A 141,995-nucleotide genomic window follows, 5' to 3' on the forward strand; every position below is an offset into this window, starting at 1 on the left:
GGAAATAGTTTCATAAGATTTTAATGATAATAAACACACAATATAGTGGCAAAAGTGAAAAGCCTAACCTCAGCCTAGGCATGCACATTTGTCCCACATTTTAAAACTGAAAGACATGGCTGACATTCAGAACAGTACAGAGAAAACTACAGTTCAGAGAAAACTACATCTGTAGTTTTCTCTGAAACTTCTCAGTGGTTAATGTCTGGATTACTTTTGCTTAAAGTCATCAGCTTTTTGTGAGGAAATTATTATTTTGGCTAGACGTAGAAAGCGAGAAGGCAGGGAGACATACACCTGCAGCACTGCTTCACTGCTTGAGGTTCCCCTCTGCAGGTGAAAACTGGGGGCTTGAACTCTCGTCCTTGCACATTGTCATGTGTGTGCTCAACCAGGTACACCACCACCCTGCTCTTCCTGTAAGGAAATCCTTTTACCAACTAGATTTCATGTGTGGGCAGTATGTTTATATATATGTATGTAAAAATATGGGAGTCGGGCAGTAGTGCAGCGGGTTAAGTGCATACAGCACAAAGCGTAAGGGCCAGTGTAAGGAACCCAGTTCGAGCACCCAGCTCCCCACCTGCAGGCGGTCGCTTTGCAAGCAGTGAAGCAGGTCTGTAGGTGTCTTTCTCTCCCCCTCTCTGTCTTCCCCTCTTGTCTCCATTTCTATCTGTCCTATCCAACAACAGCAGCTATGACAACAATAATAACTACAACAAGGGCAACAAAGTGGGAAAAAATAGCCTCCAGGAGCAGTGGATTCGTAGTGCAGGCACCGAGCCCCAGGAATAACCCTGGAGGCAAAAAAAAAAAAAAAAAGTAAGAATACTAGTCTTGAGATGCAATTTCCTTAATAGAAATTATAGATTATATGATGATTTGCCAAAATTCCAGAGTCTACTAGCAATCAAATAAGGTTACCCATTAGTCTTTCCTAGAGAGTAACTTTAAACCAGTACTATCTTGGGCTGGGGAGATAGCATAGTGGTTATGCAAAAGATTTTCATGCTCAAGGTCCCAGGTTCACTCCTCAGCACCACCATAAACCAGAGCTGAACAGTGTTCTGGTCTGTCTCTCATAAAATGATAAAATATTATAAGACAAATTAGTACTGTCTTCACTACCATTGATAAATTGACAAAGAGTTAGCAGGAAATAAATGGAGGGATAGCTATTTGATATTTTATTCATCTGTCTGGAGTTTCCGTGAGTCTGTGTAATCTGTACAGTGAAAACTGTCTATCTCAAGTATGAATTAGGACTGGGAAAATAGCATTATGTAAATAAATATATTTTCAATCCTAAGGCACCAAAGATCCTACATTCAGTCCCTAGCACCACCATAAGCCAGAGCTGAGCAGTGCTCTGATAAAAAAATAAAAAATAAAATGTAAAATAAAGTAGAGGCATTGATGACTGAAAACTGGATAGAGAAATATGGGAAAAAAAAAACTAATGAAAGTTACATATTTTTTTTTGGAAGGGGGGGTTGTAAAATAGCATAAAATTAGCTGTGTTATTTACTTATAAAGGGAAATATTCTCTTTTTTTTTTTTTTTTTTGCCTTCAGGGTTATTGCTGGGGCTCAGTGCCTGCACCATGAATCCACTGCTCCTGGAGGCCATTTTTTCCCCCTTTTGTTGCCCTTGTTCTTGTAAGCCTTGTTGTGGTTATTATTGTTGATGTCATTCGTTGTTGGATAGGACAGAGAGAAATGGGAGAGAGGAGGGGAAGACAAAGACAGACACCTGCAGACCTGCTTCACCGCCTGTGAAGCGACTCCCCTGCAGGTGGGGAGCCGGAGGCTTGAACCCGGATCCTTAAGTGGGTCCTTACGCTTTGTGCCACGTGCGCTTGTGGGGTGTGGGGGATTGAACTTGGGACTTTGGAGCCTCAGCCATTAGAGTATCTTTGCATTACCATTATGCTATCCACCTCCACAATACCTCTACTTTAAAGAAGACAAAAATGAAATTCAAAAACAATTTGGTTGTTCACAGTCAAATCCTGGGAAAAGTGAAACTGAAAAACAGTAATGGTTCAAATAAGAGTTTTGTGAAATGAACCAAGAACTAAGGCTTAGTCCTTAGTCTATGCTGTTTCACAGGGAGAAAAAAAAAAGTTTCTCCAGAACAGAAAAGTCTTATGATCTGATTATTGATATTAAAAAAATCAGGATGATGAACATTACCATATATTCAGTAAGTTGTCAAATATTTTATTAAATAGTATATATTTTATATAAAAAATGTTAATATGAAAATCAGGAAGATCATGACTTTACAGAATACTGAATAAATTCAGTCCCCTTCTATGGGCACTAAAATGCCTTATCATCTTAATTAACTTTAAAAAAAAAGGATGTAAATGAGGCCAATGTCACAGGCCTGATTACCATATGGGTCTCTTGGCATTATTTGTTTTCTCAAGTTGAGACAACTCCAATTAGCCATTTTCCAAATATTTGCCATGAGACTGAGCCAAAGACTACACCCAATACAAGTAAAAAAAGTTCATGTTCCTACAAATCAGAAAAAGATTAATCTTCACAAATAAGGATAGTATAACTGGCAATGGCATCCAATTCCAAGAGAATCACCAAATAGCTTGGTATATTTGAAGTAAATTATATAGGAAGTAGTAAAGTTGAGAAGCATTCTATATAACTGAGCTAAAAAAGAGAAATAGAAAATGTAGTAAAATGTAGTAAAAGCCATCACTGAGAACAATCACCAAATTCTTAGAAGTAGTCAGCAGCCCAAGGCAGTTCTCTACAAGGATTTCTCACTTTTAAGAAATTTTTAAGTGGGGGCCGGGCGGTAGCGCACTGGGTTTAAGTGCACATAGTACGAAGCACAAGGACCCGCGCAAGGATCCCTGTTGGAGCCCCCGGCTCCCCACCTGCAGGGGGGTCGCTTCACAGGCAGTGAAGCAGGTCTGCAGGTGTCTGTCTTTCTATCCTCCTATCTTCCCTCCCCTCTCAAAACTTCTCTCTGAACTATCCAAAAAAATAAATAAATAAAATAAAAATAGAAAAAATGGCCGCCAGGAGCAGTGGATTTGTAGTGCAGGCACCAAGCCCTAGCGATAACCCTGGAGGCAAAATAAGAAAATTTTAAGCTACGATCAGTGAAACAAATGAACAGAATTTGAAAAAAAAAAACCAGATTCTTCCTCTTTGTTCTTAATCATTTGTTTTCCTTTAGAACTTTCCCTGAGATCCTAAAATATAGTAAGCAAAGAAATTTAAGAATGAAACTGGAAGAAGTTGATCCTGTTTATGTTTTCTTTCTATTTACTTTCCCATTTTGGAACCCTATAAACGTTGATGTTAAAATGTCAATTTCTAAAGAATACAGTGCCCATTAAATTTGTTATCTAGTCAAGGACTTAACTGATAGTGTCAAAAATACAAACGTACTATTTTAAGGGGAAATTTTTTGATTTAATTTGTACCACCCAGCTTATGTAGTAAAGTAGATCAACTACTGATTTATTGCTTTTAATATGATGAAACACCAGATTTGACAGCTAAATTTGCAGTAAGCTACAAGTACATTTTTCTCTTTAATCATTTTTGTCGAGTAGAACATGTACATATCCATGTAAAAAGGGACTGTAGCAGATGCCTCCTAAAATCAGCCAGTTCTTGTAAACATTGCATTTGTGCAGATTTTCATACTTTGATTCCAAACTGAGAACAATAAGATTAAAGGCAAATTTAGTAGCTAAAAAAAAAAAGTCCAGTATCACTCCTCTTCAAAAAGAAACAAAACAAAAAAACCTAGCAGCACATTAAAAAAAATTAGAAAAACGTTTCAGTACTCTTTTCCCTCCCTTCAAAAACCGAACAAAAATAAAGTGCAGCACCCATAAAAGTGTCGAGAAAATAGCCAAGTTCTTCCTTTCTTGTAACAAAATAGCACTTGGCCCCAGCAGTCTTAACCAAATTATACAGTGTCCATCATTTTAGGTTCATCATCTTCTTTATGTACAACTGAGTTTAAACTGCAGAAAGCCATATTGATAGAATACTGAAGGAAATCTGGATTCTGGAAAGAAAAAGAAAAAAGGATAGAGAAGAAACAATGTACAGTAACCGATTTCATGGCAGGAAATGCAAGTATATATTCAGCTTGACATTCGTTTATTCTCTGCAGCGACACTGAGTAGGAGGGAGGATGGGTTTTGAAGTCAGACTTGAGTTAAAACCAAAGGTGGGGGGAAACTATTGCTAAGTCCAACGAGATGTGATAAAGACACTCACTGCACACGATCTCATTAAAAACAAAGAAAGTAATAAGCTTTTCCTCATTTTTATCGAAACTGTTACTGCTGAATCTGACAAGGCTACATCTTCCATGTAGCTGTTAGGTTTCTAGTTATGATCATTTACTTTTTTTAAAACTTTATAAATAAAAGAAGTGGGAGAGAAAAAGAACCAGAGCATCACCCTGCCACATGCGATGTCAGAACTGAACTTGGGATCTTAATTCTTGAGAGTCCCTGATGCTTTATCTACACTGCACCACCTTCGAGGGTACAGTTAATTATAGCGATTGTGCTTTCCCTGATGCTGAAACAAAGTTAAGGGAAAAAAGCATTTGTGAGGTATTTAGACTTATGTTACAAAAATTCAGGATAAAAGAACAGTTGAATATAGGATTTGTTATTTACTTATGTAATGCATAGATGCTCATGGTCAAGCCCAGAACCTCATGCACAAATCATGTATTCTACCACTGAGCTAGCTAGCTATAGGATGTTCTTCTTTTAACTAGTTTTTCCCAGTACTATGAATTCAAGCTCCCAATGGCCATTTTTTTCTTTCTTTTTTTTTTTTTTTTTTAATATTTATTATTGTATAGAGACAGAGAAAGATTGAGAGGGGAGGAGAGACAGGGAAAGAGACAGAGTGATACCTGCAGCCCTGTTTCTTCCCATGTGAAGTTTTCCCCCTGCAGGTAGGGCCCAGGGGCTTGAACTTTGGTTTTTGTGCACTGAAATGAGTGCAATTATTCAGGTGTGGCGCCACCCGGCCCCTTACCCCCCCTCCCATTCTATTTTATTTCATAGGACAGAGACAAATTAAGAGGGGATCAGAAGTTAGAGAGGGACAAGAAGATAAGACACCTGCAGACCTGCTTCACTGCTCATTAAGCGCAGGTGGGGAAAGGTCGCTCACATCCAGGTCCGTGTGCATGGCAATGTGTGGACTCAACTGGGTGGGTCACTGCCCAGCCCCCATGTTTTTTCTTTTTTGTTCATTTCTAATACCAGGTACAAAAATGTCTTATTTAATAAATGTAAAAATGGGTGGGAGTAGATAGCACAGTAGTTATGCAAAGAGACTCTCAGGCCTGAGACTCCAAAGTCCCAGGTTCAATCCCCCAAACCACCATAAGCCAGAGCTGGTCAGTGCTCTGGTAAAAATAGTAATAATAAAATATAAAAATAAAACTACTGTTTTGCCTAGGGTTGATCCCAGCCCCCACCACATCAAAGGAAGCTTTGATGTTGTGGTCTCTTCCCTTTCTTTTTTAAAATTTTTTTAAAAATATATTTATTTATTCCCTTTTGTTGTCCTTGTTGTTTTATTGTTGTAGTTATTATTGTTGTCATCGTTGTTGGATAGGACAGAGAGAAATGGAGAGAGGAGAGGAAGACAGAGAGGGGGAGAGAAAGATAGACACCTGCAGACCTGCTTCACCTATTGTGAAACTACTCCCGTTCAGGTGGGGAGCCAGGGCTCGAACCGGGATCCTTATGCCGGTCTTTGCGCTTTGCGCCCCATGCGCTTAACCCACTGTGCTACAGCCCAACTCCCTCTTTTTTAAAATTTTTAAAAAATATTTATTTTCCCTAGTTTCATTTTACTTAATAAACAACAACGTAGGAAAAAGTTTCAACAGAAGACAAGATCTTTTAAGCTTCTTCATTCTATAAGGGAAGAGGCAGGATTCAAAATACTCTCTTAAGTACAGCCTTTCTACCTCTTTCCCCTTTTTTCCCTGTGAAGCCAGGGTCTTAAAAATGCATGATTTCACCACTCCTGACTGACCTATCATTCTGATGGGGGGTGGGGGGAAGAGAGAGAGAGAGAGAGAGATCAGAATGCTAGAGCACTCTCCATGTAGTACCAAGGCTTGAACCTGAATAGTGAGCATGACAAAACACATACCCGGGAGTCAGGCTACCGGTAGCGCGGCGGGTTAAATGCATGTGGCACAAAGCGCAAGGACCGGACTAAGGATCTCAGTTTGAGCCCCCGGCTCCCCACCTGCAGGAGAGTTGCTTCACAGGTGGTGAAGCAGGTCTGCAGGTGTCTATCTTTCTCTCCCCCTGTCTTCCCCTCCTCTCTCCATTTCTCTGTCCTAACAACAACATCAATAACAACAGCAATAACACAACAATAAAAAACAAGGGCAACAAAAAAGAAAAATATATATATATATATACATACACACACACACACACACACAAATAACACACCACACACATACCCTACTGTGGGTTATCTCTCCAGCCCTGTACTTTATTCTAAAAGTCAAAATGTTAGAAAAAGGTCTTTATGAGGGGAAAGATTAGTTTCATGAGCCAGACTAGGATGGGGGTAGGAGTGGCACGAGCATTATTCTGGCACCTGTAGTGCTAGAGGTTGAGCTCAGGATCTCATGCTTGATTACACATTATCATTAGAAAATTGCTGCCCATGGGCCTATCAAAGCATTTTACTAGAGCCCAGTCACTTCCCATTTCCAGACCACAGGACTGTAAGGTTAGCCAGTTTAGTTTCACTGATGCCAACATAAGAGAGAGAGAAATCTCAATTAAAAGACCATCTAGTGGAGGAGGGGGACACTGGGGACACAGTATAATGGTTCTGCAAAAGACTCAGATGCCTGAGGATCTAAGGTCCCAGGTTCAATCCCCAGTACCACCATAAGCAGAGCTGAGCAGGACTCTGGTGTCTCTCTCACATGAAAAAGAAAAAAAGAAAAAAAACATGAAGAGGAATCTTCTATATATTTAATTTTAAATCTCATAAAGTGATATATTTTTAAAAAATTTTATTTTCCCATTTGTTGCCCTTGTTTTGTTGTTGTAGTTATTGTTGTTGTTATTGATGTCATCATTGTCAGGACAGAGAGAAATGGAGAGAGGAAGGGAAGAAAGGGGGAGAGAAAGATAGACACCTGCAGACCTGCTTCACTAGCTGTGAAGCAACTCCCCTGCAGGTGGGGAGCTGGGGGGCTCAAACTGGGATTCTTACACTCGTCCTTGCACTTTGCGCCACGTGCGCTTAACCCGCTGCACTACCACCCAACTCCCATAAGTTAAGATTTTTAAATAACCTGATATACCATCTCTATGATTTTGCCATCCTGGTAACATAGACCAAAGCAGCAGTTTAAGAGAAGCAACTGGGGGCTGGGTGGTGGTGCACCTGGTTGAGCACACATGTTACAATGTGCAAGGACCTGGGTTCGAGCCCCCAGTTCCCACGTGCAGGGGGAAAGCTTCACAAGTGGTGAAGCAGTGCTACAGGTGTCTCTCTGTCTCTCACCTTCTCTATCCCTCCCTTCCCTCTCGATTTCTGTCTCTATCCAATCAATAAATAAAGATAAAAAAGAGAAGCAATTGATAACTTTCAGCTGAATCATGTATTTTTAAATAGTCGTTAAAAAAAAAAACATAAAAAGTATCAGTCCAAACCAGTTGCCCTAGCTTCATTTTCCTATAGATTCTTTTTTATTACTATTATTATTATTTTTTTTCTTTTACCAGAGTACTATACCTGGAACCTCAGAGCCTCAGGCATGAAACTCTTTTGCAGAACCATATGCTATTTCCCTAGCTCACTACATATATTCTTCAGTGCTTGAGGCCCAGGTTCAATCCCCAGCTTTCCATGAGAGTGTCAGGGAACTGAGGGGAGGTGTGGTGTCTCTCCCTGCCCAAACCCACACCCACACCCACAAGACAATACTGAATTCACTCCCTACATCACCCTGATAATCACTTGGATATATGCTTTGAAGAAAATTTTAATTTATTTTGGATAGGGCAGGGGTAGACAACATATTGGTTATGCAAAGACACTGTCATGCCTAAAGCTCCAAAGTCCCTAGTTCAATCCCCCTGCACCACCATATATCAGAACTGAGCAGTGCTCTGGCTTAAAAAAAAAAAAAAAAATCAAATTAGAGAAATTGAGGGCAGAGAGTAGACAGCATAGTGGTTATGCAAACAGACTCTCATGCCTGAGGTTCCAACATCCCAGGTTCAATCCCCCGCTGAACAGTGCTCTGGTAAAACAAAGACAAAGAGAGAGAGAGAGAAACTGAGATGGGGGAACAGAGACTTTCAGCACTGCTTCACCACTAGTGAAGTTATCCCCCTGCAGGTGGGGGCTTTAAAATTAATTATCCTAATCGATTAATTTTCTTTACAGAATTATGAAAGGGGCGCAGGGGGAGATAGCAAATGGTTATACAAAGAGACTCTTGTGCCTGAGGCTCCAAAGTCCCAGGTTCAAGCCCCCGCACCACCATTAAGACAGAGCTGAGTAGTGCTCTGGTAAAAATAAATAAATTCAAAACAAAGAAAAAGAATTATGAGCAGGGACCAGGCAGCGGCGTACCTTGTGGAGCAACATGTTATAATGCGCAAGGACCACGGTTTGAGCCCCCGGTCCCCATTTGCGGGGTGGGGGGTGGGGGTAAGCTTTGCCAGTGATAAAGCAGGGCTGTCGGTGTCTCTCTATCTCCTCTTCCCTCTCAATTTCAGGCTTTATCTAATAAGGGTAACAGAATTATGAGAACAAGGGGGTCAGGCAGTGGCACACCGGGTTGAACACAAATAGTACTGAGTGCAAAGAGCCGTGCCAGGATTCCGGTTCAAGCTCCTAGCATGTCTGCAGGTGTGTCTTTCTCTCTCTTACCCTCTCAATTTTCTCTGAAAGACGGGGGTGGGGGGAGAGGCTGCTAGGAGCAATGGATTAGTAGTGCAGGCATCAAAATCCAATGATAACACAGGAGGCAAAAAAAAAAAAAAGTTATGAGAAAAGAGAGAGGGAGAGAGAACCAGAGCATCACACTGGTGCATGCAATGCTGGGTACTGAACTCAAGACCTCATATTTGAGAGTCTTGCACTTTATCCACAGTGCTACCTCCCAGACGGCTACCCTAGTCAACAGTATATCTCTATTCAAAATGAGATATTCTGCAAGAGCCACTGTAAAAAGCTCGTGAATGATGATCAACTAACCCAAAACTCTAACCAGCGTGTTGAATTAAGAATGCTAAGAAGGAGTGGTCCGGGAGGTGGTACAGTGGTAAAGCTTTGGACTCTCAAGCATGAAGTCCCAAGTTCGATCCCCAGCAGCACATGTGCCAGAGTGATGTCTGGTTCTCTCTCTCTCCTATCTTTCTCATAAATAAAATATTTTTTTAAAAAAAAAGAAAAAAAGGAATGCTAAGGTGGAAGATAACATAAAGGTTATGTAAAAAGACTCTCATATCCAAGGCTCTGGGGTCTCAGTTTCAATCCTCCCCCCCAACCCCACACCTTATAAGCCAGAATTGAGCAGTGCTCTGGTAAAATACAAACAAACAAAAACACACACACACCAAAAAAAAAAAAAAAAAACACAAAAAAACTAGCAGCAGTATCAGCTAAGGTATGATTCATCTTGCTGAATTTAAGAGTAGAATTTAGGGGTCTGAATGATGGCGCACACGTTTCTGTGCACAAGGAGCAGGCTCAAGGCCCCGGCCCCACCTGCAGGGGAAGCTTCGTAAGTGGTGAAGCAGGGCTGCAGGTCCGTCAGTCTCTCTCTCCTCTCCCTCTCTCAATTTCTCTGTCTCTGGAATTTGCTGTCTCTCTAAAAGAGAAAATATTCAGTGCCAACACACAATATGAAAAACTTAAAGTTATCTCCTACAGCAAGAATAAAGTGACCACATACTCACACATAAGAAATAATCAAAGGGGAGTCCGGCGGTAGCGCAGCGGTTAAGTGCATGTGGCGCGAAGTGCAAGGACCAGAGTAAGAATCCCAGGTCGAGCCCCTGGTTCAAGCCCCCGGCTCCCCACTTGCAGGGAAGTCGCTTCACAGGCTGTGAAGCAGTTCTGAGTGTCTATCTTTCTCCCCCCTCTCTGTCCTAACAACGATGACATCAGTAACAATGGCATTAACTATAACAATAAAAAGCAAGGACAACAAAAGGGAAAATATTAAAAAATTTAAAAACAGAAATAATCAAAGAACAAACTATATTGATAAACTTAGAAAGTATTTATTTTTACAACTTACCTGTGGTAATGATTCTAGTAAACCTATAGATCCAACTCCAGAATGGGGAACATGATTCTGAACTGTCATAGGTTGAAAACTTGGTGATTGAGAATAAAGTCTGACTCTTGTCTTGAAAGCTTCAAGTTCATTTTTGAATGCTTCAAAATAACCTTCTTCCTCTGCCTGAAAACACACACAGTTTTTTAACGCTACCACACCACACAGTAAGTTCTAATAAGCAAATATAAATAAGGCCTGAGGTGGAGGAGGTACAAACAAGTTAAACAGTCTAAGTGCAGAAACCACCCAAATCCCTGTGAGAAAATGGCCTGTTTTATAGAAATACTATGGATCTATCTACACAACCCATGCAGTGAGGGCAGACAGCCTAATGGCTATGCAAAGACTCTCATGCCTAAGGCTCTGGTCTCTCTGGACTTCTCAAGATTGCTGATAGGATCCAAAATAATGCTTACTTAACCAATCCCATTCATTTAATCCTCCCCATTACCAGGCAACAGCCAAGGGGGAGGAATATATGTATTTGCCTCCAGGGTTATCACTGGGACTCAGTGCCTACACTACAAATCCACTGCTCCTGGAGGTATCTCACTGTTGTCTTTGTGTATCTCTGACAATGGTTTGGAGCATTTTTTGATGTTGAACTTTTTGATTTCTTATCTGTTCATATCCTCTCCCCGTTTTTGGATGGGGTCATTTGTTTTCTTGTTGCTGAATTTGTTGAGCTCTTTATATATTTTGGTTATTAGCCTCTTTTCTGATGTATGGCATGTAAAGATCTCTCCCCATTCTTTAAAGGGTCTGTGTTTGCTGTGCAGAAGCTTTTTAATTTAATGTAGTCCCACTGTTTTATTTTTGTAATTGGATTCGTATCACTAAAGATGAAAAGACTCGCCTTTCCCCATTCAGTAGTCTGGGCACCTTTGTCAAAGATTAGATGTCCACAGGTATGGAAGCGTATTACACTTCTGGGTTCTCAATTCTATTCCACTGGTTAGTGTGTCTATTTATGTCCCAGTACCAAGATGTTTTGATTACAATGGCCCTATAATACAATTTGAGATCTGGGAGTGTGATCCCTTCAGTTCTGTTCTTTCTTCTCAAGATTGTAGCCAAAAAAGTATTCTATATAAAAATCTTTTTCAATTCTCAGGCAATTAATGATAAAGTTCTATTATTTATTTCCTTTTCTGGCCCTACATCCTCGAACTGTAAAAGCCATGGGAAACAAAAGGTATTTCAGTATGATATTCACTTTGGTAATACAAAGGTATTTCACTATGGAAATACCTCAGTGTTCTAGTTAAGCGTGTACCATTTATTATTAATCATGGGAAGAAAGAAAAAGTACAATGGGTTGTGTTAAGGAAGTGGGAATTCCTTCCAATGATGGGTAATAAGCAAAAGCCTTGATACCAAAGACCCAATTAGCAGGAGCTTCCACTTATATTCCCTTTGCAGATAAATAATGATACAGCACAAATCCTACACTAACAGAACACAGACTAAGTTTAAGTGGTGGGAAAAGATTTTGCTGGGGCTTCATTCTTGACTCTCACTGGATACGTTTATCTGAAATGCCATTTTTCTTTAATGAGTTTAAATTGTATAACCAGATTAAAACCTACTGATTAGCTATTAGCATCAATAACTATAAAAATGCAGACAATGTTCTTCTATGTGACATCCTACCATTTTATCAGTTTAGGAATATTTCCTTAGTTCTTTTTACAGCCAATAGTACTTATGTGGACATACAGGATGCTAAACTTCGTGTTATAATGAAAGCTTTAAATGAATTTTAACATATTTTAAAAAATTAATACAAATAGGACAGAGAAAGGTAAAGGCAGGTTATGCCAGTAGAGCCAAGGAGACAGAAAAGTGGCTATGCAGAAGCCTGTCAATCCTGGGTTACAAAGGTTCCAGACTCAAGCCTTGGCACCATTTTTTTGTTTTGTTTTGTTTTTCCTTTTTCTTTCTTTTTACCAGAACACTGGTCAGTTCTGGTTTATGGTGGTATGGGGAATTGAACCTGGGATGTTGGAGTCTCAGGTATGAGAGTCTGTTTGCATAACCATTATGGTATCTATCCTCTGCCCAGATTTTTAAATTTTCTTCTTATCCACACGGTGGTTTAGCAAAAGTGAACATGGAAGTGCATTCACTGGAGGACGGCCACATCGTCTGCGTGTTCAGAACTGTGAGTGATTAAGCCACCAGGATAATCCAGATAAAACCTTTAAAAAGCCTGCTGAGGTAGAGACACGGAAGACCGAAACCCAAGGAAAGTTCAGGGGTTGGCCCCCGGTTCTGAGAAACCGTAACGTTTCAAACACGGGGAGAATAAGAGCATGTGGGGCGGCTTACTCCGTGTCACCAGTGCCGCTCACCACGAGTTTGTGGAGCAAAGTCCTTGTTTTGTTTCTACAGATTATTTATTTACTTATTTATGAGAGGGAGAGAGAAAGAACCAGAACATCACCCTGGCACAACTGGTATCAGGGACTGGACTCGGGACCCCAAGCTCAAGTGCTGAATCCTTTCTCTACTGCACCATCTCCCAGCACTACTGTAAGCGAGAGCTGAGCAGCACTCTGATTCAGACAGAAAAATAAGGAGCCCAGTGGTGGCACACTTGTGTTTAGTGCTCAAGGACCCAGGTTCAAGGTCCCTACCTGCAGGGGTGCAAGGGCTGCAGGTGTCTTGCCCTCTTTCTCCCTCTCCCTCTCGCAATTTCTGTCTCTACTAATATATATGAATAAAACAAATACAATTACAGTCAAAAGTCAAGCTTCTGGTATAGTTTCGTCTAACTTAGTAGTGAAAATATAACACATATATTGCACCAAAACAAAGGACATGGAGAGAAGGGGATGAAGAGAGGAACTTTTGTTTTAATTTTTTAATTACCCCATTCCCTTCAGTTCTACACTTCTAGTAGAGATCTATTTTGTGCTGTTGTGGTCACTGGGTTTAACCACTCTACTACCACTTTTTCAGACAGAGTCAAAGACAGAGGGAGACAGGGAAAGACACCAAAGCAACGAAGCTTTCCCCAGGACAATGAGGGCTTGGACAAGGAGCACATGCATGACAAAGCAGAATTCTCCCCAAGATGAAAAACATCCCAGAGATATATTTTACGACAACATATTGTTTAGTACTATCACCACTGAACTTCATAAAAATATGCTATACAAAATAAAAATATATTTTAAAATAAGAATGGACACACCCTTCTGTGACCTTTTTTCACTTTTTTTTTTTTTGTTATGATCATATCATGTGTGGTTCAGTATAGAATTCAGTTAAAAGATATTCTGAGGTGGGGGCCGGACATTGATGCACAGAGTTAAGTTCAAGGACCCGCACAAGGATCCCGGTTCGAGCCCATGACTCCCTACCTACAGGGGGGCTGCTTCACAAGTGGTGAAGCAGATCTGCAGGTGTTTTTCTCTACCCTCTCAATTTCTGTCCTATCCAAAAAAAAAAAAAAGGTCGCAGGAGCAATAGATTTGTAGTGCAGGCACCCACCATGCTCCAGCCATAACTCTGGAGGCAAGAAAATAATAATAAAATTAAATTTAAAAAAAGATTCTGAAGTTATTGTTTCTCCAGTTTACAAGGATTTAACTAGGAACACTTGAAAGTTATACAATGCCTTTTTCCACAGCTACCCACCTCCAAACACAAAGAATTGTAAACAAGGCTTTGAGATATTTGCATTGGTGATGTGCATAAGCAAATCCTTTTGTTTAAGGAAAACCATTGCCAAGTTTCCAAAACATGCATTGTTACTAGGCATTTCAAAATGGAACACTTTGTAATGGTATTATTGTAAAAGCCAAAATAGATTACTTATTTACCAGACACTTAAGTTACAACTACAAGAAAGAATGAATGCTTACAAGCATTAACCTGGGCTGAGCACAGTTACACTATCTTGTTGGTTCTACTCTATGTTTTTTTAGAAAAATAAAAGGAGAGACTTCAGGGAGGCAAGGCCATGGAGTAACAGGGAACAGAAATGATCTCCCCCCAAATAACAATTATCTACAGCTATAGAGAAATAAAGGGAGATACCAAAGCACAGCCCCTACCATCCATGGAATTCACTTGGTGCTGTGTGACCAGGAACTGACCACAGGGCCTCATGCATAAGGTGTGTACTTGGTTTGCTGAGTCATTTTTTGATCACCAGTTATCACGGGGGCTCAGTGCCAACATGTGACTCCAGCACTCCTGGTGGCCAACTTTTCTTTCTTCCTCCCCCCACTCCCGCTTTGCTTTTATAAAGAGGGACAGAGAAGACAGACACTTGCAGTTCTACTCCACCACTTGTGAATCTTTCCCCTGCAGGTGGATCTGGGGTCTGGGGTCCTTGAGCATGGTAACATATGCACTCTACTGAGAATACCACCACCTGGTGCCCATCTCACTTTTTTTTTTTTTAACTTCATAGGAAAAAATTTTCCCGGGTCATTAATAATTTACACAAAGAATTTTAATGGCTGTATAATATTCCCTGCACCACAGAATTTTCCAAATACCACTGCCCTAAGTGCTGAACTTTTAGGTTTCTTTCTTTTTTTTTTTTTTATTCAAGTTTGATCTTTATTAAACTATGAGTTCCAAACATGAAGGAGACTGTATCAGCCAACATTGTATCCTCAGCATCTGAAACATCTGTGTTTTGTACCGCTACACCACTAAGTGATAGGACACTCTAATTTTCCTGGTGATAAAATGTTCATTTGAATGGATCTCAGGTTGGGGAGATAGCATAGTGGTTATGAAAAAAAGACTTTCATGCAGGGCAGGGTTAGATAGCATAATGGTTATGCAAAGAGACTTTCATGCCTGAGGCTCCAAAGCCCCAGGTTCAATCCCTTGCACCACCATAAACCAGAGTTGAGCAGTGCTCTGGTTAAAAAAAAAAAAAAAACTTTCAGGCCTCAGGCACCAAAGGTCCTAAATTTAATCCCCAGCAACACTATAAACCAGAGCTGAGCAGTGGCCTGGTAAAAACAAACAGATTTCAATTTGTTGCATTGTGCTGTAAAACAGTCTCTTACACACTCCCCTTACATTTTAGTTAGCATGATGTCAGGAATATAGTTTTTCTTTCCAACATAAACTCTGGCCTGTGTTATCCTAAGATAAGCAGCTAAAGTTTAACGTTCATGTCTAATAGTACCAAATTGTTACTTACTTTGGCTTTCTGGAAAAATAAACGAAAACACCCTCTTGGATCCACATTACAGTTTTTGGCCATTTCCATAATAAATTGCATTACAACAGCTTGATGTGCTATTTGTTCCATTAGAGCCCCTTTCTGAAACAAACAGATCAAAGTTAGAAGAAATTCCATAAGTAATCTATTTAATGTTGTGGTTACTATTTAGAATGTAAACAAGGTCCTTGTCTTCATTTAGAGTAAATGATGTAGGGGCCAAGACAGATCTCACTCGGTACAATGTACCCATTACCCTACGCTAGGACCCAGGTTTGAGTGCCAGCCCATCACATGGAAACACCGCATACAAGGAAGGAGCTTCATAAGCGATGGAGCAGTGCTGTGGTGCGCTTCCTTTATCTCTCTCTGTTTCTATCTATAATTAAGAGGGGGAAAGAGAGGGGGGATGGTATACCTGGTTAAGTGTACGTTACCATGCACAAGGGCCGGGGTTCAAGTTCCTGCTCACCACCTGCATAAGAGGAAGCTTCACAAAGGGTGAAGCAAGTGCTGCAGGTCTCTCTCTCTCTTCTCCTCGCAGCCTCTCTGTCCTATCAAATAAAAAAAAAGGAAAAGGGGGGGGGCACTAGGCAGTGCCACACCTGGTTAGAGGCACACATTACAGTGTGCAAGGATGCAGGCTCAAGCCCCTAGTCCACACCTACAGTGGGAAAGTTTCACAAGTGAAACAGTGCTGCAGGTGTCTATCTTCTCCTTCCTCTCAAATTGCTCTCTGCCTCTACCCAATAATAAATAAATTAAAATGATAAAAAATAAAAAAGGAAAAGGGGAGTGGAAATGGCCACCAGGAGCAATGGATTCATAGTGTAATAACCCTGGTGGTAATAAAGGAATAAATAAATAAATAGGAGAAAAAGAAATCCCCATGGGTAATGAACTCATTGAAGCATAAAGTCTCAGAAAGAAAGAAATAAGCAGACAAATGAATAAATGCATGTAAGTGACGTGAAAATCCTAACAAAAAAGTAAAGCAGAATCCCACTAGGGATCCCATAAGATCAAGATTCACACATACCTGTTCAGCTTCCAGATGAAAACACCATAATAAAAGATATTTAGCAGTTTCTTCACATACAAGGTATGGATGGTCAGACAAAAATCTCTGACTATCATCCCATCGGCTTAACATACCTGTAAAAAAATCAAGACATGAGTTCAAATACTTCCTTTCTCTTAAGTGAGGATACAGTACTTTTTTTTTTTGTCCCCTCCCCATACAGTATTTTTTAAATGATTCTATTTAGAGACAAATCATCAGGGCAGAATGTAAAGCAAAAGAAAGTTTCTCTTTTAAAGCAGTTACTAGTACACTGGAAATAGTTTCAAAATTCAGTTTTACTTCAGATAACTAATCAAGTTAAAGAAGTTTAAAACAAAACAAACAAACAAAAAAATCCTTCTGGGGAATGACCCTGTTCTGGACAAATTGAAAGAGTTGGTCATTCTAGGCTAAAGTGAGTGTAGATGATTTCAAGATATTTGCTATATACACTTTTGGGGGGGGGGGCTGGGTGGTGGCACATCTGGTTGAGTGCACGTTACAAATGTGGAAGGATCTGGGTTCAAGCTCTTCGTCCCTACCTGCAAAGGGAAAGATTCATGAGTGGTGAGATAGTGCTGCAGTATCTCTCTCTCTCCCTCTCCCCCCTCCCTCCGTCTCCCTGTTCCCTCTCAATTTCTGCCTCTATCCAATAAATAAATAAAATAGTTTTTAAAAGAATACACTTATTTTTTTAAATTAAGATAGAGGGAGAGAGGGACAGACCAACCACAGCACTGGAGCTTTCTTCAATGCAGTGGGGACCAGTTCAAATTGGACTGCACACATGGCAAAAAAGCTATTTCACACTATTCAAGTGAGCTATTTTGCCAGTTCAAATACACTTTTCTATTTGAAAGAGGGAAAAGAAGGCACATCGGCAAAGCAATAAAATATTCAGGGAAAAAAACATTGTCTCCAATTTATTACAAACCACCTAAAATGTGACAAACAGGAGGTGACGGAGTAGATAAAAGTGTCAGACTCTCAACCATGAAGTCCTGAGTTTGACCCCCACTGTTTGATGCTCTGGCGCTGCCCCCAAATAAGTAAATACATCTTTATAAAACTGTCTTAAGATAATAATGGTAAAATACTGACAGCCTGAGATACTAGTCAGTTGGTGTTACAATAGTAAAAATGTTTTAGCTATTTTAATCATGTTAACCATTTACTTGTATCTATACACGCAGGAAAATTATTAGGATATTTATTATTAAATTATTAGAAATAGAATATTTGAAAATAGCTGCCATTTTCCATCAATACCTAGATTACCTGAGGTATACATTCATCTGTACCCCAACTAGTAAGAAATTTAATCTGACAGTAAATGCCACCCATGTAACCATGGAACAACCAAGTAACCATGGAACAAGCAGCGCTCAGCTTTCAATTTTGCCCAGTCACTGTTACACTTAATTATATCAATGCTAGGGGCCAGAGGACTACTGAATCATCATGGAAGCATAAGCCCACCTCAATAATCAGGCAATAAGCTTTCCTCTAGAAGCGAAATGAACTTTTGAAGTTTCATAGTATAACAAAAGAACAAAACTTAAGACAAATGTTTAACTAGGAAACACATTGAACAACCCAAGAGACTCAACTGAAAATGACAAATTTCCTCAATCAAGAAAAGGGGACATTTTAGCATTTTCTTATAATAAAGAATCTTACAAAGTTATTTTATCAACACAGTAAATGGATCTGTGTCACAGAATCACTATGGAGCTTTTTTTTTTTTTTTTTTTTAAAGAAAAAAGTGGCCCAGAAGATGGCCCAGTGGATAAAGCAATGAGCTCTAGTAGGAAGTCCTGAGTTCAACCCTGGTAGCACATGTACCAAAGTGATACTGGTTCTTTCTTTCTCTCTACCTATCATTCTTCATGAACTAATAAAATCTTAAAACAACAAAACTACTTCTCAAACAAGAGCTAAAGAGACCAAATCCAAAGAGGTCAGATCCAAAGAAAACATATCCTTATTTCTTATACCTAAGCCATGAAAGAAAGCCTGTCTAACACTTCTGCCTTAGCTCTGTTATACGTTAGGAGATGTAATTATTTCCAATTCTTCCTAAAATAAAGAGAGCAATGTTTTTTTTCTGTTTACAGTTCCCTGTCAGTACCTTGACTTTTTTTTTTTTTTTTTTTTAACCAAAGCACTGCTCAGCTTTATGGTTTATGGTGGTGCAGGGGATTAAACCTGAGACTTTGGAGTCTCAGGCATGAGAGACACACAACAATTATGCTACCTACCCCTTGACCCTCCAAAGCACCAAGATCCTATCTATCCACTTTGATTTCTTTTGCAGGAAGGATCATACAAAAGTGTTAGTAATATTTTATAGGGGCAATAAGGCAGATATCAATAAACGTTAAAACATTTTTAACTCTGAATACCTATAAGGAAACTGACAATTGTGGTTTACCATAGCTTTCCATTATCTAAAAAATAGCTGGCACTACTTGATTTAAAAATGCATTATCGTGGTCCGGGAGATGGCGCAGTGACTAAAGCACTAGACTCTCAAGCATGAGGTCCTGAGTTCAATCCCCGGCAGCACATGTACCAGAGTGATATCTGGTTCTTTCTCTCTCCTATCTTTCTTATTAATAAATAATAAAATCTCTTAAAAAATGCATTACCTATGACTAGTCAACAATTTATTTGGCTTTATATGTTTACTTTTTTTCAGCCACCAGGTTCCAGATGCTACTATGATGCCAGCTGGACTTCTCTGGGCAGACAACCCCACCAATGGGTCCTGGAGCCCCAATTCCCCAAAGCCCCACCCCACTAGGGAAAGAGAGAGACAGGCTGGGAGTATGGATCGATCTGTCACCACCTACGTTCAGCGGGGAAGCAATTACAGAAGCCAGACCTTCCACCTTCTGCACCCCATAATGACCCTGGGTCCATACTCCCAGAGGGTTAAAAAATAGGAAAGCTGTCAGGGGAGGGGGATGGGATACAGAGTTCTGATGGTGGGAACTATACCCCTCTTATCCTATGGTCTTGTCAGTGTTTCTATTTTGTAAGTAAAAATAAAAAAAAAAAAACGTATTATCAGATTATTATAAAAACAAGAAGGAAGATGATAGATACAGATCTCTGTAAGATAAGAAGAACTTTATAAACAAAATACTACAAGAGACTTAATGGCTAAGTGGAACAGAACATACCTGAAATTATCAATGTTATTGTCCTTCAATGCACACCTTATTGACTGTCCCCTCTCTCTGCATATTTATATAGATTTTCATCCTTTAAATTATATCATTTTAATTTTTCTATGTAGTAAAAACATCCCAAACAGGTAGTCAATTTTTTAATAAAATATACGTGTTTTTCTTGACTTCATGAACTCTCTATCTCTGGTAGTCCCTGTCACCAAAAACCATATTATTTCTACTTTGTGCCTATACATACATAAGCTCATCTGAAACCAAATTCATTCTTCTTTCCTTGCCAATTAAGGTAGTATTCAGGCTCCATGTCACCCAATCAAGCAATGCAGTGAACCCCAACAAGATTCGCACCTCCCACTTTGTTCAAGCTGATAAAGTCATGTGGCCATACTATTACTGTTACTATGGTGAATCACATCAATTCATTTTTTAATGTTAATCCATCCTTCAATTCTCAGGATAACCTATTAAAATTATTTTACAGATTATAAAAGTAAATATTCTGAGAAAAGAATTTTAAAAATTGAGAAATTTTTTTTTAAAATACAGAAATTCCAAGGGGGAGGCCGGGTGGTAGCACGGCGGGTTAAGCACACATGGCGCAAAGCGCAAGGACCAGCATAAGGATCCTGGTTCAAGCTCCCAGCTCCCCACCTGCTGCAGGGGAGTTGCTTCACGGGTGGTGAAGCAGGTCTACAGGTGTCTTTCTCTCCCCATCTCTGTCTTCTCCTCCTCTCTCAATTTCTCTCTGTCCTATCCAACAGCCACAGCAGCAATGACAACAATAATAATAATGACAACAACAGTAACAACAAGGGCAACAAAATGAGGGGGAAAAATGGCATCGAGGAGCAGTGGATTCATAGTGGAGGTCCCCAAGCCCCAGCGATAAACCCTGAAGGCAAAAAAGAAATTCTCTAAGAATTTAAAGTTGACACTTTGAAATATTACTTTTTTTTTTTTAAAAAAAAGCACCATACATGCTAGTTTTCTATTCACTTTACATTGTAATCAAGTCTAGTTTATAGTATATCTTTTTTATTCTTTTATTAGGAAATTAATGGCTTACAACCAACAATAAAATAAAATATAATAGTTTGTACATGTGTAACATTTCTCAAATTTTCCACATACATAACAATTAAAACCCCACTAGATCCTCCTCTGTTGTCCAGGACCTGAACCCTTCCCCCCAAAAAAAGTTTTCAAAAACAAGATGTTGGCATGTTTTTGAAAACTAGTATATAAGTGAGTCATGGAAGAGATTGAATATCGGCCTTCAGTACAACTGAAAAAGCTGTACTGTCATAGTATTTATGCAAATCTTTGGATAAAATATCCAGTGGTAACATCCTACAGATTAAAAAAAAAAAAGAAGTAACTGAATCACAGTTAATGCTGGTTAGACGTGAACATCTCAGAAGATGTACCATGAAAAACTGTCAGACTGGGGGTCGGGCGGTGGCGCAGTGGGTTAAGCGCATGTGGCGCAAAGCGCAAGGACCAGCGTAAGGATCCCGGTTCGAGGCCCCGGCTCCCCACCTGCAGGGGAATCGCTTCACAGGCGGTGAAGCAGGTCTGCAGGTGTCTATCTTTCTCTCCCCTTCTCTGTCTTCCCCTCCTCTCTCCATTTCTCTCTGTCCTATCCAACAACGAATAGCGTCAACAAGGGCAATAATAATAACCACGAGGCTACAACAACAAAGGCAACGAAAGGGGGAAAAAATGGCCTCCAGGAGCGGTGGATTCATGGTGCAGGCACCGAGCCCAGCAATAACCCTGGAGGAAGAAGAAGAAAAAAAAAACAAACTGTCAGACTATCACTAAAACAGCTCTGATGATCACAAAACAGTGATGTCAGTGGTGCAAAAACTCTAACCTGTTATGTGAAATTTTAAAGGTGTACTTTGTTTCTGCACTGGTATTTCATGTTTACAAAACACAAATTAATAATTAAGTTAATAAATGCACATTAGGAGAAGAAATAAGAATTCAATACCTTACAATATTCTGTGAAGAGTGTACTATTTATCATTAGATGTCAAGTCTTTCTAATAGTAAGGGTATAAACAACATAAGACAGTTCTCAGCAAGTACAAGAAATTAGAATGCACTTTGCTTTGGTTCTTCTATCTCATAAATAATCTTAAAGAAAAGAAAAAGTACCAAACACAGAGAAGTACTTGTCTGGGGGGCCAGGTCTGGTGGTGCACCTGGTCGAGTGCCTATGTTACAATGTACAAGAATTCAGGTTTGAGCTCCTGGTCCCCACCTGCAGGAGGAAAACTTTGCAAGTGGCAAAGCGGTGCTGCAGGTGCCTGTTTCTCTTCCTCTCTCTCCCCCTTCCCTCTCAATTTCTGACTTCCTCTAGCCAATAAATAAAGATTTTTAAAAAATTTAATTAAAAAAAAAAAGTACTAGTCTGGAGCCCTTCAAACCCCTCACGTTGCTGCTGGGATGTTGCTCAGCTGGTAGACTACAGGATTTGCATGTGTGAAGTCCCAGTTTTGATTCCAGTCAAAGTAGAGAGGCATTCTGATGTGGTCCAGGAGGTGGCACAGTGGCTAAAGCACTGGATTCTCAAGCATGAGGTCCTGAGTTCAAATCCCAGCAGCACATGGACCAGAATAATGTCTGATTCTTACTCTCCCACCTCCTATCTTTCTCATTAATAAAATCTTTAAAAAAGAAGGGCAACAAAAGGGAATAAATAAATAAATATTAAAAAGAAGAAAGGAAGGAAGAAAGACAGAAAAGGAAAGAAACGGGGGGGCATTCTGGATTCTCTCTCATTAAAAAATAAGTGAACTTTAAAAACAAACAGGGAGTTGGATGGCATGAAGCGCAAGGACTGGCATCAGGATCCCACTTCGAGCCCCCGGCTCCCCACCTGCAGGGGTCGCTTCACAGGCGGTGAAGCAGGTCTGCAGGTGTCTGTCTTTCTCTCCCCCGCTCTGTCTTCCCCTCCTCTCTCCATTTCTCTCTGTCCTATCTAACAACAACAATAATAACTACAACAATAAAAAACGGGCAACAAAAGGGAAAATAGATATTTTTTTTAATTAAAAAAGAAAGAAAGAAACCTTTCTAAGCAGCCCAGGAGGTGGCACAGTGGATAAAGTGTTGGACTCAAGCATGAGGTCCAACAAATTTAATCCCTAAAATCACATGCCCCGAGTGAATGCTTTGGTCCTCTTTCCCTCTCTTATAAATTAAATAGGCAAATATTTCTTAAAATCCTCTTCCCTGTACCAGGATCATGCTTTCCAAGAGTCTGGAATGCAATTTAAATTTGGAAAAGCCTCTAGCCAAACTTTTGATTACAGCTGCTATTCAGATGGGTACTCCAAAGGGATATATCAGTACAGTGATTACTCTGGCAAATGTTGTATTCCCTTTACCACCAGAAAGGTTTGCTTCTACCCAACAGGAACAGCATTAACTATCACTATCTTCCTTAAGGTTTCTATCAGCTCTATGCCCTAATTCAGTTGGCACAAATGTTGATTTTTCTCATCATCCCACATGACTGCAAGCTGATTTACTTCACAGTGATGGACCCTGGTGAGCAGGAGGAAGCTGGTTATCTCAGATGTCTAGATAAGATACACAAATGGCAGAGAAAGTGGGAAAGAAAACACAGGAAAATTTGGGAGCCTACTACCTTAGCAACATTTCTGGGGATCCAATGGGCTGCAGCAAGTAGGATATCTCCTCCAAAGTGAAAAGTCATTATGCATTTCCACTAAGAAACAGGCACAATGTGAATCTGGGAGTGGCTATCAGGTCGGGTTGGCTTTGAAGACAGTAAGGCTCTGGTTAGTATTACAGGATGAGACACTGGAAGGCTACAACATGCAATCGTAAACAACTCTTATTTTTATCACTGGTGGCAGCCAAAACAATCTTTCTCCCTTCAACTATCTCATTATTTAGTACAATAGCTTTACACTAAGAAACCATGGTGGCAGACTTGAAGTTATGCAGAGATTCAATAGCACGGGGATGTCCCCATTAAGGCGATGCCGGTAGTGACACTGAATATCTAGTTTTCCAGGAGCAGATTACTATGCCTCCATCAAGCACCATGTTCTGGAGCAATCAGTCAGCCATCAAACAAGTTGATGAACTTGTTTCCATTTCCTTTGGGAAGAACAAGTAGTTTCTTACTTGAACAAGCTCATGTGAGATCTGGTATTGACTTCCTTCCTTGCCATGATCCTACCAGTAACACATATGATCTCACTAAATGAGTTATTTCCCATATCACATATGTCTTGACCCAGAAATCCTTTTATAGAAAAAGGGGAGGGGGAAAAAAAGGCTCAAGGGATCCACTGGTCTTACACACATCATTATCTAGAAGCAGCACATTTTAGAAAACACACACACACACACACACACACACACACACACAGGAGACAGAGAGCGAGAGAGAGAGAGAGAGAGAGAGAGAGAGAGAGAGAGCGCGCACCAGGTGGGTTACAATATCATATAAGGTTGAGACACTTCCCCACCCAAGACTGTTCCTGACAAACTCATTTATTTTACACAAGAATGAGGGCACTGTTTCAGATCTGTAAGTTTTCCACGGCTCCAAAATAACTGCCCCTCGAATGCCAACTGGTGGCATCTTGAGGGCTACTGTTCTACCAGAGGCAGCCATGCCCTGATCACCAGAGCAAGCAGTATGTGCCCAGGGAGGTGGCAGACACTTGCACAGGTGAGTCCCAAATGCCATAGTGATAACCTGGTTCTCTTCGTAAATAACATAAATATTTCAAAAAAGATAAAGAGCACTAGTATATGATGCTTTTTCAAGCAGCAAAATACAGGTCTAGAAATAACAGACTGCAGGTGTGAGTGCCAACTTACAGCATACAGCTGAGACTCACTGACAATATTTTTGCATTAAAAACATTGATATGAGAGAGGGAGAGGAAAAGAATGGGGTGGGGGTAGATAGCATAATGATTATGCAGAGACTTTCATGCCTGAAGCTCCAGGTTCAATCCCCTGCACCACCATAAACCAGTGTTCTGGTAAAGAGAGAAAGAGAGAGAGAGAGAGAGAGATGGGGGGCGCATGCGTGTGTGAGCACACACCAGAGCATCACTGGCATTTGCAGTGCTGAGGATCAAACTCATTATTTTATCCACTGAGCCACCACTTGCTGGGTCATAATTTCTACTTTTCCTCCTTATGAAATCAGGTTTCTTCTCATTTCAAGATTTTAAACCTAGGGGCCAGGTGGTGGTACACCTAGTTAAATGTACACATTACAGTGCTCAAGGACCCTGGTTCAAGCCCCTGGTCCCCACCTGCAGGAGGAAACTTTACGAGTGGTGAAGCAGGGCTGCAGGTGTCTGTCTCTCTCCCTCTCCCTACTCAATTTCTCTCTACCTATCCAATAATAAATAAATAAATAAATAAATAAGTGTTGTAGTAAGTAAGTAAAATATTTGGGGCCCGGGTGGTAGTGCACCTGGTTGAGCACACATGTTACAATGTGTAAGGACCCAGGTTCAAGCCTCTGGTCCCCACCTACTGGGGGAAAGCTTTACAAGTGGTGAAGCAGTCTCTCTCCCTCTCTATCACCTCTTTCCCCCCCCACCCCGTTTTTTGTTTTTTGTTTTTTTTTTTACCTCTTCCCTTTTGACTTCTGGCTGTCTCCATCCAATAAATAAATGTAATTAAAAAAAAAAAAAAGATTTTAAATCTAGCCAATAGAAGACTGCTTATCTTTTTTTCTACTATGAACAATACCAAATGATAATATGTGTAAAAGCAAATTTCATTTTTTTATGCAATTGTATTTAATCTTAAGTTAAAGCATGCAACTTATTTTCTTTCTTTTTCCTAATACCACCAGAGTTACTGCTGGGGCTTAGTGCCTGCATGAGGAATCCATCATTCTGGATGGGCTTTTTTTGTTGTTGTTGTTCTTTCTTGATATAATAGAGAGAAACTGAGAAGGGAGTGGACAGAAAGGGAGAGAGACAGAAGACACCTGCAGTACTTCCTTCACTGCCCATGAAGCTTCCCTCCTGCAGGTGGGAAATAGGAGCTCAAACCCAGGTTCTTAAGCATGGTAACATGTGTGCTTACCCAAGCTGCTCCACCAACCAGCCCTCTCTTAATTTTTCATTTTATTATTATTATTTTTTAGATAGAGAGGGAAAGATAATGAAAGAGATCATATAACTGAAGCTTCCTTCAATGTAGGAGGCTTTGGGCCTGAGCCTGGATCGCACATTATCCAAATGAACTATGTCACCAGCCCCACTTCCTTTTATTTTAATTTAAAAAGAAAAAGCATGCAGTGAGGAAGGAAAATCAGCAATAGAGTGCAAACTTGCACACCTGAGGTTCCAGTTTAATCCCTGGCACTGCATTTGCTAGGATTCAAGTCTGGCCTCACTCAACATTTCTCTCTCATGAAGAAAGTCTTTTTTTTTTTTTTTTTTTTTTGCCTCCAGGGTCATTGCTGGGGCTCAGTGTCAACAGTAAGAATCCACTGCACCTGGCAGTCATTTTTTTCTGTTTTTTTATTATTTATTTTTTTATTGGACAGGACACAGAGAAACTTGGTGGAGGGGGGGAGATTGAGAGGGAGAAAGATAAGACACCTGCAGGCAGCTTCACCGCTTGTGAAGCTCCCCCCTTGTAGGTGGGGATCCGGGACCTAGAACCTGAATCTTTGTGCTGGTCCTTGCACTTTGTACTACGTATGCATAATCCAGTGTTCAGCCCCGAAACAATCTTTTTTTCTACGGAATGAGAAGACAGATACCTTATGAAGAGCCACATAAATAGGGGGGAAATCTACAGTATGTAATCTTGACATATAATAGAAGAATTAATGAAAATTTAAGTATTTTGAAAGAAAAAAGACTAATCTGAACTTTTTTCAAAATGCCATTTGAAAAACGTATTAATTAATATATTAAAACAGAAACTCTGTTTAGGGAGGCCTAGTGGTACCATACCCAGCTGAGTGCATACACTGCCACGTGCAAGAACCCAGTTTCAAGCCCTGCTCTCCACCTGTTTTGGGGAGGCTTTATGAGCAGTGAAGTAAGTCTATGGGTATCTCTTTTTCTCTCGCCCCACCTCCAATTTCTCTATGTCCTATGCAATATATAAAAAAAGAAGGAAAGAAAGGAAAGGAGAGAGGGAGCAAGGAAGGGAAGGAGAAAAATGACTGCCAAGAATGAAGGATTCGTACTGAGCCACACTAATAACCCTGATGGTAATTAAAAAAAAAAAATAGTTTTAGGGATGAGCTGGTAACTCACTTAAAAGAGGATGCAGCTGGGGGCCGGGCTGTAGCTCAGTGGGTTAAATGCAGGTGGTGCAAAGCACAAGGACCCGCATAAGGATCCTGGTTCCCCACCTGCAGGGGAGTTGCTTCACAATCGGTGAAGCAGGTCTGCAGGTGTCTATCTTTCTCTCCCCGTGTCTCCCTCCTCTCTCCATTTCTTTCCGTCCTGTCCAACAACGACAACATCAATAGCTACAACAATAAAACAAGGGCAACAAAAGGGGATAAATAAATAAAACATTTATTTAAAAAAAGAGAGAATAGAGAGAATGCAGCTTATAGGCTGGGGAGATAGCACAGTGGTTTACAAACAGACCTTTATGCCTCAGGCTCAAGTGGTCCTAGGTTGTATCATAAACCAGAGCTAAACAGTGCTCTGATTAAAAAAAAAAAAAAAAAGGGAGGGGGAAGAGAGAGAAGGGAGGGAAACACAGATGCACTTTACTATGTAAGAAGCACCAGATGGGAAGTTGGGAGGTAGCAGAGTGGGTTAATCGCACGTGGTGTGAAGCGCAAGGACGGGCATAAGTATCCTGGTTTGAGCCCCAGGCTTCCCACCTGCAGGGGAGTCACTTCACAGGCGGTGAAGCAGGTCTGGAGGTGTCTGTCTTTCTCTCTCCCTGTCTTCACCTCCTCTCTCCATTTCTCTCTGTCCTATCTAACAATGACGACATCAGTAACAACAATAACAATAAAACAAGGACAACAAAAGGGAAAATAAATAAAATTAGATAAAAAAAAAAAGTTAATATTTTCCTTAAAACCATCATTGTAAAAAAAAAAAAAAAAAAAAAGAAGCACTAGATGAGAGCGCCATGGATAGCTCTAGGGGAGCTCCAGGGATGGTGAAGTGATGCTGGTATCTCCTCTGTCTCTCCCCAGCCCTCTCTCTCAGTAAAAGCAATGCAAGAGAAAGGCACTCTATTACTGTGCATGCAACAAGGTCCTGAATTCACTCCTTGATGCTACATAAAATATAAATAAAAACTTCACAAAGGAGGTGGCATAGGGGATAAAATGTTGGACTTACATGCATGAGTCCCAAGTTCAATCCCCATCACTGAGTGTGCCAGAGGGATGCTCTAGTTCGGGCTCTCTTCCATTATAATCATAATCATAATCACAATAATAATCCTCTAGGGTTATCTCTGGGGCTGAGTGTTGGCACTACACAGCCACAGCTCCTGGAAGCTGTTTTTTTCTCTTTTTTACCCTCCACGGTTATCACTTGGGCTCGGTGCCTACACTACAAATCCGCTGCTCCCGGAGGCCATTTTTTCCATTTTTGTTGCCCTTGTTGCCGTTATTGTTATTGCTGTTGTTGTTGCATAGGACAGAGAGGAGGGGAAGACAGAGAGGGGAAGAGAAAGATAGACACCTGCAGACCTGCTTCACTGCCTGTGAAGCGACTCCCCTGCAGGTGGGGAGCTGGGGGTTCTGTGATCCATAGACGGGTCCTTGCGCTTCGCACACCATGTGCACTAACCCGCTGTGCTACCGCCCAGCCCCTTTCCCTTTTTTTTCCCTCCTCATTTTATTTTACAGGACAGAGAGGAACTGAGAGGGAAGGAGAGACAGAAAGGGAGAAAGAAGAGACACCTGCAGTGAAGTGTCGCTGCTACAGATGGGGAGTAGCTCTCAAACCCAGTTCCTCACATCGTACTATGTGCACTTGACCAGTGCACCACTGCTCGCCCATTATTTTATGTTACAGTACAAATAAAGCTAAAACATAGTATAAAATGAAAAAAACTTGAATTTACAGACCATATTGCTTGACATTTATGTAAACTTAACTCCGAACAATTCCCAGTAGCATTTTTACCCGAGGAGTGTGGCTGCTGTCCCCACTGCTTTGCCTCCCTTATCTACATGGAAAACTCCGTGTTCCTCACAATCTAGTTCAGATGTCACCCCCACGCCTCCATCCCACTCCCTGAAGCATTCACTACAGCAACTTGCATTCTACCATTTTTTCCCAAGAGAAAAAACAATTTTTTAGGTGTTTTTTTTTTTGCCTCCAAGGCCATCACCCGGGCTCAGTGCCAGAATTATGAATCCACTGCTCCCGGAGTTTTGTTGCCCTTGCTGCAGTTGTTACTGTTAGTGTTGTTATAGCTGTTGTTGTTGGATAGGACAGAGAAATCAAGAGAGGAGGGGAAGAGAATCAAGAGAGGAGGAAAGATAGACCACCTGCAGACCTGCTTCACCGTTTGTGAGGCGACCCCCGTGCAGTTGGGAGCTGGGGGCTCGAACTGGGTTCCTTATGCTGGTCCTTGCACTTTGTGCCATGTGCACTTAACCCTCTGCACTATTACTCAGCCCCCTTAGTTCTTTTTTATACACAGTTCTACTGCCACATTTATATGAATAACAGTTCAAGGATCTACATGAACTATATAGTAACATACCCAGAACCTGGAAAAAATGTTAATCTTATAACCAGTAAGACACCACAGAAGCAAACAGAGAGAAAAAAAAACGGGAGTTGGGTTAAGCACAAGGACCGGCTTAAGGATCCCGGTTCGAGCCCCCAGCTCCCCACTTGCAGGGGAGTCGCTTCACAGGCGGTGAAGCAGGTCTGCAGGTGTCTGTCTTTCTCTCCCCCTCTCTGTCTTCCCCTCCTCTCTCCATTTCTCTCTGTCCTATCCAATAACGATGACATCAACAACAATAATAACTACAACAATAAAACAAGGGCAACAAAAGGGAATAAATTTTTTTAAAAAAAAAAAAGACAAAGAATAACTGGGAAATAAAAAGAATGTGAGGTAAACAAAGACTAGGTAGTTTCATGTAACAACAGACTGCACTGTTTTCTTGCTTTGGCGTACTCTTGCCAATCTGTTTTATTTATAACAAAAAATAGTCTAAACCAAGAACTATACAACTGTGTCATAGTAGTTCCACAACTAGAGCTTGTTGCTTCAGTTCAGTGTACAGTTTTTAAACTCGCCTTCTGCACATGTGCTTATGCTACAGAATACTTGTAAAGGAATGAAATTCAAGAACTAAACTTACCAAAATGTCTGATTTTTTGTTCATATTTCTGCATAAATGATTCTGACTTATCTTCATCTTCTGTTTCATTTCGTTTATCTTGATTAATAAAACTCTAAGAACAAAATTTTAAGTTAAAGTCAGATTTCATATCCTAATTAAATGCTTTTTCTCAAATTCTAAATGCTTTAAACCCTATAAACTCTACTGAGGAGGAATAACATACTAATACTATATATTAAGTTCATCTGTTAGACTCTATTACAAGTTAAAATTTTCTTACACTAGGGTTCCACTAGATTTGTTTACAATGATATATGTATGGAAAATTACAGCATTATTTTAACAATCATACAGAAAAACAAATAAAGTTAGAAATTCAAAGAACAAAAAGAATAAAGTATACTTATTATAAAATTCTTTGATAAGACATAAACCTAAAACGAACCTCTGTTGTAAGTCTTTCTTAAGAGAGGTTAGTTTGATTCTGAAGTACAAATTTCTATTAAGGAAGTGCTTATTTTCACTTAGGTTAAATTCGTAAAAACAGACCACAATGAAGTTTTTATCTAGACAGAAAAACTGGCAGAACAGTTTCTCAGAACATTCTGTGATCACATTTAAACCTTAAGTCATCACTGCCAAAAATGAAAATTGTAAACTCAATTTCAGCCAGTTTACAATCAGGAACTACACAACAGTTTATACATTTCAAAATAAAAACATTTTTTTTCTTTTATACGTTCTGTTATCTAGACCAGCACTGTCCAATAGAAATATAACCCACGTCACAAGTGTAATTTTAAGGTTTTCTCTTAGCCACATTAAGATGCAAAAAACAAAAACAGATGAAGTTAAGCACATTTGTATTTAACCCAGCATATTCAGCATATTATCATTTCAATACGTAATCAATACAAAAAGTATTCATGAAATATGTCACTTTTTTGGCACTAAGTCATTGGAATCTGGTGTGTAATTTACACTTACAGAACATCTCAATTCGGACTAGCCACATTTCAAGCGTTCAATAACACATGTGGCTAGTGGCTATCGAGTTGGACAGCGCAGATCTAGACCAGTCCTCTCAAGTCTCAAGCTCCCAGACAAAATCAATGTACGATTTTTGAGCAAATGACTGGAACATAAAGATAGTCCTAATTAATTTGTGGTAAAATGTAGGCTATGTTAGAACCTAAGTTAAAAAAAAAAAAAAACACAGAAACAAGTGAAAATATTTCTTTGTGACCAACCATATCAAGAGATACTAATTTATAAAACATTGAAACACTGCTTTAACCATTTTTCTTCCTGAAAAAAGAAAATTATTTTAAACAGCTTTGGGAACATAAATGCAAACCAGAAATAAAATATCACTTAAGATGACACACTATTTAGAAGATATGCAGACACAGCGAATCATCCAGAAAGAGAATGACAATGTGACCTGGGAGATACGCAGCGGATAAAGGGTTGGACTCCGGCCCACATTCAAGCCCTGGCACTGAGTATGCCAGAGTAATGCTCTAGTAAGCTCTCTCTTCACTCGTGCAATAAATACATCCTTTAAAAAATAATAATAATGCTATGAGGGGATATATATATCTATGTATCTATATCTATATATATATAGTTTTGTGTGTGTGTGTGTGTGTATGTGTGTGTGTGTGTGTGTTTTTACCAGAGCACTGCTTAGCTCTGGCTTAAGGTAGTACTGGGGATTGAACCTTGGACTTTAAAGCCTCAGGCATGAGTCTTTTTCATAGCCAGTATGCTATCTCCTTAGTCCACAAGATAATACATGTAAATATACTGGTATAGGCACAGAAAGTCTACAAAGATAGGACTCACTGTAACAGTGGCTATCTCTGGGATATGGAACGGAAGTAAAGGAAACCTTTCAATTTTATTTTATTTTTGTTTACTTCTTCACAGTAAGTATATTGTAATTTTTCACAACTAAAGAATAAACTAGGGGAGTTGGGTGGTAGCACAGCAGGTTAAGCGCACGTGGCACAAAGCACAAGGATCGGTTAGGATCCGGTTCAAGCCTCTGGCTCCCCACCTACAGGGGAGTCACCCCACAGGCAGTGAAGCAGGTCTGCAGGTGTCTCTTTGTCTCTCTTCCTCTCTATCTCCCCCTTCTCTCTCAATTTCTGTCTCTATCCAATAACAAATAAATACATTTAAAAAATAAAATAAAATAAAGAATAAATTATACAGTCCAGGAGGTAGTACAGTGGATAAAGCGCTGAACTCCTAAGCATGAGGTCCCAAGTTCAATCCCCGGCAGCACATGTACCAGAGTGATATCTGGTTCTTTCTCTCTGCCTAACATTCCATGAATAAATAAACCAATAATTAAAAATAAAAATAAAAAAGAATAAAGTGGGAGTCGGGCGGTAGCACAGCTCATGTGGCATGAAGTGCAAAGACTCACAAATGGATTCCGGTTCGAGCCCCTGGGTCCCCACCTGCAGGGAAGTCGCTTCACAGTGAAGCAGGTCTGTAGGTGTCTATCTTTCTCTCTCCCTCTCTGTCTTCCCCTCCTCTCTCCATTTCTCTTTGTCCTACCTATCTAACAACGACGACATCAATAACAACAACAATAACTACAACAACAATACAAAAACAAGGGCAACAAAAGGAAAAAAATAAATATAAATTTTTTTTAAAATAAAGAATAAACTACTAGGGGCTGGGTGGTGGTATACCTGGTAGAGGGCACACATTACAGTGTGCAAGAACCCAGGTTCAAGCCCCCAGTCCCCATCAGTAGGCAGTAAGCTTCACAAGTGGTTAAACAGTGAAGGCAGGTGTGTCTGTGTCTGTCTCTCTCCCTCTCTCCCCCACCCCTCTCTCTCTCACACACACACACATACAGCCCATTTTCTCTCAGTGACTCTCTCTCTTTCTTAAAAAAGAAACAAAGAATAACTACTGACTGGGCAAAAAGCTCCACACAGCTGCACACCTGAGGTTCTGCATTCCAACCTGGCTTATCTCTTTCTGTGTCTTTATGCAAATCTCTTTCATATGTAATAAAAATCTTCAAAAATAAAAGTGTGGGACTGGGGAGATAGCATAATGGTTCTGCAAAAGATTTCCATGTCTGTAGCTCTGAGGTCCCAGGTTCAAGCCCCAGCACTACCAGAAGCCAGAGCTGAACAGTGCTCTGGTCTTCCTCTCCCTATCTGCCTCAGTAACAATCTCTGATTAAAAATAAAATAAAACAGGGAGTCGGGCGGTAGCGCAGTGGGTTAAGCGCAGGTGGCGCAAAGCGCAAGGACCGGCGTAAGGATCCGGGTTCCAGCCCCCGGCTCCCCACCTGCAGGGGAGTCGCTTCACAGGCGGTGAAGCAGGTCTGCAGGTGTCTATCTTTCTCTCCCCTCTCTGTCTTCCCCTCCTCTCTCCATTTCTCTCTGTCCTATCCAATAACAACCACATCAATAACAACAACAATAATAACTACAACAACAATAAAAAAAGACAACAAGGGCAACAAAAGGGAAAATAAATAAATTAAAAATAAAATAAAATAAACCAGTCAAATAAATAAATAAAATTCAAGCCCCCACTTGCAGCAAGGAAGAGTCACAACACAGTGCTATATGTGTCACTCTCTTTTCTAGCTCTTCCCCCTCCCCACTCAATTTCTCTGTCACTAATTAAAAATAAAAATATTTAAAAAAAAATTTTTTTTAAATGTATTGGCAGACAGACTGATGTTAAACATTTACATAGGTAGTGGTCTGGGAGGTGGCGCAGTGGATAAAGCACTGGACTCTCAACCTTGAGGCCCTGAGTGTGATCCCTGGCAGCACATGTACCAGAATATCTGGTTCTTTCTCTCTCTCCTCCTACCTGTCTCATGAATAAATAAATTTTAAAAAACACATTTACACAGGTGTATTGTTTCTGGCTGTAGCAAAACAAGAAGGAAATTAAAAGGACTTATGAGAGCAGTCTTGCCCCCACATAGGGGCACACACAAAAAGGGAGCCAAGCAGTGAAGCAGTGCTGTGGTATCCCTCCCCTCCCTCTCCCTTGCTTTTCACCCTGGAAAAAGGACAAAAGTCTGCTAGAAGAAGTGGAGTTGTGGTCAGAGGTAGATAGTATAATGGTTATGCAAAAAGACTCGTGCTTGAGGCTCCAAAGTCTCAGGCTCAATCCCCTGTACCACCATAAACCAGAGCTGGGTAGTGCTCTGGTAAAAAAAACGAGGGGGGAGGGGAGTCAGGCGATAGCACAGCGGGACCCGCTTTAAGGATCCCAGTTTGAGCCCCTGGCTCCCCACCTGCAGGGGAGTCCCTTCACAAGCGGTGAAGCAGGTCTGCAGGTGTCTGTCTTTCTCTCCCCTCTATCTGTCTTCCCCTCCTCTCTCCATTTCTCTCTGTCCTATCCAACAATGACGACATCAATAACTACAATAAAAACAAGGGCACGCAAAGCACAAGGACCGGCGTAAGGATCCTGGTTCAAGCCCCCGGCTCCCCACCTGCAGAGGAATCGCTTCACAAGCCGTGAAGCAGGTCTGCAGGTGTCTGTCTTTCTCTCCCTGTCTGTCGTCCTCTCCTCTCTCCATTTCTCTTTGTCCTATCCAACAACGACGACACAATAATAATAACTACAATAAAACAAGGGCAACAAAAGGGAATAAATAAATAAATACTTTAAAAAATTTTTTAAAGGAGTTGTATAGGCCCAAAGCCCAAGCCCAGCCTAACAGCCAGGAAAAAAATGCCTATGGCTTAAGATAAAGTGAATGTGGGGAGTCGGGGAGTCAGGTGGTAGGTAGCGCAGCAGCTTAAGCACAAGGACCCGAGTAAGGATCCTGGTTTGTGCCCCCCATTCCCACCAACAATGACATCAATAACAATAACAATAAAACAAGGGCAACAAAAGGGAATAAATCAATAAATAAATATTTTTAAAATATTTTTTTAAAAAAGATAAAGTGAATGTGAACTTAGACAAGAACAAGCTATCCCTGAAGCTTAAGTTAAGCTTATTCCAAACAGAAAGGAGCGTGACTTTACACGTTAGTTGAAAATGACTGAATCTCATTATTTCTTTCTCAGATACAAAAGTCTGGTTAAGAGCACACATTACAGTGGTCCGGGAGGTGGTGCAGTGGCTAAGGCACTAGACTCTCAAGCATGAGGTCCCGAGTTCGATCCCCGGCAGCACATGTACCAGAGTGATGGCTGGTTCTTTCTCTCTCCTCCTGTCTTTCTCATGAATAAATAATTAAAAAAAAAAAAAAAAGAGCACACATTACAGTACACAAGGACCCAGGCTCAAGCTCCTGGTCCCCCACCTGTAGGGAAAAGCTTCATGAGCTTCAGGTGTCTGTCTCTCTCCTTCTCTACCCCCCTCCCCCATCAATTTCTCTCTGTCTCTAATAAAAAGAAAATTATACTAGACAAATGAAAATTAAAACCACACAGATTCCACCTCACATCTGTGATAATGAGCTACGTCAACGAGACGGGAGACAACCAGTGGTTGGTTTAAGGATGTGAAAACAGTATGGAAAGTCCTAAAAAAAAAAAAAAAAGCCACCTGGGAGGTGACAGTGGATAAAGTAAACGTGAGGTGAGGTCCTGAGTTCAATCCCTGGCATTGCATGTGCCAGAGTGGTGATCTGATTTTCTCTCTCCCCCTCTTCCAACCCCATCTCCCCTTTTCTCATTCATAAAATCATAAAAATAGAAATACCATTTGGCATAGCAATACCACTCACAGGTACATATATACAATGAACATGGAATAACACTAATTCAAAAGGACATAAACAATCCTGCTTTCACAGCTGCATTACTTAAAACAATCCAGGTGTGGTCTGGGAGGTAGTGCAGTGGATAAAGGGTTGGACTCTCAACCATGAGGTCCTGAGTTCCATCCCTGGCAGCACAAGTACCAGAGTGATGTCTGGTCCTTTCTCTCCCTATACCTCTCATAAATAAATAAATAAATAAATACTTAAAAGCACCCTAAATGCCCATCGGGAGAAAACTGGATAAAGAAGTCATGGGGTAGGGCCTGGGGGCTGGTGTAGTAGAGAAATCACTGACTTTTTTTAAAATATTTATTTATTCCCTTTTGTTGTCCTTATTGTTGTATTGTTGTGGTTATTATTGTCATTGTTGTTGGATAGGACAGAGAGAAATGGAGAGAGGTGGAAAAGAGAAAGACACCTGCAGACCTGCTTCACCACCTGTTCAGCAACTCCCGTGCAGATGGGGAGCAGGGAGCTCAAACCAGGATCCTATGCCAGTCCTTGCACTTTGCGCCACATGCACTTAACCCTCTGCACTACTGACTCTTAAGCATAAGGGCTTAAGTTTGAGCCAGAGTGTCCCATGTACCACATTCCTTCTCCCCCCACCCCACTTTTGCTTTCCCCTGATGCTGATTCTTTTTAAAAAATTATCTTTATTTATAATCAGAGACAGCCAGAAACTGAAAGGAAGGAGAAGAAAAGGGAGAGGGAGACCAAGACCTCTAGCCCTGCTTTATCACTCATGAAGCTTCCTGCTGCAGGTAGGGGCCGGGGACTTGAACATGGGTCCTTGCGCACGGTAATGTGAGCGCTTAACTTATAGCACTACTTTACCACTTGTGAAGCTTCCTCCCCTGCAAGTGAGGGCTAAGGGGTTTGAACCTGGGTCCTTGCACATGGTAATGCATACATATAACCAGGTGCACCACAGCCCAGCCCCAGCAGATGCTTTTAAGACATTACCTTACTTAGTCTTCATACCCATCCATGGAAGGTTAGAAACATTAGGGGACTTGCCCAGTCACAAAGTCAGCATGTGGCAAACTTGAGATCTGAGGCAGTTTGGTTCCAGAGCCCACATACTTAACATCTAGTGCGCCATGTTGCTGCCTCTTATTTACATTAAGGACTACTCATCCTAGACACTGCTGGGGACAGCCTTTTCAGGAGCTGCCAAAAGTGAAAACCATTTACAGAATGCGGTGCTTTACCACCAAATAGAAACCACAGGTTTGTATTAAAAAAAAAAAAAAAAAAAAACTTCAATTTTTCCTTTCATTATGTATGGTCCAATAAAAGGTCTTACCTTATTAAAAACATCTTTGCTAATGGCATCCGTGTTCCACAGACACATTTTCTCTCTTTGTACTAATGCCTCTTCTTTCTGCCGCCATTCTTCTTCCCGCTGCCTCAGTTCTGATACTGCGGTTTGCGCTTTGGCATGTTCCTGATCCAAGGACTCAGAGTTATGCAGTGCTAAGCTACCGAGTTTCTGCTGAGCTTCAGCGAGATTCCATTTGCACGCTACAGAGCTCTTTACGAACTCTTTTTGCTTTTGGCAAGCCAGTTCAATTCCATGGCTATACATCTGGATGAAAAACAGTATTTGTAAGCTACAAAGAAAGCAACAGGTTTGCTTGCAAAATTAAGTTCAATTTTCCTTTAGTGAAGGCTTTCTTTACAATGTTTTTTGGTACACACCCATCCTGCTTTCTGTGAATGCACTAACAGTTTAATAGTATAGGCTTTGTCTCATCAAAGACTCTAAGTAAGGCTCTTTCTTAACCTATGCCCCTCCCCTGACAACTAACAGCAACAAAGAGTCTGGCAACTACCTTATCCACTGTTGCTTAACATTTGATTTATACTCTTTTATAATGTGAAAACAACAGAGTAGTGAGAACAAAAGCTTAAATCTAGTTCAACGTGCAAAAACCACCACCTGAGTTTTGTTCTGTAAGTTCTTTATTTTTCACAAGAAAGAACATGTTTCTTAGAGACAGTTCATTTAGAAGGGTTTTTCCCAGAGCAGGACTCAGGTTTGAGTCTGGGCCCTCACTGTATATAATGTTGTGGTGCATCTCTCTTCCCTTTTGTTTGTCTCTTTCTATCTGAAGAAGTCACAGCAGAGGGGCCAGGTGGTGGTGCACCTGGTTAAGTGCTCACACTAAAAAGTGCCCAAGGACCCAGGTTCTAGCTCCTGGTCCCTACCTGCAGTAGGAAAGCTTTACAAGTGCTGAAGCAGGGCAGTAAGAGTTTCTGTCTCTCTCTCCCTCTCCCTCCCTCCTTCCCTCCCTCCCTCCATTTCCCCCTTCCTTCTTAATTTCTCTATCCAATAGTAAATAAATAAAATTATTTATTTTAAAAATTATTTATTTATAAAAAAAAGTCACAGGAGTTGGGCAGTAGCGCAGTGCAGTGGGTTATGGGCAGGTGGCACAAAGCCCAAGGACTGGCATAAGGATCCCAGTTCAAGCCCCCAGCTCCTCACCTGCAGGGGGGTCGCTTCACAGCAGTGAAGCAGGTCTGCAGGTGTCTTTCTCTCCCCCCCTCTGTCTTCCCCTCCTCTATTTCTCTCTGTCCTGTCCAACAACAATGATATCAACAACAATAACTACAACAACAATGAAAAACAACAAGGGCAGCAAGAGGGAAGATAAATAAATAAATATAAAAAAAACAGAAACAGAAATCGAAGGGGGGGGGGAGACAGAGACACCTGCAGCCCTGTTTCACTACTTGCAAAGCTTTCTCCCTGCAGATGGAGACTGGGAGCTCGAATTGGGTCTTTGTGCATTAGAATACATGCACTCACTCAACCAGGTGCACCACCACACAGCCCCATAAACTTTATTCTTTTTCTCCACTGCCAGCTGCATCACTGTTTAATTTCACACAGGAATCATATTGATAGAGGCTTTCTTATTTTAACTCACTCTCCCCTCTACTACACTTAGTATCTCTTTTTTTAAAAAAATCCTTTATTCATTCTTAGTGTCTTGAGATAAAGTGCAAACTCTGGGTGGCACGGCATGAAGTGCTGTGGTCTTTACCCAGATTCTAGTTACTATTCTTCAATGTGGCAATTTCTCCCTAAATCCCTATCTATATTTTAGCAATAATCGCGCCTTGGATAAATCTCACTGGCTACGAATCCTACCTATATTTTATATACTGGCACCACTGTGGCACATGAGATGCCAGGGATCTAACTCAGGATTTCATGTTTGAATGTCAACACTCTTAGACTGGACCACATGCCAGGCCACAAACAAAATTGTAAGTCTTTCTTCCTGCCTCCAAGGCTATCACTGGGGCTTCCTAGTGGCATTGTGTTTTTGTTTGTTGTTTACTTTAACCAGAGCACTCCTCAGCTCTGGATGAGGGTTTTGCTGTGAACTGAATGTAGGGCCTCACAGCCTTAGGAATGAAGTCTTTTGCACAACCATTATGCTGTCTCCCCAGCCCTATTATTTTATTTTTATACAATTTATTTTTTATTTATGTTTATTTATTGGATAAAGACAGCTAGAAATTGAGAGGGAAGGAAGTGATAAGAGAAAAAAAGACACCTGCAGCACTGCTTCACCATTTCCAAAGCTTTCCCCCAGCGGGGGGGGGGGGGGGACACGCTACAATACATGAGCGCTACCAGGTGCACCACCACCCGGCCAGTTTTGTTTTCTTTTTTAAAAAAAAAATTTTAATTACCTTTATTGATTTACTGCATAGAGACAGGTAGAAATCAAGAGGGAAGGGGTGATAGGGACGGAGAGAGACAGAAAGATACCTGCAGCCCTGCTTCAACACTTGTGAAGCTTTCCCCCTGTAGGTAGGAACCAGGGGATGGAACCTGGGTCCTTGCACATTGTAACTTGTGTGCTTAACCAGGTGCACCACCACCTGCACCACCTGGTCTGTTTTGTTTTCTTAATAGCGAAAGACAAGCAAGATAGAGAAGGAGAGACACCTGCAGCAGTACTCCACCACTGATGAAAGCTGGGAGGTGGCACTATGGCTAAAGGACTCCATGTGTAAACACAGGGTCCCCACTTCAATCCCCAGCATCACGAGTGCCAGGGTGATGCTCTGGCTCTCTCTCTCAACAATAAATGAATATACACTTAAATATGAATTAAGTGAATGCAACATATATATTAAATATATATGTTAATATATTTAAATAAACAAATAATGGCCAAAAAAATAGCTCACTTGGATAGTGTGCTACTTTGTCATGTTCACAACCCAGGTTTGAGTCCAGCCCCATCAAATTAAAGGAAACTTCAGTGCTGTGGTTGCTTCTCTTGTCTATCTTAAACAGACACATTCTCAAACTGTCTCAAACAGGATCAACAAATTCCTAATTGACTTTAAGTGGATCTCACCACTATACATCACATGGCGTTAAGAAGTCTACATTCTGAGACAGGGAGACAACATTAACAGTTCTGCAAAAGGCTTTCATGCCTGAGGCTCCGAAGTCCCAGGTTCAATCCCCTGCTCCACCATCAGCCAGAGCTGAGCAGAGCTCTTGTTAAAAAACAAAAACAAAACAAAACAAAACAAAAAACAACCTCTAGATTCTCCACATTTGGTGAAATAAAGCCAATACTTCATTTTTTAAAATTCTGAGATAGTTATATTCCACTCCATACTCTTAAGTCATAAAATGAGTAAGACAAATAAGAAGACTGGTATAGACACCTCAACTAATTTAAGATTAGTAACCACTTTGCAAATTTTACCATCATTCAAAGGTAGCTTCAGTCAAATACAACTTTGTCACACAAGACTAAACTAGGAAGTAAGTTCTAGTTTTACTACTTTGGAAAAAACGAGGTCTATGGTCTGTCTTTTCTTTTTTTCTTTTTATTAGTTATTGGGTAGAGACAGAAAGAAATTGAGAAGTGAGGGGGAGAAAGAGAGGGAAAGAGACAGAGACACCTGTAACCTTGCTTTACCACTCAGGAAGCTTTCCCCTTGCAGGCGGAGACCAGGGGCTTGAACATGGGTCCTTGCACACTGTAATGTGTGTGCTTAACCAGGTGTGCCAATTCCTACCCCCTATGGTCTTTCAATAAAGGCAATGTAAGGGGGGGAAAATCCTTTCAGCTAACTGAACTTGTAATTTCAAGCCCACAAAATTAATATTTACGAAGATCAATTTATGTTTCATTTATGATTCAGCCACAATGCACTGAAATTCTTGAAACCTTTCTATTCTCACCACAGAAATTCAAAAATGAGGGTGGCAGCTGCTGTTCACTCTCCCTCCTCTTCCCACACAGGCATCATTGGCTAATATCACATTATGTACATCAAGATGACACTGGTAATCTGTAATTAGCAAGTGACACCTGTCTCACACTTTCCTAGTGTCTGGTGGGTCAAAGGACGGCCTGTGGTTATGAAACAGCATTTTTCTCCCGGTGAAGCCAAAATTAGCCCAGCCCGATGGGCAGAGGGCTGATGACCTTCTACTATCCCGTCAGCGACTGAAATCACTACATTAACAGCTAACTGGCACGTCTAGAGAAAAACCTGCATCATTACTCAGCTAGGCAATTTGAGAACCCCATTTTGCCAGAAGTTTCATTGAGTATATCAGTGTTCAGCCTGTGGCCCTGAAACACATCTCCAAAATACACCCAGAATAGGTGACAAGGTGGTCTGAGTATAAGCACTAGCCCATCCAGAAAAAAGACCCTGAAGGGTATGGGAGGAAAGCCAGACTGAAAATCCTCAGCAGCACTAGAAAGGCAGCAAACTAGGGCCCACAGACTTACTTTTTTTTTTGGGGGGGGGGGGAAGAAGAAATAATGTGGAGTCAGACTGCAAGCACAGACTGGCCCACATTCAGTCCCCTGCACCACCGTAAGCCAGAGCTGAGCGGCGCTCGGGTAAAGCAAACAAGGGCTGGAGAGACATAATGGAAACGCAAGAGACGCTCAAGCCTGAGGCTCCCAGGTCCCAGGTTTCAGTGCCAGCAAAACCTTCGGCCAGAGGTGAGCAGGGCTCTGGTCTTTCTCTCTGGTATCAGTGCCTGGTTTAAAATAAAGTGCTTTTTAAAAAAATAGATCACAGGCGGAGGATTAGATAGCATAATGGTGATGCAAACAGACTCTCATGTCTGAGGATGCAACATCCCAGGTTCAAATGCAAACAGACTCTCATGTCTGAGGATGCAACATTCCAGGTTCAGTCCCCCGCACCACCGTAAGCCACAACTGAACAGTATTCTGGTAAAACAGAAAAAAAGAAAATATATAATAAAAAAAAAGATAATAAAATTGAAAAAGGAAAGAAAAAAAGGGGACACTGAAAGGACTGACCGTCGGGGTGGGGGTGGGGGTGGCGAATGGAAAAGCCTCATCCGCCAGCAGCAGAGGCGAGAGGTTTGTCAGTCTGCCCAGGTGCCAAGCCCGGTGAGAAGGGGACCTGGGGGCGCTTCCAAGTCGGGGGACTCGGCAGGTGACGGGGAGCGCAGCCCCCGCGCCCGGCCCGGAGCCTCCGGCAGAAACAAAGTGCAGCGCCGCCCGCGAGGACAAAGGGTCAGCCGTGCCCGGCGTGGGCCGCCCCGAGGCCGGGTGCCGCGCAGGGACGGTCGGGTGGGCTTCTTCCAAGCGGGGAGCGGGGGTAAAAGAGAGAGAAATAAAAAGAAAGAAATGGAGAGAGAAAGAAAGAGAGAGAAAGAGAGGAAGGAAGGAAGGAAGGAATGGAGGGAGGGAGGGAGGAAGGAAGGGTCAGAGTGGAAAAGGTAGAGGTGGGAGAATAAGAGGCCGGCTGCCCCGTACACCTCGGGAGATGCTGTAATTAACGGGCGTGGGGTGTCATTAGACACCGGTCCCGCGGGAGTCGGGCTGCGTGCGGGTGCAGGGCGCGGAGGCCGGACTGTGGGGGGACTGGCGGCGGCGGCGCCCCCCGCCCCGATCCCCGCCGGCAAAGCCGGGCCCCTCTCACCTGGGCGCCGCCGCCCGGCAGCTGCGGGCAGTGGGGGGAAGCGGGGGAGACGTCCAAGTCGCTCTCATCCTCAGCCTCACCCTCGGCCCGGGGGAGGCCCCACGGTCCCGGCGGCGGCCACGGCTGCTCCATGTCTCCCCGCCCGCCGCGCTGCAACCGCCACCGCCAACCGACCGGGCTGGACTGGAACCTGCAGCGCCGAGCCAGCCGCCCTAGCCGGCCGGGCCGTTACCCAGAATCCCCCTGCTGGCCGCGACGCCGACGCACGCCCGCGCCGCGCCGCCCGCAGACGCCGAAGGGAGACCGATTGGCTTCCGGTTCCACTTCCGGCGGGAGGCGGGGACTTGGGAGCGTGTTTTGCTGGGTAGCGTGCCACCCTCCTTCAAATCCTTGAAGCTTTTCTACGTTGTGACCTACCTGTCAGGGACCTCGGGGGCACGTAGCGTTAAGTACTTGTCATGTGTTCCCAATTTCCTGTTTCTTTATGTGCTTGAAAGCCGCAACTCAGGTGGCCAGACAGTGGCGCACCTGGTTAAGCGTATGTATTACAGTGTGCAAGGACCTAGGTTCAAGCCTCTGGTCCCCAGTTGCAGGGGGAAAGCTTCACGAGTGGTGAAGCAGCTGTCTCTGTGTTACTCCCTTTCTATCTCCCCCTTCCTTACGATCTCTCTCTGTCTCTAGTCAACAAATAAAATATTAAAAAATACTTTTAAAAAGTTTCGTTGACAGCTGATGTATAGGGAGGTCTTCCTGATTTCCTACATATCTCGTTTACCCTATTCCTAAAGATTCATGCCCGCATTATCCTCTCACCTTATTTACTTAGCTTTTGAGAAGAAAAGATAGATCCATGGAAGCCCTTTGCATAACCACTATGCTGTCACCGCAGCCCCTGTGCCTGTTTTTTTTTTTTTTTTTTATTGAGACAGAAATTGAGAGGGGAAGGAGAGGAGATAGAGAGACAGAGAGACACTTGCAACATTGCTTCACCACTTGTGAAGCTTTCCCCCTGTAGGTGGGGTCCACGGGCTTGAACACGGGTCTTTGTGCAGTTCAATGTGAGTGCAGGTGTACCACTGCCTATGTGCTTAAACTTTTGAAGTTAGTCATGAAAGCCATAGGGCAAAAAAGAAAATATTGTTAGGAGTCTGGCGGTAGCTCAGCGGGTGAAGCGCAGGTGGCGCAAAGCACAAGGACCGGCATAAGGATCCCGGTTCGACACCCCCCCCCCCCCGCCCCTGGCTCCCCACCAGCAAAGGAGTCGCTTCACAGGCGGTGAAGCAGGTCTGCAGGTGTCTGTCTTTCTCTCCCCTCTCTGTCTTCCCCTCCTCTCTCCATTTCTCTCTGTCCTATCTAATACAGTGACATCAACAAGAATAATAACTACAACAATAAAACAAGGGCAACAGAAGGGAATAAAGAAATAAAGAAAAGAAAATATTGTTAATTGGGTTCCCTTCTGTTCCTCTTAAAACTTCCCTCCTCTATCTCTTTGGTATTCCCCAGCCCCAGCCCTCATAGGTCATTGCTCAGCTATGGCTTACAGTAATACTAGGCATTGAACCTGGGACCTTTGATGCCTCAGGCATGAAAGTCTTTTCACATAATACATAACTATTATGCTATCTCTACAGTCCTCTCAACCACTTCTAACCTATAATTTTAAATTGTCATGAGTTTTGGGCAAATGGTGAGGGCTTTTTCAATTATCTTTGCTTGCATACATTGTGGCAATAAGTTGGAGATACAGAAATTTTTGGTTCAGCCATAAGAATAAGAATTTGGGAGTCAGGAAGTAGCGCAGTGGCTTAAGTACATGTGGCGCGAAGGACCAGCTGAAGGATCCTGGTTGGAAACCCCCCTCCCCACCTGTATGTGGAGGGTCACCTCAAAGGCGGTGAAGCAGGTCTGCAGGTGTCTGTCTTTCTCTCCCCCTCTCTGTCTTCCCCATCTCTTTCCATTTCTCTGTCCTATATAACAACATCAATAACAACAACAATAATAACTACAACAACAATAAAACATAAGGGCAACAAAAGGAAAAATAAATAAATATTAAAAAACTGACTCAAAGCCAGTGAGTTCAAAGTTTAGACTGAGCCTAGGACTAGCAACAAGAGAAGAAAAAAGAGAGAGAGAATTCTTCTTGCTTTTTTCAAGAACAACCTGCAGATGATGCTCTCTCTTCCTCTTTTGCCTTCCAGTCTTCTTGCCTCAAAAGGAAGTCCAGGAAGCTTCTCACCAAAACATAAAATGCTGGCTTGGGCCTCTTGTCTCTTATTTTGTACTTTCTGTCATCTAGAATAGGCATTCTGCTCCAAAAGGTTATGTGTGATATCATGTGCTATTCAGGAGACATTGTTATAGCATCCCAGAGGTTTAATGTGTGCCTCACAGACAAGTGTCTGGTTGCTTCTCACTGTCAATGTGACTTATGTAAATATCTATCATGCAAATTCCTCTCTCTCTCTTTTCAATTTTTAGAAATGTTTTTTTTTTTCCGTTAAATAGAAAATGTTTACTCACCACTGTCTGATTTTATTGGAAAACAGCTTAAGACCACTCAGTTGTTCCTACGCATTCAGTGGCCTGAGCAGTGGGAGCTGCAGACCAGTCTTCTGTGGCAGGTTGAGCACTCCAGTCTTCAGTAGGGAACTGCTGAATGGGCACAGAGGGCACCTGCACACCTTCAGACCAGTCTGCCACCTCAGGCTGGGCTGCGGTGAACTCTGGGGCTGGAGCTCCATTCGCCCTGGAACTCCTCCTTGGTCACAGCCTTTTCAGCAGCAGTCTGTTCTTCCTTTTCGATCTCCTCAGGATCTCTGTAGAAGTAGAGATCAGGGGAGTCGCGTGGTAGCGCAGCGGGTTAAGCGCAAGGACAGTCGAAGGATCCCGGGTTGAGCCCCCGGCTCCCCACCTGCAGGGGAGTCGCTTCACAGGCAGTGAAGCAAGTCTGCAGGTGTCTAATCTTTCTCTCCCTCTCTCTGTCTTCCCCTCCTCTCTCCATTTCTCTCTGCCCTATCCAACAATGACATCAACAACAATAAGAACTACAACAATAAAACAAGGGCAACAAAAGGAAATAAATAAATATAAAAAAGAGAGAGAGAGAGAAACATTTAAAAAGAAGAAGAAGAAGAAGTAGAGATCAGGCATGACCTCCCAGGGGTGTTCACGGGGAGATAGTGCCACACATGCGCAGAACTTTATGGGCCAGCATCCACCACATGAGGCCCACTGAGTGGGGGCTCCTTTGTTGTTGCAGGGAATGGCAATGTCCACATAGCGCAGAGCAGAGTCTGTGTTACACAGGGCGATGGTAGGCAGGTTAATGTAAGAAGCCTCTGTGAGAGGCTGGTGGTCGGCCCTGGGGTCAGTAACGACGAGAAGCCTTGCTTCCCGAAAGCAGCCTGGATCTGGTTAGTGAAGGTTCCAGGAGTGAAGTAGCCAGCAGTCAGAGTGGCTCCAATGGCAGCAGTAAACTTCAGCACAGCTCGCTGGCCAGTGTTCCTGGAGCTTACACTGACTTCTCTATGGCAACAATGGCGCGGGCGGCCAGCAGCAGCTTCTCCCAGGTTCTCTTCAAGTTGATGATATAGATGCCGTCACTTTTCCTCTTGCGGGTGTACTGCTCCATTTGGAATTCAAAGTTGGTACCACCGAGGCGGGTTCTCGCTGCCAGGAACTCGAGGACATCCTCCTTCATTTGCAGGACATCAAGGACTCCGGACATTGTGAATGTTTCCCTTTAAATTAGGACAGGAACCGAGAACAACGCGATATGGACCCCTTTCTGGGTAATGGGAAAGGCTTTTTTTTTTTTTTTTGCCTCTATGGTTATCACTGGGACTTGGTGCCTGCAGTATGATGCCACTGCTCCTGGAGGTCATTCCATTTTGTTGTTGTTCTTGTTGTATTGTTGTGATTGTTGTTGGATAGGACAGAGAGAAATTGAGAGAGGAAGGGAAGACAGAGAGGGGGAAGGAAAGATAGACACCTGCAGACATGCTTCACCACTTGCAAAGTGACCCCCCTGCAGGTGGGGAGCTGGGGGCTTGAACTGGGATCCTTAAGTGGGTCCTTGCACTCTGCACTATGTGCAACTACACCCTAGTCCCTGCAAATTTCTCTTTAGCTTATAAATGCATCTGTCCATCAAGTGAGTTGAACAAGTCAATACACTTAGCTTTGGCACAAACCTTTCTCCTCGTAGAAATGTGACACCAGGTCTGAAATGAAAATTTAGGTTACTTCCTTTGCTACTCACACTATGGTGCTGATTTTATTTAATAGCACCTATGTGTTAATAACCCCCAAGACGAAAGTCAAGCCTTGACCTAACTCCATTACTTGAAAGCTCTATGTGAATGGCTTGAGCAGATTATAAATGTTATATGTTAAAAAGAACTCTTGGGTGGGTATAGCATAATGGTTATGCAAAGAGACTTTCATGCCTGAGGCTCTCAAGTCCCCAGTTCAATCCCCCACAAGGCCATAAGCCAGAACTGAGCAGTGCTCTGGTTAAAATAAAATTTAAAAAATAATAAATAAAAAGAACTCTTGATTCTATCCATCACTGAAATTTATTCATGTCTTTCTGTCAGTAAATGAGACCACCAAGAACAAGTCAGCCTTCATTCATACACCATTTCACCTCTCACATCTGAACTAGCCTTGTAATTTTTACCTGCAGATAAACTTAAATATGTCTGTTTCCAACTTTACTATTATCTCTCTACATGATGGCCCTTTTCCAGGACAGCTGTAGTCATCATCAATAACTGTTCCACTTTATTAAAAATGTGTTTATTAATGAGAGAAGAGAAAACAACCAGAGAATCACTCTGGCACATGGGATATCAGGGATTGAACTTGGGACTTCATATCTAAGAATCTAAAGCTTTATTGACTATGTCACTGCCTAGCCCTCTCCCACTTTTGTTCTCTAGAGTCTCTTCAACCTTTTTTTTTATTATTTAAGAAAGTATTAATTAACAAAACCATAGGCTAGGAGGGGTACAATTCCACACAATTCCCACCACCCAATCTCCATATCCCACCCCCTCCCCTGATAGCTTTCCCATTCTCTATCCCTCTGGGAGCATGGACCCAGGGTCATTGTGGATTGCAGAAGGTAGAAGGTCTGGCTTCTGTAATTGCTTCCCTGCTGAACATGGGCGTTGACTGGTCGGTCCATACTCCCAGTCTGCCTCTCTCTTTCCCTAGTAGGGTGGGGCTCTGGGGAAGCTGAGCTCCAGGACACATTGGTGGAGTCTTCAGTCCAGGGAAGCCTGGCCGGCATCCTGATGACATCTGGAACCTGGTGACTGAAAAGAGAGTTGACATACAAAGCCAAACAAATTGTTGAGCAATCATGGACCCAAAGCTTAGAATAGTGGAGAGGAAGTGTTAGGGGGATACTCGCTGCAAACTCTAGTGTACTTCTGCTTTCAGGTATATATTTTGCAGTAGTTTACGGATATGTGTGAACATATGCTCTCTCTCACAGAAACTGGTGTATATCTAGGTTTTGGGACTTTGTTAGAAAGTGAACCACCTGAGATGGAATTAGAGTGTACTATGAAAGGAAAGGTCTCACCCAAGTAATGAAGCTGAAGGGTTGTCATTCCACACGTGAAGTCTCTGGACACAGTCTGAAGTGAAGCATGTTGAGGTGGCAATCGTTGTGTTGGTTAGGTTGTGATCGGCAGATGCAATATTATTTGATATGGATTGGGAGAGGCATACGGGAAAGTGGGCCCTATCCAATGGTTCCAGGACTGGGGGAAGTAGAGGCTCTGTAGTGGAGATATGAGGTTCCTGCTGTCTTAGGGTTCAAAAAGACAATCGATAGTTAATGTTATCATCACATTATTTGGTAATTGGGTTAACTTTGAAAAGTCCTTTTGTTAGGGTTTGCTGTACAGTACCCAGTATCTTGTATATAGCTGTGATATTGTTGCTTCTGATCTGCTTGGTCTAGGCTTTTGAGAGAGTCTGTATATCAATTACACAGCTTATATATTGAAAAGATTCAGTTTGTGTTCTCTTCAACCTTTTAAAAATATTTTATAAAAATATTTATATTTTTCTGTTTTGTTGCCCTTGTTTTCTATTGTAGTTATTATTATTGATGTCATCATTGTTAGATACCACAGAGAGAAATGGAGAGAGGAGGGGATGACAGAGGGAGAGAGAAAGAGAGACACCTGCAGACCTGCTTCACCACCTGTGAAGCGACTTCCCTGCAGGTGGGGAACTGGAGGCTCGAACTGGGAGTCTTACGCTGGTCCTCATGCTTTGCGCCACATTCGCTTAGCCCACTGCGCTACTACCAACTCCCGTGTTCAACTTTTGTGTTGATATGTATGTATACATGTATAATCACACTTATGATATATATATATATATATATATATATATATATATATATATATATATATATATAATCTATATGTATATATAGTCACGTCCCTGCTACATCAGTGGTATGGCTTCAATACAAAAAAACTAAACTTCAACTAGCATACACTTTTATTATTTTGTTTGTCATTACTGGTGCTTCACCTCCACAGGCCATCTTTTTCAAGTAGAAAAACAGAGATAGAGAGACATAACGACATCACAGCACTGAAGCTTCCTTCCAGGTAGTGGAGGTAGTATTCAAACCTGGGTTGAGCCCATGACAAAACAAGATCACTATCCAAGTTAGCTGGCTACCTTGCCAATCCTAGACTTTCATTTTCTAATTAACAAAAAGGATGAAGGTAGGGGTTTCCAGGAGTGGTTTGGTAGTTTGATGATGTCATCAAGGACTTTCATTCTTTCTGTCCTTTACACCTTCCTAAATCATCTGTCTTTGATCTTCAGGCTTTTCATGGTTGCAGGACAGTGACCACAACTCTGGACCACACATCTAAATACGGAGCAGGAAGAGAGAGGAGGTAAAGATGGCTTTATCTGCTTATGGCTCTCATGCCAGAAATAGATATATTTAAAAAAATTTTAAAGATTTTAAAATATATTTATTATTCCCTTTTGTTGCCCTTGTTATAGTTATTATTGTTGTTGTTATTGCTGTCATTGTTGTCGATGTCGTTGTTGTTAGATAGGACAGAGAGAAATGGAGAGAGGAGGGGAAGACAGAGAGGGGGAGAGAAAGATAGACACCTGCAGACCTGCTTCACCGCCTGTGAAGCAACGCCCCTGTAGGTGAAGAGCCGGGGGCCTTGAACTGGGATTCTTCAGCTGGTCCTTGTGCTTTGTGCCACGTGCGCTTAACCCACCGTGCTACCGCCTGACTCCCTATTTAAAATTTTTTTATTATATTTATTTACTTATTAGATAGAGGCAGCCAGAAATCTAGAGGGAAGGGCGATAGAGAGGAAGAGAGGCAGAGAGACACACCTGCAACACTGCTTCAACACTTGCAAAGCTTTCCCTTTCCGGTGGGAACAGGGGGCTCAAACCTGGGTCCTTGCACATAGTAACGTGTGCTCAACCAGGTGTGCCACCACCTGGCCCCCCAGAAATAGACATATTTTTTAACTGGCTACTGTGGGTTCTTCCCGCTCAAATGGAATGAGACTTTCCACATATAAGAAAGAGTGAGTTTATTAGAAAAATAGGAAAAGAGGAGACATACAACAAGACTATTCCTTGGGCTGGGGAGTCCGCGGCTGCTCTCTCAACCAGTCATCAGAGGGCTGTCGCATTAGCTTGTTGTTGGATGTTTCCTTGGGGGGGGGAGGCAGAGGGTCCCATACAGATGATCATTACTGCTACCCTTTACTGTCACCTTAAAAGAATTTTTTTTAAGAATTTATTTATTTATTCATGAGAAAGATAGGAGAGAGAAAGAACCAGACATCACTCTGGTGCATGTGCTGCCAGGGATTGAACTCAGGGCCTCATGCATTATCCACTGCGCCACCTCCCGGACCACACCTTAAAAGAATTTTATATTTGAAAGGGGCGGGGAAGAGGGAGTTATCCAATACATAGCTGTGGCACATGTAATGCCGGGTATAGAACTCATGATTGAGACCTTGTATTTGAGAGTCCAAAGCTTTATCCACTGCACCACCTCCAAGGCTATTTGAGTGTCATTTCTTAGTCTCCTCTACTCCCTGGCCAGGACTCTTTTTTTATGTTCATTGGCCTTTCATTTCCTCAATCATGGCAACTTCTTTCCTGACTCATAAGCCAAGATACCTGGATGGGAATCTTCTCTTCAATTCTTTAAAAATCTCATCAGTTGTCATACTTTTCTTTGTACTTACTTACTTGTTTTTTCTATATTGGCTATGACAAAGAGAAATTGAGAAGGAACGGGGAATAGGGAGGGAGAAAGAGACACCTACAGCACTGCTTCCCTGCTCATGAAGCGTCCTCCTCTGCAGGTTGGCAACTGGGGGCTTGAATCTGTGTCCTTGACGTGACAGCATGTGTCCTCAACCAAGCTTACTACCAACCAGCCCCTTGTATTAATTCATTTTGCAGCTTGAGAGGTAACACAGTGTATAATGTGTTGTACTCTCAAACATGAGTTCCCAAGTGCAATCTCTGGCTTCTCTTTCTCTCTTTCCTACCTTCTCTTTCATACACAAATAAATTAAAATATTTATTTATTTATGGTGGGGGAGGAGGAGAGAGAGAACTGGAGCAGCGTTGTGCCATATGTGGCAACAGGGATCAAACTTAGGACCTCATGCTTGTACTTTATCCACTGCATCACCTCCTGGCCCATGTGCTTTTCTTTTTAGATATTAGATCAAATGTCATAACCTGAGAAAAGCTGGCATTGATTTCTACTATCTCAGGTGTTCTTTCTATCTTTCTTCCTTTACTACTTCTTTTTTTTTTCCAGATCACTGCTTAGCTCTGGCTTATGGTGATACAGGGGATTAAACCTGAATTAGGTTCTTCTTCAATTTTTTTCTTAGAATTCTTTTTTGTTTTTAACAAATAATCCTAGACTAATTCAGGTAGGATGGGGGACACAGCATAATGGTTATGCAAACAGACTCTCTTGCCTGAGGCTCCAGCATTCCAGGTTCAATTCCCCGCACCACCAGGTGGTCATTGCTAGGGCTTGGTATCATACCAGCACTACTGATCTACCACTCTCATTGGCCATATTTTCCTTTTTTTTTTTTCTCCTCTATTTTGTTCTATTGAATAGGGGAAGAGGGAAAATGAGAAGGGAAGTGGGAAAATGAGAAGGGAAGTAGAGACAGAAAGAGGAGAGAAAGACAGACACCTGCAGACCTACTTTACCACTCATGAAGGAGGGTGGCTTCAGGTACGAAGCAGGGGCTCAAATCCGGGTCCTTGAGCAAGGTGCACTTAACCAGGTGCAGCACAGTCCCATAAAAGTTTTTTACAAAAAAAAAAAAGTTTTTTACATACAAGTAGGCAGTGTCTTCCCTCAAAACCTTAGTTACCTTATTATTATTTTTTTTTTTACTAGAGCACTGCTCAGGTCTAGCTTAATAAAACAGAACTGTTGCAAACATCACCTTTAAGTAACTCTTGGCCTAAATAACAAACATTATCATTGAAACAATAAATACTAAGCCATAGATCACTTATTTTTTTCTTTTCTTTTCTTTTCTTTTTTCTTGTTGTTGTTGTCATCTTTTGGGTTTTACCACTCCAGACTGATTTGTTCAGATAAGAGTTGGGGGGAGTGGTAGAAACCACAGCACCAGGTGGGGAGCTAACAGAATAGTTACACTGAGTTTAGGAGCTCTCAGGTTTAATTCCCAACACCATGAGCCAGAGCAGAACAGTGCTCTGATCAGACAAAAATAAATAAATAAATAAATAAATAAATAAATAAATAAATAAATATTTCATGGAAACTGCGTTAGGTCATAATTAACCTGCTACTCTTATGGACATAGAACTGGCCAGATGAAACTCAACGGAGCAAATTAGCTTTTCCAGAATAGGATTTCCTTTAAAATGAAAGGATGTGGATGTTGCTGTCTAGCATGCCTAAGGCAGTCATTACAGAGAGGTTTGTGTGGTATGGTTAAATAAGTATGGAGCCTACCAATGCCAGCGAATCAAAGAAGAAACCAAAGAGTAATATGCATGTGTCTGACTCATGAACTTCAATAAAGTTCATGAAATAGATCCCATATGTGACTGCAGATCTCAAAAGACTTCAAGATTGTTAAAAACTGCTCTACTGGAATGTTCCATTCCTGGAAGGGGGTTGGAGAGCATACTCTGCCTGTCATCCAAGGATGATGGGTCCTGAAACTGGCACAGCCTGGAATGTTCCTAGCTGTGACCATGGAATGTGACCTCAGATCTACAGGGATATAGAGGTTACATAGGCTCCTGTGCTGAACATGGGCCCCAAATCAGATTGATGGGGTTTACAGCTAACAATATTTACATACTTTTCCCATATTTGGGAGCTACCCTCTTCCCTGATCCAGCTTTCTGGTCCTTTTTCCAACTATGACATCATCGCCCCAGACAATAGCTTAAGTCACTTGCATATTAGTTGTCAGGCGCAGGCAAAAACTAGTTGGGTAATGGGCCCCTTGGAATATACCTGAAATAGACCTACTAGTTTTTTCCAAAATGGAGACTGTAAATCTCCATCTGCAATATTCTTGCCTTTAAGTTCATGATCAGTCAACAATTTGCTCTGCTTTCTTTTTCTTTTTTTAAAATATTTTTAATTTATTTTAATGAAAGAGAGATACACACACACACAGAGAGAAGAGAAACATCAGAGCACTGCTCAGCTCTGGCTTATGGTGGTGCTGGGCATTGAACCTCAGACCACAGGCATGAAAGTCTTTTGTGTAACCATCATGCTGTCTCCCCAGCCCTTGCTCTGCTTTCTATCTTGACTCTTTTTCAGCCACCAGGTTCCAGACGCTACCATAATGACAACCAGACTTCCTTGGGCAGAGAACCCCACCATGTGTCCTGGAGCCCCGCCTCCCCAGATCCCTGCCCCACTAGGGAAGGAGAGAAACAGGCTAGGAGTATGGATCAACCTGCCAACACCCATGTTCAGCGGGGAAGCAGTTGCAGAAGCCAGACCTTCCACCTTCTGCACCCCATGGTGACCCTTGGTCCATGCTCCCAGACAGCTAAAGAACAGGAAAGTTATCAGGGGAGGAAATGGGATATGGAGTTCTGGTGGCAGGAATTGTGTGGAGTTGTACCCCTTTTATCCTATGGTTTTGTTGGTGTTTCCATTTTTAAATAAATAGAAACTTGAAAGAATAATGAAAAAAAAGAAACTATATATATATTTTTAAAGATTTTTTTATTTATTTATGAGAAAGAAGGAGAGAGAGAGAACCAGACATCACTCTGGCACATGTGTGCCGGGGATCGAACTTGGGACCTCATGCTTGAGAGTCCAAAGCTTTACCACTGCGACACCTCCTGGACCACAAGAAACTGTATTAAAGTATTAGCTGTCCTATAGCCATTATTTCCTCTGGTAAAGTATTTTGAAAACAAAACAAACAAAAAAAACTGTTCTACTCAGGTTAGTTCCTTCATTTAAACCATTTCTGATACTTCTGGGTGCGCCACCCAGACACGATCGCCAGGGAGCCTGACAGGGTCATCTCCTCTGGACCTGCATTCAGACTTCAAGGAAGCTGGGCAGGAGGATGAGAATGGGTCGACGCATTCTCCCCCCATTATTGCTACAAATAATTATACTGTCACAATTGATTAGTAGTGCACAATTAATAGTGCTTTGGCAGTGCCTGGTGGGAATGGAGAGTCAGAAACACCCCCTCTCCCTTACACAGGGGCATATTTGAAAGTTACATTATGAAAGTGGGGAAGGTGGGTCAACATAGATGGACAAAAGAAGTCATGTTATGACTTGCCCCTCAAAGAAAGAATACAGAGATTGAGGTCTCCCTGGTACAAGTTGACGTATTGAAACAAAGAAAGATTAATAGTTAAACTGTACCAGATCTAGATGAGCAGTGGTCCACGACTAGGCAAAGATCCGTTTGCCCCCCACAGAAGATTAATGATAGAAATAGCCCTCCGCAAAAGTCAAAAACAATTCTGGGTATGACCTCCCCTGAGAACAGGGCGATACTAAGCATTGTACCATTCTTTACAGTTATAGGGGAGTAACATGTAGCCTGCCAAAGCCACAAGACTAAGCTGGTTGTTTAGGCAACCTAAATGTAACCTGAAAAAAGTATAAAAGCTAAAGCAGTTTCACTATTAAAACGAGTCCAGATTCACCCTCCAATAGAGTGTGGTGTCTATCTGTTCTCCCTCACGCCAACTCCTGACCCACCAGGGAGGTTGCCTTCAAGACCCCTGACCCTCCTGCTGCTCATCCACTGTGGTGGTCTGTGGCATCTGGGCCTGGGAAATAGCTCAGCCTGTGAGAATATAGGGATCAAATTTAGGACCTCATGATATATATATATATATATATATTCTTTATTTATATATTGGATAAAGAAAGCCAGACATTGAGAGGGAAAGGGGTGATAGGGGGAGAGACAGGCAGGAGTAGATAGTATAATGGTTATGCAAACAGATTATCATGCCTGAGGCTTTGAAGTCCCAGGTTCAATCCCATGTACCACCATAAGCCAGAGCTAAGTTGTGCTCTGGTAAAAAAAGAGAGAGAGAGAGAGAGGGAGAGAGACAAAGAGACACCTGCAACACTGCTTTCCCCCTGAAGGTGGAAACTGGGAGCTCGAACCCAGGTCCTTACATATTCTAACGTGCACTCAACCAGGTGTGTCCTCACCCAGCCTCTTGATATATACATATATATATATATTTTTTTTAATTGTCATCCTGGTTATCACTGGGGCTTAGTGCTTGCATAAGAATCCAATGCTCCTGGTGTTTTTTTATTTTTGTTTTTTGAGAGACAGCAAGAAGTTGAGAGGGAAGGCAGAGAGGAGAGAGAGAGAGAGAGAGGACACTGCAGCACTACTCATGAACAACATTCCCCTGCAGGTAGGGACTAGGGACTTGAATCTGAGTCCTTGAGCATTGTGGGCTCTCTACCGGGTTGTCACTGCCTGGCCCTAAAGATGTATTGTTGTGATCTGGGAGGTGGCGCAGTGGATAAAGCATTGGACTCTCAAGCATAGGTCCTGAGTTTGATCCCTGGCAGACATGCACCAGAGTGATGTCTGGTTCCTTTTTTCTCTCTTCCTAGTTCTTTTTCTTTCTCTTCCTATCCCTCTTGTTGATAAAAAAATTACTGTTTATTAACAGTAACTATAGCAAAAGGGAGAAGCGGAGCACTGCTCTAGTATGTGCTATGCTCAGGGTGGAATTTGGGACCTCAGGCTTGCAAGTAAAGCTGTCAACCCACTATGCCGTCTTCTAGACCAGATCTCCAAAGCTCTTTTCTTTTTTCCCCTTCCACACTAGATGGCAGCAGTGTCAAAGAAAAGCATCCAAGACATCTTGGTGAGGTTTTCCACAATATTGGGATGAATCAGAGCAAAAATCTGTTTGTTTAGTTGAGTTATAGAGAGGTGTGATAAGACACTCTAACATGTCATATGCTTATTGCAAAAAATGTATTTGAGGCAGAATCTCTCTCTATCCACATGTATGTAAATCCTAAAATACGTGGGACCATTTTGGTTAGCAGGGTAAAGTTTTTAATTTGAAACTGCCCGTAATTGCCTTCTGGGTTTGTTTGGAGTCATTTCCTGACACTCACGCTCTACTAGATCTTAGAGGACATTTAAGTGAAAATTGGAAACATTGAGGAAGTCAATTCTTCAGTGTTTTTCAATTATTATAGCAAGGACTTTATTTTTTAAGCTAGAAACAAATGGAGAGAGAGAGAGAGAGAAGGAGTCACCCACATAGGGATAGGTATCATAATGGTTATGCAAACAGACTCTCATGCCTCAGGCTCCAAAGTCCCAGGTTCAATCCCCTGCACCACCATAAGCCAGACCTGAGCAGTGCTCTGATAGAAATAAATAAATAAGTAAATAAATAAATACCAAGTAAGAGAAAGAAGGAGTCACTCACAGTGGTGGAGGCTGAGCTCAAACCTGGGACACACACATTGCAAAGCCAATATCCAGCCCCGTGGTTATTATTTTTATCATTATTCATAGAATCTTGATAACTCTTCAGCTTCTCTCTCTCTCTCTCTCTCTCTCTGTGTGTGTGTGTGTGTGTGTATGTGTATGTGTATACAGTATGTGAGAGCTTTGTACCTATACAATACTTCTTCTGAGTGGCTTCCTCTGGCCATGATTTTCATTATTTCAGAGAGGGAGAGACATCCTTTTGAATATAATTAAAATATGCCTACTTGCTATCTACAACATGGGTCCCCCCCCACCCCATCTCTTCATCTGAACTATTCCAGCCTTTAGGCTCATGATTAGTCAACAATTTGTTTAGCTTTATATGTTAACTTTTCTTTTCAGCAACTTTCCAGATGCTAGCATGATGCCTACCCGAATTCCCTGGACAGACAACCCCACCAATGTGTCTTGGAGCTCCGCTTCCCCAGAACCCCACAAGGGAAAGAGAGAAGCAGACTGGGAGTATGGATCAACCTGTTAATGCCCATGTTCAGCGGGGAAGCAATTACAGAAGCCAGACCTTCTACCTTCTGCATCCCACAATGACCTTGGGTCCATACTCCCAGAGGGTTAAAGAATAGGAAAGCTATCAGGGGATGGGATGGGATATGGAGTTCTGGTGGTGGGAATTGTGTGGAGTTGTACCGCTCTCTTTTTGTTTTGCCTCCAGGGTTATTGCCGGGGCTCAGTGCCTGCACCACGAATCCGCTGCTTCTGGAGACCATTTTTTCCCCTTTTGTTGCCCTTGTTTTATCATTGTTGTGGTAATTATTGTTGTTGTTGTTGTTGCTGTCCTTGGCTAGGACAGAGAGAAATCAAGAGAGGTGGGGAAGACAGAGTGGGGGGAGAGGAAGATAGACACCTACAGACCTGCTTCACCGCCTGTGAAGTGACTCCCCTGCAGGTGGGGAGCCGGGGGCTCAAACAGGGATCCTTATGCTGGTCCTTGTGCTTTGTTTTGCACCACATGCACTTAACCCGCTGTGCTACCGCCTGACTCCTGAGTTGTACCCCTCTTAATCCTATGGTTTTGTTGGGGTTTCCTTCTTATAAATAAAATAAAACAATAATAATGATGATGATGATAACCACATGGAGGATAGGTAAAGCAAATGTGTTAAAATGTTGTCAACTGGTGGAATCTAGGTGGAATGTATATGGGGGTCATTGTATAACTTTTCCATAGCTCTGAAACTTTTCTTTTTAGGAGAGACTAGAGGAAGAGCACAGAAGAGTTGAAGAGTGCTGTGACATAGAGGCTACTGGCTTTAACTGTTTCAGAATTCTGTTTTTAAGATATTTTTATTGGTAGTCAGGCAGTATAGCGCAGCAGGTTAAGCACAGGTGGCACAAAGCACAAGGACCTGCATAAGGATCCCGGTTCGAGCCCCCGCTCCCCACCTGCAGGGGAGTCACTTCACAGGCGGTGAAGCAGGTCTGCAGGTGTCTGTCTTTCTCTCCCCTTCTCTGTCTTCCCCTCCTCTCTCCATTTCTCTCTGTCCTATCCAACAACGACGATATCGATAACTACAACAATAAAACAGCAAGGGCAACAAAAGGGAATAAATAAGTAAATACATATATTTTTTAAAGATTTTATTTATTTATTAATGAGAAAAATAGTTAGGAGAGAGAAAGAGCCAGACATCACTGGGGTACATGTGCTTCCAGGGATTGAACTCAGGACCTCATGCTTGAGAGTCTGATGCTTTATCCACTGCACCACCTCCTGGACCACTATAAATACATATTTTTTAAAAAAGATATTTTTATTTACTCATCATTGGATAGAGACAGAGAAACTGAGAGGGGATGGGAAGATAAGGAGAGACAGAAAGACAGCTGCAGCACTGCTTCACCACTCATGAAGCTTCCTCCTTGCATGTGGGGAGCGGGCTCGAACCCGGGTTCTTGCATATTGTAATGTGTTGTGCTTAACCAGGTGCACCACTGCCTGGCCCATGCTCTGAAACTTTTTTTTTTTTTTTTAAGATTTTACTTATTCATGAGAAAGACAGGAGGAGAGAGAGGAAGGAGAAGACACCACTCTAGTATATGTGCTGTGAGGGATTGAACTTGGGATCTCCTGCTTGAGAGTCCAATGCTTTATCCACTGTGCCACCTCCCGAACTACCTGAAACTTTTCAAAAAAGGGAAAAAAAAGTTATCACACAACACTTGATGAACTCACATGCATAGTATATATGAAGGAGACTATAAAGTCTTGAATGAGATCTATATCTTTGTAGTAAATCAAGTCGTGTATTTATTCATGGCCCCAGCCTGGTACTCATTCACTCCACCATTCAATAGCTTGTTTACTGGAGAGCTACTAAATGTATAATAAGAGGTCACAGCAGTGAACACTGGAAAGTCCCTGATCTCCTGAAGCTTACATCCAATTCGGGAGATAGAGGCAAATATGTGATGACAGTTTTGGGAAGGAGGGAGTAGTAGGAAGTTAGAAGGTGATAGGGTATGACTTCTTTGTATGCTGGGCTGAGATTGGCTGGTGAGACAGGCAAGGATTAATGGGAATGCCTGTAACTGTCACTCTCCAGCAGCTGTTAAAAATATATATAATAAGGGGGTTGGGTGGTGGCGCAGCAGGTTAAGCGTATGTGGCACAAAGCGCAAGGACCAGAGTAAGGATCCTGGTTTGAGCCCCCGGCTCCCCACCTGCAGGGGAGTCACTTCACAAGGGGTGAAGCAGGTCTGCAGGTGTCTTTCTCTCCCCCTCTGACTTCCCCTCCTCTCTCCATATCTCTGTCCTGTCCAACAACATTAACAACAAGAATAATAACCACAACAACAATAAAACAACAAGGGCAACAAAAGGGGAAAAAAGCCTCCAGGAGCAGTAGATTTGTAGTGCAGGCACCAATCCCCATCTCCAGCAATAACCCTGGAGGCAAAAAAAAGATAAACTTTTCTATTCTGCCCCAAGCATCCAAGCATAGAGAACCAGACACATGCAATTGCCGGGATAGCCTGAGGGTGCTTCTTCCCGAGCTAGTGCTCTCTGGGTTGGAGAGAACTCAACTGGAGCTGATCTAGGCTGCTGCGTGGGAGAGGGATCAGGAACTCGTGCCACACTAACTTCGCAGGAGATACACTCTGGAACTCTTGGAGCCGGAAAGCAATTTCCAAGTGTGTTTAATCAGAAGAGCAGCTGTTTTTATACTCTCCAAGTAGGGTGGAAACAGGATGTGACATAGAGAGGGTGGAGCGAAAAGTGACTGGTGGAAGATCAAGGTGTGACAAGGAGAGGGGGCAGAGCAGGTGAGAATTCTACCACTAAACCATCAATGCCCTGGAGGGAGTGTGGTGCTTTATGTAAATGTAAAAGTGATTTATGTAAATAGACCACAGTTTTGAATGGGATCAAATTAATCTCATACAGACATACTGGTGTTTAAGCCGAGGGGAGCTGGCATACTATCCAACATTCAATGTCAGGGATAGAGCGGAACCTCGCCTGTGAATTCAATATCCTACCCATTGTTCTACCTCTTCCCAAACCTACTGTGTGATTTGCAAACTCCAATACTGGAATGTTAAGCCCAGCCAGAGTTGTGGGAAACTGAAGGACAGTTTAGTTTTTTCTTATTTTGATTTCCATTGGTCTCTGTTGGTCTGAGTCCAGTACAGGTTGGGGTGGGGGTGAGCAGAGGAAGAAGGGGCAAGCAGGCCATTGGTATGGCTCCCACAGGGTGTGGAGATGCTGCTGCTACAGGGACCCAGCTGCAATCTTAGAGCCGTAACCTGCCCCTGGGAGTCAGACGGTAGCGCAGTGGGTTAAGCGCAGGTGGTGCAAAGCTCAAGAACCAGCATAAGGATCCCGGTTTGAGCCCCGGGCTCCCCACCTGCAGGGGAGTCGCTTCACAAGTGATGAAGCAGGTCTGCAGATGTCTATCTTTCTCTCCCCGTCTTCCCCTATTCTCTCCATTTCTCTTTGTCCTATCTAACAACAATAACTACAACAATAAAACAAGGGCAACAAAAGGGAATATTAAAAAAAAAACTTGCCCCTTTCTTACAACCACCCTGCCACCCCCTCCCTTGCCCCTACCTGTGCCCAGCCCTTAAATCAAGGGTAACAGGACAGGACAGGCCACATCTCCCATGCGTTCTCATCATCAGAAGCCTGCCCAAGGTGACTAAACCAGAACTGCTACGATCTCCTGAACATGTTTTTTCAATGGTTAGGCTTGGGTCTTTGGGATGAGGCCTGAGGAAGCCCTTGTAACCAGGACTTGAGTAGTTCTAATTTGGGTTTTGACTTAGGGTCAACATTCCTTACCTCATAGCTCTGGAGTAGTGATGGATAGGACCTAGTCAACCCTGTGTTCTGGGGGAGCTGTCAGTTCCTGCTTATAAATGTGCATTTTCATTCTCTGGTCTACAATTTATTTTATTTTATTTTATTATTTATTACCAACAAAGTTACCACTGGGGCTTGGTACCAGCACTATAAACCCACCCCTCCCTGCAGCCATTTTTTTCTTTTTATTACTTTATTTGATAGGACAGACAGAAATTGTGAGGGAAGTGGCAGAGGAGACAGACACCTGCAGAACTGCCTCACCACTCAAGAAGTATCTGCAGGCAGGGAACTGGGGCTTGAACCCAGGTCCTTGAGTATGGTAATGTGTGCACTCATCTGGGTGTGCTACCACTGGCCGACTTCTACACACTGCTCCTTTTTTAAAAAATTAAACCAGAGTACTACTCAGCTTTGGCTGATGGTGAAGGGGATTGAACCTGGGACTTTGGAGCCTCAGGAATGAGAGTCTCTTCGCATAACCATTATGCCACCTACCCCTTGCCCCTTCTATACATTTCTTTAGTGAGACTGGCTCCAAACCCACATTAGGTTTCTTGTACCTTTCAAAGCAGGTGACATGACAAAGGCTGACAGAACATGATAGAAACTGAGTATATACTGAGACTCCAGACCTCCAATCTCCGCATGCCCCGTGAGGGCCACCCTTTGCCAGACCCCACCACCTGGACACTTTCCAGCCAACAAATTCCTCTTGGGAGGACCAGGCAAAAGGCACAAAGAGGGTCTTTGAAAAGGAGGCCTTGCCATACACCCCAGAAAGCCCCACAAACAAGTGAGCATCAGGTCCTTGTGAGCAAGGGTCCCTAAGCCTTTCCTGAACGTTCACCCAGGGTCAGTGCCTGTTTGGGGCATAGGGAGGCTGGGTGGTGGCATATCTGGTTGAGTGCACGTTATAATGTGCAAGGATCCAGGTTGAAAACCCCAGTCCTCACCTTCAGGGGGAAAGCTTTGCAAATGGTGAAGCAGGGCTACAGGAGTCTGTCTCTTCCCCCTTCCCTTCTGATTTCTGTCTCTATCCAATATATAAAAATAATGAAAAAAAAGTTAAAAAAAAAAAAAAAAAGAGAAGGGAGATCTTCTCAGATTGCTGCATAAGCATTTTCTTCCCCTCCAAAGCTTCATACCTGCTTGATTCCACTGTGGCATGTGGACTCTATTCCCCAGTAGATGACAGAGGGAGAGAGACACAGAGCAGAGATACCAAAGCATGTCTCTGCTTATCTTTCATCCCCCCCTTTGCATGGTGCCCCCATGTGGTAGCCAGAAGCTCGAACCCAGGTCTTTGTTTATCATGGTAAAACATACACTCTATGGGGTGAACTACCTTCCAATCCTGGTAAGTATTTATTTGCTTATTTATTTTGCCACCAGGGTTATTGCTGGAGCCTGGTGCCCGTAGTACTGCATTATTCCTGGTACCCATTTCTTTTCTTTTTTTCCTTTGATAAAGGCGAGAGACAGAGATAGGGAGAGACAGAGGAGACACCTAAAGAAAGCCCTGTTCCAGCACTCATGAAACTTCCCCCTGCAGGTGGGGACAGGTACTTGAACCCCAGGACCTCATATTTGCTAACACGTGTACTCTACTGTGTGAGCCACCACCTGTCTCTCTGAGAAATATGTTTTTAAAGGGTAATTTATATCAACCATCAGGGGCTCAAACTTTCCATCCTTTTGGGATGAGACTTGCTCTTTGTCTCCTGTTTTCCCCAGAGAATTCACAGGCTGAGATCCAGAACCCAGAAATATAAGCAGAAGCAGGGATCCAAATGCCCACGTGGCTGGGAAAGCTGTAAGGACCAGGATAAAGGAAGAGTGCTCTAGCTTAAGATCAGACCCAGCTGCTGTTTTTATTTGGGAGATGTGAGTTACATCATGGGACTTGTTCAAATCTGGCCGGAATGTCCAAGGAAGGTGGGTCCATAGGTCCCTGGCCCTCTGCCTGCTTCTGGCCCTGCAGCCGGTACAGTAACTCCACCTGCCTCCGCTTCTCCTTGCCCCGGTTGATGACGGTACGGAAGAGGTTGCAGAAGAGCTGGATGGCAGGGGGCGAGTCATCGTTGCCGGGGATGGGGTAGGTGAGGAAGCAGGGGTTGCAGTTGGTATCAACGATGCCCACGGTAGGGATATTCATCTTAGCTGCGTCTCGGATGGCAACGTGGGGCTCAAAGACATTGTTGAGTGTGTGTAGGAAGATGATGAGGTCCGGCAGGCGCACCCCGGGGCCCAGGAGGAGGGAAGCGTTGGTCAGCAGGCCACCCTTAAAGTAGCGGGTGTGGGCATACTCGCCACACGCCTGGGCTGTTTTCTCAATCAGGTATGAGAACTGCCGGTTACGGCTCATGAACAAGATGATGCCTTTGCGGTAGGCCACATGGGCGGTGAAGTTCAAGGCCAGCTGCAAGTGTGTGGCAGTCTGCTCCAGGTCTATGATGTCCTGATCCAGGCGGCTCCCGAAAATGTATGGCTCCATAAACCTGGCCCAAGAAGACCCCACCAAGTCTGGTGAAGAGGGCTCTGCCGTCCCTCCCCCACCAACATTCCCTAGGCTCCTCCTGGGGAAAGCCTTACTCTGCAGGGACACACCACCCCCATGTCCCCCACCCTACCCCATATGACACAAAGCAGTGAGGATTACTGTACAGAGGATGAAAGATGGACAGGCCTAGTGTCTTAGCTGAGTGACTGAACCCTCCCAAACACCCACTTCTGATGAAGGACCTGACTGGAAGCCATCACACAGGATGTTCAGACATGGAGACAATGGTGTATTCAGCCATTTAACAGAGGGAGTTTTGGGCTGAAAGCTTGCAGACAGGAGCTGGCCATGTTTAGCAGGGGAACCCCCAATAGAAGGGTACCCACCTCCCTATTAACCTAGCACACACAAATAAATTATATAAACTGGGGTCCCTATCCACCCCACCACCCCGTCCAGTTCACTCGTTACTTCTTCCATCATGGTCTTTTTTTTTTTTTTTTTTTTTTTGCCTCCAGAGTTATCACTGGGGCTTGGTGCCTGCACTACAAATCTACTGCTCCTGGAGGCCATTTTCCCCCATTTTTGTTGCCCTTATTATTATTGTCATTGTTATTGCTGTTGTTGGATAGGACAGAGAGAAACTGAGAGAGGAGAAAGGGAAGGGGGGGAAGGGGGGAGAAAGAGACGCCTGTAGACCTGCTTCATCGCTTGTGAAACAATCCCCCTGCAGATGGGGAACCAGGGGCTCGAACTGGGGTCCTTATGCCAGTCCTTGTGCTTCGTGCCATGTGTGTTTAACCCACTGCGCTACTGCCCGGCCCCCTTTTCTCTTCTTTTTTAATCAGGTCAGTGCTCAGCTCTGGCCGAAGGTGATGTGGGACCTCATCACCTCAGATCCTCTGATCTTAGACCTCAGATCCTCTGGCAAGAGAATCTGCATAACCATTATGGTATCTCTCCTGACATTATTCTTTCTTCTCAGCGGACCTGGGACCTCAGATCCTCTGACAAGAGAATCTGCATAACCATTATGGTATCTCTCCTGACATTATTCTTTCTTCTCAGCGGACTTTGCCCAGGGGATTCAGAACCCCTATGCTGTCGAGCTTTGGGCCTTCTCAGTGGCGCCCTACATTGGTCCCTCTTTTGCTACTACCTGGTCACATCACCACCTCTTTCAGCACTGGGGAACTCAGGGATGCCTAGGGCTCCCTTTGGGCCCTCTTTTCCTAAGCCAACTGCCCCCTCCATGCCACTCTCCTTCTGGAAACACATGTTCACCCTTCCTCGGCCTCCCCTCCTTACCTGTCTGTAAGTTTCCCCAATCCATTCCCAACATCACTGTCAACACATATGGAACCATGGTATCATTCTTTCCTGTGGCTACTGGGCTTTGCCTGGCCTGGCAGCCCTCCACCCCTCACACCTAGCTCTGAGGATTCCCCAACAGGCTTTCAGACTGTGCTGTGGGTCTTACAGCCAGGTAGATCCCTGGGGGAGGTAGGGGGGGGGCGTGGACTGAACAAAGAGGCAGAGAAGAAATCCGTGTGGGTTTTGAAGTTCAGTGACCCCATGAAGGGGGGGGGGGCTGTACCAACACCCACTCGAGCCAGAATGAACCCGATAGCCCTCTAGCCACCCTCCTACCCATCACTGGATCAGGGGTTACTTACCTATGGCGACAGCCAGCCTTGTGCCCGAGGTGAACCCGGGCATCGAACAGACTTCTCACAGAAAACAGTTCCTTGACATTGAAAAAGTCTTGGTGCTTGAGGGGCTCGCTGATGATCTTGTCGCTGGGATCTAGGCGGGGAAGGGGGCACCACGCTGTGACACCCTCCCCTACCCTGGGGCGGGGGGGGGGGGGGAGAGGCCCAGCGCCTCGGCTTTGCCCCCGGCCGGTCCCATCCCTGGTCTCCTCCTGTGGGAGGCAGAGGACCCGGCGAGTTTCTGGGGTCCTGGTAGCTCCCAGGCGCCAGAAATGTCCCCTTCCAAGGAGCCAGTGTTAGCCGCCCGCCAGGAGCTGCTGGCTCGGCACCTGCAGGAATGTGTGCGGCTGGGGGTGCTCTGGGCGGCCGGCACTTAGTCCCCCACCCGGCGCGCTGGTGGGTGCCCGGAGGGGCCCAGGGAGGCCCTTCAACCCAAGGCCCGGGCGACATCAAAACCGAGGGGCACCCGGACTTCCCGGTGGCAGGAATGCAGCCCCCCGCCCACACCACCGGGAAGCCCGACCCTCGCTCCCCGCCCCCGGGGCTCCGCTTTACCGCTGCCGCCTTCGGGCTCGCTGGCTGCCGGGGCCGGGGCCGGGGCCGGGGCCGGGGCGCTACCGAGGGTCCTGCTGCGGGGAGGGGGCCGCCACCCCTGGAGGAGCCGCCATCCGAGCGACGCGGGCCGGAAGCCTGGGGAGAGAGTGGACACTGCATCCGGTGCTCCCGCCGCTGCCCGGGGAGGTGCCCGCCTGCCCGCCGCCCAGGGAAGCAGCCCCACCTGCACCCAGCACAGTTCGCAGGGCCGCGGCGGGCGCCATGGCTGACACGGGTGGGCCTGTGCGCATGCGGATCCCCGCCCAGCGCCCGCCTCTGCCGCCGCTGCAGCGCCAGCTGCCGGCGGGGAGGAGTCTCTGCGGGAAGCTTCGCTGCCCTGCTGGGTGTGCAGCCCCTCTGGGCCCAGGTCCAAGTGGATTGTTTTGGGGATTGGGGTGTGCCCGCTGGCCCGCGCTGGCCACCACGGACTCTCCAAGGAGAGGCACCCAGGGTCAGGACCTGGGCGAGTTTGGAATGGGAGTGGTGGGGGGTGGGGGGATTGTCCTGTCCTCATCCTGTCCTCCCTTCGTGGTGACCTCTGTCCTGTTAATTGCAGGGCTCTAGCAGGCCCCTGACCTTCTAGCTGACCTGACTCCCCGCTATGCATAAGTCTCCACTGGCTGCCGAGACCCTGGGCAGACCTTGTGGGGACCCCACTCACCTCCAGCCTGGAGATTCATACCAATCCAACAGCTCGCCAAAGTCAATTTATCAGTATTCATGTTATCTGACTATTTTTTAAATATTTATTTTGAATAGAGAAATTGAGAGAGAAGGGGAGATAGAATGGGAGGAAGAGAGACACTTGCAGCACTGCTTCACTGCTCCTGGGGACTTTCCCCTGTCAAGTGGCGGCCCAGGCTTGAACCCTGGTCCTTCTGTATTGTAACATGTGTGGATACCAGGTGCACCACCACTTCCCTCCATGTATTTACTCTCAAGACTTATCCATTAATAACTAATGGGGAAGAGAACCTGAGCATCACTCTGACACATAAAATAGCAGGACTCAGGCCTGGGACCCCTTGGTTGAGATTCCCCAGCCTCATCTACTGGCTGCAATGATTTTAATTTTTTTATATTTATTTATTTTCCTTTTGTTGTTTTTTATTGTTGTAGCTATTATTGTTGTTTTTATTGATGTCGTTGTTGTTGGATAGGACAGAGAGAACTGGAGAGAGGATGGTAAGACAGAGAGGGGGAGAGAAAGATAGACACCTGCAGACCTGTTTCACCACCTGTGAAGCGACTCCCCTGCAGGTGGGGAGCCTGGAGCTTGAACCGGGATCCTTATGCGGATCCTTGTGCTTTGTGCTACATGCACTTAACCCGCTGCGCTACCGCCTGACTCCCTGATTTTAATTTTTAAACAATATCTGGCATAGGAGGAGCCCATAAAGATAGGTGGTTCAGGAGACTGGATTTAGATTCAAGGATGGGCTTGCTGATATGAGCTCAGGAGCGCTCCAATACACAACAAGCGTCAAATCATTGCCAGCCAAGCGACTTTGGAAGACTTTAATTCCATCAATTTGCTGATGAAGTCCCAGGACCTGAGGTTAGATTTGCCCTATAATCTGCTTTCCACTGTATTTTGGAAAAATGGGTGGAATATCCTGCCTAAATAATAATGATAATTAGACAGTATAATGGTTATTCAAAAGACTCATGATGAGACTCTAAAGTCATTGATTCAATTCCCACTACAACCACAAGCCTGAGCTGAGCAGTGCTCTGGTAATAAATAAATAATAACATAAATAAATACTTTAAATGATTATTTTGACTATTATACCACTCCACACTTTAGGGGATCCGCCTTATACACAGGAGGTCACTCTCTTCATTCAGCTTTGCAATCTCAATAAGTAATTCCTTTTCTTTTTAAATATTTATTTATTTATTCCCTTTAGTTGCCCTTGTGGTTTTATTGTTGTAGTTATTGATGTCGTTGTTGTTGGATAGGACAGAAAGAAATGGAGAGAGGAGGGGGAGACAGATGGAGAAAGAAAGATAGACACCTGCAGACCTGCTTCAACGCCTGTGAAGAGACTCCCCTGCAGGTGAGGGGGGGATCGAACCGGTATCCTTCCTCTGGACTTTGCACTTTGCACCACCTGCGCTTAACCCACTGAGCTACAGCCCAACTCCCTCTTTTTCTTTTTTAAAATTTTTTTATATTTATTTTCCCTTTTGTTGCCCTTGATGATTTTTTATTGTTGTTGTTATACTGTTGTTGTTATTGATGTTGTCACTGTCGGATAAGGCAGAGAGAAATGGAGAGAGGAGGGGAAGACAGAGGGGGGGGAGAGAAAGACAGACACCTGCAGACCTGCTTCACTGCCTGTGAAGCGACTCCCCTGCAGGTGGGGAGCCTGGGGCTCGAACCAGGATCATTACACTGTTCCTTGTGCTTTGCGCCATGTGCGCTTAACCTGCTGCGCTACCACCCGACTCCCTGACTCCCTCTTTTTCTTTTAATAATATGTTTTTATTATTTATTTATTATTAGACAGAGACAGAGAGAAATTAAGAGGGGGGAGAGAGGGAAAGAGACAGGAACACCCCCAGCCCTGCTTCACCACCTGTGAAGTTTACTCCTGAGGTGTGAACCACAGACTTGAATCTGGGTCCTTGTGCACTGTAATGTGTTTTTATTTTTGTTTTACTCCAGGGTTATCACTGGGCTGGATGCCTGCACTATGAATCCATTGTTCCTGGAGGCTATTTTTTCCCTTTTGTTGCCCTTGTTGTTTATCACTGTTGTTGTTGGATAGGACAGAGAGAAATGGAGAGAGGAGGGGAAGACAGAGAGGGGGAAAGAAAGACAGACACCTGCAGACCTGCTTCACCGCCTGTGAAGCGACTCCCCTGCAGAGCTGGGGGCTCGAACCGGGATCCTTATGCAGGTCCTTGCATTCTGCACCATGTGCTCTTAACCTGCTGCGCTACAGCCCGGCTGGACCCCTGTAATGTGTGTTCTTTAACCAGCTGCGCCACTGCCTGGCCCCTACTTTTAAAAAAATTTTTTTTATTGAGGGACCTGGTATTTCACAGGGCAGTTATTGACACATGCATACAACTTCAGTATGTACCAGATCCCCAACGTTTTCTTTCCTCCTAGCTCTCCAGAGTCCTTTGCTGACCAGCCTAAACTCTACCAGAATAACCCTGGGAGATTCTTGATATCGCGTTTCATTTCCACCAAGCCCGCTGAGGGGCACTGGAAGCAGGAGAGGGACCCCTTTAAGGATTCGGCTCATCCGGGTCAGGTGACCTGAGCCGTCGCTTAGCAACAGGACGCTTCTCCACCCTTCGCGGCTCAGGCTGCGCAGAGAAGTTTGCGGACTCTTCCTCCCTCGCGCCTGAGCCTCCCAGGTGGGCGGAGGCAGAATGTGCGAGGAAGCCCCCCAAGAAAGCTCGGAGCTGGTGGAGGATAAGGAGGATAAGGAGGATAAGGCCAAGCCCGTCCCGGAGAAAACCAGCGACTACTACTGCGTGAGCAAGGACCTGCCGGCCAGGTTCAATAACCCCGCGTGGTTTCGGGGCTACAGGTGAGCGGAGAGGGAGGGAGTTTGCTTCGGGGCTGAGATTGCCTTTGTCCATATTTTATTCCACAGGCTCACGCTGGTGCCGAGCTTTTCAAACAAGTACATTATGGGTCCACGCGGTGGTGCATATTACAGTACACAGGGACCTGGGTTCAAGGCCCCAGTGCCCACCTGCACGCGGAAACTTCACAGCAGGTGTAGCAGTGCTGGAGGTCTCTCTATCTCCCTCTCCCTCTCCCTCTCCCTCTCCCTCTCCCTCTCCCTCTCCCTCTCCCTCTCCCTCTCCCTCTCCCTCTCCCTCTCTCTCTCTCTCTTAACCAGAGCACTGCTCAGCGGCTTATGGTGGTGCAGAGGACTGAACCTGGGACTTTAGAGCCTCAGGCATTTTTTAATCCCCATTTATTGGGTGGATTAATGGTTTACAGTTGACAGTAAAATACAGTAGTTGGTAATGTGTTACCTTTCTCGGTTTTTCACATAACACTCAACCCTTCCCCACCTAGGTCCTCCTCCACCATCATGTTCCAGGGATATGTTCCATGTTCCTGAGGGTTCAGTGACCCACCCCAGCCCTTTATGTTGAGGCAATACACCAACTCCAGTCCAAGTTCTGCTTAGTATTTTTCCCTCCTGTTCTTATTTTTCAAGTTCTGTCTACAAGTGGGATCATCCCATATTCATCCTTCATTTTCTGGCTTATCTCAATTAACATGATTCCTTCAAGCTCCATCCAAGATAAGATGAAGGTGGTGAATTCACCACTTTTAATAGCTGAGTAGTATTCCGTTGTGTATATAGACCACAACTTGCTCAGCCACTCATCTGTTGTTGGGCACCTGGGTTACTTCCAGGTTTGGGCTATTACAGATTGTGCAGCTATGAACATAGGTGTATACAGATCTTTTTGGGTGGGTATGTTTGGTTCCTCAGGATATATCCCCAGGAGAGGAATTGCAGGATCATAGGTTAAGTCCATGTCTAGCCTTCTGAGAGTTCTCCAGACTGCTCTCCACAGGGGTTGGACCAATTTACATTCCCACCAATTTACATTTCCACCAGTGTAGGAGGGTTCCTTTGACCCCACAACATCTCCAGCATTTGTTGCTGCTACCTTCTCTGATGTATGACATTCTCACAGGAGTGAAGTGGCATCTCATTGTCTTTATTTGCATTTCTCTGATCATCAGTGACTTGTAGCATTTACGTATGTTTCTCGGCCTTTTGGATCTCTTCTATGGAGAATATTATGTTCATATCCTCTCCCCATTTTTGGATGGAGTCATTTGTTTTCTTGTTGCTGAGTTTGGTGAACTCTTTATATATTTTGGTTATTAGCTTCTTGTCTGATGTATGGCATATAAAAATATTCTCCTATTCTGTAAGGGGTTTCTTTGTTTGGGTGTTAGTATCTTTTGCTGTGCAGAAGAAGCTTTTTAATTTGATGTAGTCCCATTGTTTTGTTTGTTTGCTTTAGTCTTCCTTGCATTTGGATTCGTATCATTGAAGAGGTCTTTGAAATTTAGATAGAAAAGAGTTCTGCCAATATTTTCCTCTAAGTAACAGTTTCTGGTCTAACATCCAAGTACTTGATCCATTTGGAATTTTCTTTTTAAAAAATATTTATTTAGGGCCAGGTGGTGACTCACCTGGTTGAGTACACATGTTACAATGTGCAAGGACCCAGGTTCGATCCCCTGGTTTCCACCTTCAGGGGGAAAGCTTCACAAGTGGTGAAACAGGGCTGTAGGTGTCTCTCTGTCTCTCTCTCTCTCTCCCTATCGTCTCCTTCCCTCTCGATTTCTACCTGTCTCTATCCAATAAATAAATAAAAGATCATTTAAATTTTTAATTAAAATATATATTTAATTTAATGGAGAGATACAGAGAGAAAACTACAGAGAGTCCAGAGCACTGCTCAGCTCAGGCTTTTGGTGGTGCTGAGGCTTGAACCTAGGACTTCAAACCTCAGGCAGGAAAGACTTTTTGCATAGCCCTTATACTGTCTCCCCAGCCCTGGAATTTACTTTTATGTTTTACTTTTATGTTTTACAGTGAAATGTAGTGGCTCAGTTTCATTCTATATGTTTCAACCCAATTTTTTTCTTTTAAACGATTTTTATTTATTAGAAATATAGGAGGAGAGAGAGAAAGAACCAGACATCACTCTGGCACATGTGCTGCCGGGGATTGAACTCCGGACCTAATGCTTGAGAGTCCAATGCTTTATCCACTGCGCCATACCTCCCGGACCACTTAGTCCAATTTTTCCAACACCATTTGTTGAAGAGACTTTCCTTACCCCATTTTTTTTTTCTTTTTGCCTCTATTGCTGAGGCTCAGTGCTTACACTATGTCCACTGCTCCTGGAGGCCATTTTTCCCATTTTGTTGCCCTTGTTGTTGTACTTGTTGTAGTTATTATTGTTACTGTTGTCATAGCTGTTGTTGTTGGATAGGACAGAGAGAAATCAAGAGAGGAGGGGAAGACAGAGAGGAGGAGAGAAAGACACCTGCAGACCTGTGTCACCACCGCCTGCAAAGTGACCCTCTGCAGGTGGGGAGCTGGGGCCTCGAACCGGGATCCTCATGCTTCGTGCCATTTGTGCTTAACCTGCTGTGCTACCGCCCAGCCCCATCCTTTCCCCATTTAATAGTCTGAGTACCTTTGTCAAAGTTTAGATGTCCGTAGGTGTAGGGGCATATTTCTGGGCTCTAAATTCTATTCCACTGGTCAGTATGTCTGTTTTTGTTCCAGGACCAGGCAGTTTTGATTACAATGGCCTTATAATATAATTTGAGATCTGGGAGTGTGATGCTTCCAATTCTGTTCTTTTTTCTCAAGATTGTTTTGGCAATTGTAGGTATTGTCTGGTTCCAGACAAACATTTGTAGCTTTTGTTCTATTCTAAAAATATTGGGTGGGACCTTCATGGGGATTGCATGAAATTTGTATATAGCTCTGGATACAATATTGGTTTTGATGATGTTAATTCTTCCAATTCATGAACATAGACTATCTTTCCACTTCTTTGTGTCTTTTTCTAATTCCTTGAATAGTGATTCATAATTCCTGTATACATGTCTTACACTGCTTTTGTTGTGTTTATTCCTAGATATTTTGTTGCCCTTTTTTTACTGTTGTAGTTATTGTTGTTGTTGTTATTGATGTTGTTGGATAGGACAGAGAGAAATGGAGAGAGGAGGGGAAGACAGAGAGGAGGAGAGAAAGATAGACACCTGCAGACCTGCTTCACCGCTTGTGAAGCGACTTCCCTGCAGGTGGGGAGCTGGAGGCTTAAACTGGGATTCTTACGCCTTGCGCCATGTGCGTTTAACCTGCTGCGCTAGCGCCCGACTCCCAGATTTTTTTTTTAATTAGATAGATGCTAGAACACTTCTCAGTGCTGGAATATGGTGGTACTTGGGATTGTACATGGGACCTCAGAACTTCAGGCATGAAAGTCTTTTTGTTATCTTTATCTATTGGATAGAGAAAGCCAGAAATTGAGAGGGTAGGGGAGATAGAGAGGGAGAGAGAAAGAGAGACACTTGCAGCACTGCTTCACCACTTGCAAAGCTTTCCCCCTGCCGGTGGGGACCGGGGGCTCGAACCCGGGTCCTTGAGCACTGTAACATGCTCTCAACCAGGTGAGCCACCACTCGGCCCTCTTAAGTCTTTTTGTAATACCACTGTTCTATCTCCTCAGTCCTCTCTATGCTTCTTATCTCCCCTTCCTCCCTGATTTCTCTCTCTTTTAATTTTTTTTTACCTGCATGATGAATTCACTGCACCTGGCAGCCATTCTGCCCCTTCCTTTCTTTTATGTGATAGGACAAAAAGACATTGCAATGGGAGGGGAAGATAGAGAAGGAATGTAAGAGGGTGGAGGGGGTAGATGGCATAGTGGTTATGCAAACAGACTCTCATGCCTGAGGCTCCAAAGTCCTACAGTCAATCCCCCCACACCACTATGAGCTGAATAGTGCTCTGGTAAAAGAAAAAAAAAAAAAAGGATTCATAGCAGCACAATTTGTAATAGTTGAAACTTGGAAGCAACCCAAGTGTCTTAACAACAGATGAGTAGCTGAGCAAAGTTGTGGTATATATATATACAACAGAATAGTACTCAGCTATTAAAAATAGTGATTTCACTGTTTTTGGCCCATCTTAGATGGAGCTTGAAGAAATCATGTTAAGTTAAATAAGTCAGAAACAGAAGGATGAATATGGGATGATCTCACTCACAGGAAGAGATTGCTAAACAAGATCAGAAGAGAAAACACAAATAGAACCTCAACAGGAGTTGGTGTATTGCACCAAAGTAAAGGTCTCGGCTGTGTAGAGGGGAGAGTACAGGTCCTGGAAAAAGGTGACAGAGGACCTAGTGGAGGGTGTATTGTTATGTGGAAAACTGAGAAATGTTATGCATATACAAACTATCGTATTTACTGTCGAATGTAAAACATTAATCCCCCAATAAAGGAAAGAAAATTTTAAAAAAAGGCGCGCGAGAGCAAGAGAGAGAGAGACACATCTGGGGCAGGTGGCTATGCACCTGGTTAAGCGCACACATTACAGTGCACAAGGACCCAGGTTCAAGCCCCTTATCCTCACCTGCAGGAGGAAAGCTTCATGAGTGGTCAGGCAGGTCTGCAGGTGTCTCACTGTCGCTCTCCCTCTCTATCTCCCCTCCCCTCTCAATTCCCTCTGCCTCTATCCAATTATATACATGTATGTATTTAGAAAGGGACACCTGCGGCACTGCTTTACTGCTTGTGAAACTTTGCTCCCTGTAGGTGGGGACTGGTGCTTTGAACCCAGACCCTTTGATGTGGTAATATGTTTGCTCTACTAGCTGTAACACTGCCTGGTTGCCTGGTAGGATATTGATTGGTATTGATCGGTAGGGCAAGACAAGAGAGACAAGGAGCAGAATGGTCGTTAGAAAGTTTATACTCCCACCTGCAGGGGAGTCGCTTTTCAGGCAGTGAAGCAGGTCTGCAGGTGTCTTAACTTTCTCTCCCCCTCTGTCTTCCCCTCCTGTCTCCATTTCTCTCTGTCCTATCCAACAATAACAACAACAATAATAACTACAACAATAAAGAGAAACAAGGGTAAAAAAGGGGAATAAATAAATAAATATTAAAAAAAAGAAAGTTTATACTCTTCAGGGGTTGGGTAGACATATTACAGCATGCAAGGACCTGGGTTCAAGCCCCAGTTCCCACCTGCAGGGTGGGAAGCTTCACAAGTGGAAAAGCAATGCTGCAGAGGTCTCACTCTCTCTTCTTTTATCTTCCCTTTCCCCTCAATATCTGTCTCTATCAATCAATAAATAAAATAAAAGTAAATTAAGATGAAAGTTTATACTCTTTTTTAAAATTTTTATTATTATTATTTTTTAACCAGAGCACTGCTCAGCTCTGGCTTATGATGGTGTAGGGGATTAAACCTGGGACTTTGGAGCCTCAGGCATGAGAGTCTGTTTGCATAACCATTATGCTGTCTACCCCTGCCCAAGTTTATACTCTTTAAGGGAGAGGAGAACAAGAAAGAAGAGACAAAGCCTAGGCCCTGAGGCCAGGGTACACGGGGTTTTTATGGGTCAACATGGTGTGGTGGAGAGAAAGGCAGGCATTTGTACCCTGATGATAAGATGTTGGTTCTTTCTCTCAGCACATCTTTGGGTAGTTGCCACATTCATCATTTCTCTTGCTTGCAGGATATTTTGGGGCAGGGAGGGCTGATGGGATAGCCTTGAATTGTTGCTGAATGTGACCATCTTTTGGTTGTTTTTTTCTTTTTTTCTTTTCTTTTCTTTCTTTTTTTTTTTTTTTTTTACCAGAGCACTGCTCAACTCTGCAACTCTGGATTATGGTGGATGGGGGAGATTGAACCTGGGACTTTGAGCCTCAGCCATGAGAGTCTGTTTGTATAACCATTATGCTATCTACCCTCCACCCCTGTTAGTTGTTTTTTCCCTTGAGGAGTCCATTTCCCTCACAGGACAATGAGTGGCAGAACATGTCCCTGGTGACAACAAATAAATAAATACTACTACTGTAGTCTGGGAGGTGGCGCAGTGGATAAGGCATTGGACTCTCAAGCATAAGGTCCTGAGTTCAATCCCTGGCAGCACATGCCTGGCTCTTTCTCTCCTCCTTTCTTTCCCAGTAATAAATAAAATCTTAAAAAAAGATAAATAATACAGGGTTGGGTGGTGCCACACCTAGCTGAGTGCACACGTTACAATCCGCAAGGACCCAGGTTCAAGCCCACATCCCCCATCTGCAGGGGGGAAAGCTTTGCAAGTGGTGAATCAGGGCTGCAGGTGTCTTTCTGTCTCTCTCCCTCTCTACTCCCCTCCCCAATTCTTCTTGATTTCTGGCTGCTTCTATCCAATAAATAAATAAAGATAATACTTTTTTTTAAGTTTAAATAAATAAATAAGTAATACTATCTAAATACTGGAAGGCTTCAGCTTGAGAGCAGGATCAGATTGAATGGACAGATTGTGTTTCTTCTCTGGCAGGAGCAAGGAGCCCATCTCAATTTATAGGACCAGTAATCAGACCTATGGGAACCGAGCCCCCACTGTGCATGAGATGCCGGTAAGCAAAGAAGGGTGTGTGTGTGTGTGTGTGTGTGTGTGTTGGGTGGGGTGTGTGTGTGTGTTGGGTGGGGTGTGTGTGTGTGTTGGGTGGGGTGTGTGTGTGTGTGTGTGTTGGGTGTGTGTGTGTGTGTGTGTGTGTGTGTTGGGTGTGTGTGTGTGTGTGTGTGTGTGTGTGTGTTGGGTGGGCAAGAGTATCTCCAAAGAGAAACTAAAACTCTAGGTTTTTCAAAAGGATGACACATCAAAGGGAGAATCAGTGAATCAGTAGGGGAGGCAAATTTCTAACATAACAAAGTGGGAGGGAGCACCTCAGATCCTTTCAGAACAAGACAGGGTAGAGATGAATGAATTTAGATAAGAGTTTGAACCCTGGCATTGAATATGCCTGATGGTACACTTGTTATCTCTGTGTGTTATCAAATCAGCTAATCCACAAGGGGCTCGGTGGTGATGCACCTGGTTGAGCACCTGTTACAATGTGCCAGGACTTGGGTTCAAGCCCCCAGTCCCCATCTGCAGAGGGAAACCTTTGCAAGTGGTGAAGCAGTGCTGCAGGTGTCTGTCTCTCACCCTCTCTATTTCCCCCTTCCCTCTTGATTTTTAAATTTTATTTATTTTTTAAAGAATTTATTTATTTATTTAGGAGAAAGATAGGAGGAGAGAGAACCAGACATCACTCTGGTACATGTGCTCCTGGGGATTGAACTTAGGACCTCATGCTTGAGAATCCAATGCTTTATGGTGGTGCTGTGGATTGAACCTGGGATATTTGGTGTCTCAGGCATGAAAGGCTTTTTGCATAACCACTATGCTATTTCCCCAGCCCCTTATCTCTTGATTTCTGGTTGTCTCTATCTAATAAATAAATAAATAAATTAATTAGTTGGGGGAAAATGTGCTGGCTGGGTGGGGGTGGGGCAGATAACGTAATGGTTATACACACATGCCTAAAGCTTTGATGTCCCAGGTTCAGACTCCTGTTCCACCATAAGCCAAAGCTGAGCAGTGCTCTGGGAAAGAAGGGGGGGGGAGGGAAGAGGAAAAAAAATGTGTTCATCTTGTAAGTGGTGGGGTTTGCCACTCTGGTCCCATAGGGCAGTGGGATTGTGGGAATTTTACCTGCAGGCGTCCACCTGCTTCTCCCTTGGAGCCCTTTTCTCCAGATGTGGAAGCTAGACACATATACAGTGATCAGTATTCGATTCCTATGTGAGAACAGGAATGGAAAATGCCTTACATCTTACAAATGCACCAAGGGAAACTGTTTTCTGCGATACTGCTATGATGTCATTGGCATTCTACGTGTGAGAAATCTATGGAGTGCTCAGTGTGAAACTTGAGCCTCGGTATGCTAAGGACTTTTGTTAACATTCATGTGTCAACATCAGCTCAATTGTAATGAGCCTGGCACACTGGAGAAGATGTTGATATATGGAGTAGGATAATGTGGGGATCCTGTGTAATTTGTCAGTTTCTCCATAGGCTCAAAATTGTTCTAAATGTTCATAAAGAAGGGGCCAGGCTGTGGTGCACCTAGTTGAATGAACATGTTATGCACTAAGACCCAGGTTCAAGCCTCCAGTCCCCCCCCCCCTGCAGGGAGAAAGCTTCACAAATGGTGAAGCAGTGTAGCAGGTGTCTTTCTCCCTCTCTCCTCTTTCTCTTTATCTCTTCCCAATAAGAAATAGTAACAGTTCATAAGGGGCAGATTGGTGGCAGATCTGGTTGAGCACACACATTACCATACACAAGGACCTGGGTTCAAGTCCCAAGTTCCCACCTGCAGTGAGGGAAGCTTCTTGAGCAGTGAAGCATGCTGCAGGTGTCTCTGTCTCTTTCCCTCTTTATCTACCCCCCCCAATTTCTCTTTGTCCTATCAAGGAAAAAGGAAAAAGGAAAATGACCACTGGGAGTTGGATATTTGTCTTGCAGGCACTAAGCCCCTGCAGTAACCCTGGTGGCAACATAAACAAAGCACTATGTACTGAAATAATTTCCGTTTGCTCTTGCTTCTTGCCAAGGAGACAACACATCAGGGACACAAGGGTAGCCTAGCAGGTTACTTGTCCAGAGCACACTGTCCAGCAGAGGTCCAGCTCGGGGTTATATGTGAGGCTATATATAATATATATTATACATATAATATATATAGTTATGCGGAGTCTGGTGGTAGTGCAGCGGGTTAAGTGCAGGTGGCACAAAGCACAAGGACCAGTGTAAGGATCTCGGTTTGAGCCCCCAGCTCCCCACCTGCAGGCAGGTTGCTTTGCAAGTGGTGAAGCAAGTATGCAGGTGTCTGTCTTTCTTTCCTCCTGTCTTCCCCTCTGCTCTCCATTTCTCTCTGTCCTATCCAACAACTATATCAATAACTACAACAATAAAAAGAAAACAAGGGCAATAAAAGGGAATAAAATAAATATAAAAATAATAATATATAGTTACACAAAAATATATATATATATATTCTCAGGGTTATATGTGAGGCCGTTTTTTCTATGTTTCTTGTCACCAGCGTTGCCTTGTCTATGGTCCTTATCATATTCCATGGGGAGAGAGCTCCGTACTGCTCAGCCTTGCTAGGGCAGCCCCGCCATAGACCCCCCCTCAGCTGCTGGGGACACACGAGCTTTTCTAGAGCTCTACAAGTGACTCTACTACACCATCAAGGCTGAAACTCATGTTTTCTCTTTTCCACAGAAGACTTTAGGCAGTCCAACAGCTTATCCTATAGTACAGCTGGTAAAAGGAGAACTGGGGTGGACCAGGAGCACAGTGGGCAGGTCATTGGAGCATGATGTCCTGAGTTAGATCCCTGGCCCCCCATGTGCCAGAATGATACTCTGGTTTCTTTCTTTTTAAAAATTTTTAAATATTTATTTATTTATTTATTTTTCCCTTTTGTTGCCCTTGTTGTTTTTCATTATTGTTGTAGTAGTTGTTGATATTGTCGTTGTTGGGTAGGATAGAGAGAAATGGAGAGAGGGAGGGAAGACAGAGAGGGAGAGAGAAAGACACCTGCAGACCTGCTTCACCGCCTGTGAAGCCACTCCCCTGCAGGGGGGAGGGGCGGGGCTCGAACCAATCCTTCACGCGGGTTTGCACTACTGCCTGACTCCCCTTTTTTTTTTTTGTCTCCAGGGTTATTGTTGGAACTCAGTGCCGGCACTACTAATCCACCGCTCCCAGAGGCCATTTTTTATTGCATAGGACAGAGACAAATTGAGAGAGATGGGGAAGAGAAAGACACATGCAGACCTGCTTTACCACTCGTGAACTGTCCCCCCTACAGGTGGGGAGCTGGGGGCTCAAACCGAACCTGATCCTTGTGTGCAGGTCCTTGCACTTCTTACTATGCGCACTTAACCTGGTGTGCTACTGCCCAGCCCCCTCGCTCCTCCTCTTTCATTAATAAATAAATAACTGAAAAAAAACCTAGGGGGCTGGGTAGTTGAACACACATATTACAATGCACAAGGATGTGAGTTCAAGCCCTGGCCCCCACCTGCAGGAGGAAAGCTTCACGAGTGGTACAGCAGAGCTGCAAGTGTCTCTCCCTTCTCAATTTCTGTCTCTCCAATAAATTAAAAAACAACAAAGCAATAAGAATAAAACAAACAGGAGTTTAAGTCTGACTTAAAGTTTGAGTCACTTGAAGTCTGACCCCAGGTTAATGTTCGTAACCATACCCTGGTGTGGGAATGCCACACCCGTGTCCTTTAACTGATTCTCCTCCTGTCTGTGTAAGAGTGATGGCAGATGCTGTTGCCACTGCTCGCAGAAGTCAGGGAGGGTTTCGGGCAAACTAGTGAAGCCAAGCATGGGTCCACTGCTTCATGTCATAGAAAGCCATGCATAGTCACACCAGCATTAATTTTTTTAACAAAAGTAAGGCTTTACAAAGGTAATTGCAGTCCATAGTATAGTGGAGACAGGAGGAATGCTCAGATCTATTTCTTTGTCCCTTTTTTCAGGGGGGAATATATATATATATATATATATATATATATATATATATATGTATGTATATCTGGCAACTTTTCTCACTTTTTAATTATTTTTTATTAAATTTTTTATATTTATTTATTCCCTTTTATTCACCTTGTTGTTTTATTGTTCTTGTAGTTATTATTGTTGTTGTTGATGTCATTGTTGTTTAATAGGACAGAGAGAAATGGAGAGAGGAGGGGAAGACAGAGAGGGGGAGAGAAAGATAGACACCTGCAGACCTGCTTCACCGCCTGTGAAGCGACTCCTCGACAGATAGGGAGCTGGGGACTGGAACCGGGATCCTTATGCTGGTCCTTGCGCTTGGCGCCACGTGCGCTTAACCCGCTGCGCTACTGCCCGACTCCCTTTTCTCACTTTTTTAAAAAAATCTTTTTATCATCTTTATCAGATAGAGACAGCCAGGAATTGAGAGGGTAGGTGTAACAGAGAGGGAGAAGGACACTTTCAACACTGCTTTACCACTCTCAGAGCTTTCCCCTTACAGGTCCGGGGCCCAGGGGCTTGAAGCTGGGTTCTTAAGCATTGTAACAGGTGCACTCAACCAGGTGTGCCACCACTGGCCCTTCTCACATCTATTTCTTGAAAAACAGGATGTGGATTTCTGGACAACCAGAAGGGGGACGTTGAGGTAAAAACAGGAATTGGGTATCAGGACAAACAGAATAAGAGCTTTGAGGGATCACCTGGCTTCCTTTTTTTTTCTCTTAAAAATATTTATTTCTTGGATAGAGACATAAGTCAAGAGAGAAGTGGGAGATAGACACTTGTAGTCTTGATTTACTATTCATGAAGCTCTCCTGGGGTCAGGGTAGATAACATAATAATAATTATTATTTTAAATATTTATTTATTTATTCCCTTTTGTTACCCTTGTTGTAGTTATTATTGTTGTTGTCATTGTTGTTGCTGTCATTATTGTTGGATAGGACAGAGAGAAATGGAGAGAGGAGGGGAAGACAGGGAGGGAGAAAGACACCTGCAGACCTGCTTCAGCGCCTGTGAAGCGACACCACTGCAGGTGGGGAGCCAGGGCCTCAAACCGGGATCCTTACGCGGGTCCTTATGCTTTGTGCCACGTGCGCTTAACCCACTGCGCTACTGCCGGGCTCCCAATAACATAATTATTATGCAAAAAGACTCTCATGCCTGAGGCTCCAAAGTCCCAGGTTTGATCTCCCCTACCACCATAAGCCAGAGCTGAGCAGTGTTCTGGTATGACAACCATCACCACCACCACCACCACCACCACCACCACCTCTCCCCATCCAGATGGAGACCAGGGGCTTGAACTCATGTTCCTGTGCACTCCAGGTGTGCTACCACCCAGCCCCTGATCATCTGGCTTCTGAGTATTTCCTCCTAAAACAGCTTGTAACGGGTTTTAGACTTTCCTGGTTATTTGACGGCAAAAAGGGGGGAAGCAGGAATAGGGTGTTGGTGTTTAAGTGACTTTCTGCTTATTGCTCTTTCCTGCACAAACAGTTATTACATATTTACTGCATTTGCAAAGCAGTTCCTGCAAAACAGTGAAAAATAATTTTCTGCTTAAGCTAGTTTATAAAATTCAAGCCACATTAATCCACTAAGGCCATGCCAGATAGCCCTGTCCCTTTGGGGTCAACAGTGGAAGTAGACCATTCTGCTCAACTTCTCTTCTCTGCTTCCTAGGAACAAAGAAGACATTTTCTGCAGTGTCTACCTTCAGAATTACTCAGTAACTGACTGCTCAAAAGTGTTAATTTTGCAGACTAAGAGGTGGTCCAGTGGTACAGCTCTGGGTTTAGAGACATGAGGTCCTGAGTTTAATCCTTAGTACTGTTGGCATATTGCACCAAAGTAAAAGACTCTGGGGTGGGGGAGGATAGGGAGGGAAAATACAGGTCCAAAAAGGATGACAGAGGACCCAGTGGGGGTTGTATTGTTATATGGAAAACTGGGAACTGTTATGCATGTAGAAACTATTGTATTTATTGTCAAATGTAAAACATTAATTCCCCAATAAAGGAATTAAAAAAAAATCCTTAGCACTTTATGTGCCAGAGTACTGTACTGGTTTCTCTCTCATCTCATGAAATAAATAAAATACACCTTAAAAGAAAAAGAATGTTTGCCCTTCTCTGTCTTTTCTTTTTAGTTTACCCTGTTGTTTCTTTTCACTTCCAGAAAGTATTTTATCCAAATTCAAATAAATTTTCCAGACAACTTGCTGCTGGTGGCATGTTCCAGAACAATACTTTTAACATCTACATGGAGAAAAGTTTGGTGACAGGCCCAGACAACTTCATCACCTCCTATGACCGGCTCAACTTCCACCCCAGTTACAATGCCAACAAGCCATCCTTCTGTGAATGACAGGGTCTCCTGACCCACAAGTGAGGATCTGAGAATGTTTCATCCCTCTTTGATGGGTTGCTCAGTTATCCAGGTTCAGGCATTGCTGTTTTCTCTGAAAATATTTTTCTCTGATGACTTAGAAAATTATGCAACTGACTATAATGGCCTATTTTATACTTAAAATGTTGAAAAGATGTTAATGTGTTCACTTCCTATTAAAAATACTGCCATGTCCTGAATTCCTTACTCATCTTAGTCAAGGAGCAGGACCCTCTGCGTCCTGGGATGCCAGTGCTTGGCCTGAATAACATTTGTGTCTTTATTTGGGAACTACTTCCAGACTTGCAAGCAATTATGGAGCAGGTCTCCTGTTCCTAAGCATGCCGACAGATACACTGCAAAGCCTTGAAGGGAGGCAGGTGGGGTAGGTGCCCTCTCAGGGGACATGTGAGGTTTAGGTGAGGAAGCAGGAGAGAAGACCTTTGCAGAATTCCCCACTACCAGCAGGCAAGAGGGCAGTTACTATTCTGAATCCACAGAGGCCAAACTTAAAAGAATTACTCTCTGCCACATCCTCTAGTCATCAACAAGGGCAGGACATACAAAAGAAATAAAACAGCTGTGTTCTGGGATATGGCGCAGTGGCTAAAGCATAGGACCCTCAAGCATAAAGTCCTGAGTTCAATCCCTGGCAGCACATGTACCAGGGTGATGCCTGGTTCTCTCTCCTCCTATGTTTCTCATTAATAAATAAAATGAAAAAAGAAATAAAACAGGTATGGTCTAAGAGATGGCACAGTGGGTAAAGCATTGGACTCTCAAGCATGGGGTCCTGAGTTCAATCCCTGGCAGCACATGTAGCAGAGTCATGTCTGGTTCTTTCTCTCTCTCTCCTTCTATCTTTCTCATTAATAAATAAATAAATATTAAAAAAAAAAAAACAGGTTGCAAATGCTGCTCCTAGGCAGTGTGTGTATTTGAGTTCTATACTTGGTGTTTACATTAGAATTTCAGTGAAAAAAAAGGGGAGTGGGTAGTGGCACACTCAATAGAGCATGAGTGTTGCAGTGTGCGAGCACCAGGCTTCAGGTCCCCAGTCCCCAAACGGGAGAGGTTTCATGAGTGGTGAAGCAACGCTGTAGGTGTCTCTCTCTTTTTTGTCTCTGTATCTCTTATATCTACCTCTGCCTCCCCTTACTCTCTCAAGCTGTGTGTATCCAAAATAAAGGAAAAAAAAAAGAATTTCAATAAAAAGAGGTAGAGATAGCATAACGGTCATGCAAAAACGATTTTCATGCTTGAAGCAGTCGTAGGTTCAATTGTTGGCACCACCATAAGCCAGAGCTGGGTTGTGCTCTAGTAAAGTAAATCAACCAAATATAAAGTTGGCAGAGCATCAGTCTCACATGCCCAAGCTTCCTGGTTTGATCCCTGGCACTTCATGCACCAGAGTGCTGCTCTGGCTGTCTTTCTTTTTCTTTCTGTCCCATGTGAAATCCTCTCTCAATGTAATATAGTCTTTTGAAAAAGGAAAAAGAAAATTCAAAGATAGGATATATCTTTCCTTTTTTTAAAAAAATATTTATTCCCTTTTGTCGCCCTTGTTTTATTGTTGTAACTGATGTCGTTGTTGATGGATAGGACAGAGAAATGGAGAGAGGAGGGGAAGGCAGAGAGGGGGAGAGATAGACACCTGCTGACCTGCCTCACCACTTGTGATGTGACTTCCCTGCAGGTGGGGAGCTGGGGGGCTTGAACCGGGATCCTTATGCCAGTCCTTGCACTTTGTGCCACCTGCGTTTAACCTGCTGCGCTACTGCCAGACTCCCTATCTTTCCTTTTTTATCGTAAAGATTTATTTTATTTTGTTATGAAATAGAGTTTCCCATGAGAGAAATAGAGCTCTACTCTGGTACATGTCCTTCTGGGAATTAAATCAGGAGCCTCAGGCTTGCAAGTCCAACAGCTGTTTTCCCCAATGAAGGATATATACTTATTTGTTGAATTTTATTGCCAACATCAGGGTTATCACTGAGGTTTGGTGCTTGCACAATGAATCCACTGCTCAAGGAGGCCATTCTTTGCTATGATTTGATAGGACAGAGAGAATTTGAGAGGGGAGGAGAAAGTTAAAGGGAGAGTGACATCAATAACACTGTTTCACCACTTATGAAGCTTCTCCTTCAACTGGAGACCGAAAGTTTGAACCTGGGTGCTTGTGCTTGGTAATGTTTATGCGCACCATGACCTGTGCCTCAGAGTGTATCTTTCAGGCATAAATTTTCTCCTTTTTTAAAAATTTATTGTTGGAGAGAGACGGAGAAATTGAGAGGGAAGGGGGAGATAGGGAGAGAGACAGTGAGACACCTGCAGACCTGCTTCACCACTCAGGAAGCTTCCCCCCTTGCAGGTGGGGACCAGGGGCTTGAACCTGGGTCCTTGCGCACTGTAGTGTGAGCGCTTAACCAGGTGCGCCACCACCTGGCCCGTTCTCTCCTTCTTTCATATGAGGATGAGCTCATAAATCTGGAAAGTACTGTAACTGAGGAAATCATTGTTGCATACCATCAGTTATCTCTTGGCTATAGAGACTCTACCCCAAACGATTCAACTCTCATGAGTTTGTAAAGAAACTAAGCCCTCTGAGGGATTTTCTAAAAATATGTATTTTTATTTTTATTGGATAAAGAAATTGAGAGGGGAGTAGGAGATAGACAAGGAAAGAGGAAGAAGCACCTGCAGTACTGCTTCACTCCTCTTGAAGCTTTCCCTTTGCAGGTGGGGACCAAGGGCTTGAGTCTGGATCCTTGCCACTGTAATGTGTGTGCTTAACCAGGTGTGCCACCACCTGGCCTCTGGGATTTTCTTTTCTACCACCAGGGTTACTGCTCGTGCTTGGTACCTGTATTACAAATTCCGCTGGCTATTTTTTCCACTTTTCTATTTATTTGACAGGACAGAAATTAAGAGGGGGAGATACAGATAAGACACCTGCAGACCTGCTTCACCACTCATCAAGTTCTTCTCCTGCAGGTGAGGAGTGGGGCTCGAACCCAGGTCCTTGCACCTGGCTGAGCACATACATTACCATGCATAAGGACCCAGGTTCAAACCCCCAGCCCCCACCTGCAGGGGGTAAGCTTCAGTGGTGAAGCATTGCTTTAGGTATCTCTCTCTCCTCTCCATTTCTCTCTTAATCAAATAAAATATTAAAAAGCAGTCATTTCACCAACATCTTCATATCCCGTTTTTCTTTTCTGCTACCACAATGATTCCTGGGGGCTCTGGGCCTGCTTGATTCCACCTCTTGGTGGACATTTTTTTTTTTTTTTGCTTCCAGGGTTATTGCTGGGGTTTAGTGCCTGTACCATGAATCCACTGCTCCTGGAGGCTATTTTTCCCCCTTTTGTTGCCCTAGTTGTTTTATCATTGTTGTTATTGATGTTATTGTAGTTGGATAGGACAGAGAGAAATGGAGAGGAGGGGAAGACAGAGAGGGGTAGAGTAAGATACCTACAGACCTGCTTCACTGCTTGTGAAGTGACCCCCCTCCAGGTGGGGAGCTGGGGGCTCGAACTGGGATCCTTACACTGGTTCTTGTGCTTTGCACCACGTGTACTTAGCCCACTGCGCTACTGCCCAAACCCCTTTAATAAATTAAAAAAAAAACTTATTTAAAAAAAATATTTATTCCCTTTTGTTGCCCTTATTGTTGTAGTTATTGTTGTTGTTATTGATGTCATTGTTGCTGGATAAGAGAGAAATGGAGAGGAAGATACAGAGGGGTAAAGATAAGACACTTGCAGACCTGCTTCACCACTTGTTTTATTTTTTTCTAAAGATTTAATATTTATTTTCTTTTCTGTTGCCCTTGTTTTTGTTGTTGTAGTTATTGTTATTGATGTCATTGTTATTGGATAGGACAGAGAGAAATGGAGAGAGGAGGGGAAGACAGAGGGGTAAAGAAAGACACCTGTAGATCTGCTTCACCGCCTGTGAAGTGACCCCCTGCAGGTGGGGAGCTGGAGGCTCGAACCAGGATCCTCATGCTGGTCCTTGTGCTTTGTGCCATGTGTGCTTAACCAGCTGCGCTACCACCCAACTCCCCTGCTTCACCACTTGTGAAGCAACTCCCCTGAAAGTGGAGAGCCGGGGCCTTTAACCAGGATCCTTACACCAGTCCTTGCACTTTGCACCACGTGCACTTAAACCGCTGTGCTACTGCCCGACTCCCAGTTTTTAAAAAAATTTTTAGCCTCCAGGGTTATTACTGGGGCTCAGTGCTTGCAATATAAATCCACTGATCCTGGAGGCCATCTTGTTTTTGATTGTTGTTAATGGATAGGACAGAGAGAAACTGAAAGAGAAACAGAAATATAGACACTTGCAGACCTGCTTCACTGCTTGTGAAGTGACCCCCCCCCTGCAGGTGGGGAACGGGGGCTCAAACTGGGATCCTTACTCTGGTCCTTGTGCTTCACACTATGTGTGGTTAACCTGCTACACTAATGCCCAGCCCCCCTATCACCCCCTGGCTGTCTCTATCCAATAAATTAATACAGTAAAAAATTCTAACAGCTGTTTAAAAAAATTAAGGATGAGTAGTGGAGTGGTGCTGTGGCTGTCTCTCCATCTCTGTACGTGTGCTTCTGGGGATAAACTTGGACCTCATGCTTGAGTCAGTCCAGCACCTTTATCTGCTCACCACCTGGCCCCCAGACCACACATTTTTAAAAGACAATTCGCTTGCACAAAAATACCAGCTAGGGGTCGGGTGGTGGTGCACCTGGTTGAGTGCACGTGTCACAAAGCACAAGTACCTGGGCTTGAGCCCCCAGTCCCTACCTGCAGGGGGAAAGCTTTGTGAGTGGTATAGAAGGGTGGCAGATGTCTGTCTGTCTCCCTATCTCCCCCTTCCCTCTCAATTTCTGGCTGTCTCTAGCCAATAAACAAATAAAGATAAAAAAAAAACCCTAAATTTAGTTGCAAAGTAAGCCTTATGCAGCTCCATTGTATTAATACAATTCAGTAACCAATGAGTGGGCTACACAAGTCCAGGAGGTAGCACGGTGGCTAAAGCGCTGGACTCTCTCAAATATGAGGTCCTGAGTTCAATCCCTGGCATCACATATACTATAGTGATGCTCTGGTTTTAATAAATTAAAAACAACAACAATAAAAAAACAAGGGCAACAAAAAGGGGGAAATAAGTAAATATAAAAAATAAATTAAAAACAAACAAACAAAAACACAGGTATAGAGAGACTCTCATGCCTGAGGCTCCAAAGTCCCAGGTTCAATCAATCCTCTGTACCATCATTAGCTAGAGCTGAGCACTGCTCTGGTTAAAATAATCAGAATAATGGGTCAGTCACAGTGTGATGAGACAAGAGTCAGTCCCAAGTGACACAGTGGTCTCACCTATCTCTGCACTAGCCAGGGTACCTTAGCACTCAAAGTAGAAGATGCAGCAGTCATGCACTTCCCTGCTCGGTGAGATGCAGGCTTTTGGCTCCCATGCCAGGAGTGCCTGCCCAGCAGGGGGAGACAGGCTCAGAGCTGACCAAAGCACTGCTCTGATGTTTGCACAGATCCCTGCCGCTGAGGCTCCTCAGAATGCAACAGGCTCAGTGAGTCTGGACACCAGCACCAGTAGCTTCTCGTAGTCATTTGCAGATTGGGAAGAGGGAAAGGGCGGTTGTCCGTTGCCTTTCAGAACTGGGACTAGAAATGAAGAACAGTGGCTCGGATAGAAAAAGATTTATTGAGATGTTAAGAGTCATGTCGTAACTGAACAGGACTGGACATTAAATGACACAAGCTTCAGGTCTCCCATCACCTCACTCCAGCCAGGGATTCTGATGTGCAGTGAGGATCAGCCAGTCAGTGTGCCTGCTGGCTGTTGTGCTTTGGGACATGTTTCCAGTGGAGGCTGGGTTATGACTCTAAGGAGTTCTGGGGCTCCCCTGCAGGGCCTGTGACACCTGGAGAGGCATTCCAGTGATGGGAGAGGGGGGTTTGTCAGCACTGTTCCCTCAGACAGGTTGGTAGGGTATTGCGACTAGTAGGTAGCCAACAAGTGTCCGCCCAAGTCACTTAAAGCTGGCTGTGAAGGAACAAGTGTTTGCTAACCTAAGACTTGCACAGAGAACACAGAAGATTGCAGTTTGGGACACCATACAAAATCCAACAACTATATTTTCCAAAAATATTTTGTACAACACTTTAAATAATTTACAAAACAAAGCTACCAAAAATCATATTTACCAGGACACATTGTTAAATAAAACACTTCCTGTCAGTATACACGTGTGCAGGGTTCTAGTGGACGCCAGCCTCCCATGCCTTCTGAGCCAGACTCGGCATATGCACAGAACAGGGAGCGTGCTCACAACTTGAGGACTTTGCCCTTGGCCATGGAGCTGCTGTCACCCTCCTCCACAGAGGTGTCACTGAACTCACTGGCATCGCTACCCAGGGCCTCCTGGTCCTCCTCGTCTCTTTCCATCGTCCTTGGCCTGTATCTCAGGTCCACAATGCCTTCTTCCGAACCCGTGTTCCTTTTGGTCTGCATCCCAAGCCCGGCCTGGGACCTCCTCTGCAGCCAGTGTACGTCCTCCTTCTTCATGAGCAGGTGGGAAGTGCCAAACACGGGGCCACAGCTGGCAGGGGCCTCTCTGAAGGTTGAGAAAGATGGGCCCTGTAGGGGCAGGCTCAGGGGTGGGCTGAAGAGGCTGGCTGGCTTGGCCCCCCAAGACACACTCTTGCCAAAGTGAAATACTTGTGTGGGGAGCAGTGGGGAAAAGCCTGAGAAGGGCAGGCCTTTCTTGGGGTCCAGCACCAGGCTGGGTGAGCACCGGGACTGGCTCTCAGCTGCCTTTTCTTTCTCACCTCCCAGGCCCCGGGCCCATGCCAGGTCTCGGCCTTCGGAGCTCAGAGCCCAGGTGCCCTGCAACCGACTCTGGGAAGCAAAGTCGGCCCAAGGGAGGGACAGGCCAGTGTGGGGCCCAGCCTCGCTCTCAGCAGCTGGGTTCCAGGTCAGCAAGCTCCGGCTCTGAGAGTTCCCAGGGAAGGGATGGCTGGGGCTTTCCACTGCGGTGCCACTTTTGGCAGAGCCTGGCAGCTGCCCAAAAGCACTATCCCTTGGGGCAAGCTCGGCTCCTCTGGGGCTCTGGTCTTTGTGAGCATGACTGTTTCTCCTGGTGGCTGGTGATGCTTTGGTGGACACAGTTCCGCTGCTGCTTCTGGGCACTGCCAGCTCACACCTGGCTGGGGAAGCAGGGCAGCAGCTCCTCGCTCCCTGCAGGAAGATGCCACCTGGGCGTGGAGCTCCGGCTCGCCCTGTGCCCCTGGTCATTTCGGTGAGCTGGCAGGCCTCCCTTCCCTTCTGGCTCCTGGTACACATGTTGTGTGGCAGGGATGGGCTGGAAGTGGGTCCTTTCCTGCACAGCACCTCTGGCCTGGATCCACTGCCTGCACCCAGGGTGGGGGTGTCTCTTCCTTGTACTTCAGAGCCACTCACGGACTCCTTGGCCTTTTCAGCCAAAAACTTCCTGATTTCTAGCTCGATGCTGTCGTCACTGTCCACAGAGCTGCTGTCATCTGACAGGGAGCTGGGGCTGGTGGCTGGGTGCTGCTGTTGGTCCCCAAGGAACAACCCCCCCTCTGTCGTGCTTCTTAATTGTGGAGTGACAGACACCTCCTGACCCCCGGTGCTGTCTGCCCTGGAGAATACTCTTATAGGCTTCTGTGCCAGATGTTCCCTGCTGTCTCTTTTGGGCTTGGAGAGGCAGCTCTTCAACAGATGAGGGCTCTTATCTTTCCAGGCTTTCTGGAAGCCACCTAGTTTGTCTATGAACTGTGTGGTGGTGCTGAACCGAACCTTCTTCTTGCACATGGCTCTGGGGTCCCTCCACCTCTTCTTGAGCTTCTGCTTGGATCTTAGCAAGTCCTTGATGGCCGTGTCCAGGTCCTCATCACTGTCCAGCGAGCTGCTCTTGTCATCTGAGCTTTCTTTGTCCTCCATGCTTGGGGCCTCTGCTAAATTTCCAGGGCCTGGTGACATAGCAAGCCTCCCGTCGGGGGTGCCATGTTCTTCCCTAAGCTCTGCCGTCCTGGAGGGGAGCGAAAGCCCCCTGCTCTCTCCTTCCCTGCTGGGGGTATCAGCATCTTGAGCACTGTCCTTTGCCAGCTCTCTCATCTTCTTGGGTATGGATGACCCTGCCACACTGCTGCTGCCTCTGCATTTCCTCTTGCAGCCCAGTGGCAGGTCCAGAGGTTTGGGGAGAGGGGCCCTGGGACCACTAGCCTGGCTATGGGGGCCAGGCGACAACAGGGAGCTCTGTGTGGAGGGTGGGCAGGGTTCCGTCCCACCTAGCAAACTCCCCGCCTGCGCCTTCAAGGCCAGGAACATCCGGATCTCCTGCTCAATGCTGTCATCGCTGTCCACGGAGCTGCTGTCACCATCGGAGTGGGAAGGCACACTGAGGGGGTAAAAGACAGGGCTTGCAGGACAGGGCCCGTCACTGCCTTCCACAGGGGTTGGCAGGATGGTTTTGGAAATGTCCAGGATTGCTTCGGCACACATCAGTTCGGTGGAGGTGTCCACTCGGCATGAAGACTGGTTGGCTAAGTCGCTCTTGGTGGCTGTGTTTACCGCAGAAGCAGGAGCTCCAGTTTCCTTGGGTGGCTTGGGAAGATGGCTGAGATCCAAGCCACTCGGGCTAAGGTTGCTGGTCTTTGAGGCCAGCGGCTTCTTCCTGTTTGGTGTTTTCCTGCAGGTCTCGGGCAAGGCACTTTTTGTGGTGTGGCTTGTGCTGTGTGCAGCAGGGCTGGGTCCCTTCTCCTCTCCCAGTGGGTCCCCGCCCATCTCCCTTCTCTTCTCCAGCTGGTATAGCTGGATGGCCTCCTCGATGCCGTCATCACTGCTGGAGTCCGACACCTCTTGAACCAGGGCTGCACTTGTGACCCGCTTCCCCCTCCTTCCAGGCAGGGTGCTCCTCCTGACCCCGCCTTTACTCTGGGGTGCCTCTGAAGGGGGGCAGGTGGTGGCTAGCTTTGTGCTGCTTAAGCTGTTGGGCTCGGTGCTGGCCTTAGACTTTAGGCTTCTGGGCTGTGTGGTCACCTTGGCTAACCTGGGGGTCTTCTGGAAGACAAACTCCTTACAGGTCCCCAGCAAATCCTGCTGAGGTACCTTTATCACCGGCTCTTTACTGGGTTGAAATGCTGACCTGGCCAAGTTTTCATTGGGATTCGCAGAAAGGTCACATGTTGGGGTCTTGTGCTGCCTCTTCTCACTCAGAAACTGTTCTATTTCTGCACGGATGCTCTGCTCAAAGGAGTCCTCACTGCTCATGCTGACAGGTGACGCAGAACCCTGGTCCAAACTGGTTCCCACAGGGCTGCCAGAGACACCTCCTGAGCCAGACGCAAGCTTGGTGGAACACAGGGCAGTTGGGCTGCTGGGCTGAGGGGGCTCTGGTTTGCATCGACTGTCCCTCTCAGCCACCCCAGGTGGCTGGGTGCATCCACTCTTGGCTTTGAGATACTCCTGGATGGCTTCCTCGATGTCCCGGTCCACAGAATCATCACTATCTGAATCCAATACTGAGGGACCGAAGTCCGTGGCTCCTTCCTCTGCAGCATCAAGATCAGCACGGAGACCACAGGCAGCAAAGGTGGGCTGCTCTTTCTGAACGGCAGGGCTGGTGGCCAGCCTGGCCTCTCGGCCTCTCTCTGCCCTCTGGCTTCTCTGCAGGGTGCGCTCATGGCTCATGCCCAGAGCCGCCTGGTCGCTCTGCAGCGTGCTGATGATCATCTGCACTTCGGCACTCACGGAAGCTCTCCCCACACCCTCTGTGGACTCTGAGAAGCACCCAGGGAACCTAAAGCTACCAGGCGGGCTGAAGGCCTCCCATTTTGACTGGAGAGCAACCACAGGAGGGGCGTTCATGAGGAACATTCTAGCGGACGGGGAGGGACGTGTGTAGGGAGGTGATGTGCTATTTTTCTGCCCGTTTCACATCTTGAGAGGAGAGAGCGCGCATCAGTCTGCCGTGTCTAAGGATTCTGCTATACTGGCTCACATGGCACTTTGTACCTGGAGGAGCATGAGGTTGGCTAGAGTCCTGGCAGGTCAACTCGTGCTTCCTGTAAAAGGAGGAATGTGTTACCTATGGACCACAGTTGCTTGCAACCCACCCAACTCAGTGCTCACAAGGCAGCAGAGTGCTACTTTCTGTCCCTCTGTTCTTTGGGCTTTCGTCCTCTTTCTAAGAGAACAGAGGTTTTATTTACCTCAAAAGGTGTTGGGGGTGCTGATGAGATAAATTCTACACAGGCTTCTTTGTAGCTCAGCAGAGTGTCTACTAGGAACCCAGGCTCAATCTTGACATTGAACAAGCAGCTCCTGAAATAAAAAGTTAAGCGGTGAGGACAATTACAAAAACTATTTCTCCCAAACATTTCAAAAGAATCCCTTACACTAAGGCCTTTTAATTAAAAAATGTACAAGGTATATTTGCCAGATGGTTTCAAGGGGCCATGATATTAATTTCCTTGTGTTAAGCACTTTTTTTTTTTAACCAGAAAACTGCTTTGCTCTAGCTTATGGTGATGCAGGGGACTGAAGCTGGGACTTTGGAGCCTCAGGCATGAAAGTCTCTTTGCATATCCATTATGCTATCTACCCATGCTGGATACTAATTTTCGATGATTAGCACTGGCTTAAGTATAGTCAGCACCCTTTTTCATCCTGCATGCATGGTTTACTCCTGGTTTCTGTGTCTCAGACTCAAACACAGTTGTGCCAGAACTGCTGTATCGAGGTCCTGGGGACACTCTGATGCCTCCTTGCAAACTTTACAATCAAGGTCTGGGGACCTGACTATCAGGGGGAAATAAAGCAGATTGCAGTCAGTTAGAAAAATCCAAAGTAGCACAGCGGGTTAAGCGCACATGGCACAAAGCACAAAAATTCTGGTTGGAGCCCCCAGCTCCCCACCTACAGGGAGGCGCTTCACAGACGATGAAGCAGATCTGCAGGTGTCTATCTTTCTCTCCTCTCTGGCCTATCCAACAATGACAGCAATAACAATAAAAATAATAACATTAACAACAATAAACAGGGCAACAAAAAATGTCTTCCAGGAGCAGTGGATTTGTAGTGCAGGCACCGAGCCCCAGCAATAACCCTAAAGGCAAAAATAAAGAAAAGAAAAATCCAAGGTCTAACCAATCACTGTTAATACTAAACTGCACCTAAATTAGGATGCAAAGTTGTTGAGGTGCAAGAAGCTGCAGCATTTTTGGAAATGGGAGTCCCACCTGAAAACGGTGCCGAGCCAGGCTGCCACTACCCAGAACCTCAGGGGGTGAGCTGGACGGATGGGAATGAGCTTATTCCTGATACAGATTCTACTCTACCAGGTGCCTCCATTTAGCCTGGAGCTTCTCTCCTGGCAAGAGCATCCCCTCACGCTGACACACAGGCTTCTCCAAGATGGCAGGGGGCAGCCACCTCAGCACAGGGATACCCAACTGGCCGTGACCCACAACTCACCAGAGGGTGTGGCAAAGTCAGTAGAAAGTCATCTAGTGTTACCAATTTGTGCTCAGAAAGTTAAATTAAAATGTCTTTTTTTTTTTTTTTCTGTTCTAAAGATAGGGAGAGATATCACAGCATCAACACTTTCTTCAGTGCATTGGGGGATGGACTTGAAATGTGGGCTATGCACTTGGCAAAGCAGTGTACTATCCAAGTGAGCTATTTTCCCCAGCCCAAAACTAAAATGTCAGAGTTTTTGTCGCAGTGACTTGAATTCAACTAGTCCAGGTCTGGTGCAATGGCACAGCCGCCGCTGTCTGCAAAACATTTCAGGGATGAACTCCCCATGGCTCCATTTCTACTCTGTAGCATCCCTGGTCCATGTTTTACACTGCTGACTGCCAGGGCAAAATGGAAATCAGAGACATCGATTTCAAAAGCCAGGGATAATGCTAATAAATACTTTCAGGGAAGGAAAAATGTAGTAGTCGTGGGTCAGTGAGACAGCTTACCTGGTAAGGGTGTCTGCTTTGCTATGTGCACGAGCCAGGTTCCAGTCCTGGTATATACCACACAGACTGGGGGAAGGGAGCCTTGGTGATATGGTGTCTCTCCCTCTTTCTATATGAAAAAGTTGGCACAGAGTAGTTATGTCCCAGTAATGTGAATTAAAAAAAAAAAGTATTATGTTTAAGAACTTAAAATTAATTTTTAGAAGAACTTACCCTAAGACCAAACACAATTAATCACAATGACTTTACAGTGATCCTGGTCTACAGATGTGGTATGGTGATGGGGAGCACTCTCCAGTTCTGACACACTTCTGCAGCCCACAGTCTCTTGCATCATTCCACTCCTGGGGAGAACCACAATGGAGGCCTCTTTCACTGGCTTGGAGGGAGACTCTGCCTGTTGTGGTCATTACTCAAGATGCCTCAGTAGAATTATACCGATTTACAAAAGCCAAGGCATAGAATATGTGCTGTGAGGTCAAATCAAGAAATTTCTTTTGGCAGCCTGGGAATTGGCACAGCATATAAAGTTTTGGACTTTTAAGTCTAAGGTCCCAAGTTTGATTCCTAGCACTGAATATGCCAAAGTGATGCTCTGGTTCTCTCTCTTCCCCTTCTTTCGTTAATAAATGAATCTTTTTTCTTTTCTTGACATCACTGGGGCTTCATTGCTCCAGACTGACTTTTCAAGATATGTGTGTATATATACAGAGACAGACGGACAGACAGACACACACACAAACACAGGTGAAAGACACCGGAGTACCAAAGCTTCTTCCAGTGTGGTTGGGGCCAGACTAGAACCTGGGTTGCACACATGGCAAAACAGGCACACGATCAAAAGGAAGTATTTTGCTGGCCCTCAAATCAAGAATGTTAATCCTGGGGCTGGGGAGATAGCATAATGATTACGCAAAAAGGCTTTCAATACTGAGGCTTCAAAGTCCCAGGTTCTACCACCAGCACTACCATAAACCAGAGCTAAGCCATGTTTTCTTTTAAATTTTTTTCTTGCTATGTAAGCTTTTTTTTCTTTTAATCTTTATTTGTTGGACAGAAATAGTCAGAAATCGAGAGGGAAAGGAGTGATAAGGAGAGAGACAGAGAGACACCTGCTGCACTGGTTCACCACTTGTACTTCTTGTACCTTGTAACATGTGCACTCAACCAGGTGAGCCACCACCCAGCCCTGTTTGTTTTTCTAAGGCAGAACACTGCTCAGCTCTGATTTATGGTGGTGGTAGTGGGGGAGGGGGAGTTGAATCTGGGACTTTGGAGCCTCTGCCATGAGTCTCTTTGCATAACCATTATGCTATCTACCTCCCTTCCGCCCCCCACTAAGCCATGTTCTGGTAATGAGAAAAAAGTTAACTCTGTAAACCACAATACTACCTTAAAAAATATGGATCAGGGAGTCAGGCAGTAGTGCAGCAAGTTAAGCGCAGGTGGCACAAAGCACAAGGACTGGAGTAAGGATGCTGGTTTGAGCCCTCAGCTCCCCACTTGCAGGGGAGTCACTTCACAAGCGGTGAAGCAGGTCTGCAGGTGTCTATCTTTCTCTCCCTCTCTGTCTTCCCCTCCTCTCTCCATTTCTCTCTGTCCAACCCAACAACAACATCAACAATGACATCAATAACAACAATAACTATAACAATAAAACAAGGGCAGCAAAAGGCAATATATATGTGGTCCAGGAGGTGGTACAGTGGATAAAGCATTGGATTCTCAAGCAGAAGGTCCAATCCAGAGTTCAATCCCCAGCAGCACATGTGCCAGAGTGATGTCTGGTTCTTTCTCTCCTGTCTTTCTTACGAATAAATAAGATCTAAAAAAAAAAAAAAAAAGGGACCTGGAGGCCAAAGAGGTAGCTCACTGGGTAGGATGCCTGCATCACCATGTAAACGACCCTGGTTTGTACTCAGAAATCATATGACAACTGCTGGTGCTTTGGTGTACCCTACACATCCAACCCCTCCACATACCCCATGGAAAAAGTGGCCCAGCTTCATAAAAAAAAAAAAAAAGTGTGCCTTGGGACAGACCATGCCTACTGAGTTGCAGTAATTTCCATACTGGGTTGCAAAGCTGGGGAAAGGAAAGCACTTGGGTCTCTACTAACCATGTGTATGCTTTTAAATGACTGCAAATAAAACCTGGACTCCTAGTTAACAGACTTTCTGAATTGTCAAAGTACCTAGTCCAAGAAAGAGGTTAAAAATTAATTAGGTTAAAAAACATGCATTAGGTGACTAGCCTGGGAGGTGCTGTAGTGCTCTCTGATGTCCCGAGTTTGGTCCCCAGCATCACATATGCCAGTGACATACCATCCTGATAAAATAGATCTTAAAAGAAAGCTCCCCTAAAAGACTTGGTGAAAACCGTGATCTGAAGCAGGGGGCTCAAACTGCTGCTCTGCACCCTAGTTGCCCAGGAATTCAGTTTCCAGGGTGGCTGTGGGGACATCCGATCCTGCATCCCACAGCCACACGGTGCCAGCATTTAAAAGTGGTGGCAGGTCCCTGGATGTGTCTGCACAGCAAGATGCTGGAGAGGACAGCTACTCAGGTCACACCACCTCCAATCTGGCCAACACCTGCACGAGATGCTTCCCGCCCCACCGTTTTTCTCGGCTCAGCTCCTTTGCTTACCTCTCAGGTGCGGTTTCCCCCAGGGTTGGGGTGCACTGCAGCCTGCCGCCAATCTGAAGTGGAGTGGGCTTGAATTCCCTCCCTTGCCAGCCAGAAGGTGGGACTAGCGCGGCCGGTGGGGCAAGGTGTCCCGCAGGCAGAGCTGCAGCGCCAGGGCCTGCGCCTGGGGAACAGGAAGCCGACAGACCCCCTCAGCCGCCCCTGCCTTGACCTCTCACCTTTGACACCCGCGGCCGCCAGCCCGGGGAGCTCAGGCGGGAGCCGTGCGCTGGCCGCCAGGTGCTCAGCCAGGTAGGACGCACCGCCCTCAGGGCCAGGTAGGGCCCCGGCGTAGGTCCGAGGTGCCGGACTGTTTCCACCGGGGGCTCCGCGGGCTGGGGTCCGAGAGAGCCCTCCCGGAAGCCCCGGCGGCGCCACCCGGGTCCAGCGGGAGCGACGCGTCGGACCAGGCCGGAAGCGCGCCCGCCGCGGCCTCACCTGACCGCACCTGGCCCGGCGGCCGAGCGCGGGGCCGCGACGACCCGGCCAGGTCCCCCCCGCCGCGGCGCCCCTGCCCCGGGAGCCGGCGCCGCCCGTCGCGGCCTGGCCGGCGCGGCCACCGCCCCCACGCCCCGCCCCGGCGCCTCCGGCCCGCTCACCTCGACCCGGCCGGCCGCCAGGGGCCTGTCGCCGCCGCCCCGCCGCCCCGCCGCCGGCCCCGCCCCGCGCTCGCGTCCCGGGGGAGGCGGCGGCTGCCCGGGGCCGGGGGGCGGGCCCGGAGGGAGGTGGCGGGGTCCCGGCGCCCCGCCCCCGGCCCCGGCCGCCCCCCGGCCCGCGCGCCGGGACAGCGCAGAGGGCGGGGCGGGCGCGCGGGGCGGGGCGGGCGCGCGGGGCGGGGTCCCCACAGGCCGCCCCTCCCGGACCTACCCGGCGCTGGCGGCGGCGGCGGCCGCGCTCCGGAAGCCGTGCCCGGTGGCTGGGCATCATGGGAATGGCACGGCCGAGTTCCGGGGGAGGCGCGCGGCCAGGCCGGACCCCCGCCCGGCGAGAGCGCGCCCACCTGCCGCCGGCCCGCCTGCCGCGCCCGGCCCTAAGCCCCGCTGACCCCGCTGCCCGCCGCCGCGCTGGCGAGTTGAGAGTCCGGGGAGGCAAACGCACTGACAGGATTTTTAGCGCGTGCTGGTTTTTGTCTGCATTCTCTCCGTGGCCGTGACCAGGAGACTTAGGACATCAGAAGCGCTGCTCGTCGCGGCCCCCCGCGAGCCGGGCCGGGTCGCGCCGCCCCGCCCCCGCCCCCGCCCCCGCCCCCGCCCCTCCTCCGGGTGCCGCCGGGGCTGCAGCTGTGGGCGCCGCGGGTCCCCGGCACCCCACCCGCAGGCTGCTGCCGCAGCACCAGCTTTCTCTCCAGGCAGCGCTGCCCTCCTGGGCGCTGGCTGAATGCTTCTGTGTCCCTCTGCTCACTGTCTCGCACCCAACTCAGAGAGCAGGAGCCCCAGGCGATGGCAGGTAAATGGCACCTGCCCGGGTACCATTCTCAGGCAGGGAGACGGGGCACCCTGAGGCTTTCCTGCAGGAATCAGCCTTTACTATACCGGCAGAGCCGGCCGGACTCGCGTCCGCAAAAAGACTGGGTCCCCAGCACGATTGGCACTTGCCTTTTTATACACTTACCGACTTTTCCCCTAGGAACTCGTAGCAACGCGCTTCACAAGTTACTTTTTCTTTACTGTGTACAGAGAGTGCAGCTTGTTTGGGTTTTCAGTAGACTCTTGGGCAGAAGTAGCAGATTCTAAGGCCATCGACCAAGGCCACGTTGATGACCGCAGTAGAAAGCCCTGTTTGTGCGAGCATTGTTTCAACCCTTTTGTTGCCTTTGTTTTATTATTGTAGTTATTATTGTTGTTGTTATTGATGTCGTTGTTGGATAGGACAGAAATGGAGAGAGGAGGGGAAGACAGAGGGGGAGAGAAAGATAGACACCTGCAGACCTGCTTCACCACCTGTGAAGCGACTCCCCTGCAGGTGGGGAACCGGGGGCTTGAACCGGGATCTTTACGTCGGTCCTTGCGCTTAGTGCCACGTGCGCTTAACCCACTGCAATACTGCCCGACTACCACCTAGCTGATTTTTATTTTTATTTTCCTTCCCCATCCAGATAGATAAGGAGGGACTGGAGCTTCCCGTAACTGACATGGGTACTCCCATGGGGTGTCGTGGGGACTCGAACCTCACGCATAGCAAAGTGTGTATCCTATCTGGTCCTTTCACTGAACACTTGATTTTGGAGGTCTTTATGTAGTGTTTGTTTTATTTATTTAATAGACACAGAGAAATTGAGAGGGAGAGAAAGGGAGACACCAGTAGCACTATTCCACCACTGGTGAAGCTTTCCTTCTGCATGTGGTTGACTGGGGGCTTGAACTCAGGTCCTTGTGTACTGTGTGCACTCAGCCAAGTGTGTCATCACCTGGCCTCCAGTGTTTGTTTTGTTTTAATTTTTTCTAAAAAGTTATTCATGGAGAATGATAGGTGGAGAGAGAGAAAACAACAGATAGAGGGGCTGGGTGGTGGCGCACCCGGTTAGCACACGTTACACTGCACAAAGACCCAGATTCTAGTCCCTGAAGGAGGGAAGCTTTGCAATGGTGAAGCAATGTTGCAGGTGTCTCTATCTCTCTCACTCTCTATCACCCCCTTCCTCAATTACTGGCTGTCTCTATCAAATAAATAAAAGATAAAAAAAAAAAAAGAAGAAGAAGAAGCATTGTACATGTGCTGCCAGGGACTGAACTCAGGAGCTCATGCTTGAGAGTCCAATGCCATATCTACTGTGACATCTCCCAGACCACAATGTTTATTTTTAAAACAGCCCAGATATCTCCATCTAAGACCTGAGCTGTCCCAGGGCTGCTCAGGTTTCTGGAGCTGGCAGTGACCATCCCAGCACCAGCCGGCCCTGTGTTCTGCAGGACATTTGCTAGAAGACTGATGCAAAGCAAGGTGCCAATCCAGACTGTCCTGCTGGCTTCGTTGGCCCAGACCCAGATGTCGAGGGCTGAAATGGGATCCATTTCTGGTCCACAAAGTGCCAGAGGTTTGATAGAGTCACAAACCAGAGAAATTCCTACAGGGAAGAAGGATATTTGTAATCTTACTGGCTTGGGGGGGGGGGTTTAGAGACTAAATGTCAAGAAACCTGTTAAGACTGTTTTCATGCTTCAGAGAATAATTTTAATAAACTCCCCGCCCCATTATTAAAGTATAACGTGCTCATTACTGGAAAATGGGGAAAGTGGATCTGATAAGTAACCTAACTACCCAGCAATACAGACTGTTGGTATCTTGGCAGGTTTGAGCATTTTCTCCAGAGAAATTCCTGGAAAAGACCAAAGACTAGGGCTTATTTTGCCAAAATGCCCTCCAGAAATGCCTGGCCAGGAGCTGTCCACCTTCTGGTGAGCTATTCTTTCTTGCCGACCCTGACCTGCCTCATTGGATTTCATTCAGCACAATATACTAGGTTTTAAAAGAAAATAGCCTCGGGAGTCGGGCTGTAGCGCAGCGGGTTAAGCGCAGGTGGCACAAAGCACAAGGACTGGCATAAGGATCCCGGTTCGAACCCCGGCTCCCCACCTGCAGGGGAGTCGCTTCACAGGCGGTGAAGCAGGTCTGCAGGTGTCTATCTTTCTCTCCTCCTCTCTGTCTTCCCCTCCTCTCTCCATTTCTCTCTGTCCTATCCAACAACAATGACAACAACAATAATAACTACAACAATAAAACAACAAGGGCAACAAAAGGGAATAAATAAAAAAAAATTTAAAAAAATTTAAAAAAAAAATAGCCTCTTCCACGCTCTAATTTCTTTTTAAAAAATTTAAAAATTTTTTATCTTTATTTATTTATTGGGTAGAGACAGCCAGAAATTGAGAGGAGGAGGGGAGATAGAGAGGAGAGAGACAGAGAGACACCAGTAAACCTACTTCACCACTCATAAAGCCTTCCCCCTGCAGGTGGGGACTGGGGCTCAAACCCAGGCCCTTGTGGACTGTAATATGTGCGCTCTACCAGGTGCGCCACCACCCAGCCCCCTTTAATCGTAATTTCTTTGATGGCCAGTAATGTTGAATACCTTTTCATTTTATTATGGGCCACTTGGAAAATTACCCAGAAAGTTTTTGCCCATATTTAATTTTTTTTTCCCCTCCAAAGTTATTGCTGGAGCTCTGTGCCTGCACTATGAACCACTGCTCCTGGAGGCTATTTTTTTTCCCTTTTCTGCCCTTGCTGTTTATCATTGTTGTTATTGGATAGAATAGAGAGAAATCAAGAGAGGAGGGGAAGACAGGGGGAGAGAAAGATACACATCTGCAGACCTGTTTCACCGCTTGTGAAGGGACACCCCTGCAGGTGGGGATCTGGGGGCTTGAACTGGGATCGTTAGCCTGGTCCTTGAGCTTTGCGTCATGTGCTTGATCCGCTGCCCTACAACCTGGCCCCCATTTAAAAAATTTCTTTTTATTGCCCCCAGGCATATCAGTGTGGGCACTACAAATCCACAGCTCCCAGTAGTCATTTTTTTTCCTTTTTTTTTTTTCTTCCATTATACTTGATAGGACAGAGAGAAATTGAGAGGGGAAAGGGAGGAAGAGAAGGAGACAGACACCTGTAGACCTGCTTCACCACTCATGAAGCATTGCCCATGTAGGTGGGTAGTGGGGTTTGAACCTGGGTCTTTGTGCTTGGTGATATGTGTGCTTAACTGGTGCCAGGGCCACATGCATGTGCAATTTTACAAGTTCTCCAGCTGGCATCTCGTGTTTCTTGTAGTTTGTCATTTTTCTTTCAATTTTGAATTTAGTTCTTTTTTTATTTTTTAAAATTTTTTTTAAAACTTTATTTATTTATTAGATAGAGACAGCCAGAAATCGAGAGGGAAGGGGGTGATAAAGAGGGAGAGACAGAGAGACACCTGTAGCCCTGCTTCACCACTCAAAAAGCTTTCCCCATGCAGCTGGGGACCGGGGGCTCAAACCCGGGTCCTTGCGCATTGCAGCATGTGTGCTCAACCAGGTGCGCCACTGCCCAGCCCCTATTTTTTTTATTTAAAAACTTTTTTTTTGCCTCCAGGGTTATTGCTGCGGCTCAGTGATGGCACCATGAATCCACTGCTCCTGGAGGCCATTCTTTCCTCATTTTGTTTCCCTTGTTGTGGTTATTATTGTTATTGTTGATGTCGTTCGTTGTTGGTTAGGACAGGAAGAAATGGAGAGAGGAGGGGAAGACAGAGAGGGGGAGAGAAAGACAGACACCTGCAGACCTGCTTCACCGCCTGTGAAGCGACTCCCCTGCAGGTGGGGAGCCGGGGCTCGAACCAGGATCCTTATGCTGGTCCTTGTGCTTTGCGCCACGTGTACTTAACCCGCTGCACTACCGCCCAACCCCCTTAAAACATTTTTATTATCTTTCATTTATTGGATAGAGACAGCCAGAGATCGAGAGGGAAGAGAGAGACAGAGAGACACCTGCAGCACAGCTTCACCACTCTCAAAGCTATCCCCCTGTAGGTGGTGACCAAGGGCTGGAACCTAGGTCCTTGCACATTGTAACATGTGCGCCAAACCAGGTGTGCCACCACCAGGTCCCTCTTTTGTTTATTTGTGATGTGCTGGATTAAAAAAAAAAAGTTTTGTAGCCAAAAAAATTGTCAACTTTTTTTCCTCCCCAACTTTTTTTTTTTTAAGCTTATTAGGACAGAGAAATTGTGAACATAGGAGGAGATGGGAGAGGGAGAGAAAAAGAGAAGTATCTGCAACACTGCTTCACCTCTCATCAAGCTTCCTCCCTGCAGGTGGGGATTGGAAACTGGGTCCTTGTATACTATAATGTGTGTGCTCAGCCGCGCTGTGTGTCACCACCCAGTCCCCTTCCAAAGTTTCTTTCATGGTTTCTGACTTTGGGGTAAGGCCCAGGGAAGCTTATGCTACCCTGAGATTTCATGAGCATTCACTAATTTAATGTCTAAATTTCAAAATAATAGAGCAAGAATATTAAGAGGGTATGATTTAAGGCTTTTTTGTGGAAATCGGATGCTAAAGAGTGTGTTGGGTTAAAAAACAGTTTCTCAAAAGGGAGCATGCATGGTGTTACACCTTTACGAAGTCCCCATGTTTGGATAGACATTATTATTATTATCATCATTATCTCCTCCAGCCTTATGCATTCAAATCCTTGTCTCTATCCACTAAGCAACCTTCCCACCTGCATTTCATGTATGTCATTTTTTTTTTTTTTTTTCCTTCAGGGTTACTGCTGGGGCTCGGTGCTAGCACTACAAATTCACCGCTCTTGGCAGCCATTTTTTCTGTTTTTTTTTTGGATAGGACAGAGAGAAATTGAGAGAAGAGGAGATAGAGAGGGACAGAGACAGATAGACACCTGCAAATCTGCTTCACCACTTGTGAAGTGACCCCACTGCAGGTAGGGAGCTAGGGGCTCAAACCGGGATCCTTGCGTGGGTCCTCGTACTTCATACTATGTGTGCTTAACCTGGTGCACCACTGCCTGGCCCCCTCACGTGTGTCTTTTTTATTGTTGTTACCAGGGTTTCACTGCTCCATGTTGGTATATATATATATATATATATGAAAAATAGAGGAAGAACTATCATCACAGTGAGGCTTCCCCCAGTGTTATGGGATTCAGGAACTCCAAACTGGGTTGAACATATGGCAAAGCAGGCACTTTCCTGGCTGAGCTGTCTCACTGGCCTTAACACAACTGTGCTTTGACTTTCAGAAGCACCTACCTCCCTTCCCTTGTGGCATCTTCATAGGAGGCACAGGAAGAGGCATCTGATTTCACCAGCACTTTGTTGTTGTGGGAGGTGGTGGCCTTGGCTCAAGAACTGGACTCTTGTCAGTTTCTGAACTGTGCAGGTTCCTGGCCTACGTTCAGGCTACCTGAGGGCTCAGTATACGTCACCCATAGAAAACAAGGTTATGGGAGTCGGGTGGTAGCACAGCGGGTTAAGTGCAGGTGGCGCAAAGCGCAAGGACCGGCATAAGGATCCCGGTTCGAACCCCCAACTCCCCACCTGCAGGGGAGTCACTTCACAAGCGGTGAAGCAGGTCTGCAGGTGTCTATCTTTCTCTTCCCCTCTTTCTCTCCCCCATCTCTCTCCATTTCTCTCTGTCCTATCCAGCAATGATGACATCAATAATAGCTACAACAATAAAAAACAAGGGCAACAAAAGGGAATAAATAAATACTTAAAAAAAAAGAAAACAAGGTCACCTCTCAGATTGATTTGAGAATTAAGCAGGGTGGGGACACTTCACACCTGAAAATGTTTTACTCTCCCTGGAGACTTTAGTGATACTTGACTGAATGCAGAATCTTGTATAGGAAATCAGTTCCTTCTGAATTTTAAACTTAAAATTTTTTTCTTCTTCCTTTGTCCTCCTTGTCCTCCTTCCCCCCCTTTTCTCCTCCTCCTTCTTCTTCTTCTCCTTCTCCCTTTATTTTATTTATTTATTTATTTATTTATACCAGAGCACTGACCAGTTTTGTCTTATGGTGGTGGTGGGAGGAGGGGAAGATTGAAACTGGGACTTTGGAGCATCAGAGTCTCTTTGCATAACCATTATGCTGTCTATCCTTGTATTTTATTTTTCTTTATATATAAAAAAGAATCAGAGCATCACTCTGGCATATACAATGGCATAGATTGAACCGGGGACCTCATGCTTGAGATTCTAATACTTTACTATGCCACCTCTTCACCCACAAGTAAGCTTTCTTATTATTTTTTTCTTAGGATATATTTTATACTTTTTGAAAAATTTGTTTTTATAAAACGGAAATCTTGACGAGACCATAGGATAAGAAGGGTACAGTTCCACACAATTCTCACCACTGTATCCCACCACTGTATCCCATCCCCTCCCTATAGCTTTCCTATTATTTTTTTACAATTTTTAAAAATATTTATTTATTCATTTACCCTTTTTGTTGCCCTTGTTGTTTTATTGTTGTAGTTATTATTGTTGTTGTTATCGATGTCTTCATTGTTGGATAGGACAGACAGAAATGGAGAGAGGAGGGGAAGACAGGGGGGAGAGATGGATAGACACCTGCAGACCTGCTTCACCGCCTGTGAAGTGACTCCCCTACAGGTGGGGAGCCGGGGGCTTGAACCGGGATCCTTATGCTGATCCTTGTGCTTTGCGCCACCTGTTCTTAACCTGCTGTGCTATCGCCCGACTCCCTTTTTTACAATTTTTAAATATTTATTTATTTATTCCTTTTTGTTGCCCTTGTTGTTTTTTATTGTTGTAGTTATTACTGATGTCGTTGTTGTTGGATAGGACAGAGAGAAATGGAGAGAGGAGGAGAACACAGAGAGGGGAGAGAGAAAGATAGACACCTGTAGACCTGTTTCACCGCTTGTGAAGTGACTCCCCTACAGGTGGGGAGCCGGGGGCTCGAACCGGGATCCTCATGCCAGTCGCTGCGCTTTGTGCCACATGTGCTTAACCTGCTGCACTACTGCCCGGCTCCCTAGCTTTCCTATTATTTATCCCTCTGGGAGTATGGACCCAGGGTCATTATAGGATGCAGAAGGTGGAAGGTCTGGCTTCTGTAATTGCTTCTCCCTGAACATGGGCATTGGCAGGTCAGTCCATACTCCCAGCCTGTCTTTCTCTTTCCCTAGTGGGGCGGGGCTCTGGAGAAGTGGGTTCCTGGACACATTGGTGGGGTCCTTTGCCCAGGAAAGTCAGGTTGGCAACATGGTAGCATCTGGAACCTGGTAGCTGAACAAAAGTTAAGATATAAAGCTAAACAAATTGTTGACTAGTCATGAACCTAAAGGCAAGACTATTGCAGATGAAGATTTGGGATCTCTATTTTGGAAAAAGCTAGTAGGTCTATTTTAGGTATATTCCAAGGAGTCCATGGCTTTACCAGTTTTGCCTGAGCCTGGCAGCTAATATGCAGGTGGACCCAGATTATTGTCTGGGGAGGTGGTGTCTTAGTTGGAAAAGGACTAGAAAGTTGGATCAGGGAAGAGAGTAGCTCCCAAATATGGGGAAAGTATATCAATATTCTTTTTTTCTTTTCTCCAGGGTTATTGCTGGGGTTTGGTGCCTGCACTATGAATCCACTGCTTCTAGAAGCTATTTTTTTCCCTTTTGTTGTCCTTGTTGTTTATCATTGTTGTTATTATTATTGTTGTTGTTATTGCTGTCATTGTAGTTGGATAGGACAGAGAGAAATCGAGAGAGGAGGGGAAGACAGTGAGGGGGAAAGAAAGACACCTGCAGATCTGCTTCACTGCTTGTGATGCGACCGCCCTGCAGGTGGGGAGCCGGGGAGCTCCAACCCTTATGCTGGTCCTTGTGCTTTGTGTCATGTGTGCTTAACCTGCTGTGCTACTGCCCGGCCTCATATATAAATATTCTTGGTTTGATCTGGGGCCCATATTCAGCACAAGAGCCTATGTAACCTCTGCATCCCTGTAGGTCTGAGCTCACATTCTGTGGTCACAGCTAGGAACATTCCAGGCTGCACTAATTTCAGGACCCATCTTCCTTGGGTGGTAGTTAGAGTATGTTCTCCAACCTCCCTTTGGAGAATAGAACATTTCCTACCATTGTGATCCCCTTTGAGGGCAAGGACCTATAGGGCCCCACGAAGGGGTCCATTGTGTTGGTCCTGACGGAGATGACCAGTGTCAGTGGAGAGAGGGATCTGTTAGAGGTCTAGGCCCATCATGTCTGTGTGGGAATCCCAGCACTCCCTGACTAGGGCTCCAGATGATGGGTTGGCCTGGTAGTGACTAAAGAGTTATCATTAAAGTATGCCAGTCTCCCCCGCCCCCCAACTCTTCATCTGCACTATTCCAGCCTTTACGTCCATGATTGGTCATCAATTTGTTTGGCTTTGTATGTTAACTCTCTTATCAACCACCAGGTTCCAGATGCTAGCATAATGCCAACCAGACTTCCCTGGACAGACAACCTACCATGTGTCCTGGAGCTCTGCTTCCCCAGAGCCCTTCCCCACTAGGGAAAGAGAGAGACAGGCTGGGAGTATGGATCGACCTGTCAATGCCCATGTTCAGCAGGGAAGCAATTACAGAAGCCAGACCTTCAACCTTCTGCATTCCACAATGACTTTGGGTCCATACTTACAGAGGGTTAAATAATAGGAAAGCTATCAGGGAAGGGGATGGGATGCAGAGTTCTGGTGGTGGGAATTGTGTGGAGTTATACCCCTCTTATCCTATGGTTTTGTCAATGTTTCCTTTTTATAAAAATAATAATAATAATAAAAAGAAGTATGCCAGTCTCTTGCCCTTATTCAGCTTTTTTAATCCTTACTTTGTACAAGGTTAGCTTTGGAGTGATTGGGGGATATGTAATAGGAGGTAGGTGAGGAGGGTATCTAGGTCTAAGTAGAAACTATTTGATTAGGTACTTTATAGTGTCTTTTTAGGTCTTTCTACTTGTTTGCTTCATTTATTGACTCACTGCAAACTATTGTACACTTTTGCTTTAAGGTGTATATTTCCATATATTTCCCCTAACTTATGGATACATGTACATATGCCCTATTTCATGGGCCCTGGTCTATACCGCCCGAAATGGAATTAAGGATTCCTATGAGCTGGGAAAGGTCTCACCAGAGTAATGAAGCTGAGGGTTGACATTCTACGCCTGACATCTCTGGACACGGTCCAAAGTGAAGCATGCTAATATGGTACTGGTTGCACTGATTAGGCTGGGCTATTTTATACTATTTTAATGAGAGAGAGATACAGAGAGATGGGGCCAAGTGGTGGCACTCCTGGCTGAGTGCACATATTATAGTGTGTAAGGACCAAGGTCCAACCCCCTGAAAAGGTAAGAAAGCTTCAAGAGTAGTGAAGCAATTCTCAAGCTTTCTCTTTTTTGTTTTATTTTTAACTTTTTAAAAATTATCTTTATTTATTTATTGGATAGAAACAGCCAGATATTGAGAGTGTAGGGAGAGAGACAGAGACACCTGCAATACTGCTTCACCACTTGTGAAGCTTCCCCTTGCAGGTGGGGACTGGAGGCTTGAACCTGGGTCCTTGAGCACTGTAACATATGTGCTCAACCAAGTGCACCAACACCTGGCCCCCTCTCTCTGTTTCTCTATCTCTTCCTCCCCCTCTCAATTTCTCTCCTATGAAATATAAATAATTTTTAAAAGTAATACAAATAAAAAATAAAGCAGGGAAAAAATATAGATAAATAGACCAGAGCACTGGTCAGCTCTGGCTTATGGTGGTGTGGGGGATTGAACCTGGGACTTTGGAGCCTCAGGCGTGAGAGTCTCTTTGCATAACTATTATGCTATCTCCCCTTCCCAGTTCTGAATTTTAGTTTTTATTTGAATAAAGAAGTATTTATTTATGAGAGAGAATACCAGAGTATCACTCTGGCATATGCAATGTGAGGGTCTGAGCTCAATACTTCATAGTTGCAAGTCCTACATAACATCCTCAGCACCACTTCCTTAACCCCCTTTTCTGATATATTTATTTTGCCTCCAAAGTTATCACTGGGGCTCAGTGCCTGCACTATAAATCCACTGCTCCTGGTGGCCATTTTTTCTATTTATTATTATTATCATTGTTGGATAGGACAGAAATTGAGAAAGGAGGGGAAGATAGAGAGGGGGAGAGAAAGACACCTGCAGATCTGCTTCACTGCCAGCAAAGTGACTCCCTCGCAGGTTGGGAGCTGGGGGCTTGAACCAGGATTCTTGCATCTGTCCTTGTGCTTTGTACAATGTGCACTTAACCCGGTGCTCCACCACCTGCCCCCCTTCTGAATTTTGAAGTGTCACCCATTGACATCTGGTCTCCAGAAATAGTGTTAAGGTGCACAGAAGCCCTGTTTCTTGGACCTTGGTCAGCACCCTGTGCCCTGGTCCTGCTGGTGGCACCATACCCACTATCTATCATGGGTTCGAGTCTCTGCTCTCCACCTGCAGGGGAGAAGCTTCGTGACCAGTGAAGCAGTGCTTCAGTGCCTCTCCCTCTATCTCTGCCACCTCTCTCAGTTTCTCTCTGTTCTAGCCAGTAAAAAGAAAAGGAAGGGAAATGGGAGGCCTTGGAACAGCAGCAGCCCCACAAACTGTGGCCCTGGAAGCTTCTTGATCAGAATTCCACACAGGCTCACCCTGCTTCCAAGCCCCCAGACATGTCTTTCAGCTCTCCTGCAGTAGCTGCTCCCCACCCTGACCCGCACCCCCACCCGCCCGGGAGCAGGTTCAAGGGTGGCTTTTTGAATTTTGTCTCCCCAGATTTCAGGACAATGCTCAGCAACACTGGTTTCATGCGCAGCTTTTTCTTCTTCTAAGATTGGGGTAAAGACCTCCCAGCCCTTTTCTAAGTGAGCCCGAACTGGAGGTGCCCTCGACGTCCTTTTCCTCTGTGATCCCCATTCCTTTTCTTTAGGCTCAAACTCCCTTTTTTTTAGTGTCTTTCCCTCCTACCTTTATTTTGTTTGTTCATTGGATGGAGACATAGAAAAATCAAGAGGGAAGCGGGAGGTAGAGGTGGGGTGGGGGGCTAGGTGGTGGCGCACCCAGTTAAGTGTACCTATCCCCATGCTCAAGGATCTGAGTTTGAGCTCCCACTCCCAACTTGCAGGGGAACACTTGGCAAGTGGTGAAGTAGGTCTGTAGCAGTCTATCTTCTTCTACCCCCCTCCCACTTTTTGTTTTGTCTCTAGGGTTATCGCTGGGGCTCAGCGCCTGCACTATGAATAAACTACTCCTGGCAGCCATTTTTTTCTATTTGTTGTTGGATAGGATAGAGAGAACGAGAGAGGAGGGGAAGACAGAGAGGGGAGAGAAAGACACCTACAGACCTGCCTCACCGCTTGTCAAGCGACCCCCCCAAAGGTGGAGAGCCTAAGCCTCAATTCAGGATCTTTGCATGGGTCCTTGCACTTCACCTTATGTGCATTTAACCTGCTGCACTACTGCCCTCCCCCCTTTTAACCAGAGCACTGCTCAGCTCTGGCTGATGGTGGTGCAGGGATTGAACCTGGGACTTTGAAGCCTCAGGCATGGAGTCTCTTTGCATAACCATTATGCTCTCTACCCACAGCCCTTTCTCTCCCTGTCTCCCCACCCCTCTCAATTTCTCTCTGTCCTGGCAAATACAAATAGAATAAAAATGGCCACCAGGACTAATGGATTCATCCTGTAGCCACCCAGCCCCAGTGATAACACTGGTGGCAGAGAGAGACCTGCAGGACTGCTTCACCACTCATGAAGTTCCTCCTGCAGGTGGGGACCACGGCTTGAACCCAGGTCCTTGTGGATGGTAACATGTGTGCCTAGCCAAGTGTGCTACCACCTGGCCTCTTCCTCTCCCACCTTTCATCAGATTACTATCTGTAGTCTTCTAATGTACTTCAGCCTTGTTTTGAACTTCCTTTGTGAGATTTTCCAGAACAAATGGGGCTCTGAGTCCAGTGTGTACCCCCTCCCTGCTTCTAGGACAGGCTTGAGTTGAAGCACAGGGCTTGCGGAAGTACTTAATGGCCATTTTCAATACTGAAAGTGCTTCACAGGCCATCTGGAAAGCCCAGTCCCCTCACAAGGGAGGGCCAAGTTGGGTCAACCAGGTGTCCTAAACTCCAATGCATGCACAAAGCACAATGCCCTTGACACTCACAAACAAGGTCACCACCTACAAATGTTTGTCTTTTTAAAAAAATTCTAACAAGTGCAAATTTTCTCAGCTGGGAAGTAATTAGGTTTCCTTTCAAAGAAAAAGTGGAGCTGTTTTGAAGAAGTGTGATTTTCATGAAAGATTCTCAAGATGATGCAGAGGAGCTTCCTTTTTTAAAAAAAAATATATTTTATATTTATTCCCTTTTTTGTTGCCCTTGTTTTATTATTGTAGTTATTATTGTTGTCATTGATATTGTTGTTGGATAGGACAGAGAGACATGGAGAGAGGAGGGGAAGACAGAGAGGGGGAGAGAAAGATAGACACCTGTAGACGTGCTTCACTGTCTGTGAAGCGACCCCCACTGCAGGTGGGGAGCCAGGGGCTCGAACTGGGATCCTTATGCCGGTTCTTGTGCTTTGTGCTACGTGCGCTTAACCCGCTGCTCTACCGCCCAACTCCCTAGCTTCTTACTGGAGACAGGAGTTGGAGTGGGAGCGTGAGGGGAAAGCCATCATACTCGTGAATTAACCAGAGACTTTCTTGCTCTTCTGGGCAGCCGCTGGATTTGATGCACCTGACCTGTATTTGAAGGGGTAATTTATTAGGCATCATTTGTCAGTCTTACTTCCAACTGTGCAAGTCTGCTGCTTTGCCGCAGAGTTCCTAAATCAGATCCAGTCTGTTCATTGGAGCCATGCTAGTTATGAACTGTTGGGGGACGGGGGGGAGGCAGGCGGTGGTGCACCTGGTTAAGCACACAAATTATGGTGTGTAAAGACCCAAGTTCAAGCCCTCGGTCCCCACCTGCAAGGGAAAAACTTCACAAGTGGTAAAGCAGGGCTGCAGGTGTCTCTTTGTCTCTTTCCCTCCTCTTCCCCTCTCAGTATCTCCCTGTGTCCAATACAAAGATATATATATATATACATATATATATATATATATATATACATATATATATATATATAAACAACTCAAACTGTCTGTTACTTTTACTCTTCAAAAAAAATATGTATGGAAGGGCAAGACCCGGTGAACCTGGTTGAGCACACAAGTTACAATTTGGAAGGACCAGGGTTCAACCCCTGGGTTGGGGGATGGGAAGGGGGAGAGCTTCACCAATGGTGAAGCCATGGCTACGGGTGTCTTTCTCTCTCCCTCTCTATTTGTCCCACCTCTATTGGTTTCTCTCTGTCTCTGTGCAATAAGTAAATAAAATAGGTAAAAAACATATTGAGAGACAGGCAGTGGTGCACTTGGCTGACTGCACGAGCTGCCATGCACAAGCACCCAAAAGTTCAAGCCCCCAGTCCCCACCTGCAGGGGGACATCTCTCATTTTCTCTCTGTCCTATTAAATAAATCTTTTACATATTTATTCATTGGTGAGAGAGAGAATACCAGAGCATCACTCTGGCACATGCTATGGCTTGAACTCAGGACCTCAGGCCTGTAAGTTAGTGCTTTAACCACCATGTCACCTCCTAGGCTGCATACCTTTCCTTCCCCTCCACCCCACCCCCATCTGTCTCTCTCTCTTTAAAAAAATTTATTTACCAAAATGAGAGGGGGAGGAAGAGAGAATGAAAACCAGAACATCATCCTGGCAAATGTGTGTTGGGCATTACACCAGCTCCCCTGCATTGCTTGATGCTGTGGTCTATTTACATAATCGTTGTTTTGCCTGAGACCTGCCTTGCCTGCAGGGTATTGGTTAATCCCACTGCTTAGAACCTTTGCAACAGCTGCTATGGAGGCTTTCTACCTTCACGCTCTTTTCTCCACCCCCTCTCCTAGCCATTTTCTTTTCCCACTTGCCACTTCCAGTTAAAGATATGTATAAAGACGTTGTCTCTGATCAATAAAGGCATTGCATTGTGTTCCCACTCCACCATGAGTTCCTGGTCTCTCTCCCATGTTGCTGAGTAAGCAGCAGCCCAGGTTGGCTCTGGTTGAGTTCTCTCCAACCCAGAGAGCATGTGCCTGGGAAGAAACACCCGTGAAGCTAGCCCAGCACATGTGATGCTGTGGATTGAATTTGTGACCTCATGCTTGAGAGTCTAACACATTACCCACTGCACCACCTTCCAGTTGTATCCCCGTACCCTTTTCTTTAAGTTATGCTTTCACCAAAATCAAAGCTTCAGGACCATGGTATGTATGTATACATGCATATATTTATTACTATTATCATTATCATTTTACCAGAGGACTACTGAGTTCTGGCTTATGGTGGTGCAGGGGGTTGAGGCTGGGACTTTTGAGCCTCAGGCAGGGGAGTCTTGTTGCATAACCATTATGCTATCTACCCCTGCCCTGTTTATTTATTTATTTATTTATTTATTTATTTATTTATTTGATAGAGACAGAGGAATCAAGAGGGAAGGGGAAGATAGGGAGACAGACCTGCAGCACTGCTTCACGACTTTTTCTCTGCAGGTAGGGACTGGGGACTTGTACCTAGGTGCTTACTCATTGCAACGTGCTCTCAACTGGGTGCTGATTTTTTTTTTTGCCTTCAGGGTTATTGCTGGGGTCGGTGCTTGCACCGTGAATCCACTGGTCCTGGAGGCCATTTTTTCCCCCTTTTGTTGTCCTTGTTGTTGTAGCCTTGTGGTTATTATTGTTGTTGTTGATGTTGTTCGTTGTTGGATAGGACAGAGAACAATGTAGAGAGGAGGGGAAGACAAAGGGAGAGAAAGATAGACACCTGCAGACCTGCTTCACCACCTGTGAAGCGACTCCCCTGCAGGTGGAGAGCAGGGGACTAGAACCGGGATCCTTACTCCTTACATCGGTCCTTGTGCTTTGTACCATGTACGCTTAACCCACTGAGCTACCTCCCCGACTTCCTTTTTTTTTTTAGTGTGGCAGAATTACAGAGACAGGTCCCAAGACAAATGGAAAACAACCTGTCTGGATTTCTTCTGCTCATATCTGTCCTTACACCTGCACAAAACAGCAAGGAGTGGAAAAGATTCATGCAAATTGGTGCTGATTTTTTTTAAAAAAGATTTCTTTATTATGAGAGAGAGAGAATGAGAAAAGAGGGAAAGAGAGGACCAGAGGGGCTGGGGAGACAGCATAATGGTTATGCAAAAAGCCTTTCAAGCCTGAGGCTCTGAGGTCCCATGTTCAATCCCCAGCCCCACCATAAGCCAGAGCTGAGCAGTGTTCTGGTTTCTATTTCTCTCTCAGTATCTTTCCCCCTGTATCTACTCTTTCTCATTAAAATAAGCTACATAAAATGTTAAAAAAAAATAGAGAGAGAGAGAGAGGACCAGAGTACTGCTCATCTCTGGCAAAGATGAGCCTGGGATCTCTAGGCCCTTTTGCATGTAAGTTGGTGCCCTCACAGACTGATTTATTTTTGTACTCTTTGTTATCAGAATCACTTGTTGGTTTTGTTTGAGGTGAGGCCTCTTTGCATAGCCAGGCTTTTATTTGCTCCTGCCTTTGTATGCCTTGCTCTCAGTGTCTTTGTAAACATGGGCAGGCTTTGTCAAGACTGCCCCCACCTCTCCATTAGTCAGGGCTAGTGTGTCCATGCTCACAAGACCTCAATTGGTCAGGATCATTATTACATCATCATCATCATCATCATCACAGCTTTACCTGATGCCCCGCTTAGATCCAGGCTCATCATCCTCAGAGTAGCACAGGCTTTTGAGTAGAGTGAGAATACAGATACTATAGATAACAGAGTGGTGGGCTGGGGAGACAGCATACTAGTTTTGCAAAAGATGCTTACGCCCGAGGCTCTAAGGTCCCAGGTTCATTCCCCAGCACCACCATAAGCCAGAGCTCAGCAGTGCACCGGTATTTGTCTGTCTGTCTCTCTCATTAAAAATAAAGATTAGGGAGTCGGGCAGTAGTGCAGGGGGTTAAATGCAGGTGGTGCAAAGCACAAGGACCGGCATAAGGATCCTGGTTTGAGCCCCCGGCTCCCCATCTGCAGGGGAGTCACTTCACAGGCGGTGAAGCAGGTCTGCAGGTATCTATCTTTCTCTCCCCCTCTCTGTCTTCCCCTCCTCTCTCCATTTCTCTCTGTCATATCCAGCAACGATGACATCAATAACAACAACAATAATAACTACAACAATAAAACAACAAGGGCAACAAAAGGGAATAAATAAATATTAAAAAAAAGATTAATGGGGCAGGGTGGTGGCACACCTAGTTGAGTGCACACATTACCATGCCTAAGACCTGGGTTTGAGCCCTCACTCACCACCTGCGGGGTGCGGGGGGAAGCTTCATGAATGATGAGCAGGTCTGCAGGTGTCTGTTTCTCTCCCTCTCAATTTCTTTCTGTCCTATCAAATAGAAAGGGAAAAAAGAAGAAGGAGGAGGAGGAGAAGATGAAGAATAAAGGCCTCCAGGAGCAGTGGATTTGTAGTTTGTAGTGCTGGTACCAAGCCCCAGACATAACCCTGGTGGCAAAAAATAATATAAATATAATAACAATAACAACAACAACAATAATAGTAGGGTAGCGGTAGATAGCATAATGGTTATGCAAAGAAACTCTCATGCCTGAGACTCTTAGGTTCAATCTCCTGTACCACCATAAACCAAAGCTAAGCAGTGCCCTGGTAAAATAAATAAATAAATAAATAACAAATAGTTACAAGCAAGCAGAAAGTGGAAATGAATTCTTTTATGTACTAGACCATCGGGGTGCAGAAACAAGAGTCCAGCCCTGCTCTGCAAGGGAAGCAGCAGGGGTGGGGGGGGAGGGGGCAGAAGAAATAGCCACTGGAGCCTGAGGAGCAAAGCACACCCAGGTTGGTATTTTATTTATTTTTTTCAGAGCACTGCCCCATGCTGCACCAGAGATTAAATATGGGCCCTTTGTTGCCTCAGGTATGAAAGTCTTAACCACTGTGCTAGCTTCCCAGCCCAATATCAGGAATTTCTTCCCAGGTTGCTAGATTGAGGAGGTGACCACATACGGGTGTGTGGGTTGCTCACAGCACAAGAGTGACGAACTCACACAGAAGCCCTCTCTAGAAAGTGGTGCCCTGCTGGAAGAAAGCCAGAATGCTAGGATGCCCCTAATCAGTTCTCAGCAGGGGAAAATGTGCCAGGGGTGGGACAGGAGTGTAGAGTAGAGACCTGTGAGAGAGGGTGGGAGGGAAAGGAGTGAATACATGCAGCTGAGGAAAGGTCATGTGTTGGGTGCTGAGGGGGAGGAAAGTACTGTGAAGAATAGGCAAGGCTAGGAGGTTGACAGAAGGTCCAGGGTTGCTCAGAAAGTCACAGTTTAGCAGGAGGATATCATTGCAAGAACAGGGTTCCCTTGCTAGGACATGGCAAATGTAAGACACTTAAAAGAGGGATGTAGGTAACAGTCTCAGGATACAGGCTGGAGGCCAAGGGGATCCAGATGCCAGGAGCAAGGAGAAACTGGGGAGAGGCAGAAAAGATGAGTGTGGTGGGCCTTTATCACTCTGTGTGTGTGTATGTATTTGCCACCAGGCATATATATATTGCTACCAGGGTTGGGGGTGTGTGGGGAAGGGGGGCTCAGTGCCTGCACAATGAATCCACTATTCCTGGCAGCCAGTTTTCTTTCTATCTTTCTTTATTTTTATTTGCCTCCAGTGTGATTGCTGGGCCTCCGTGCCTGCACTACTGTTGAAATTTAACTTAAAAAGGGTTTTGGGGGAGCTGCGGCACATAAAAGGATTCACAGCATGGAGCTGAGAACAGGTTTAAAAACAATAGAAGGTTTTATTAGGGTGAAACAGGTAAAAGGCAAAATAAGCAATTATCATCAGGGGTTAAGAGTATGCTAGGTCCATAAAGTCTGAGTATAGTTATAAAAAGTTTAGTTCCATAAGATAAACAATTACCAGCTCAGGTAAAGGTTGTTCATGGCTGTATAGGGGTTTAAAAGTTTACCAGATAGCAGAATCACATGTGTTCAGTTCCCAGGAGAAGTAGCCATGGAGGATACCTGGAGGCCTGGAGCACCTGCACCGAGATGCTTCTGACCAGGAGAAGAAGCAGCAGCCAGAGAGTGGCCTGCTCCAAGTCCCTGCCTTTTATACATTCCCTTGTGTCCCAGCCTTCTTCTTATTCTAGCGTTTGCCCTTCTTCCATAGCCAGTCAACAGTGTCAGGTTGAGCCTGATGTAAAGTTTCGAGACCTCCTTTGAATCTGGAGAGGTGGCAGTCGTTGACTATGTGGGTCATAGTCTGTCTGTAGCCGCAGGGGCAGTTCGGGTCGTCTCTGGCTCCCCAGCGATGGAACATAGCGGTGCACCGGCCATGGCCTGTTCGATAGCGATTGAGGAGGGCCCAATCATAACGTGCTAGGTCAAAGCTGGGTTGTCGCTTGCAGGGGTCTGTGATGAGGTGTTTGTTCTTTACCTCAGCTGACTGCCAACTCTGTTTCCAAGAGTCTGGAACAGAGAAGTTCAGTGTAGGCGTAGGGGACCAGATTGGGTGGCGAGACGTCAAGCGTTGGACAGGGTGGGCGAAGATATCCACGTATATTGGCAGGTCCGGTTGAGCGTAGACGTGGGAAATGAACTTAGATGATGCCGCATCCCGACGAATATCTGGCGGGGCGATGTTGCTAAGAACTGGCAGCCATGGAACCGGGGTGGAACGGATGGTTCCAGAAATTATCCTCATGGAGGAATATAATTTGGAATCGACCAAGTGGACATGGGGGCTACGGAACCATACTGGGGCACAGTATTCTGCAGTGGAATAGCATAATGCCAGAGATGATGATCGTAGTGTGGAAGCGCTCGTGCCCCATGAGGAGCTGGCCAGTCTTGCAATGATGTTATTCCTCGCGCCCACCTTTGCTGCAGTTTTTATGAGATGTTTGTGAAATGACAGAGTGCGATCGAGAGTAACGCCAAGATAGACTGGCTGGGCTTTATGCCGGATTCTCGTATCGCCAAGCTGCACATTAAGCTCACGAGCGAGGCCGAGGCATGGTCTAGATGGGAAACAGATGATACCGTTTTTGCAGTGCTAGGAATTAGTCGCCATTTTTTACAGTAATCAGATATCAGAGACATGTCTTTCGTGAGTGTTTCCTCGAGGATGTCGAACTTGGATGCCTGAGTTGCACAGCAGATGTCATCGGCGTAGATGAACTTCCTTGAAGAAGTTTCTGGGAGGTCATTGATGTAAATATTAAATAGCGTAGGAGCCAGAACAGAGCCCTGGGGGAGGCCACTTGAGACAAGTCTCCATCTGCTAGACTTGTCACCCAGATGCACCCGGAATCTTCTGTTTTGGAGAAGAAAGGATATAGTGTTGGCCACCCATGGAGGCAGGCATCTTGAGATCTTGACTAGGAGACCACGGTGCCAGACCGTGTCATAGGCTGCTGTCAGATCAACAAAGAGCACCCTTCTTTAAATTCTTCTGGAATCCATTTTCAATGTAAGTTGAGAGGGCCAGGGCTTGTTCGCAGGTAGATCTTCCTGGGTGGAAACCAGCTTGGGCGGGTGATAGGAATTTCTCTGTAAGAGGAGAAATATGTGACAGAAGCAGCCTCTCAAGGAGTTTGTAACACACGGAGAGGAGAGAAATTGGTCTATAGCTGGCGGCCAGTGTTGGGTCTTTCTTTGGTTTCAAAACTGCTATTATCTTCGCACGACGCCAAATTTTGGGCATAGATTCAGATTCCAAGATGTGGGACAGGAATGAAGTGAGCCACTTCTTTGCCGCGGGTCCCAAGTTAAGAATGAGTTCTGGTGTGATGTTATCATAGCCAGCAGCCGTTCCCGGTTTAACCCTCTTCAAAGCATCTTCCAGTTCAGACAGTATAAAGGGAGAGAGTTTTGGAGATGGACAAGATAAATGGAAGTGGGATGACCACTCATGGGAAATTTCTCTTTTCCAGACTGGGTCGATCTTAGCACGTCCAACTTGAGTTAGGTGACTGGCCACTGAGTTTGGAGATACGGGAGGATGGGAGACGGGAGGGGGTTGGCTATCGGCACCCAGTCTGTGAAGAAGCTTCCAGGCCTTCCTACTTGAGTGGGTGAAGTTCAGACTTTCCGTGAGTTGTTGCCAGCGGGCTTGGTGTGCTGCATCCAGGGAGGCAATGAGATGGTCAGCCATATCTGGGTCGCCCGACTCATCATACTGCTTTAGTAGTTGCTCGCATTCAGCATCAAGACAAGGCGTATAGTTAGCATGTCTCCCACGAGGAATGGCTTGGGAAGCTGCTTTGAAGATGGCTTGGTGGAAGCGCCTGTAGGAATCTTCAGGGGGGATAGAGTTAATCAGCCTCAGGCTGATGTCATTCGTCATTCGTATGCTAATATTCCCAAACTCCTGTTGGAGTCACAGCACACTATGAATCCACTACTCCTGGAGGCTATTTTTTTCCCCTTTTGTTGCCCTTGTTGTTTATTGTTGTTGTTATTATTATGATTGTTGTTATTTCTGTCATTATTGGATAGAACAGAGAGAAATGGAGAGAGGAGGGGAAGACAGAGGGGGAGAGAAAGATAGACACCAGCAGACCTGCTTCTTAGCTTGTGAAGCTACCCCCATGCAGGTGGGGAGCTGGGGGCTTGAAGCCAGATCTGTATGCTGGCCCTTGCGCTTGGTTCCATGTGCGCTTAACCTGCTGCGCTACCTCCTGGCCCCCTTTCTATCTTTTTCCCTTCCTTCATTCTTCCTTCATTCTTTCCTTCTTTCCTTCCTTCCTTCCTTCCTTCCTTCCTTCATCCTTCCTTCCTTCCACATGACAGAGAGAAATTTAGAGGAACTCTCTAGAGAGGGAGAGAGACAGAGAGACATGTGCAGTACTTGCTTCACCACTCATGAAGATCTCCTCCCTACAGGTGGGGATCTATTAGTATGTTTGTAGTAATTGCATGGGGACATAATTTTGGGGAGAAAATAAAACAACCAACTTGGGGCTGGGTGGTGATCCACCTGGTTGAGCACAGATGTAACAGTGCTCAAGGGTCCAGGTTCAAGCCCCTGGTTCCCACCTGTAGGGAGAAAGCTTCACAAGTGGTGAAGCAATATTGCAGGTATCTCTGTCTCTCTTCCTATCACCCCCTTCCCTCTCAATTTCTGGCTGTTTCTATACAATAAATAAAGATAAAAAACAACAACCAAAAAAAAAACCCAAATTAAATAACAGTATAATAGTACTCCTATTTTTTTTAAATAAATATATAAAAAAAAAGAAAAAGAAAAGTCAGATAGGGTCAAATAGCCAAAAAGTCAAGCATAAGTAATCTTCCACTAGCTTCTATGCTGCCATTTATATAATACCTTTGTTTTGTTCTACAGATAAATTATTCATATTCTCCATTCTTCTTTTTTATTTTATTTTATTATTATTTATTTATTTATTTCCTTTTTTGTTGCCTTTTAAAAAATTTATTTCTTTATTGGGGAATTAATGTTTTACATTCAACAGTAAATACAATAGTTTGTACATGCATAACATTCCCCAGTTTCCCATTTAACAATACAACCCCTACTATGTCATTTATCATCCTTCATGGAGCTGTATTCTCCCCACCCACCCACCCCAGAGTCTTTTACTTTGGTGCGATATGCCAATTACATTTCAGGTTCTACTTGTGTTTTCGTTTCTGATCTTGTTTTTCAACTTCTGCCTGAGAGTGAGATCATCCCATATTCATCCTTCTGTTTCTGACTTATTTCACTCAACATGAATTTTTCAAGGTCCATCCAAGATCAGCTGAAAACGGTGAAGTCACCATTTTTTACAGCTGAGTAGTATTCCATTGTGTATATATACCACAACTTGCTCAGCCACTCATCTGTTGTTGGACACCTGGGTTGCTTCCAGGTTTTGGCTATTACAAATTGTGCTGCCAAGAACATATGTGTACACAGATCTTTTTGGATGGATGTGTTGGGTTCCTTAGGATTTACCCCCAGGAGAGGAATTGCAGGGTCATAGGGTAGGTCCATTTCTAGCCTTCTGAGAGTTCTCCATACTGTTCTCCACAGAGGTTGGACCAATTGACATTCCCACCAGCAGTGTAGGAGGGTTCCTTTGACCCCACACCCTCTCCAGCATTTGTTGCTGTTACCTTTTCTGATGTATGACATTCTCACAGGAGTGAAGTGGTATCTCATTGTTGTCTTTATTTGCATTTCTCTGACAATCAGAGACTTGGAGCATTTTTTCATGTGTTTCTCGGCCTTTTGGATCTCTTCTGTGGTGAATATTCTGTCCATGTCCTCCCCCCATATTTGGATGGGTTTATTTGTTGTCTTGTTGTTGAGTCTGGCAAGCTCTTTATATATGTTGGTTATTAAACTCTTATCTGATGTATGGCATGTAAAGATCTCCCATTCTGTGAGGGGTCTCTTGGTTTGGGTAGTGGTTTCTTTTGCTGTACAGAAGCTTTTTAATTTGATGTAGTCCCATAGGTTTATACTTGCCTTAGTCTTCATTGTAATTGGATTCGTTTCATTAAAAATGTCTTTAAAATTTATGCAGAAAAGAGTTCTGCCAATATTTTCCTCTAAGTATCTGATAGTTTCTGGTGTAACATCTAAGTCCTTGGTCCACTTGGAATTTACTTTTGTATTTGGTGAAATACAGTGGTTCAGTTACATTCTTCTGCATGTTTCAACTCATTGTTTCCAACACCATTTGTTAAAGAGACTCTGCTTTCCCCATTTAATAGTCTGGGCCCCTTTGTCAAAGATTAGATGTCCATAGGTGTGGGGCCTCATTTCTGGGCTCTCAATTCTATTCAACTGGTCAGTGTGTCTATTCATGTTCCAGTACCAAGCAGTTTTGATGACAATAGCCCTATAATACAGTTTGAAATCTGGGAGTGTGATGCCTCCGGTTCTGTTCTTTTTCCTTAAGATTGTTTTGGCAATTCTAGGTATTTTCTGGTTCCAGATAAACATTTGTAACATTTGTTCTATTCTCCTAAAAAATGTGCTTGGGATCTTGATGAGGATAGCACTAAATTTGTAGATGGCTCTGGGTAGTATATTCATTTTGATGATGTTAATTCTTCCAACCCATGAACATGGAATATCTTTCCACTTCTTTGTGTCTTTTTCAATTTCTTTGAGTAGTGACTCATAATTTTCAGTATACAAGTCTTTCACTTCTTTGGTTAGATTTACTCCTAGATATTTTATTTTTTTTTGTTGCTATAGTAAAAGGAATTGATTTCTGGATTTCAATTTCTTCTAACTTAGTGTTTGCATAGAGGAATGCCGCTGACTTTTGAATGTCAATTTTGTATCCTGACACCTTACTGTATTGCCTGATGATTTCCAAAAGCTTCTTGCTGGATTCCTTAGGTTTCTCCATGTATACTATCATATCATCTGCAAATAAGGAGAGTCTGACTTCTTCTCTTCCAATCTGTATCCCTTGAATTCCTTGCTCCTGCCTGATTGCTATGGCAAGAACTTCCAACACTATGTTGAATAGTAATGGTGATAGTGGGCATCCCTGTCTAGTACCTGATCTGAGGGGAAATGCTTCCAGTTTTTCACCATTGAGTATGATGTTGGCTGTAGGTTTGCTATATATAGACTCCACTATCTTCAGGAATTTTCTATCTATTCCCATTTTTTGTAGTGTTTTGATCATAAAGGGATGTTGTATTTTGTCAAAGGCTTTTTCTGCATCTATTGATATGACCATGTGGTTTTTGGCCTTGCTTTTGTTGATGTGGTGGATCACATTGATTGATTTATGTATATTAAACCAACCTTGCATGCCTGGGATAAACCCCACTTGGTCATGATGAACAATCTTTTTGATATACTGCTGTATCCGGTTGGCTAGAATTTTGTTCCATATTTTTGCATCTATGTTCATCAGAGATACTGGTCTGTAGTCTTCTTTTTTGGTTGTGTCCCTGTCTGCTTTTGGTATCAGAGTGATGTTGGTTTCATAGAAGCTGGCAGGGAGTATTCCAGTGTCTTCAATCTTCTGGAAGACTTTTAAAAGTAGAGGTATTAGTTCTTCTTTGAAGGTTTTGTAGAATTCATTTGTAAAACCATCTGGTCCAGGACTTTTATTTTTGGGGAGATTTTTTATAACTGTTTCAATTTCATTAGCTGTGATGGGCCTGTCCATGTTATCCACTTCCTCTTTACTTAGTTTTGGAAGTTGGTAGGTATCTAGGAAATCATCCATTTCTTCCAGGTTCTCTAGCTTGGTGGCATATAGTTGTTTATAGAAGCCTAGCATGATATGTTGAATTTCTGCGTTGTCTGTTGTGATATCTCCTTTTTCATTTACTATCCGATTTATTTGGGTCTTCTCCCTTTTTTGTTTTGTGAGTCTGGCTAAAGGTTTGTCGATTTTGTTTACTCTTTCGAAGAATCAACATTTACTTTCGTTGATCTTTTGTATGGTTTTCTTATTCTCAATGTTATTTATTTCTGCCCTAACTTTAGTGATTTCTGTCCTTCTGGTTGCTTTAGGGTTTCTTTGTTCTTCTTCTTCTAGGTCTTTAAGTTGTGCAATCAGGCTGTTTATTTGTGCTCTTTCTTGTTTCCTAATGTGTGTTTGTATAGCTATGAACTTCCCTCTTAGTACTGCTTTAGCTGTGTCTCAAATATTTTGATAGCTTGTGTCTTCATTTTCATTGAAGTCTCGAAACATTTTGATTTCTTCCTTGATTTCCTCTTTGACCCAGAAGTTGTTAAGAAGTGTACTGTTGAGCTTCCACATTTTGGGACTGTTACTAATCTTTTGTTGATTTAAGTGTTAGTTTAATTCCACTGTGGTCTGAGAAGATGCTTGGGATGATTTCAATGCTCTTGAATTGGCTGATGCTGTCTTTGTGGCCTAATATATGGTCTATCGTTGAGAATGACCCATGTGGGTTTGAGTAAAATGTGTATTCCAGTTTCTTGGGATGAATGACTCTCAATATGTCCAATAGTTCTAGTTTATCAGTCTCTTCATTTAGCTCCCGTATGTCTTTATTGATTTTCTTCCTGAATGATCTGTCAAGTTGAGAGAGTGGGGTGTTGAAGTCCCCTACTATGATTGTGTTGCTGTTAATATATTGCTGTAGCTCTTTCAGTAGAAGTTTGATGTACTTAGATGGCTTCTCATTGGGTGCATAGATGTTAATAATTGTTAAGTCCTCTTAATTGACTGATCCTCTGAGCATTAAGTAGTGTCCATTCCTATCTTTTTTAATCTTATCTATTTTAAAGTCTATCATGTCAGATATGAGAATAGCTGTTCCTGCCCTTTTTTGTGGGCCATTGGCTTGTATGATAGTTTTCTATCCTTTCACTTTGATTCTGTGTTTGTCTTGTTGAGTTAGGTGGGCTTCCTGTAGACAGCATATTGTTGGGTTGTATTTTCTGATCTGTCTTCCTACTCTGTGTCTTTTAATAGGTGAATTCAGGCCATTGACATTTATTGATATAAAAGATTGAAGATATTTTAACGCCATTCTTGTAGAGTTTTAGAATGTTCTGATATATGTCCTATTTATGGTGGTCTGATTGTTTTTAGGAGACCTTTCAGAACTTCTTTCAGGGCAGGCTTGGTAATAGTTGATTCCTTCAACTGTTGCTTGTCTGAGAAGGTTTTGATGCCTCCATCTAGTCTGAATGACAGTCTAGCAGGATACAGTATTCTTGGTTGAAAACCTTTCTCATTGAGCACTCGATAGATATCTTGCCATTCTCTTCTGGCCTGTAGTGTTTGTATGGAGAAGTCTGCTGCTAATCTTATTGGTTTTCCTTTGTAGGTGACTCTTTGTTTTTCTCTTGCAGCCTTCAGGATCCTTTCTTTATCCTTATTCCTTTCCGTTCTAAGTATGATATATCTTGGTGTCTTTAGGTCTGGGTTAATTCTGTTTGGGACCCTCTGGGCTTCTTGAACCTTTATGTCTTTGATGTTGTCTAGACTAGTAGCTATTATGGCCTGGAAAATGCTTTCTTCCTCTGGTATGACAATAATGCGTATATTGTTTCTTTTGAAGTAATCCCATAGGACTCTGTTGTTGTTTTCACCATCTCTTAATCTCTTTTTGAGATCTCTTACTTCTTTTTTAGTTGTCTCTAATTCATCCTCGATCTTGCTAATTCTGTCTTCAGCCTCATTGATTCTATTCTCTCTGCCCTCTACTGTTTTCTGGAGTTCATTTATTGTTCCTGTATTTCTGATTACAATTTTTTCAAATTCTTTACTCACTCCTGTTATTATTTCCTTAGCTAATGTTTGGATGTTTAACTCGTTATTTTGTGCTTCACCCTCTGGAGGACTTTTATTTTATTTTATTTTAATAATTTATTTCTTTATTGGGGAATTAATGTTTTACCTTCAACAGTAAATACAATAGTTTGTACATGCATAACATCCCCCAGATTCCCATTTAACAATACAACCCCCACTATGTCATTCATCATCTTTCATTGACCTGTATTCTCCCCACCCACCCACCCACCCCAGCGTCTTTTACTTTGGTACAATACTCTGGAGGACTTTTAGCTGGACTCTTGTCCTGGTTCGATTCTCCAATATTTCTTCTTCTTGTTTTAACCATTTTATATATTATTTTATGAGTTCCCTTTATCAGTACTTTTCAAATTACTGATCACTATTGCCTGGATTGACTTGTGTCTAAGTAAGTTAATTAAAGGGTTCACAGTGGTGGAAGTTAACAGTTGTTTCAATAGTATTTTAATCCCTGAGTTGGAGCTCAGTGGTTTAAAAGCCTCTTTTTTTTTTCTTTCTCTGTAGGCTACGGGAGCCTGAGGGCTTTTAAACTATCAATAGGCTTCTTAGCTTAATCACTGACTCCTGACCAAGAGATAAAGCAGAGTGTGGCAGAGATAATCCAGTGGTTATGCAAAGAGACTTTCACAGCCCCTCAGCTATGCCACCGAGGTATAGGTCTTCTCCTGAGTTTCCTGGTTAGATCTCTGTCCCCTGGTGTCCCTCCCTGTCGCTGCTCCAGATTCTGAGGACAGTAGCAATGGGGACTCAGAGTTGCACTTGGTGAGTCTCTGGCGAGTCCTCTCCTCCCTTCAGCTGTCGCCTTGTTGGTGGAGCAGACTGGAGGTGGTGTCTCAACTGATAAACTGCTGGACTGTTAGCAGTCACTTAATCTCTCCTTACGCTCCTCTCTCCTCTCTGTCACCAGCCACACATGTTTGTACTCAACGGTGATTTAGTGGTTCCTGTGGTCATTCTAGTCCTGTCTTTTTTCGGTCCCAGGTGGTCTCCTTTGGTATTCTTAGTTGATCCGGGAGAGGAGAGGAGAGGCGAGAAAGCGATCTGCTACTGTTCATAGCTCCGCCTCCGGAAGTCTCTCCTATCTTTTAAAATTATTTTAGTTATTTTATTTTAATGAGAGAGATACAGAGGGAAATACTCAGAGAGAAACACCAGTGCACTACTCAGCTCTGGCTTATTTATTGTAATGTAAGAGGAAACTAGAGCAGTTAACTGGGGATCTCATTTGACTCCTACATGGGAATGAGGGACAGTCATGCTTCAGAGAGAGCCTTTATTGGGAGAAAATATGTACAGTTGAGGAGAAGAAAGTACAAGCCATGTAGGCTTGTAGAACCCTGTGAAAAAGACAGATGAAGACCCAAGCCTCCTGGTCTTCCCTGCTTTACAGTCCCTTCAGAGGAAAGGCAGGCCCCTCTGGGGATGTGCTTCAGCCTTTGTTTTCTATCTAAGTTTCATGGCCTTTGCAGTCAGGTGGAGAGGAGTGCTGGATATGCTTCTGGCCCTAGTCTCTGCTCCCTTCTGGCTTCCTCCAGGGTGCAGGGAAAGGGGTGCTGCTTTCCCTAAACTGCTGGGGATTGAACCTTGGTGTTTGGAGCCTCAGGTATGAGATTCTTTTGCAGAACCATTATGCTATCTCCCTTGCCCTCTCTATCACTTTCTAAGAGATTTGAATTGCTGTTGGAGAGTTTTTACTGCACTCAATATTTCATTCTGCACTCAATATTTCAAGTCTACAGAAAAGCTGCAAGAACAGCATAGTAGAGGTGTAACAAAAAAAAAAAAGAGAGAGAAGACAAAAGATTAAGGGGCCAGGTGGTGGCACACCTGGTTGAGCGCACGTATTATAATGCTCGAGGACCCGGGTTTGAGCCCCTGGTCCCCAACTGTAGGGGTAAAGCTTTGCAAGTGGTGAAGCAGTGCTGCAGGTGTCTCTCTGTCTACTGTCTCTCTATCACCCCCTTCACTCTTGATTTCTGGCTGTCTCTATCCAAAAAAAAAAAGCAGATTAAAAATAGATTAGAAAAGTAGATAAGAAGTGGAAAATAGAGAGTCGGGCGCAGTGCAGCGGGTTAAGTGCAGGTGGCACAAAGCGCAAGGAGCTGGCTGCGTAAGGATCCTAATTCGAGCCCCAGCTCCCCACCTGCAGGGGAGTCGCTTCACAGGTGGTGAAGCAGGTCTGCAGGTGTCTTTCTTTCTCTCCCCTTTTCTGTCTTCCCCTCTTCTCTCCATTTCTCTCTGTCCTATACAACAACAATGACATCAGTAACAACAACAATAATAACTACAACAATAAAACAACAAGGGCAACAAAAGAGAACAAATAAATAAATATTAAAAAAAGAAGTAGAAAATAAAGAGAATTGGAATGTATAAAAACAAATTAGGTCAGACAACTTCGTCATATGTAGAGGGAAATATAGTCCATCCCCTAAACAATGTCCCTGCTAATTATAAATGTCATTGTTACTTATGATGGTAGTGCTATGAAAATATTCTGTAATATTTGCTCTCCAGTAGCCAAAGAATGAGACTGAGGCTGCATGGAGGGCAGGGAGTTATGTTTATTTCATGTTAATGGGTTACAGGGATTCCTACCAGGCTTGAACAGCCTTGTACCTCAGTACCTAGCCTCTGTTTTCAAGCTGGGTGCAGCACAAGCTGTCTGGTTACAGAGTCCATCAAGGTGCTGACAATAAAGGTGAGGGCAGGTTTGCTACTGGAATGCATAAGTGAGAATCCAATAGCAGTGGTTTTCTCTCATTCTTTTGCCTATAGATTTTTCATTTCAGTGGGTTACAAAATCTCCTCTAGTTGTAACTGCAAGAGCTAACGGTTTTGAATTTTGCTTGTGTACTTCCTGTCTTGCTTGCTTGTGCTTACAGACTTGGAATAAACTATAAAAGACAGTTTAGGGAGTCGGGCTATAGCGCAGTGGGTTAAGCGCAGGTGGCGCAAAATGCAAGGACTGACATAAGGATCCTGGTTTGAGCCCCTGGCTCCCCACCTGCAGGGGAGTCGCTTCACAGGTGGTGAAGCAGGTCTGCAGGTGTCTATCAGCCATCTTGCCTTGGGGATCCATGGCATTGACCATCTTGCCTCTGGAGCTCTGTCCCATCGGTCATCTTGCCTCTGGGGCTTGGCGGAGTCGGCCATCTTGCCTCTTGATTCTGTCCTGTCAGCCATCTTGCATCTTGCTCTCTGTGGTATCCGCCATCTTGCCTATGGGGCTCTGTGGCCTTGGCCATTTGCCTCTGGGTTCTGTAGCATTGGCCATCTTGCCTCTGGGTCTCCGTGTCATTGACACTCTTTTCTCTGTGATCTGTGGCTTCATCCATCTTGTTTCTATAGCTCTGTCTCATCAGACAGCTTTAGTGTCTACCATCTTGCCTCTGGGGCTCCATCTGTAGCATTGTCCATCATGCCTCTGGGGCTCAATGGCCTCAGCTATCTTGCCTTTGATGCTCCATGGCCATGGCCATCTTGCCTCTGGGATCTGTAGTGTTGGCCATCATGCATCTGGGCTCCATCCTGTCAGTCATCTTGCCTCTGGGTTCTGTAGTGTTGGTCATCTTGCCTCTGGGTCTCTGTGGTGTCAGCCATATTGTCACTTGGGCTTGGTGGTGTTGGCCATCTTGCCTCTTGGTATCTCTGGAGTCAACCATCTTGTGTCTTGAGTTCCGTGGCGGTGTTGACCATCTTGAATTTGGAACTCAGTGGCTTCAGCCATCTTGCCTCTGGGGCTTGGTGGGTTCGGCCATATTGCCTCTGGAGCTCTGTGGAGTCGGCCATCTTGCATCTGTGGCTCAGTGGTTTTGACCATCTTGCTCTGGGTCTCTGTGATGTCAGCCATCTTGCCTCTGGGGTTCCGTGGTGTTGGCTCTCTTGCCTTTTGGTCTCCTTGTTTTGGCCATCTTGCCACTTTGGTCTTTTTTGGTATTAGCCATCTTGCCTCTGGGTTCTGTGGCATCAGCATTCTTGCCTCTGGGGCTCATTTAGGTCAGCCATTTTGCCTCTGGGCATGGTGTAGTCAGCCATCTTGTCTTTGGGGCTCTGTCCCATCAGTCATCATTGCCTCTGGGTCTCCATGGCATCGACCATCTTGCATCTGAAGCTCTGTGGCATTGGCTCTCTTGCCATTTGGTCTCCTTAGTGTCAGCCATCTTGCCTCTTAGGACCATGGCATCAGTCATCTTGCTTCTGGGTTCCGTGACATTGGCCATCTTGCCTCTGGGTTTGGTGGCATCAGCCATCTTGCCTTTGGGGTTCTGTATGTCGGCCATATTGCCTCTGAGTTCTGTTGCATTGGCCACCTTGTCTCTGGGTCTCTGTGGCGTTGGCCCTCTTGCCTCTGGTGCTCCAGGGTGTTGGTCATCTTGTCTCTGGATCTCTGTTTCGGCTATGTGTGGCATGGCCATCTTGCCTCTGAGGCTCTGTGGCGTTGGCTATCTTGCCTCGCCGGTTTGCTGGGGTTGGCCATTTAGCCTCTGGGGATTTGTCCCTTCAGCTGTCTTGCCTCTGGAGCTCCATGGCTTCGGCTATCTTGCCTCTGGGTTTGTGGTTTCGGCCATCTTGCCTCTGTGTTCTGTAGTATCTACCATCTTGCCTCAGTGGCTCTGTCCCATACCATTTTGCCTCTAGTGCTACGTGGTGATGGCCATCTTGCCTCTGGGGTTCTGTGGCATCAGACCTCTTGCCATTTGGTCTCCTTGGTGTCATCTTGCTTCTGGGTTCTGTGGCATTGGCCATCTTACCTCTGGGCATCTGTGGCATCAGCCTTCTTGCCTCTGGGGCTTTGTCTCATTGGCTGTCTTACCTCTGGGGCTCCATCCTGTCAGCCATCTTGCCTCTGAGATCCTTGGCTTCAGCCATTTTGTTTCTGAAGCTTCTTCCCATTGGTCATATTACTTCTGAGGTCTGTAGCATAGGCCATCTTGCCTCTGGGTTCTCTAGTGTCAGCTAGCTTGCATCTGGGGCCCTGCCTCATCAGCCATCTAGCCTCTGGGTTCTGTAGCATCAGATATCTTGCCTCCGGGTCTCTGTGGAGTTGGCCATCATGCCACTGATGGCTCACAAGATGGCTCAGTGGCATTGGCCATCTTGAATTTGGAACTCAGTGTCTTTGGCCATCTTGCCTCTGAGCTCTGTAACAGCGGCCATCTTGCCTTTGAGGTCCATGACATCGGTCATCTTGCCTCTTGGGCTCTGTGGTATCAGCCATCTTGTTTGTGCATTTTCCATTTTGCCTTTGGAGCTAAGTGGCCTTCACCATCTTGCTTCTGGGTATCCATCCTATCAGCCATCTTGCCTTTGGGTTCTGTGATGTCAGCCATATTACCTCTGGGGCTATGTCCCATCTGTCATCTTACCTCTTGGGCTTCGTGGTGACAGCCATCTTCCCTCTGGGTTCCATGGCATTGGCCATCTTGCCTATGGGACTCTGTCCCATCAACCGTCTTGCCTCTGGGTTCTGTAGTGTTATCCATCTTGCCTCTTATCCATCTTGGGGCTCCATCCCATCAGCCATCTTGTCTTTAGGTTCCGTGGCATTGGCCATCTTGCCTCTGGGTTCTGTAGTGTCGACCATCTTACCTATGGGGCTCCATCCAATTGGCCATCGTGCCTCTGGCCTCTCTCCCGTCAGCCATCTTGCCTTTTGGTTTCGTGGCATCAGCCATCTTTCCTCTGGGGCTCTGTCCCATCGACCATCTTGCCTCTGGGGCTCTGTCTTGTCTGCCATCTTGACTCTGGGTTTTGTAGCATCGGCCATCTAGCCTCTGAGTCTCCGTGGCATTGACCATCTTGCCTCTGAGGTTCAGTGGGGTTGGCTATCTTGCCTCTTGGGCTCTGTGGCCTTGGCCAATTTGCCTTGGGGCTCAGTGGCCTTGGCCATCTTGCCTCTCAGTTCCATGGCATTTTGCTTCTGGGGCTCTGTTCCGTCAGCCATCTTGTCTCTGGGGAACTGTACCTTCAGTCATCTTGTTTCTTGGGCTCTGTGGCATCAACCATTTTGCCTCTGGGTTCTGTGGCATTGGCCATCTTGCCTCTGGGGCTCTGTAACATTAGCCATCTTGCCTCTGGGTTCTGTAGCATTGGTCATATTGCCTCTGGGGCTCTGATATGTAGGCCATTTTTCCTCTGGGGCTATGGTGTCAGCCATATTGCCTCTTGGGCTCCATGCATCAGCCAACTTGCTTCTGGGTTATGTGGCATCAACCATGTTGCTTCTGGGGCTCCGTGGAGTTGGCCATCTTGCCTCTGGAGCTCCATCCCATTGACTATCTTGCTCCTTGGGCTTCATGGCTTTGGCAATCTTGTTTCTAAGTTCTGTGGCATTGGTCATTTTGCCTCTGGAGTTCTGTCCCATTGGCAATCTTGCCTCTGGGTCTCTATGGCATTGGCCATCTTGCCTCCCAGGCTCCATCCCATCTGCTATCTTTCCTCTGGCCACCATGGTGTTGCCATCTTGGCTCTAAGTTCCCTTGCATTGACCATCTTCCCTCTGGGATCTGTCCCTTCAGCCATCTTGCATCTTGTCTCCGAGTGTCAGCCATTTTGCCTGTGGGGCTCTATGGCATCGTCCATCTTGCCTTTGGAGCTCAGTGGCCTTGGCCATCTTGCTTCTGGGTATCCATTCCGTCAGCCATCTTGCCCCTGGGGCTCCATGGTGTTGTTCATCTTGCCTCTGGGTTCTGTGGCATTGGCCATCTTGCATCTGGGGCTCTGTCCAGTCGACTATCTTGCCTCTGGGTTCCATGGTGTCGGCCATCTAGCCTCTGGGGCTCTGTGGCATCGACCATCTTGAGAGTAAGTTGCCTTTTATTCAAGGATATTTTCCTACATAAGTACATAGCAATTATAAAAATTAGGCAGTGACTGTTGATACACTGCTATTACATTCTCAACAGACATTTGAATTGCACCAGTTGCAATAGTGCAGCCCTTTATAGCAAAAGGGAAAGGTTTTTTTCTGTCCCTGGGCCCCCTTAGAGACCTTGGATTAACACCACGCCTCTGTGACAGTGTTAATTGGATTCAGAGCCTCTATTCTCTGACCTCATGACCTTAAGGGTTTTGAAGAGTTCAGGCTAGTTATTTTGGACCATGTCTTCAATTTTCTCTATGATGTTTACTACTGGTTAGTTTTGAAACCAAGTGCAGAAAAGATAGGCCTTGACTTGAAATGGCAGCCTTAAGTATTTTCTTTCTTTCCATGGCATTGCTCTGTTCAGGTTTATGATAGTGCAGGGTATTGAACCTGGGGCTTTAGTCCCTCAGACAGAAAGTTCTTTTGCATAACTATTATGCTATCTCCCCAGCACAGCAGGAAGTCTTTTGTAGTGACAGTGAGAATGCTAAAACAATTATAGTAACAAAAGGGATTCAAATCTCTACCCCTCTTCCAGCAAACTCAGTTCCCTTAAACTGGGGGTGGGGAACATTTTATCTACCTGGGGCCATGTAAAATTATCAACTTAAAAATTAGCACTTGCCCCACACCTATGGACATCTAATCTTTGACAAAGGGGCCCAGACTATTAAATGGGGAAAGCAGAGTCTCTTCAACAAATGAAAGAATGGGTTGAAACATGCAGAAGAATGAAACTGAACCACTGTATTTCACCAAATACAAAAGTAAATTCCAAGTGGATCAAGGACTTGGATGTTACACCAGAAACTATCAGATACTTAGAGGAAAATATTGGCAGAACTCTTTTCCGCATAAGTTTTAAAGACATCTTCAATGAAATGAATCCAATTACAATGAAGACTAAGGCAAGTATAAACCTATGGGACTACATAAAATTAAAAAGCTTCTGTACAGCAAAAGAGACCACTACCTTCCGGGGGCCAAGGCCTTAGCTAAGTCTCTCATATAGAAAGGTACAAAACATCCTGAAAGTAGCCAGTAAAAACATTTATAGGTAGAGCGGACATTCTGACCATTGGAACTGAGATTACCATCTAGCTGTTTGGAAGGTCGCTCACCCACCTCCCTCCCCCACTACTTTAGCAGAACTTCCTCATTGTTTGTGCTTATATTGCGGCTGCAAAATAAAATTTTTAGAGCTTGATCAGACCTCCTGTCTTGCTCTAGTTCTTTGTGTCTCTTGTCTCCTTCATTCTCTCGCCCCCTATCCTAGGTCTCCGTTGATAGACCCTGCAGACCGGGGCACCTGGCGCCCAACGTGGGGCCTTTTTGGGTCTGGGGTCCGAGAGAACGTCGCTCTCCACTGGTCGACCACGAAGCATAGGACCACCGCTTCAACCAAGAAGTAAGTGAAGATCCGCACTGTGATCGCCACAGAATCTCCTGTCTGTGAGACTGATCTGTTTTAAGGTAAGAAAGAGTGACGCAATTATGGGACAAGCATTGAGTAAACATGATTTGTTTCTTAGGGGCCTCAAAGAGTCCCTCAAGACACGAGGAACTAGGGTTAAGAAAAAGGATCTCAAGAAGTTTTTTGATTTTGTGAGCGATGTTTGCCCATGGTTCCCCTTTTTTTTTTTTTAATATTTATTTATTTATTTATTTATTTTGCCTCCAAGGTTATCGCTGGAGCTGGTGCCTACACTATGAATCCACTGCTCCTGGTGGCCAACTTTTTCCATTTTTTTTTTTTTTAAGAAAGGATTAATTAACAAAACCATAGGGTAGGAGGGGTACAACTCCACACAATTCCCACCGCCCAATCTCCATATCCCACCCCCTCCCCCGATAGCTTTCCCATTCTCTATCCCTCTGGGAGCATGGACCCAGGGTCATTGAGGGTTGCAGAAGGTAGAAGGTCTGGCTTCTGTAATTGCTTCCTCGCTGACCATGGTTCCCCTTTGAGGGGACTATTGATGAAAAAAGATGGGCCAGAGTAGGAAACTGTTTAAAAGATTTTTATGAGACCTTTGGTCCAGAAAAGATTCCAGTTCAGGCTTTTTCTTATTGGAATTTAGTAAATGATATACTCAAAAGTCTATAAATATTGTCCTGATGTACAGGGAGTCATGAGAGAGGGAGAAAAAATCTTACAGCGATACTCCCGGCCACCTTCTGTTTGTGAGTCTGTGTCTATTCCCATGTCTGATTCAGGAGACCCCATCCCTGAGGCCGCCATGATTGAAACGGCACCTGCTAAGTCCCCTCCTGTTAAGATTTACCCCTCTTTGACAACCTTAGGAACTCCCCCCCCCCCCCCGCCAAAGATGGGCCTGATGATAGTCTTTCTCCTGAAGAGACCTTATCCCTTGATGAAGAGGCGGTCAAATATCATAATCCTGACCGGACACCCCTATGCTCTTCTTTGTCCAGACCACCTCCCTACGGCACCGCCCCTCTGTTTTGTGCTTCCGTCCTTGACTTGGCCGATATTACTGACTATACCACCAAGGCTAAAACTCAACTAGCACAAAAAACAGCTTCCCTCAGAAAATTAATAGAAGAAAAACGAGAGCATTTGCAATTAGTTAAAGAACTGCGGGCTCTTGATTTGGCACTAACTTCCCTCTCTCCACCGCCCGCCCCACCCAAGGCTAAAGCAAAACCAAAATCTCAAAAACCTGTCTTGGCCTTTCCTGTCACTAGGAGCAGATCTACTGTTCCTCTAGATAGCACAAATAAGACCCATGCCTCCCCCTCCGAGGGAGAGGATAACTCCTCGGAAGGGGAAGACAATGAGGGGGCAGCTCGCTCTGACAACAGAGCCTCCGATGATGAGAATGAAGTTCGCAGGGGCTCAGAGAGTGAGGGAGACGCTGTAAAAAATCAACAATATCGCCGTCTAGGGTTTAAACATGTAAAAGATCTAAAAAATGGCAGTAACCAATTATGGCCTGATGGCTCCTTTTACCTTATCCCTGATTGAAAATTTGAGTGAACGGTGGCTTGTGCCCAATGATTGGTATTTTCTGGCTCGTGCCACCCTAACGGGGGTGGGGTGATTATATGCTTTGGAAGACTGAATTTGCTGAAAACTGCAGGGAAATAGCTCTCCGTAATTCTGAAAGCAAAGCTTCAAAGAAATGGACCAGAGAAAAACTCTTAGGAAGGAGCCCTTAGGATACCAATGAAAGACAGGCCCAATTCCCCCCAGGTCTTCTGGCTCAGATTCAGTGTGCGGGTCTCAAAACCTGGAAATGGCTCCCCCATAAGGAGTCGGTGACCGCTTCTCTTGCTAAGATTTGCCAAGGTCCTGATGAGCCCTATAGTAGTTTTATCAGCCGACTTACTGACGCGGCTGAAAGACTCGTTGGCCAAGATGAAAATGAAAGTGCCTTTGTTAAACATCTCACATTTGAAAACACAAACCCTGCCTGTCAGGCTGCCATATGCCCCCATCGCTGAGGTGCTGACCTTTCTAATTATATCAAACTATGCACGGGCATTGGGTCTGCCCATGCGATGGGACTGGCTATTGGCGCTGCCCTTAAAGACTTTACACAAGGCGGTCAGCCTAAGACTTGCTTTAATTGTAGACAGCGAGGACATTTCTCCCGAGAGTGCACAGCCCCAAAAACAGCTCATCCACTCCCCATCACTCTATGCCCCCGATGCAAGCGGGGAAGTGTTGTTAAAATTTTCTAAGGCTCTAGCCGGGCGGGTTAGCTTCGCAGTGGTGAACAGAGACTCGCGGACACACGGCTGGGCAGGGAAGCTGTATTTCTTTATTCAGGAACAACGATTCACAAACTAAGACAAACTAATCACCAAACAGAACTCTGCTGTCTCTTTGCGGCGGCACAAGCACTCTTTCTTTTACTCTGGAACTCAGGAATCCTCTCCCTTACTCTCGAACTCAGAAACTCTCGCACCCTCGCACTCTTGAACTCCGGAACTCAGGAACTCTGTCACTGGGGAACTCAGGAACTCTCGGACTCCGGAACCCTCTCCCAGGGTCCCTTGGGGTGGGGCCAAGCAGGCCCGCGAAATTAACAGGACTCATCCAATTCTCTTGGAGGGGGAGGGCTAGAACAAGCCAATGTAAAGCATACGACAATTCCCCCTTTTCTTTTTAACTAAATGACTATAGTATCAAGGGTGTGGGGTGAACAGAAACATATATAACCAAAACCAGCATGTTGCCAAGGGAAGGCCTGAGGGGGCCATATCTGAAAAAAAAAAAAACATTTCTTGCCTCTGGGGGGCTACTTGCCTCGACGGGCATTTGCATGGGGGCGGGGAACGGCCTAGGGTCCCAAAGGCAGCTGGCTGCAACTTACTTACTATGAAACAAAACTTGTTATTAGCATATCTACTGCACGATCTAACATTTCTAATAGAGAAGGAATTTGAGACTTTTACATATCAACAACGTCTTTTAACCTTTTGTTACACCCATTCAAGATGGAGACACACCCTAGGTGTGGGCCGGAGAGGAAACCTCAGGCATGAGAATAATTAGCATAGCCATTGTGCGATCTACCATTTCTAATAGAGAAGGTAGTGTTTTACATATCAACAAGTCTATTTAACCTTTTGTTTAGACCAACTTAGTTGAAATATATTGATTGTTAACTAATTTTTACCTCAGACTTTAAATGTAAGTTAATTTTTATCTTTATGAGAATTACGTTGAAAACCTTTTTCATTTATCTTTGACTAGTAAGAATTTAGCCTTAAAGCTACTGTTTACCAAACTTTAAACATACACATAAACATAGTCATTAATACACGAGGAGAGAAACCTTTGTTACGAAGACATGTCATTTTAAACACGAATTTAAATCTATATTGTCTTAGTTGTTAGGGGGGGTTCACCATCCGGAGGTGGCTTCCCGCGCAGCTCCACTTCTAGGAATTGCAGGTTGTGATCTCTGCACAAATCTCTGCGTACTCCAGCTTGTCTGTCTTCAGACCGGACCGGCGGCTGGAGATCTCGTGTGCCCAGTTTCGGCAGGGAGCCCGGGGGTCCGGGAGGCCCGGGATGGTTCCAGAATTCATAGAAAGAGGGCAGGCAGGCCATCTTTGCAGAAGGCGTGAGCCTAGGTGCCCAGGGGTGGCGGCCATGATAGGCCGCCGCGGCCCTGCCCCATGGCCCTGCCATGTCTGCTGCCCTGTTTGCAGTGGCCGAGCAGCGTGGAGGGATCACGCGTCCAGTGTCCTGCGCCACGCGGTGGAGAGCCGACTCCTGCGTGTTGGCCTCGGGCTCTAGCGTGGAGGCATCGGGCTCTTGCGTTTTGGCATAGGGCTCCAGCATGTTGGCATTGGGCTCCTGGGGCTTTTGTGTGCTGGCGTAGGCCTCCTGCAGGCTGCGGGGCTGCGGGGCTGCGGGCGCGGTGCGCGGGGTTGTCTGGGTGCAGCCGGCTGGCTGGCTGTTTAACCAGGTGGAAATGGCAGCTCCGCGCCTCGCCTCCAGCCCGCTGGCTCTTCCCACTGGCTGTTCTGAGTTTGCCCGAGCGAGTGGAAACCACAGAGTGGTCCAGAGATAAATGTTCCAGAAACAGCAAAACAGTCTCATGAAGAAAGAACAGAGGCCTTTGGAGATCTCTTCACAAGCAGAAGAGAAGGCCATAGTGCATAGGTAGCCAATTGTCTTTACTTATCTGAGAGATGCGCAGGTCAGGTCCACTTGGGCGCCATTTGTTGTTAAAATTTTCTAAGGCTCTAGCCGGGCGGGTTAGCTTCGCAGTGGTGAACAGAGACTCGCGGACACACGGCTGGGCAGGGAAGCTGTATTTCTTTATTCAGGAACAACGATTCACAAACTAAGACAAACTAATCACCAAACAGAACTCTGCTGTCTCTTTGCGGCGGCACAAGCACTCTTTCTTTTACTCTGGAACTCAGGAATCCTCTCCCTTACTCTCGAACTCAGAAACTCTCGCACCCTCGCACTCTTGAACTCCGGAACTCAGGAACTCTGTCACTGGGGAACTCAGGAACTCTCGGACTCCGGAACCCTCTCCCAGGGTCCCTTGGGGTGGGGCCAAGCAGGCCCGCGAAATTAACAGGACTCATCCAATTCTCTTGGAGGGGGAGGGCTAGAACAAGCCAATGTAAAGCATACGACAGGGAAGGCACTGGGCCTCAGAGTGCCGCTCTCAGACAGATGCCCACAGTAATACTCTCCTCCCAAAACAGGGAAACTTCCAGAGGGGCCATCTCCTGGTCCCAAACATGAGACAAACCTCTGGAGGTGTCAGGTTTGTCCCCCAAATGCCAACTCCTCAGACTCAGGCGTCGCCAATCTCCCCCGAGCCACTACAGGCAGCGCAGGATTGGACCTCTGTTCCTCCACCAACACAATATTAACACCCGAAATGGGAGTTCAGGTCCTACATACTGGAGTCTTGGGGCCCCTACCTTCTGGTACTTTTGGACTCCTTCTTGGCCGCAGTAGTTCAACTCTCCAGGGTCTAAATGTCTCCCCAGGAGTAATTGATAATGATTATACAGGAGAAATAAAAATTCTGGCTTCGTCCACTTCTGGCCCCCTAACCATAAAATCAGGACAGAGAATTGCTTAGCTGCTATTATTTCCCCTTACTCATCCTAATCAAAACTTTTTCAAAAAATTCAGAAGCATCAGTAATTTTGGCTCTTCAGATGCTTACTGAGTCCAACAAATTACTCAAGATAGACCCCTCTTCAAATTAAAACTAGATGGTAAAAGCTTTGAAGGATTTGTAGACACTGGAGCCTATGCCACGGTAATCTCTGACAAGGATTGGCCTTCTTCTTGGCCCCTCACAGCCTCCATGACTCATCTTAAAGGCATTGGACAAACCTCCAACCCACAGCAAAGTTCCAAGGTCCTTACATGGACAGATGAGGAAGGTAATACTGGCACTGTTCAACCTTACATTGTGCCTGGCCTGCCTGTTAATCTTTGGGGAAGAGATATCCTTGCCCAGCTAAATCTTATCATGTGTAGCCCAAATGAAATTGTTACCCGCCAAATGTTAAAACAGGCCTTCCGCCCTGGACAAGGTTTAGGAAAATATTCACAGGGAATAAAAGAACCTATTTTGGTGGTTAAAAAGAATGACCATTCTGGATTAGGGAGAGAAATTTTACCCTGATGGCTGTTGACATTCCTGTACCCCATGCAGACAAAATTACTTGGAAATCTGATAAGCCTGTGTGGGTTGATCAATGGCCTTTGACCTCTGAAAAGTTGGCTGTGGCGACAGAGTTAGTACAGGAACAACTTGCCGCTGGCCATATTGAGCCTACCACCTCCCCTTGGAATACTCCTATTTTTGTTATTAAGAAAAAATCTGGCAAGTGGAGACTGTTACAAGATTTGAGAGAGATTAATAAAACTATGTTTACTATGGGGGCCTTACAGCCTGGACTGCCTACCCCTGTGGCCATCCCTACGGGGTTTTTCAAGATAATTGTTGATCTTAAAGATTGCTTTTTCACCATTTCCCTACACCCTGAAGATAGCGGTTTGCCTTTAGCCTGCCAGTTCCTAATTTTAAGGGGCCTATGTCACGTTTTCAGTGGTGGGTCCTCCCTCAGGGTATGGCTAATAGTCCAATGCTATGTCAAAAGTTTGTGGCACAAGTGATTGATCCCTTTCGCATTTTGTGGCCTTCTATCTATATTATTCACTATACGGATGTCGTCCTTTTAGCAGGACCTGACGGTACCCAACTACTTTACTCTTGTCTAGAACTATCACAAAAATTGGCAGATAGGGGACTCCAGGTTGGCCCCTGATAAAATTCAGCTTCAAGACCCTTATTTTTATTTAGGCTTTGAGCTTTGCCATAAAAAAAATTGTTACCCAAAAACTTCAGCTTCAAGTAGGCCACTTGAAAACTCTTAATGATTTTCAAAGACTGTTGGGTGACATAAATTGGATTAAGCCATACCTTAAGCTTACCACTGGAGAACTTAGGCCACTTTTTGAAATTCTTAAAGGAGATTCCAACCCTTCTTTTCCCCGCTCCTTGACCCCTGCAGCTACGTGCGCTTTATGGTTGGTAGAAGAAGACATTCAGAAACAGGGAGTTTCCTTTATTTCCTATGAAACACCACTTCTGTTTGTCATTTGTGCCACCTCACATACACCTACAGGAGTGTTTTGGCAGCGTGGCCCTGTCCTTTGGGTTTATCTTCCAGCTTCCCCCCCTAAAGTACTTGCTCCCTACACCTCCCTGGTTGCTGAGCTTATTCTTTCAGGATGCGAACAGAGTCACCAGTTCTTTGGTAAAGATCCTGAAAAAATAATCATACCGTATTCCAAAAGTCAATTAAAATGGCTCATGCAAACCACAGACGAGTGGCCCATGGCTTGCTCCTCCTTTTTGGGAGAAATTGATAATCATTATCCTGCTGACAAACTACTTCAGTTTGCAAAGGTTCATCCCTTCATCTTCCCAAAGTGCACTTCCCCCACCCTTTGTCAAACGCCTGCTTAGTATTTACTGATGGTTCCTCCAATGGAATGGCCACTTTTGTTATAGATGGACAGGCCGCCTCTATTTGCTCCCCCTTCAAATCTGCTCAACTTGTTGAGCTTTTTGCAATAATACAGGTTTTTCAAAAATTAATAAATCATCCTTTTAATTTGTACACTGACAGTGCCTATATTGCTCATTCGGTTTCCATTCTTGAGACGGTTTCCTATATTAAACCCTCCACAAATGCCACCCCTCTTTTTTCTCAGCTTCAAAAATTGATCGCCTCTAGATGTCACCCCTTTTTTGTCGGACACCTTCATGCTCATTCCGATCTGCCTGGCCCCCTCTCGAAGGGAAATGCTTGTGCAGATGCTGTCACCCGCTTGACTTTTCCAGTACTGATAGGTTCTGTAGATCAAGCCCAAAAGAGTCATGTTTTACATCATTTAAATGCTCAGACCCTTTGCGTACTCTTTAAAATCACTCATGAACAGGCTCGTCAAATTGTTAAACAGTGTCCCGCCTGTGTCACACTTTTACCCACCCCCACCTGGGTGTTAACCCCAGAGGTTTGGTTCCAAATGAAATATGGCAAATGGATGTTACATATGTTCCTGAATTTGGCAACCTTAAATATCTTCATGTAACTATAGATACCTTTAGTGGATTTATCTTTGCTTCTTTACATACTGGAGAAGCTTCTAAAAATGTTATAGCCCATGTTTTAAATTGCCTTTCTGTCATAGGCAAGCCCAAAACTATTAAAACTGATAATATTACCAGGTATACTGGACAAAATTTCAAGAATTTTGCCACCAGTTACAAATTAGACACATTACTGGCATTCCTTATAATCCTCAAGGACAGGGCATTGTTGAACGTGCCCACCAAACTATAAAAAATTCTCTCCATAAATTAAAGAGAGGGGAATTATACCCTCAGAAGCGGTCCCCTAGAAATATTCTTCATCATGCCTTGTTTGTTATTAACTTTCTAAATTTAAATGCCCATGGCAAATCTGCTGCTGATCACCTCTGGCACCCTGAGACAAATAAAGATTATGCCACAGTTATGTGGAAAGACCCTCTCACTTTCAAATGGAATGGCCCAGATCCAGTCCTCATATGGGGGAGAGGTTTGGCCTGTATTTATGACACCAAGGAAGGATCAGCCAGATGGCTGCCAGAAAGGCTGATAAAACTAATTAATAATAGAAATGAATCCAGGGAGCAATCTTCTCCTTGAGAAAATTTACCTTTCTCTTTTTCAGGAAAATGATTGGATTCAAAATACTGACAGTGTTCCTGTGGGTGGTCCTCTTATGCCAATGGACACCTACAATAGCACCTGACAAGAAAGGAGCCACCTCCCTGTTTGCTTGGCGATTTTTCCTGACAGAAAACT

At 44.9% G+C, this 141,995-nt stretch overlaps 5 protein-coding genes, 1 non-coding gene and 1 pseudogene across 15 annotated transcripts in view; 2 read left to right on the forward strand and 5 right to left on the reverse strand.

Moving 5' to 3' along the window:
• Window positions 1-3,490: 3,490 nt before the first annotated feature.
• CDC37L1 (cell division cycle 37 like 1, HSP90 cochaperone) lies at window positions 3,491-43,193 on the reverse strand. The gene is made up of 7 exons (XM_007521416.2): window positions 42,892-43,193; window positions 37,235-37,516; window positions 30,165-30,258; window positions 16,602-16,717; window positions 15,542-15,664; window positions 10,324-10,488; window positions 3,491-4,056 (listed from the first exon to the last, which is right to left on the reverse strand). The coding sequence occupies exons 1-7, from the start codon at window positions 43,021-43,023 to the stop codon at window positions 3,955-3,957; spliced, it is 1,014 nt and encodes a 337-aa protein (XP_007521478.1). The 5' UTR covers window positions 43,024-43,193; the 3' UTR covers window positions 3,491-3,954.
• Window positions 43,194-45,425: 2,232 nt separating this feature from the next.
• Window positions 45,426-46,680, reverse strand: LOC103112054 (small ribosomal subunit protein uS2-like; annotated as a pseudogene).
• Window positions 46,681-63,160: 16,480 nt separating this feature from the next.
• Window positions 63,161-66,418, reverse strand: MRPS2 (mitochondrial ribosomal protein S2). Of its 2 annotated transcripts, XM_016187384.2 has the most exons (4): window positions 66,305-66,418; window positions 66,082-66,216; window positions 65,491-65,620; window positions 63,161-63,812 (listed from the first exon to the last, which is right to left on the reverse strand). In XM_016187384.2, the coding sequence occupies exons 1-4, from the start codon at window positions 66,369-66,371 to the stop codon at window positions 63,209-63,211; spliced, it is 936 nt and encodes a 311-aa protein (XP_016042870.2). In that variant the 5' UTR covers window positions 66,372-66,418; the 3' UTR covers window positions 63,161-63,208. The 2 variants fall into 2 exon arrangements, with proteins under 2 accessions (XP_016042870.2, XP_060055306.1); XM_060199323.1 differs by lacking the exon at window positions 66,305-66,418 and having other exon boundaries at window positions 65,491-65,738; window positions 66,082-66,298.
• A 24-nt stretch (window positions 66,419-66,442) lies between these two features.
• PIERCE1 (piercer of microtubule wall 1) lies at window positions 66,443-82,865 on the forward strand. Of its 2 annotated transcripts, none has more exons than XM_060199324.1 (4): window positions 66,443-66,571; window positions 69,245-69,674; window positions 76,204-76,282; window positions 82,456-82,865. In XM_060199324.1, exons 2-4 carry the CDS (start codon window positions 69,514-69,516, stop codon window positions 82,642-82,644), a joined length of 429 nt encoding a protein of 142 aa, XP_060055307.1. In that variant the 5' UTR covers window positions 66,443-66,571; window positions 69,245-69,513; the 3' UTR covers window positions 82,645-82,865. The 2 variants fall into 2 exon arrangements, with proteins under 2 accessions (XP_060055307.1, XP_016042872.1); XM_016187386.2 differs by lacking the exon at window positions 66,443-66,571 and adding an exon at window positions 66,896-67,678.
• Window positions 82,866-88,371: 5,506 nt separating this feature from the next.
• On the reverse strand, window positions 88,372-98,598 carry PPP1R26 (protein phosphatase 1 regulatory subunit 26). Of its 8 annotated transcripts, XM_060199326.1 has the most exons (6): window positions 97,970-98,160; window positions 97,332-97,494; window positions 94,897-95,027; window positions 94,684-94,792; window positions 92,923-93,034; window positions 88,372-92,775 (listed from the first exon to the last, which is right to left on the reverse strand). In XM_060199326.1, the coding sequence occupies exon 6, from the start codon at window positions 92,585-92,587 to the stop codon at window positions 89,015-89,017; it is 3,573 nt and encodes a 1,190-aa protein (XP_060055309.1). In that variant the 5' UTR covers window positions 92,588-92,775; window positions 92,923-93,034; window positions 94,684-94,792; window positions 94,897-95,027; window positions 97,332-97,494; window positions 97,970-98,160; the 3' UTR covers window positions 88,372-89,014. The 8 variants fall into 8 exon arrangements, with proteins under 8 accessions (XP_060055309.1, XP_060055310.1, XP_060055308.1 ...); XM_060199327.1 differs by lacking the exons at window positions 94,897-95,027; window positions 97,970-98,160 and adding an exon at window positions 98,238-98,598; XM_060199325.1 differs by lacking the exon at window positions 94,897-95,027.
• A 15,291-nt stretch (window positions 98,599-113,889) lies between these two features.
• Window positions 113,890-114,008, reverse strand: LOC132541126 (small nucleolar RNA SNORA55). The gene has a single exon (XR_009552300.1). It is a non-coding gene; the product is annotated as a small nucleolar RNA SNORA55 (small nucleolar RNA).
• Window positions 114,009-133,333: 19,325 nt separating this feature from the next.
• Window positions 133,334-141,995, forward strand: part of LOC132540810 (ERV-BabFcenv provirus ancestral Env polyprotein-like) — a 10,937-nt gene continuing 2,275 nt past the window's right edge. Inside the window, exon 1 of the mRNA XM_060198997.1 lies at window positions 133,334-133,587. The gene's annotated coding sequence lies outside the window, so the exon portion shown is untranslated. The remainder of the gene's footprint in view (window positions 133,588-141,995) is intronic.

This window comes from Erinaceus europaeus, chromosome 10 (assembly GCF_950295315.1).
Source record: "Erinaceus europaeus chromosome 10, mEriEur2.1, whole genome shotgun sequence".
NCBI lineage: Eukaryota > Metazoa > Chordata > Mammalia > Eulipotyphla > Erinaceidae > Erinaceus > Erinaceus europaeus.

Coding starts and splice junctions, on each gene's coding strand:
- PPP1R26 (XM_060199327.1), bottom strand. CDS start 92,587: ATGTTCCTCATGAACGCCCCTCCTGTGGTTGCTCTCCAGTCAAAATGG.
- CDC37L1 (XM_007521416.2), bottom strand. CDS start 43,023: ATGGAGCAGCCGTGGCCGCCGCCGGGACCGTGGGGCCTCCCCCGGGCC. Junction 30,259..37,234: donor GCAAAGATGTTTTTAATAAG/GTAAGACCTTTT, acceptor TTTTGTTCTTAG/AGTTTTATTAATCAAGATAA. Junction 10,489..15,541: donor TATTTTTCCAGAAAGCCAAA/GTAAGTAACAAT, acceptor GTGTGTTTTCAG/GCAGAGGAAGAAGGTTATTT.
- MRPS2 (XM_060199323.1), bottom strand. CDS start 66,240: ATGCAGTGTCCACTCTCTCCCCAGGCTTCCGGCCCGCGTCGCTCGGAT. Junction 65,739..66,081: donor CGAGCCCGAAGGCGGCAGCG/GTAAAGCGGAGC, acceptor TGCCTCCCACAG/GAGGAGACCAGGGATGGGAC. Junction 63,813..65,490: donor AAGGCTGGCTGTCGCCATAG/GTAAGTAACCCC, acceptor TTCTTGGGCCAG/GTTTATGGAGCCATACATTT.
- PIERCE1 (XM_060199324.1), top strand. CDS start 69,514: ATGTGCGAGGAAGCCCCCCAAGAAAGCTCGGAGCTGGTGGAGGATAAG. Junction 69,675..76,203: donor GCGTGGTTTCGGGGCTACAG/GTGAGCGGAGAG, acceptor CTTCTCTGGCAG/GAGCAAGGAGCCCATCTCAA. Junction 76,283..82,455: donor CCACTGTGCATGAGATGCCG/GTAAGCAAAGAA, acceptor TTTCACTTCCAG/AAAGTATTTTATCCAAATTC.